The 144,179-nt window shown below is 45.6% G+C and overlaps 6 protein-coding genes and 3 pseudogenes across 10 annotated transcripts; 3 read left to right on the plus strand and 6 right to left on the minus strand.

The window, feature by feature from the left end:
* The window catches only part of LOC136523720 (uncharacterized), a 5,284-nt pseudogene extending 2,200 nt beyond the window's left edge, over nucleotides 1-3,084 (minus strand).
* A 14,626-nt stretch (nucleotides 3,085-17,710) lies between these two features.
* On the minus strand, nucleotides 17,711-19,132 carry LOC136523721 (nematode resistance protein-like HSPRO2; annotated as a pseudogene).
* A 1,815-nt stretch (nucleotides 19,133-20,947) lies between these two features.
* On the plus strand, nucleotides 20,948-23,301 carry LOC136521958 (uncharacterized). Of its 2 annotated transcripts, none has more exons than XM_066515746.1 (2): nucleotides 20,948-21,755; nucleotides 22,858-23,301. In XM_066515746.1, exons 1-2 carry the CDS (start codon nucleotides 20,985-20,987, stop codon nucleotides 22,963-22,965), a joined length of 879 nt encoding a protein of 292 aa, XP_066371843.1. In that variant the 5' UTR covers nucleotides 20,948-20,984; the 3' UTR covers nucleotides 22,966-23,301. The 2 variants fall into 2 exon arrangements, with proteins under 2 accessions (XP_066371843.1, XP_066371844.1); XM_066515747.1 differs by having other exon boundaries at nucleotides 22,861-23,301.
* A 44,497-nt stretch (nucleotides 23,302-67,798) lies between these two features.
* On the plus strand, nucleotides 67,799-69,725 carry LOC136522743 (uncharacterized). The gene is made up of 3 exons (XM_066516555.1): nucleotides 67,799-68,169; nucleotides 68,322-68,489; nucleotides 69,281-69,725. The coding sequence occupies exons 1-3, from the start codon at nucleotides 67,911-67,913 to the stop codon at nucleotides 69,508-69,510; spliced, it is 657 nt and encodes a 218-aa protein (XP_066372652.1). The 5' UTR covers nucleotides 67,799-67,910; the 3' UTR covers nucleotides 69,511-69,725.
* Nucleotides 69,726-70,166: 441 nt separating this feature from the next.
* On the minus strand, nucleotides 70,167-74,699 carry LOC136521208 (DNA polymerase lambda-like). Of its 4 annotated transcripts, none has more exons than XM_066514917.1 (14): nucleotides 74,529-74,699; nucleotides 74,297-74,446; nucleotides 73,752-74,114; nucleotides 73,301-73,394; nucleotides 73,105-73,235; nucleotides 72,438-72,500; nucleotides 72,191-72,370; nucleotides 72,052-72,105; nucleotides 71,713-71,801; nucleotides 71,547-71,637; nucleotides 71,293-71,373; nucleotides 70,690-70,757; nucleotides 70,514-70,598; nucleotides 70,167-70,438 (listed from the first exon to the last, which is right to left on the minus strand). In XM_066514917.1, exons 1-14 carry the CDS (start codon nucleotides 74,637-74,639, stop codon nucleotides 70,340-70,342), a joined length of 1,659 nt encoding a protein of 552 aa, XP_066371014.1. In that variant the 5' UTR covers nucleotides 74,640-74,699; the 3' UTR covers nucleotides 70,167-70,339. The 4 variants fall into 4 exon arrangements, 2 of the variants coding, with proteins under 2 accessions (XP_066371014.1, XP_066371016.1); XR_010775507.1 differs by lacking the exon at nucleotides 70,167-70,438 and adding an exon at nucleotides 70,904-71,171 and having other exon boundaries at nucleotides 70,531-70,598; XM_066514919.1 differs by lacking the exon at nucleotides 72,052-72,105.
* Nucleotides 74,700-75,108: 409 nt separating this feature from the next.
* On the minus strand, nucleotides 75,109-83,596 carry LOC136522975 (uncharacterized). The gene is made up of 5 exons (XM_066516759.1): nucleotides 83,229-83,596; nucleotides 81,178-81,274; nucleotides 80,276-80,319; nucleotides 80,078-80,167; nucleotides 75,109-79,413 (listed from the first exon to the last, which is right to left on the minus strand). Exons 1-5 carry the CDS (start codon nucleotides 83,367-83,369, stop codon nucleotides 75,613-75,615), a joined length of 4,173 nt encoding a protein of 1,390 aa, XP_066372856.1. The 5' UTR covers nucleotides 83,370-83,596; the 3' UTR covers nucleotides 75,109-75,612.
* Nucleotides 83,597-89,292: 5,696 nt separating this feature from the next.
* Nucleotides 89,293-93,136, plus strand: LOC136522545 (putative pentatricopeptide repeat-containing protein At5g13230, mitochondrial). Its single transcript, XM_066516352.1, has 2 exons — nucleotides 89,293-92,509; nucleotides 93,088-93,136. Exon 1 carries the CDS (start codon nucleotides 89,343-89,345, stop codon nucleotides 91,824-91,826), a length of 2,484 nt encoding a protein of 827 aa, XP_066372449.1. The 5' UTR covers nucleotides 89,293-89,342; the 3' UTR covers nucleotides 91,827-92,509; nucleotides 93,088-93,136.
* Nucleotides 93,137-114,773: 21,637 nt separating this feature from the next.
* On the minus strand, nucleotides 114,774-115,827 carry LOC136522793 (protein DMP3-like). The gene has a single exon (XM_066516593.1). The coding sequence runs from the start codon at nucleotides 115,751-115,753 to the stop codon at nucleotides 115,043-115,045; it is 711 nt and encodes a 236-aa protein (XP_066372690.1). The 5' UTR covers nucleotides 115,754-115,827; the 3' UTR covers nucleotides 114,774-115,042.
* A 21,340-nt stretch (nucleotides 115,828-137,167) lies between these two features.
* LOC136523722 (protein DMP7-like) lies at nucleotides 137,168-138,720 on the minus strand (annotated as a pseudogene).
* Nucleotides 138,721-144,179: the final 5,459 nt, after the last annotated feature.

The raw sequence follows: 144,179 nt of genomic DNA on the forward strand, positions 1-144,179 counted from the left end.
TGACTAAGGGGGAGATTGTTGGGGTTTAGTCCCATATCGTGTAGCGATGGTGGGAGAGCACAACATATAAGGTAGGAGAACCCTCACCTATCAGGCTAGTCTTTTGGGTTAGAAAGGCCCAAGGCCTTATATGTTGTAGCTCTAGTGGACCTAGGACCTGTGAGAGTGCAGGCTCGTGGTAACGAGCCGGGCCGGCTGTAAGCCAGCTCCAAGATCGAAAACTCGGTGGTCACCACTGGTTCCAACAATTGGTATCTGAGTCGGTACCCACGGTCAAAAAAGCTAAACCCAATAAAAAAATCTCGAGCGTCACATATATGGCGGAGGCACCCTGATGTGTGACTAAGGGGGAGATTGTTGGGGTTTAGTCCCACATCGTGTAGTGATGGTGGGGGAGCACAACATATAAGGCGAGAGAACCCTCACCTATAAGGCTAGTCTTTTGGGTTGAGTAAGGCCCAAAGGCCTTATATGCTGTAGCTCCGGTGGACCAGTGATCTGTGGGAGCGTAGGCTCGTGATAATGAGTCGGGCCGGCTGTAAGCCAGCTCTAAGATTGTGAACTCGGTGGTCACCACCAGTTTCAACAATTGATATCATGAGCCCATGGGCAGAAAAGCTAAACCCGATAAAAAAAATCTCGAGCGTCACATATGCGGGGCACCCCGATGTGTGACTAAGAGGGAGATTGTTGGGGTTTAGTCCTACATCGTGTAGCGATAGTGGGGGAGCACAACATATAAGGCAGGAGAACCCTCACCTATAAGGCTAGTCTTTTAGGTTGAGTAAGGCCCAAAGACCTTATATGTTGTAGCTCCGGTGGATCTAGGACCTGTGGGAGCACAGGCTCGTGGTAACGAGCCAGACCAGCTGCAAGCTAGCTCCAAGATCGTGAACTCGGTGGTCACCACTTATTCCAACAATTGGTATCATGAGCCCATAGTCAGAAAAGCTAAACCCGATAAAAAATCTCGAGCGTCACATATGGCGGGGGCACCCCGTTGTGTGACTAAGGGGAAGATTATTGGGGTTTAGTCCCACATCATGTAGCGATGGTGGGGGGAGAGATTATTGGGGTTTAGTCCCACATCGTGTAGCGATGGTGGGAGAGCACAACATATAAGGCGGAAGAAGCTCCCACCTATAAGGCTAGTCTTTTGGGTTGAGTAAGGCCCAAATACCTTATATGTTGTAGCTCCGGTGGACCTAGAACCTGTGGAAGCGCAGGCTCATGGTAACAAGCTGGGCCGGCTGTAAGCCAGCTCCAAGATCGTGAACTCGGTAGTCACAACTGGTTCCAATAATTGATATCAGAGCCCATGGTCAGAAAAGCTAAACCTGATAAAAAAATCTCGAGCGTCACATATATGACGGGGGCACCCCGATGTGTGACTAAGGGGGAGATTGTTGGGGTTTAGTCCCACATCGTGTAGCGATGGTGAGGAAGCACAACATATAAGACGAGAGAACCCTCACCTATAATGCTAGTCTTTTAGGTTGGGAAAGCCCAATGCCTTATATGTTGTAGCTCCGGTGGACTTGGAACCTATAGGAGCGCAGGCTCGTGGTAACGAGCTGGGTCGACTGTAAGCCAGCTCCAAGATCGAGAACTCGGTGATCACTACTGGTTCCAAAAATTGGTATCGGAGCCCATGGTCAAAAAAGCTAAACCCGATAAAAAAATCTCGAGCGTCACACATATGGCAGGGGCACCCCGATGTGTGACTAAGAGGGAGATTGTTGGGGTTTAGTCCCACATCGTGTAGCGATGAAGGGGGAGATTGTTGGGGTTTAGTCCCACATCATGTAGCGATGGTGGGGGAGCACAACATATAAGGCGAGAGAACCCTCACCTATAAGACTAGTCTTTTGGGTTGAGTAAGGCCCAAAGACCTTATATGTTGTAGCTCCGGTGGATCTGGGACATGTGGGAGCGCAGGCTCGTGGTAACAAGCCAGGCCGACTGCAAGCTAGCTCTAAGATCGTGAACTTGGTGGTCACCACCGGTTCCAACACACACATGGTGGTGCTGCGTGACAGGCAGGGCACAGAGCACGCGGTAGAGGGCTTGGCGGGCGTGGGTGAGCAGGCGCTGGTCTAGGAGCGCCGAGGCGTACATGTGCCAGATGCGCGGCATCCGGGACATGCCTGCCACCAGGGTGCGCTCGAAGGCGCCGTTGAGGGCGGCGGCGGCGTGGGCGCGGTCGGTGATGGGGACGGGCCGCGCGGCGTCTGCGAGCTCCGTGAGGTACACTTGCCACAACTTGTACGATCCCGGGAGCGCCCTCAGCGCCCGCTCATAGATCGCCACGCGCTTCGCCAGCGGCGCCTCAGCGTGCGCCGACAGATAGCACAGCCATGACGCTACCTTGAATGGTTCACGTAGGATGTCCTGCTCATAGGACACGTCCTCCGCCTAGATCATGCACGCCATGATGTCTGGGTCTGGCTCTACTTCTCTTTGTCAGATCTTTGTGGAAGAGAGACGGTGGTGTCTGAGTTTCAATTTAAAGGACTCAGAAATCACAAGTTCGAGTTCGAGTCCCGATCGGATGGCCGAGTCGGGTTATGGGATTCAACTGACTGTGCTTCGGTCGCACATCTTGTCGCCCATAGTCTGAGTTGGATCACCTCCGGTTTTTTCCATCCCCCGCTGTCGTGATCCCCTCGCCCCCGTTGGTGCCGGTGGATAGATGGGCCAGTATAGTCCACTGGTAAAGATGGGCTGAAACAGCTAAAGCCCAAATCCTTTTTCCTTTTTTTTGGAATTTCTATTTGTCTTTCTGTTAGCTAAAAAAACTATTTTGTGTTTGGGAGCTGTTAAGCAGTACTACCTAAAACACACTACATATTTCTCTATTTGGGTAGCCACCCATTTTTATACTAACTATATTTTGCTTCCAACTCCAGTACTAGCTAAAACATGGCTCCTAAATTCATTCTAGCAGTCCATGACATGTGGGACCCATGTGTCATCCTCTTCCTTGTCACTATCGATGAACTCAGCCATCAACAGCTTGCCGCTGGGGAGGGGAGTGGCCGGAAATAGGTTGCGCCTGGGAGGGCAGCGGCGCCAGGGAGCCATGCTCGGGCGGGAAGCCACACTAGGAAATCACCACAGCTAGAGCAGAGAGCCACGCTGGATGAGGGTGCCACTGGGGAGGGCATGCCCGCCACGCCAGTGACCGGAGCAGAGCCACGCCATGGCCAAAGCAGAGAGTCACGATGAGGACCGGAGCAAAGAGCCATGACGATGAGGGAAAGCCATCGGGGAGGGCCGCTAGGGAGGTCTGCCGCCGAGGAGGACAGCCGCCGCTGGGGAGGGCCGAGCGATGGGGAGGAAGCCTCCTGGCGACGGCGTCGAGCGGTTCCGAGTGCGTGTGGGAGGAAAGAGAGGAAGGAAAAAATAGGTAGACATATTTGTTGCCCCAACTGATGTAGGTAGTGGGAGGAGAAATTATGGGCCAACAAATTTTGGTAGCCTAGTAGGTAGTTTGCAGGAGTGTTTTTTTTGCCTCCACTACCAAAATATAGGATAGATAACCTGTTTAGGTAGCCTGCTGGATGTAACACCTCGGGTGTTTAAATACTAAAATATGCCATGTCATCATATGCATAGCAAATCATTCATGTGTTAGTGAAAATTTTGATATGCATACACTAAAACAAGTTTACCTTTATGTGGTATGTGTTGAATTGTATTGTTTGAATCAAGTTCAAAATTTTGTATGGATTTGAATTTTCAAGAAAACCCTGATTTTCAGTATTTAAATCCTACCCTGAAAATTTATTTCAAAATCTAAGCATATTTTGGGGTTGAGCCTAAAAGCAAAAGTGTAGAGCTTGTGAAGTTATACAAAGTTTGTTTTTGTAGTTTTCAAAGTTGTCATGAAAAATTTAAAGTAATTTGAAAAGGCAAAATTCTTTAAATGTCCCCTATTTGAATTCAAAATTGCATTTCAAAATGTGGACCGAATTAGGGGGTGGTTATAAAAGCAAAGTTGTAGAACTTTGGATTTTGAACAACTTTTAATTTTGGAGATTTTTGAGTTGTTATATAAATTTGGGAGTAATTTGGAAATTTAGATGAATGGCAATTCTGTAAATATGTTGAACAGTAGCCGCAGGCAGCTGTCACCGTCGACGTCCTTCTCGTGGCTTCCAGTCACGCCTGTGGCCGCCCTTGGCTTTGCGCTGGCATGAGCAGGGCGCTGCGTGTTGCCTCCTTGTGTTTTTGCCGCCCTATAAAGCTCAGGCGTCGTCGCCGTTCGTTCTTGTTCTTTGCTTTGTTTTCCCGTCGCCACCGCTCAACTCCAGCGAGCCTGTGTTGTCGCCGTAGTGCCTCCACCATCGCAGCCAAGCCTGTCCCAGCTCCATCTCCTCCTTGCGAATCTAGCCAACCAACTTCGGTCACCTGCTTCCACCGGGAAACCGCTGTGCGCACCTTTCTTCCTCGCAGCCGGCAACCTCATCATCGCAAGCTCGTCACCGGGGCCAGCGCTCTCCGATGAGCCTTGGCTCTTGATCTTGGTAGCTCCAGCTTCGTCTCGATGCCATGGTGCTTAATACCTTGTTGCTTGATCGTTTTGTCCACTACAGTCGTCGAAGCACCACCGTCGTCGTCGCTTGTTCCGCCGTGGCCGCTGTGAGCGTCGACCCGCGTCACCGTTGCTCCTCCGACCTCACTCTTTGCTTCATCGCGTTCGGGGTGAGCTACTGATCCTTTCTAAGCGATTAGTTTAACTGCTACCAGTCTCCTATCCCCGGCATAGCGCCGCCGTGCAGTCGCATCCGCCATGGCCAGCGTCAAGCTTGAATCGTATTGTAATTGAGTTAGCTAGTGTCTCCAATCGATGCTCGTCGTTGTGATCACGGTGGTGCCCTTGCCATCGCCGGTGATCTCATCGTCGGCGAGATTTTGTCGGTCAGAGCCGTCACCGCCATGGTCAACGCGGGAGGTAGGAGATGACATGTGGGGTCGGTTGTCAGTGACTCAGCGTTCAAAATGGGTTTTTCTATTTTGCAGATTTGAATGAATAGTGATAGTTTTTGTTATTTTTGTGTAGAATTATTTAGAGTTCCAAAAATTATGAAAATTTTTGTGTGACCTCTTTGTGATGTATATTATTTAATAAAAATATGAAATGTTGTTTTTCAGTACTTTTTGAATGTGATGAAAATTGTTCAATTAATTAATAAATGGGTTTCCATGATTTTTCTAGAGTTAATTATTTATCCAAAAATTATGAAAATTGTTTTGCCACTTAATTATCATGTGATAAACCTTTACAAAAATTTTGAGCTCAATTGGAACAAGTTGATTTATTTCATAATTTTGAATTAAATAATTAATTCATAAAAGCAAATAGTAACATTTAATGATTTAGGTTTTGTTTGAATTTTTAATTGAGTGATGACCTTGGGTCATTAGTGGTAATGATCCTTGGCAATGGAAGTATGTGTTACGAAAAAGGTTTAGTTAGTTTGACTTACAACTGTACCACGAAGGAAAGTTGTATTCGAGTGGTTAATTTTGCATCCATCATCAAGCATCATGTTTCGTATCCCGTATCATGTTAAACATGGCATTGTTACTACGTGTAGTGAATGAAGGTGAACACGTGGTAGTTAATCAAGTTGTGGAGGAAGCTAATCCATCTTTTGAGGTCGGATTTGATAATTGTGGAACGTCGCAGGAACCTAACTTTTCCATGAACCAAGGCAAGCCCCGGATGCATCTAAACCTACCTTGTGTTTTATAAATTCTATCGCTTTTGCTTTTATATACTGCATTAAGTGATTAGAAGTCAAGTGGAAACCTAATTGTTGCATTACCAACCTTGTTTTTCCATATCTACCTTGTTACCAATTTTATTCGTAAATGCCTAGTTATGCTTAGTCATGCTTAGCCGGGTGATTACCTGTCACCCGCGAGTTTCAAATGGATCTTTGGTTACTTATGTTATCATGAGATATGCACATGTGAAGTAATAAATCTAGACTGGGCGGACTCGCTGTGTGAGAGCCACAAGACATGGAGGTCTTGTGAGCGGCTTCTTTCTGCCTGTGTCGATTAAGGTCCGTCCGTTGTTGAATTGCATGAGGTGAGACTTTATAGTACTAACCACATACTTCAGTAAGCCTTAACTCGGCTATTCTATTACGAGAATAGCTACTCACGCACTGGGAGTGGAGAGATGGCGAGAGTAGCGTGTACCCACGTGGCCATGGGCTGGAATGGTGGAGTACTGTATTCTCGGATGGCGCGGACCCATTCTTGTTCTAGAGGATCTAGGGGAAGGTTGATATATGTAAGTCGGGGACCTGCATATGTCGTGTGGTCTAAAATCCCCAGCTGGGTTTTAATCGGTTCATATGTGGTTCTTATAAAGTTTTATATGTTGAAGTAAAGAATTTGGTTAAAGAGCTTTTACGCAAAAGAACTTTGATTATTGCTAAAGCCATACCTTGAATCCCTGAGCCTGCATTCCTGAGTCTTCTCAGTTTTTATTCCGGTTAAGTCTTGTTGAGTACTTTTGTACTCAGGGTTCGTTGACCCTTGTTGTAGGTGAGCCTCATGAGCAGGTCTATTTTGGACCTTGCTACATGACTGTTGTTCATGTCGATGACAATAAGTGAATGTGTGATCCTTGGGCAGGATGCTTATTTTGTGTGTTTGTATTATGATACTAATACCACTCCACTACTACTATGGTTTGTAATAATTATCGAACTTAGTTTGTAAGGTTTGAAACAACTAGTTTGTAAACTAAGTTATCATAAGGCTTTCGCTATTTTACTCTGATGTTGATATTTGAATAAATGTTGTAATACTGCAATGACTCTGTAATGTGATCCTGCTCAGAAATCATGGATGATTTGGGGTTCCCCGAGGACACCCGATAGACTTCTTAAGTTACCAGGAACATATGCATAGTCATCAAAGGTCGTTGGACAGTGACAAGTGCATGTAGGTCCTATAATTTAGGAGGTTCTGCCATAGAATGGTATCAGAGCGATCGTTACAAAGTCTTTGTTGTATTGTTTTACAAAAACTTCAAAATGATTTGGGACAAATAGATATAACTTGTTAATTTGGTCCAAATTGCTTCTGGCTTATCTTATTTCATTCTCACCATTCCTTAATTGATTAAAAAGGCTTTGTGTGGTGGAGTAGTAATCTTATTATGCCCTATATAAAAATAACTGTGGTTATGTACCTTATAAGCTTTGATATTTTTGTTCGTAAGAATGATTCATGCATCATGATTAATTCACTTGTTACTTCCTTCACCCTGAGTCTGGGTTGGGTAGTGAGTCTGGGTTGAGTTATGTAATCCATCCTGAATGCTCTTTAGATTTTGATCAGATTGTCTTAATTGGATTAATCTTGCTTCCTACAGTATGGCTCGCACCAAGGTAACGCCCCATAAGTCTGTTGGACCTAAAGGAGTTCCTCGTCACTAGCTTGCCCCTAGAAATGATGGTGCTAGCAGTAGCAGCTCTAGGCCTGATCCCCAGGCAGAGATACAAAGGCTTTCAATAGAGTTAGCACAGGCTACTAGGGATAGGGTTGTGGATGCCATCCAGGTGGGCAAGTTAAAGGATAAATTGAAGTGTCGCACCACCGCTCATAAGAACTACGAGCGTATGTTAGTTCGTATGATGGAAGGGAGAAATGAGGCTTGGCATAGGGAAGATGTAGCTAGAGCTAGAGTGCATGAGCTAGAATTTTATGTAGAAGATTTAGAAGAACATAATACTACTTTGCATGAAGAAGTCCATAGGCTGAGCAACCTCCTAGATCTAAATCATGAACCTCAAGCTGATGTAATGGACCCTGGTGTCATCATTGCTGATGATGATGAACTTGAAGAGGAAGAAGAAGAAGATCCAGAAGAATTAGTGATGGTTGATGAAAGTGATAATGAGGGTGGAAATGTTTCTGGAATGGATACTGATCACAAGGTTTGATGTGGTCGAGGAGAAGAGTAGAGTTGTAAAATAGGAGATCTAGTTAAGTTAAGTAGTCTTGTTTAGGTGCGGGCTTGTGCTTAAATAAGTAAACCCAATGTAATGTGTTTGTAGTAAGCTCTTTTAATATTTCAATAAAAGCTTGTGAGTAAAGTTTGGTTTGTTATGAATAGATGCCTCGTACTTGTGCTTCAGATATTCCTGGTTCTTCGTAGGACGAGGGTGGTGTTCCTAATCCACCACCAGTTCCGCCAACTTTGGCTGATGCTATAGCAGCACTGGTTCATGTGACCGTAGGAAATGCTCGATTGCTTCGAGAGATCGCTCAGAGTAATCAGAATATGGTGCAAGGAAACCGTGGCCACAATCATAACAGGCAGGAGGCTATGTATGTTGATTTTACCGATACAAGACCACCAGTGTTCACCAAGGCCGATGAACCACTGGAGGCTAATGATTGGCTTCGAACCATGGAGTAGAAATTTGATCTTATTCCAAGCATAGAGATGCAGAAACCTGTGTTTGCCGTCCAACAACTTAGAGGTGCAGCAGGTGCTTGGTGGGCAAATCTAGTGGCTATGCAACCAGTTGGCATTCCAATAACTTGGGCTAAGTTCTGTACTGCCTTCAGAGCTCATTATATTCCAGAAGGAGTGATGGCCATGAAGCTGGATGAGTTCCTTACTTTGAAGCAAGGGGATCAAATGGTTATGCAATATGTGGGTAGATTCAATCACCTGTCACAATATGCATCTGAACATGTCAATACAGATGCCAAGAAAAAGAAATGGTTCATGCGAGGTCTGAATACCAAATTACAGACAATGATGACTGCATGTACTAATGTTACTTATCATGAGGCAGTAAATATTGGAATTGCTTCTGAGGAAAAGTATCGGCAGCATAAGGAGATCAAGAAAAAGAAGAGTGTGCCATCTGGATCTTTTGGTGGAAATCAAAAGAGGCAAGAGATAATCTATCATCTAGTCAACTATTATCGTCCTCCTTATCGTCCGCCGCAGTTCCAAGCCGGGCAACAGTCACATGTCCGTCCTGCTATAACCTACCCAAATTCACAACAGACAAATGCTCCTAGTGGCAATGCTCCAACGTCCTAGGGTCACAATTATCCATGTTATAATTGTGGAAGGTCTGGTCATTTCTCCAGGGAATGTCCGTACCCCAAGCAGTCTAATCAAAATTATTAGAAGGCCCCTGTCAATCAACAATAGGGTCAAGCACAGAACAAGAACAACAATCAGATTGCTCAGAAGGGCAAAGATGAAAGGAAGACAGGACGAGTGTTCTATATTCAAGCTAGGGAAATTCTGGAAGGGGAGCCAGTGATGATGGGTATGTTTCCTGTCGCCGATCATCCTGCTGTTATGCTTTTTAATTCTAGTGCATCTCATTCATTCATCAATAGAACCTTTGTCGTAAAGCATGAAATTCCAATTAGGGAAACAAAAGAAAATTTCTTTATACAGTCGCCCGGGGGACGTCTGTGTACTAAGGAAATGGTATACCAGGTACCCATAAACCTAGGTGGGCATATTTTTCCCACTACCATGATTATTCTCAAGGATCAAGATATAGATGTGATCTTGGGAATGAATTGGATGTATCAGCATAAGACTGTTATAGATGCTTTGAATAGGACATTAAGGGTTAGTTTGCCTGATAGTAATTCTCAGCTTCTTATCCAACTTCCAACCTTAAGGAGATTAGTGGAAAGAGTTTGTGCAACTTTTGTCAAGGAGATTAGAGATATCTCGGTAGTTTGTGAATTCCCTGATGTTTTTCCTGAGGATTTACCTGGTCTACCACCAGATAGGGATGTTCAGTTTAACATAGAGTTAAAACCTAGAACAGCTCCGATCTCTTGGAGAGCTTATAGGATGCCTCCCAAGAAATTAGCCGAGTTGAAGACTCAGTTGCAAGAGTTGATTGAGAAAGGGTTTATCCAACCTAGTTCATCACCTTGGGGATGTCCGGCAATTTTTGTGAAAAAGAAAGATGAGACCCTGAGGTTATGTGTTGACTATCGTCCGTTGAATAAAGTGATCATTAAGAATAAGTATCCCTTACCTTAGATAGACTTGTTTTTTGATCAACTGGCCGGAGCCAAAGTTTTCTCCAAGATTGATTTAAGGTTAGGCTATCACCAAATCAAGATTAAGTCTGAAGATATTCCCAAAATGACATTTACCACTATATATGGGTTATATGAATACTTGGTAATGTCTTTTGGTTTGACAAATGCCCCAGCTCATTTCATGTATCTGATGAATTCAGTGTTCATGCCTGAGCTAGACAAGTTTGTGGTGGTGTTTATTGACGACATCCTAGTTTATTCCAAGAACAAGAAGGAACACGCGAAACATCTCAGAATTGTCCTGACCCGCTTAAGAGAATATCAACTATATGTCAAATTCAGTAAGTGTGACTTCTGGCTTAAGGAAGTATAGTTTCTTGGACATGTCTTATCAGCCGAAGGAGTTGCTGTTGATCCAAGCAAAGTTAAGGATGTGCTTGATTGGAAACCGCCAACCACTGTTCATCTGGTTCGGAGTTTTCTAGGAATGGCGGGGTATTACCGTCGTTTTATTCTAGATTTCTCTAGAGTATCTAAGTCCATCACTGGGTTGTTGAAGAACCAAGCCAAGTTTGTCTGGTCATCTGAGTGTGAAGAAGCTTTCTAGACTTTGAAGAGACTGTTAACCACTGCACCAGTATTAGCCCAACCTGATATCGAGAAGTCATTTGACGTTTATTGTGATGCTTTGGGTATTGGTATTGGATGTGTATTGATGCAAGAAGGCCGAGTCATCGCCTATGCTTTCAGATAACTTAAGCAACATGAAGAGCACTATCCCACTCATGATCTAGAGTTAGCAGCAGTTGTCCATGCTCTGAAGATTTGGTGGCATTACCTGCTTGGTAATACATGCCATATTTATATCGACCACAAGAGTTTAAAGTATATCTTTACTCAATCGGATTTAAATATGCGACAAAGAAGATGGTTAGAACTGATTAAAGATTATGACTTGAAGGTACATTATCACCCTAACAAAGCAAATGTGGTTGCAGATGCCCTCAGTCGAAAAAGTCATTGCAATTGTCTGACAGTAAGAACAATGGGTTTGACTTTATGTCAAGAGATGGATAAGTTAAATATAGAGGTAATTCAACAAGGTAGTTTGACCAACATAATTATTGAAGCCACTATTCGAGATCAGATTATTGTTGCTCAGAAAGAAAACAAGGGTATAGTCCATATCAAAGAAAGAATCAAGAATGGGAAAGCAGAATGCTTCAAAGTAGATGATGAAGGTGTGTTATGGTTCAAGAATCGCTTAGTGGTACCAAAGGTTCCTGAGTTGCGATAGTCAATTCTTGAAGAGGCACATGCTACTAGATTATCTGTTCATCCGGGAAGTAATAAGATGTACCATGACTTGAAATAGAGGTTTTAGTGGACCAAAATGAAGATAGAAATTGCCCGGTATATAGCCAAGTGTGATACTTGTCAAAAGGTGAAAGCTATACACTTGAGGTCAGCTGGAGAGTTACAACCATTACCTATCCCAGCTTGGAAGTGGGAGGATATTAGTATGGACTTTATTGTTGGTATACCCAAGACATCAAAAGGTTTTGATTCAATATGGGTCATTGTAGATCGACTAACTAAATCAACACATTTTCTTCCAGTCAAGAGTATATATCCTACTATCCAATATGCCAAGATGTGTTTAGCAAGAATCATGAGTCTACATGAAGTACCAAAGACCATAGTGTCAGATAGGGGTACACAATTTATCTCTAACATTTGGAAACAACTGCATTCTTCATTGGGTACCAAACTACTGTATAGTACAGCTTATCATCCACAAACCGATGGTCAGACGGAAAGGGTCAATCAAGTACTTGAAGATATGTTAAGATGTTGTGTTCTTAACTATTCCAATAAGTGGGATGAATGTTTACCTTTGGCTAAGTTCTCATACAATAATAGTTATCAAGAGAGCATTAGAATGGCTCCGTTTGAAGCACTTTATGGTCGTAGATGCAGAACATCACTGAGTTGGTCTGAGCCTAGGGAAAGAAGGTTCTTTAGAGTTGACCTTGTGAAAGAAATAGAAGACAAGGTTAGGTAAATACAAAGTAATTTGAAGATAGCTCAGTCTCGACAAAAGAGTTATGCAGATAAATGACGTAGACCATTGGTGTTTAACAAGGGAGATTTTGTATATCTGAAGGTATCACCAATGAAAGGAGTTACCCGTTTTGGTGTTAAAGGCAAGTTGGCACCTCGATATATTGGACCATTTCAAATTTTAGAGAGGTATGGAAAAGTGGCACATCGCTTGAAATTACCAGAACATCTCTCAGCCATACATGATGTGTTCCATGTTTCTCAATTAAAGAAGTGTCTCCGAGTGCCTGAGCAGAATGTTGAGGTTGAAGGAGTGGAACTTGAACCTAATTTGACCTATTTCGAATATCCTATCCGAGTTCTAGATCAGAAAGATCATGTCACACGAAGGAGGACACTCAAGTTCTACAAGATATAATGGAATCAACATTCCGAAGAAGAAACTACTTGGGAATCTGAAGATTACTTGCTAGAAAAATTTCCAGAGTTTCTTGAGTCAATATAGAGTAATGTTAGTTGAGCTCGGTTGTTACAAATTGTGTTTTGTAAAGGGATCTCAGCTGTTTTATGGACAAGTTTTGGATGTTTTTGGACTGACACATTTCCTTTTCCATTACTTACCCTATGGCTTTGAATCTCGGGACAAGATTTCTTTTAGGGGGAAGGATTGTAACACCTCGGGTGTTTAAATACTAAAATATGCCATGTCATCATATGCATAGCAAATCATTCATGTGTTAGTGAAAATTTTGATATGCATACACTAAAACAAGTTTACCTTTATGTGGTATGTGTTGAATTATATTATTTGAATCAAGTTCAAAATTTTGTATGGATTTGAATTTTCTAGAAAACCCTGATTTTCAGTATTTAAATCCTACCCTAAAAACTCATTTCAAAATCTAAGCATATTTTGGGGTTGAGCCTAAAAGCAAAAGTGTAGAGCTTGTAAAGTTATACAAAGTTTGTTTTTGGAGTTTTCAAAGTTGTTATGAAAAATTTGAAGTAATTTGAAAAGGCGAAATTCTTTAAATGTCCCCTATTTGAATTCAAAATTGCATTTCAAAATGTGGACTGAATTAGGGGGTGGTTATAAAAGAAAAGATGTAGAACTTTGGATTTTGAACAACTTTTATTTTTGGAGATTTTTGAGTTGTTATATAAATTTAGGAGTAATTTGGAAATTTAGACGAATGACAATTCTGTAAATATGTTGAACAGTAGCCGCAGGCAGCTGTCACTGCCGACGTCCTTCTCCTGGCTTCCAGTCACGCCTGTGGCCACCCTCGGCTTTGCGCTGGCATGAGCAGGGCACTGTGTGTCGCCTCCTTGCGTTTTTGCCGCCCTATAAAGCTTAGGTGTCGTCGCCGTTCGTTCCTGTTCTTTGCTCTATTTTCCTGTCGCCACTGCTCAACTCCGGCGAGCCTATGTTGTCGCCGTAGTGCCTCTACCATCGCAGCCAAGCCTATCCTAGCTCAGTCTCCTCCTTGCGAATCTAGCCAACCAACTTTGGTCACCTGATTCGACCGGGAACCCGCTGTGCGCACCTTTCTTCCTCGCGGCCGGCAACCTCACCGTTGCAAGCTCGTCACCGGGGTCAGCGCTCTCCGGTGAGCCTTGGCTCTTGATCTTGGTAGCTCCAGCTCCGTCTCGATGCCGTGGTGCTTAATACCTTGTTGCTTGATCATTTTGTCCACTACAGTCACCGGAGCACCACCATCGTCGTCGCTTGTTTCGCCGTGGCCGCTGTGAGCGTCGACCCGTGTCACCGTTGCTCCTCCGACCTCGCTCTTTGCTTCATCGTGTTTGGGGTGAGCTGCTGATCCTTTCTAAGAGATTAGTTTAACTGCTACCAGACTCCTGTCGCCAGCGTAGCACCGCCGTGCAGCCGCATCCGCCATGGCCGGCGTCAGGCTTGAATCGTGTTGTAATTGAGTTAGCTAGTGTCTGCAATCGATGCGTCTCGTCGTTGTGATCACGGTGGTGCCCTTGCCGTCGCCGGTGATCTCGTCGTCGGCGAGATTTCATCGGTCAGAGCCATCGCCGCCACGATCAACGCAGGAGGTAGGAGATGACATGTGGAGTCGGTTGTCAGTGACTCAGCGTTCAAAATGGGTTTTCTGTAACGTCCCGCTTCTCTGAGACCAGGCCCGCTTATATCTGGCAGCTTCTCTAGGATATAGACTGCCCTCACAGACCAACACAGGTCTTTTCTGCGTACTTTGTCCTCACTCGTGCGCACCCGGGAAGAACTTCCCGGTCAGTCACCCATCGCTCCAGGCCAAGCACGCTTAACCTCAGAGTTATTTGCAGATGGGCTTCCGGAAAAGAAGTTGCAACTTATTGGTATGAGTATCCTATTAATCCTGTTAAGCCCTGGGCCGGGATGTTACATCCTCACCCCCTTATGAGATCGATGTCCTCGTCGATCAATCCCAAGCCAGGAGTGTCCTCTCTTGGCCATGTCTGTGTGTCCAGAGCCAGCGCATGTGCCATGCTGTGTGACCACGCCGGATCCACACCAGCCATGCGCACCATGCCTGCGCAACTGCGACACACGCGCCCGTGAAACCACGAGAGTCAGCTCTGATACCATTCTGTAACGTCCCGCCTCTCTGAGACCGGGCCCGCTTATATCTGGCAGCTTCTCTAGGATATAGACTGCCCTCACAAACCAACACAGGTCTTTTCTGCGCACTTTGTCCTCACTCGTGCGCACCCGGGAAGAACTTCCCAGTCGGTCACCCATCGCTCCAGGCCAAGCACGCTTAACCTCAGAGTTATTTGCAGATGGGCTTTCGGAAAAGAAGTTGTAACTTATTGGTATGAGTATCCTATTAATCCTGTTAAGCCCTGGGCCGGGATGTTACATTTTTCTATTTTGCAGATTTGAATGAATAGTTATAGTTTTTGTTATTTTTGTGTAGAATTATTTAGAGTTCCAAAAATTATGAAAATTTTTGTGACCTCTATGTGATGTATATTATTTAATAAAAATATGAAATATTGTTTTACAGTAATTTTTGAATGTGATGAAAATTGCTCAATTAATTAATAAATGGGTTTTCATGATTTTTCTAGACTTAATTATTTATCCAAAAATTATGAAAATTGTTTTGCCACTTAGTTATCATGTGATGAACTTTTACAAAAATTTTGAGCACAATCGGAACAAGTTGATTTATTTCATAATTTTGAATTAAATAATTAATTCATAAAAGCAAATAGTAACATTTAATGATTTAGGTTTTGTTTGAATTTTGGATTGAGTGATGACCTTGGGTCATTAGTGGTAATGATCCTTGGCAATTGAAGTATGTGTTATGAAAAAGGTTTAGTTAGTTTGACTTGCAACTGTACCGCGAAGAAAAGTTGTATTCGAGTTGTTAATTTTGCATCCATCATCAAGCATCATGTTTCGTATCCTGCATCATGTTAAACATGGCATTGTTACTACGTGTAGTAAATGAAGGTGAACACGTGGTAGTTAATCAAGTTGCGGAGGAAGCTAATCCGTCTATTGAGGTCAGATCTGATAATTGTGGAAAGTCGCAGGAACCTGACTTTTCTGTGAACCAAGGCAAGCCCCGGATGCATCTAAACCTACCTTGTGTTTTATAATTTCTATCGCTTTTGCTTTTATATACTGCATTAAGTGATTAGAAGTCAAGTGGAAACCTAATTGGTGCATTACCAACCTTGTTTTTCTATATCTACCTTGTTACTAGTTTTATTCGTAAATGCCTAGTTATACTTAGTCATGCTTAGCCGGGAGATTACCTGTCACCTGCGAGTTTCAAATGAATCTTTGGTTACTTATGTTATCATGAGATATGAACATGTGAAGTAATAAATCTAGATCGGGCGGACTCGGTGTGTGAGAGCCACAAGACATGGAGGTCTTGTGAGCGGCTTCTTTCTACCTGTGTCGATTAAGGTCCGTCTATTGTTGAATTGCATGAGGTGAGACATTGTAGTACTAACCACATACTCCGGTAAGCCTTAACTCGGCTATTCTATTACGAGAATGGCTACTCGCGCACTAGGAGTGGAGAGATGGTGAGAGTAGCGTGTACCCACGTGGCCATGGGCTAGAATGGTGGAGTACTGTATTCTCGGGTGGCGCGAACCCATTCTTGTTCTAGAGGATCTGAGGGTAGGTTGATATATGTAAGTCGAGGACCTGCATATGTCGTGTGGTCTGGAATCCCTAGCTAGGTTTTAATCGGTTCGAATCGTCGTTGCTCCTCAGTTATGGAGACTCAACTCACTATTCATCATCGTAGTTAATAATTGAAACTTGAGTAAGGTTTGAAAAAGAGTTCGATATAAAGTTCATGATCTCATTATAGATCACGACAAATTCATATGTGGTTCTTATAAAGTTTTATATGTTGAAGTAAAGAATTTGGTTAAAGAGCTTTTACGCAAAAGAACTTTGATTATTGCTAATGCCATACCTTGAATCCCTGAGCCTGCATTCCTGAGTCTTCTCAGTTTTTATTCCTGTTAAGTCTTGTTGAGTACTTTTGTACTCAGGGTTCGTTGACCCTAGTTGCAGGTGAGCCTCATGAGCAGGTCTATTTTGGACCTTGCTGTATGACTGTTGTTCATGTCGATGACGATAAGTGAATGTGTGATCCTTGGGCAGGATGCTTATTTTGTGTGTTTGTATTATGATACTAATACCACTCCACTACTACTATGGTTTATAATAATTATCGAACTTAGTTTGTAAGGTTTGAAACAACTGGTTTGTAAACTAAGTTATCGTAAGACTTCCGCTATTTTACTCTGATGTTGATATTTGAATAAATGTTGTAATACTGCAATGACTCTGTAATGTGATCCTGCTCAGAAATCGTGGATGATTCGGAGTTCCCCGGGGACACCCGACAGACTTCTTTAGTTACTAGGAACATATGCATAGTCATCAAAGGTCGTTGGATAGTGACATGTGCATGTGGGTTCTATAATTTAGGTGGTTCTACCACACTGGAGATGCTCTTAGCACTCGGATGTTCTGATGAACTTAACCCATTATAAGACTCCATTTCCACTAGGGCACACCAACATCCATCTGTTTTTTTAAGTAACGAAAAATATCATCCGACTTCATCCTCTCGAAGGTAGAACCCTAATTATTGCAAAGTTCATCATTCAAAACGGTCTCACACAACTCAGAAGATAAAAAGTGATTAAAACTCAAGTCCAAATGTAAAGGGCCATCCATGGGATATAAAAAACCATCACTGTAGACTCTAGCTCACGGCATGCTTGTACAATGCAGTTTTTTTTGTCATCCTGTTGCTGTAATTGGGTCTAGAAGTGTAGCCAACGCAGCCAATACGTCACCCTAAATAGAACCTATAAATAAATATGTTTTAGGTTGAGATTTATAAAAAAAAGTCATTTGTTACTAGTCATATAGACCAACATCCATCCACAACACAAGATTCTTATCTATTCCTTTCCACCACATCCATCCGTAGCACTAGACCAACATCCATCCGATGGCGATGCTCCTCGATGCCTCCAAGATGACATCAGGATCCATGGGAGTCATCGCCACCTGTAGCTACAGCAAGATGGTTTCATGCCCGTCGTGTTCGTCGTTGTATCCCGACGGGTAGCATAGGATCCGCCACTCGTAGCCGCCCACCTCGAAGGCGCCGGAACAGATGAACTCGCCATTGTCGTGGGTCCTGCGCACGGCACTGTGGCCCAGGACGGTGAACTGGTGCCTGCCTCTCCACACTTCCGATGGCCTGTACACCGAGAAGAATCCTCGCACGGCCACCTCCACTGCTTGGAAAGCCTAGAGTAGCTCCACCTTGCCTGCCTCCTCGCCCTCACTGCGCCTACGGCCGTGGTACAGCTTCATGGCCACCTCCTGCACCCGTGGGCCACCGTTGGGGTCCACCTCGACACTGAGCACCCAGGGCACACGCTTCTTGAGGTCCCTGGTAGTGTTAGCGACGTGCAAGAGCGCCCTAGACTAGAAACAGAATGACATGTCAGACCCCGGAGCCACTCGTACAGCGAGCTAGCTCTTGAGCCGTAGGAAGTCGTCCGGGTCCATCAGCATGTGGAGGTCCTCGACGTCGGCGAGCATCTTCCACACGCGCTCTAGGATCCAGCAGTCGCTAGCCGCTGCCTCCCAGTTCTTGGCTTCGATCCGTTCGTTGAGGCGGGTGAGGAGTTGCGACACAGCGCGCAGCCATGACTCGAGTATTTGGTACATGGTGAACAACATCTCGAGCTCCCGGTTGTGGTAGCCAGACTTAGGCTCCGGCGCTGGTCTGGGCTTGAGCGCGTGTAGCTCATGCGGGCGCACGACACGGTCGTACTCGAGCACGGGCTTGCCGGTGAGGTTGGGCTCGCCAAGGCCGAGCGTGAAGGTGTAGCCCTGCATCTGGCTCTGAATGGCCTACATGATCTTGGCCGCGAGCATCTTGGACTTGTCCCACGCAGCGAGGCATGGGAGCAGGCTGGCCTCGCTGACCTGGCACACGACGGCCGTAACGCTCTCGGGCAACTGCCACACCTCGGACGCGCTGCGCTCCCGTGGGAGCATGCCCCCTGAGGCACTCAGCTCGGCGAGCGACGCGCTCCGGTCACCCTTGCAGAGCATGGACACCAGCTCCACCTCCCATGCCACGAGGGACTCGAGCCGGCGCGTGAGCTCACGGCGGCTGGCATTCCCGCGCGTGTCGGACAGCGCGAGGGACGCGAAGCGGAAGGTGACCTCGTGTCGATGCGATGAGCCAACCAAAGGATGTAGAAACCTGACCATCTCATGTCTCATGGGTCCCGACGATAGCCTCACGGTGGAGTGCAGCTTCGAGTTCCAGGTGGTGGCCAGCAAGACGACGACGACTGCTGCACGCGCACGCCTGCTGGCCCTGGAGCGGGACATGGTGGTGCCGCCGCCCAGCATCTCCTGGCACCTCGAGCGACTGCTGGAGACCGGCGTGGGGTCAGACGTCACCTTCTCCATGGAGGACGGCTAGTTCCAGGTGCACACGCTGGTGGTCAACGAGCGGGCGCCGGCCCTCCTGTGGAAGACATGGGCGGAGGTGGTGAAGAGCAAGAAGGGCAAGAAGAAGAAGAAGAAGGACAGGAAAATGATGATATGGATCGAGGGCATCAAAGCCGTCATCTTCAAGGCCCTGCTCCACTTCGTCTACATGGACGGGTTCGCGGACCGCGTGGCGGGGCGGGGCAAGCTCGTGGACTAGGCGCCGCAGCAGGACGTGCTCCGCCACGCCGCCGTGGGGTGCTACCTCGCCCACTGCGGCTGGAACTCCACGTTGGAGGCCATCCAGCACGGGGCGACTTCACCCGGTTCCTGAGGGTCCTGCTGGACAGCGGGCAGCGTGCGGACGTGATGCTCGCCGTGGAGAGGAGTTGCCCGTTCGACGCGCACTGGCTGGTGCTCGCCATGCGCTTGCCGGTGTTCAGGGCCAAGTTCTCCTAGGACAGCAGGGACAACATGCAGCCTCGAGTGGTTCAGGGTCCACGACGTGTTCAGGGCCATGCTCCACTTCATCTACACGGACGAGCTGCCCCCGGCGGACGAAGAGGATGGCGGCAAGGAGGCGGCCGTCGCCTCCATGTCCATGGCACAGGACCTGCTGGTGGCTGCGGATCTCTACGGCCTGGACAGGCTGCGGCTCATGTGCGAGAGGATGTTGTGGGAGCGCGTCTGCACGGACGGCGTAGGGAGCGCGATCTCGACGCTGTCGCTGGTGAACGGCCGCGACAACTGCCGCGAGCTCCAGGACAGGGGGTTTTCTGTGAATGTATTTTGGATTTAAGGTTAAATAAATGAGTATGGACCTGCAGTGAACTATTTTAAAAGTTTATGGACCCAAAAAAGCCACTTTGAAAGTTGATGGATCTAACTGAAACCTCCTCACAAGTTAATGAATCTCTGGTGCATTTAACTCTTAATAAATAAAAGAGCTATTACAAGGAGTAAAAAAGAAGAGGGGGCCAGCGATGTTGTGGTACCTAATTTATGATGTTGTGTTTATTGTTTCTCCTTGATACATGAGACTTTTAATATTTTTTGTACCGCATGAGTTTTGAATGTTGCAGTAGATTCTATCTGTTGCAGAAAATATTGATGTTGTAATTACCTTTTTTTTTCCTACCATGCTGCATGCAGCAACCTATTGATCAATCGATGCAACATTGAGCAATAATCTCAGCATTTTTTTAAATGGCTTTATGTAACATATAAAAAACAAACATTTTTGACATGCCGCTCGCTGCAGCATGGGGAAAACATATGTACTGTTCGTTTGGTCGTAAACGATCGTAAATTTTCAGCCAGAACAGTATTTTTCTCTTACACCAAACCAGCCAGCAGTAATAATCCACAATCGTATACGATCGTTTCAGCCCCAGCCGAACATCCTAATAAATCCCTATCGACCGGATGGAACACTAGAATACCAGATCAAAGACATGGCTTGGAAGGGGAAAAAACACCATCGTGACATGCCAAAAAACCGAATCCAACATCGATGAAAGCTAAATCCAACAAAGCAGCATGTAATGACATTTTAATTTGCACAAATCCGCTTTTGTTTTTGTACACCAAACCGCTTGTAACACGGCGTGCACCACAAATCCACAGCCACGGCAAACCGAAGCTTTGAAGCCGAGTCTCCAAAGCGGCGCAGATTTCAATGCACGACGACCTCAGCGCTGGATCAGTGGATCTCTCCGATCCGATCGGTGAGCTGCCATTTTCAGGGACGTACGGAGCGAGCACTCGAGCCCCAGCCCCCAGCCCCGGCCGGCCCGGAGTTGTAGTAGCCCTGCAGTTACCCCCAGCGTAGATGCACCACCACCCGGGCGAACCAAATCCGTGCAGCGTAGATGCTGAGCACTCGACGCCGCTGGATCTCGATCCATCCGTGCAGCGCCGTCTCAGTCAGCTCTCTAGTACTGTACCCCACAGGCCACAGGCAGTCTGCCCACCCACCGCCCACCGCCGCTTCATAAATCATAACACAGCCGCTCGCTCGCGGCCGCCGCCAGCACCACCACCAACTTGTGCGTGCCTGATCCTGCCGCCCCTCCGCTCCCCTGGACTGCACACCCACGGCCACGGGCGGCAGAGAGAGGAGGAGCAGGGAGCGCCGATGGGCAACTGCCAGGCGGCGGAGGCGGCGACGGTGGTGGTGCAGCAACCGGGCGGCCGCGTCCAGCGCCTCTACTGGGCCACCAGCGCCGCTGAGGTCATGCGCGCCAACCCGGGCCACTACGTCGCGCTCGTCACGCACCGCGCCGACGCCGACGACGAGAAGCTTCGGTCCCACTCCCAGCAGCAGCGGCAGGGGGAGCAGCAGCACACGCATCACGGCGCCGCGCGCGTCACGCGGGTGAAGCTGCTCAAGCCCCGCGACACGCTGGTGCTCGGCCAGGCGTACCGCCTCATCACCGTCGCCGAGGTCACCAAGGCGCTGCAGGCCAAGGAGGAGGAGAAGACCCGGAGGGCGCAGCAGCAGCTGCTGCAGCAGGTAGTTCAGACGAAGCACGCCGGCGGGAGGACGGGCTCCGGTGACGACTCGCAGCCGCAGCAGGTGGCTGATGGCAGCCTTGATCAGGTACTGCTTTTGCTTTGCGATCACCATCCAATTCCAATGGTTGCTGACTTGCTGCCCAATCTGTCGGTCTCTCCTCTGTTTCCTGTTCATCCCAGCTCTGTTCTAGTTCTAGACCACTACTGTACTAATCGGATTAGCACATCCATGGATTTGATTTTAGATGTTCTTAGTGCATCCATTCACTCATGTTCTTCGATCAGCCCAATATTACGTACTACATGCTCAAAACATTGTCCAACAAAAGATTGACAGTATCATTACCTGCTTGACGTTCTGTTCTGACTTCTAAATATTTGCATGTAATTCTAGTCTCAAAATTTTCTCTATGACCATGACTACACAAGTCAACTACAAATTTTCCGTCCAGCCAGGGATTATGTTTTGTTTGACTGATAAATTAAGAGTAGTTGATAGCCTTTCGGAAGGATAAGAGTTGATAAGTACCTAGTAATTGTCTAGGTAACTTGGCTTACGTACCTTATTCCAGTTGATTGATATTTCTATATTTAGCTGCCCACCCTCCTAATTGTCTATACCTTTATGCGCCACTAGTACCTACCTAACCAACTAATTTGATTGCAAAGGATATCACTATAAAGTAATCTAATCGATGATCAATATACAAGGAATCATTCGAATAATTTACTCGAAACATGATATAATGGCTGGTTATAAAAAAAAAGCAGCCAAATTATTCCGGAGCAAAACTAGGTAATATCATAATAATAGCTTTGCCTTGTCACATCTTGCTTTTTTCCTCACATCACATGGAAATGGTAGGGATGGGATGCACCGAAATTTTTTCAGCTGCCTCCTGATATCATATCATATATTTAGAAAACTTTGTTTGACATTCTGCAATCCGATAAGACAGTCAGATAGGCGAAGAATATGCATGGAACATGGATGCATGATGCTAACAGGAAGAAGGCCAAGAAGCCACTAATTCATTGCTAATGAGCACTATCAGACAGACAGACAAAAAAACTAGATACTGTTTACAGTCGTCATTTGATGTTTAAATTAGCTTAGCTCAACATGATAAATTATCTCATCTTCTGGTTACTCTACTGCCGCCATATAACTTTAACTGTCGCGACAGCAGGAAAAGGACGGCCAACGGAGCAGCTCAAGTTCGGCGGCGCACTCTGGCGCGAGGCATCGCCATTGGCGCCCTTCTCTCCACAGCATCGCCGAAGTCAGCAGCTGATGTGTATGTGACAAATCAGTAGCCGGTGAATGAACAGCTGCGTTCTAGAGTCCATGCTCATCAGCCTCCAGCTTTCCTGCAGACGAAGGATGAGACAATCGGTCCGGTTGGTTCCTGTGTTGGGTGGGCGTCTCAGTACAAAACAAACGAACACTTGTTCCCACGGGGCTCGTAGTTAGAATCAAGCCCCATGTGTAATATAAGAAGTGACAGATCTTGCTCAGGTCATTTTAGCGAGTTGGGGAGTTGGGGACACACTGAAATGGAAATGTTGCAAAAACGGGCAGTGCGCTGTACTGTTATATTCAGACATGATACAGGGGTACCTCCCTTTGCAGATAGCTTTTGAGGATCTTGTTGCTTATTGCGTTGCGTTCGTGGCGCCGGACTGGCAATCATAAGCTCGCCGCGATGATGCGGCCGGAGCTGGAATCCACACACTTTATGCGTTGGAAGCGAGATTCGGCGTTGGCGCGCATATTAGTGGTGGGTTAATGATTAGACAAGGGGCTAAAGGCCTCCAAATCAGGTGCCCACACACCTGATCAAGGTACTTCTGCAATGAACAAGGTGGGTACGTAGTACTAATACGTACTTGAAATGATTGTCTCAGTTGGTAGAACAGGGTTTACAGGTGAGGGGGCACAATAGCATCTGGTCATGTTTGTACAGCCTGCAGAGGTATTCTGGTGGGTCTTATTCGGCCATGTTTGGCAAGGTTTCTCTGTAAACAGTGTCAAAGCCGAGAAGCCACATTTCGGTAGCTTCATCTCTTGTATTAGTAGTAAAAAAAACGGCTTCTCTCTTTGTAGTTCTCTTACAGAGCTGTTTTGTAAGGTAGTGTTTGGTAGAGCTTGGTTTAACAATAACAAGCTAAAAATGCTGCCAAATTCTACTCAGCCCCCCGCGTCGCCCCCACGCAGGCGACACGGGAGGCGACCCAAACCCTAGCTGCCTCTCTTCCTTCCCTCCCTCTCTCCAGCCGCGCCGTCGCCGGAGCAGGCCGCCGGCATGGCCGTGCAGCTTGCCGGGAGGGCGGCGGTGAGGCTCTTCTTCGCGGTGGAAGCTGCGATGGTCGGGGACGAGCTCACGTGCGGCGTCCTGGGGCACGGCGTGGTCGCTGGGGCAGGTGGTGGTGCCGGTGTCTTCAACGGTGGTCTGGGGCAGTCTCCTCACTTCGGCATCCGGATCCGGCGATCCAACAGCCGGATTCGCGCGGATCTCCGGCGGGCCGCGCCTGGGCGGGCGCTGGGCGGCGGCTCCTGTCCAAGACGCCGCGGATCCACGGGTACAACGCCCGTGGTGCGGGGCGCTACGCCCAGGGGCGCGCGTGGTGGCGGCTGCGTCGCCCAGGGTTGGGTCTCTTCCCTTCCTCGCGCTTGGTGGCGGCGTGTGCAGTAGCGGGGCGGCGGGGCGTGCCCTCGCGTGAGCCGCGTGGGACTCGGCGGGGCCGCCTGCTGCGGCTGCGGCGGCGCTGGCCAGTGCCCGTGCAGGTGCCGAGTGGTGGCGGGGGCTCCTTCTTCCTCCTCCGCTTCCCCCTTTCCTCCACGACCATGGCGTGGAGGCGGCGGCACCAGCCGGGGTCACTAGGTCTGGCGCCCTGACGGCCAGATCCAGTGCCCCTAGGGCAGGCGGCGCCGCCCGAGGTGGGGCATGCGCCTGTCTGTGGCTGCGGAGGTCGACAGCGGGTGCTTGAGCCGGCGACGACAGCTGGCGACGGCTTCGGCGTGCGGCAGGGTGACGCGCGTGGCAGGGTAAGTCCAGCTCTGCATGTTGCCCGGTCGGAGGGGGTGGCGGCCGACGCAGCTGTGCGGCTGCTGTGAGCAGCCGGCGTGTCGATGCCCCTCTGGAGGGGCTTCTGCGGGATGGCAGTGACGACGACTGTGGCGACAGGCTACGGTCCGGCATCTTGGCTCGACGTTTGTGCTAGGGGCACCTCGGGCGAAAGCCTTGGCGACGGCAACGCCTGTGGGTGCCGTTTCCCTTGTTGGGGGCGTTCTTGTGCCCCCAGCCATGTCTTCCACAGGTGGAAACCCGGTCCATTACTGGACAAGCGACGGCGGCACTATCAGCGTCGTACCCTTCCTGAAGGTGTCACTGTGGAAATTCGTCTCGGACGTGATGTCTCCTTGGGTGGATGTCCTCTGCCTCTCGGCGCCCGGTTGACGCGAGACGGCGAGTTCTGCATCGTGAAGTCGGAGCTGCTGCATCAGGGGATGTAGCTCGGCAACGATGACGCGAGTCGAACCCTCCTTCTCCGACGGCTGGGTTTCAGCTTTAGAGGCTCGGCAATCGCCGCGGGCGGGGCGTGGGATCAAGGCAGGAAGTCGGAGCTGCTCTTCGCGTAGCCGTTGAGCTCGGCAACGATGACCTGTTGCAGCCTCCTGCTTCGGGCCCGTTGGTCTGGCATCTTAGGATGGGTCGTCGGTGTTTTGCCATGGAAAGTCGGAGCTGCTGGCTGCTTTGCAACCATGCTCGGCAACGATGACTCAAGTGTGTACTCTACCGCGTTGCGTGGGTGGGCTAACCTCTCATGGTGTTTGGCGCCACGGTTGGTTATCTTTGCTTGTATATAAACTTTATTCGTCTTAATTGAAAGACAGAGCTCCTATCATTGTTTTTAAAAAAATGCTGCCAAAGAGCCATTCTTTTACTGCCGCGCCTGAACCTGAGTGCTGAAAGGTATACTGACGTACGTAGTACCTGCTCCTGATTTCAGAGTCGTTTGCACGATTTGCAGGAACCACGACTCGGAAAAAGGTCTCCAATGTTCTTGTTGCTTTTGATGAGTAGCGAGGCACACAAAGGCAAGTGAGGAATGAGGGTTTGCTGCTGCTAGTTAGTGCTCGCCGCATTGACCAACCAAAGCCGTCGCTTTGGCTTTCGCTTTTCTGATGGCCGCAGGGAATACATGCATTCAGCAGCCAGCACGTTATCAGCGCACCGAGACCGAGCTGCTTCTCTCCCACCTTTGGGCACTGGCACTGCGCATTTGGGTTTCTTTCTGCAGAAACCGCAGGCGGCCGGTCGAGCAGCTAGCTAGCTAGTGCGCACGCAACGGCCGGCCGGCCGCGCCCGCGTGCCGTGGCATGGCATTTGCGTGGCCCGCCGCCCCACTAGCCAACTACTGCAGCATGTGCGTGTATGCGTGGTGCGTTCTCCTGCCGTATCAAGCGAAATACTCCGTGCCGCGCAGGCGCAGCGCCATCCGCCATGTGTCATTGCAGCCTTTTCTGGCTCGTCCCTGCTACGAGGGAGGGTCAGTGATCATGCAGCGCGGCCCTCGGCACTTTTGAGATGGGACTTTGGCCGAAAGGAACCGCACGACAACGCGCGACGCAGGAGCGCGGGGACGGACGATGCTGGAATTTGGATTCCGCTTGCTCTCCTTTTTTGATTGATGAGCAACTTTGCATCTCGCTCCGCGGCGTCTGCGTCTCATCAGTCAGAGCGGAGGACATCCGGGTGGCAGTGCACGAAAAGGAGCAAGTCGGCATGCACGCGGCAATCGCCATGCCGCATGGAAATGCGTGGCGTGTGCCGTGTGCGTGCAGGTCCCATTGTCCTCGCTGGTTTAGGAGTGAAAAAGGTGTGGTGCAAAGATAACAAGAACGTAGATAGAGAGACAGAGATACACATATATTGGAAACCAGGCTTGCTAGCGTCCGGACGGACGGACGGACGGAGCGTACGGACGCCTGCGCTTGCAGCCGTTTCCCGCGCCCGCGCCGTTTCGAACGTCACCAGCATCGAGAAGAGAGGTAAGGGGCGGCGGATGCGCATCCGCCGCCGAGAGGAGGAGACAACGAGGTAAGGCAACAAAAAGTGAGAAGGGGGATGCGGCACCCGATCTACTTTTGAAATATCTAGATGCAACACTTGTAACATATGGCTGAAGGCAGATGAAACACTTGAAACATGCATCTGAAACACTTGCAAAAATACATGAAAAACACTTGAAAACCATTGTAAAATGTACGCAACATCCAGATAAAACACTTACAATATTTGTGTGAAACATAAACTTTCAAATAAACACACTTGCAACATACGTCTGGAAAAAATAGATGAAACATTGAGAACAAAATCTTGCAAGGTACGTGTACAACTATTGCAATATATGTAATATTTCAATTTACTTTTGCAACGTCCACATGAAACACTTACAACATACCTTTGAAAACATCTGAAACAATTGAAAGATACGCTTGCAACATGTGCTTTCAACACAATGTCACCTTACTGCTTGGACGAATAGACGCTCGTCGTTGTAGAGCTCGACGTCGGTGTGGAGTTTGGTGGCGATGCATGACGCTCGCTGGTGCAATAGCGGCGTGGCTCTCCTGCGATTCTCCAATGCCTGCTGGTGGCCTAGGCTCATGCCCGTCGGCATGGGCCTATTGCTGCTACTCCTACTGCCACTGCTCGCTCGACCGCTGTCATCCAGCGCCGTCCGCTCGCCGAGGATGGGGCACGATGCAGCCGGAAATGGGGTGCGGTGTGGTGTGGGGAGGACACAGCGCGATGCCGCGATGGGGGACGGGACGCAGCGGGGCGGACTGATGAGCGGCCCGAAAATGCCTAGCTATGCCACAATGGGCAGATGAGCGGAGTGGGTTTTTTTTGGGAGATTAGTCCGCTGCACTAGGAGCTGCGTCCGGACGGGACAGACGCCCGTGGCTGAGCGTTTTTGATTGGAAAAAGAGAAAGGTCTATTGAAAAAACAAAAACATGTATTGTGATGCTATAAGGCTAAGTATTTTGGGACAAAATTTGAATCCTATAATATCATCTATTTTACGACGGAGGGAGTACATATATATATAAGAAAAGTCAATTGAATATTAGATCACATTATAAAATGATAGAATGATGAAACAAATAACATGTATAGATGACTTGTACGTTGATAGATTAAAGATTAAAAGGACAACACATAATAGAGATAATTCAAACATTTTTTGTAATTAAGAGGATGACATAGATAGCTTGCATGACAAAATTGCAAGTTACTAGGACACTTAGTGGCGAATGATATGGACAACTTTATTAGAGTATGTAGATTCCAAACTAAACTAGTAGTGTAGCTTACCTTATTATAGTCGATTAGAATCTCTTATGTTATGCTATAAAAATTAAAATTCTCACAAAACATATAGTATCTAACTATTAATTTAGTAAACTCTAACCATCATCGGCAAAATTAGCCATATGATTTCTTTTCACTTCTTAAAAAACTAGCAACATGCATGCGTTGTAATAGAATTGGAATATGTCTTGGAATATGACTGCTCTACCATTGCTAGCCATGAGTTTGTTCTAACTTGTATAAGCATGAATTGTGAGCCCCGGATTACACAAGGGATGGAGGGTGTAAAGGCACTCACTTTGCACTTTAATATTAGATATATAAATTACTTACTCATATTTGCTATTATGAAAGGTAATCCAAAGTTACCCTATAAGTTTACATCTCAATTATATCTCTACCAGCATAAAAGATAATGTAAAGTAAAACCTTTCAACTTACATCTAGATTATCCACATATACTACTATTAAAAACATAAAAGTACCTCTTAAATCTACCTTTAAACTAACCCATGTATACTATTATAGAAAAAAAGTATGCATTATTTATAATGATCCAACCTACAATTTTTTTATTAAGGATGCATTTCATCTAGCTTCATCTCATTGAAAACATTTTTTTGGAATCAAAGATCATACCAAGTAGAAGCCTAGCTGTTTTGACTTGGCGATAGTCTGGTCCTATTTTTTCGGATGGTCTGGCAGTGCCACATCAACAATCACAGAAGACCGGTGTCGGTGTTTTGGACCGGCGGGCCCTCAACCAACGAGTGAAAATGTACTGCGTGCCCCTAATCCCGGATGGTGATGCAAAGAGACACAAGGTTAATACTGGTTTAGGCAATAGGTGCCCTATGTCCAGTCTGAGAGAGCGATCTTGTATTCCTTGCACCGAGGTGCTTGTAGTAGGGGTTTACAAGCAGGGTGAGAGAGGGAGCTAGTCCCAGGTCTCTGCGTGGAGCGGCGTGGGCTACTTGAGATGTTGATCTCAGGCAGTGGGGGAGCGTGCATATTACAGAGTGTTGCGCGTTGCTTGCGCGTATGTGTGCGTCTATGCCTGTGTTCGTGTTCGTCGTCCCTAAAAACGACCCCGGTCACTCCCTTTTATAGTTGAAGGGGGGGACAGGGGCGATACATGTGTTCACTACGCGTTGTTTTGTGAGTAGTGGTGGCGTGTCCGGGCCCTGTGGCTTGTCACTGTGGCGGCATGGTCGACGAAGCGGTCTTGTCCTTGATGCACTGGAGCGACGCGCCGGTCACGCCCGATCCTGTGCGACGTGGGAGCTCTAGTGATAGCTTGACACAGGGCATGGCACATGCCGTGGACGACGTGCCAGTCGCTGCATGTCGACAGCGTAGAGAGCCGAGGCCTAGTCAGTGCAGAGGCCGAACCATCGTGGGGGGCTCGATGGGCGCGAATCCCGAGGCTGCCGAGACCCCAAAGCGGATAGCTGAGGCTCGGGGGGAGCAGTTGGTCCTGTACACTGATTCCGAGGCTACAGGGACCTGGACTTGACTCTCCACGCTGCGCTGTCCTTGGAGCAGGTGGGGTTAGGCAGCACAGTGCCGAATGGGTGTCAGTTGTGGGCACAGTGCCGAGCATAGCGGCCGATAACCTCTGTCCTGTCCCGACTCGGACGGCATGGCGTTGATGCGACTCCCATCTCATCGGTCACTCCTCTGTGTCGAGCCATCGTTCGGCTGACATCGCGGGAGTGGTTGGTCGCGTTAGTTGGACGTGACGTCCCGGTCGAGGCGGCGGTGACAGGGTAACTGCCGAGCCAGCCTTGAGCGAGGTGGAGAATTGGTACCTCATCCGAGGCCTTACGTGCGGGGTCTCGAGCGAGGCGGAGAATCGGTACCTTGTCCGAGGCCTTACGGGTGGGGCCTCGGACGAGTCGGAGAATCGGCACCTCATTCGAGGCCTTGCGTGCGGGGCCTCAAGTGAGGAGAGAATTGGCACCTCGTTCGAGGCCTGGTGAAAGGTCCTAATGGCTAGAGGGGGGGGTGAATAGCCTAATAAAAATTTCTACAACACCACTTAACCAAATGGTTAGACAATTATGAGGCGAAGCGAGTGTTGCGCTAGCCTACTCAAAATGCAAGCCACCTACCACAATTCTAGTTTAGATAGTGTCAATTCACACAAGAGCAATGACACTACCCTATGTTAGTGTGCTCTCAAAGGCTAACTAAAGAGCCACACCAACCAAGCATGCAAGCTCTCACAACTAGCTACACTAAAGAGCTTGTCAACTAGTTTGCGGTAAAGTAAAGAGAGTGATCAAGAGGGTTATACCGCCGTGTAGATGAATGAACCAATCAATCACGAAGATGAATAACAATGATGACCAATCACCTCGGAATCAATGATGAAGACAATGATTTTTTACCGAGGTTCACTTGCTTGCCGGCAAGCTAGTCCTCGTTGTGATTCACTCACTTGGAGGTTCACGCGCTAATTGGCTTCACACGCCAAACCCTCAATAGGGTGCCGCACAACCAACACAAGATGAGGATCACACAAGCCACGAGCAATCCACTAGAGTACCTTTTGGCGCTCCGCCGGGGAAAGGTCAAGAACCCCTCACAATCACCACGATCGGAGCCGGAGACAATCACCACCTCCGCTCGACGATCCTCGCTGCTCCAAGCCATCTAGGTGGCGGCAACCACCAAGAGTAACAAGCGAAATCCGCAGCGAACCATGATCACTAAGTGCCTCTAGATGCAATCACTCAAGCAATGCACTTGGATCACTCCCAATCTCACTATGATGATGAATCAATGATGTAGATGAGTGGAAGTCCTTTGGCTAGGCTCACAAGGTTGCTATGTCAATGAAAATGTGCAAGAGAGTGCCCTTGAGCCGGCCATGGGGCTATAAATAGAGCCCCCATCAAATAGAGCCGTTATACCCCTTCACTGGGCAAAACGCGCTCTGACCGGACGCTCCGGTCAAACTGACCGAACGCTGGCCCTCAGCGTCCGGTCGCCTGATGGACGCCACGTGTCATCTCCTTCAAACATAGTTCGTTAGATCCCAACGGTTATGATGCTGACCAGACGCTCCGGTCAAAACTGACCGGACGCTGAAGCCCCAGCGTCCGGTCGTTTCCGGTAAGCTCCCCGAGACATGTTTTTTCGACCAGACGCGTCCGGTCCACCTTGACCGGACGCAGCCAGCGTCCGGTGCTCAACCCTAGCCTACTGTGCCGTCTGACAGCTCGACCGGACGCAGCCTTTCAGCGTCCGGTCGCTGAGTGACCCAGCGTCCGGTCAGTAGACCGACGCCAGCATCATTTCGACCAACTCCATTTCAACTCTAACTTCTTCACCCTTGCCCAAATGTGCCAATCACCAAGAATTTTGCATCCGGCGCAATAGAAAATAGACATTTCATTTTTCCAAAAGCGCCGAATCCCGCCTCGCAAGCTCGGCGGGAGGGAGAGAGGGACCCAAGCCCATCTCAACCCTACAAACACCTTGTGCACATGTGTTAGCATATATTCACAAATATTTTCAAGGGTGTTAGCACTCCACTAGATCCTAAATGCATATGCAATGAGTTAGAGCATCTAGTGGCACTTTGATAACCGCATTCCGATATGAGTTTCACCCCTCTTAATAGTACGGCTATCAAACCTAAATGTGATCACACTCTCTAAGTGTCTTGATCACCAAAACAAAATAGTTCCTATGGTTTATACCTTTGCCTTGAGCTTTTTGTTTTTCTCTTTCTTCTCTTCAAGTTTAAGCCCTTGATCATCTCCATGCTATCACCATTGTCATGTTATGATCTTCATTTGCTTCTCTACTTGAAGTGTGCTACCTATCTCATGATCACTTGATGAACTAGGTTAGCACTTAGGGTTTCATCAATTCACCAAAACCAAACTAGAGCTTTCACCTGGCGGGCGGGGCCTCGGGCGAGTCAAAGAATCAGTACCTCGTCTGAGGTCTGGCGGGCGGGGCCTCAAGCGAGTCGGAGAATCGGTACCTCGTCCGAGGCCATATGGGCGGGGCCTCGAGCGAGTCGAAGAATCGATACCTCGTCCGAGGCCTCATGGTTTCATTTTGGGCCGAGCCCACCTCGAGTGAGGTGGGATACTGTTTGAGGTGGGCCGGGCGGTCCAGCCGAGCCTCGGATAAGGTGGGGGTTTGCCGGTAGCTGTCCCTTGGCTTCAATTTTTACAGGGTCTAAGCGATTTTTTTGGTTCTTGCTTAGGGGACCCCTTTTTATGGTACCCGACAACCGGTCAATAGATCAAACATCAAGGTTAGCAAAATTGAGTTTCTATCCATCTGTCCTTCACTTGGACCCACCTGACACTACCATCTCTCCCTTTCTTGCCACTCTATTGCAGAACCATTCAATTTAACTTGACTCTAAGTACCCTCATCAACCTTTTGACACTAAGTATACTTAAAACCAAATTAACTTGACTCTAAGTACCCTCATCATCATTTCATGTGCTTACTTAAATTAAACAACATGTAATGTATATGTATGAATGAGAAATGATAGTGCACATGAGATGCATTGGGTTCCATGATGAGCTCGGCCTGGCTCATATCTACATAGCCTGCCTTCCCTCCCCCAAGCTGAGATCATGCAGCTATGTTTACACTACTACACTCAGGCCTTTCACAACCACGTCGTAATTACTACTAGGAATATCCACTTCTATGACGATCAGCTTTCATCATAGAAGGAGCCAAATTCGTCATAATTTTAGTTTTATGACGAATTTATGATGAAAACCGGTTTATCATAGAAGTCGCGTCATACTTAAACTTCTATGATGAATCTAGAAAATTGTCATAGAATTGGATAGATCTATGACAAAAAATAAATTGTCATAGAACTGCTTTGGCATGCGTGAAGGGGGCAGCCACGCTGGTAGGTGCTTCCGTTGGAGATGCTTTTTCACGTGTACATGCTATAGCCAGTTGCATTGGAGATAGTTCGGGTACGTGTCACTTTCTTGTTGCACAACGTGGCCATCTCTGGTTCTTGCAGGCTTCAGGTACTTACTGGACCACGTGTCGGGTCCCTATTGTTCCACATGTTAGTTTTCTATTGATACACGTGTTGTGTTGTGGTTGGGTCATGTGTCACTTCTTCATTGGACCATGTGTCGTATTTTTATTGGTCCACATGGCGTGATCACAATACCCTGCATGTCTTTCTTTTACTCGACCATGTGTCTCGATGCTATTCGTTTGTGTGTCAGTATTTTATTGGGCCACGTGTCGCACCCTGAGCTACCCACTTGTCTTTTTCTGATTCGACCATGTGGCAGGATGGATTTGTACCACATATTTGGTTTGTATTGGCCCATGTGTCATGTCCTGTCATGGCTCTTACACGTGTCATTCATTGGTTCATCCACGTTTTAGATTCTTATTTAACAACGTGCCTGTGCTAGATCTACCATGTGCACACCAATCATTATATCAGAAAAAATGATTTCTGATCTACACTGCTGCATAAAATGACTACATGCATAATTATATTGAACCTAAATCAAATAACAACAGTTCAGCTCAGCATCAAACCACTATCAGAGTTCACATGTCAAGCCATCAAAAGTTTACATCAAAACAGCAAACAAACCACATGTTCACTACATCAACAAGACTGAGAGTTACCAGCATTTAAGAGCATGATATGCTCATGGAGCTTATTGTACTCCTCCTATTGCTATTTCTTAAACTCCTTAAACTTCCTATCAGTGTTTTCTATCTTCCTCTTCAGTTGATCCACTTATTCGGTGAGGACAACTAAACTTTCCTATTGAGCAGGAAGCCATTCCTGAAGTCTAGAGCAGCTTGTCCTGATACCAGCATTCTTCAAAGAAAAGGTGTTGCAGCCGGTCTAGGAGAGGACCTTGGAAACAACATCAGCAACAGGTTCTGCCCATATAGTTTCCATAGCTTCCTATGAAAACCAAGGAGTAAACATTAGTAAGAGGACTTAAATTGCAGAACCAAGAGATTATTTCATTACAAGTAATGCACAAGTCTTCCTCAACCTACTGCCGATAGAGATTCATAAGCACAATGCATAGGTAACATATTAACTGTTGTAATATTACAACTTCAAAATGATGGTGCCACTTTAGGCTCCTCCTACTTTTCCTTATTTTATGCCAATGGCTTCAGCAGATTTCAAGGAAAACAAATGAAAGTACTTACCACTACTTCTCTTGTAGCATCATTCAGTCCCGTGTTGCTACTGGTATAGAAGTTGTTGAAGATTCCCATTGCATCAACATCTACATGAGGTCAATCATGTTCTTCAACGAGCACTTCTTGATCGTGTCCCACGTCCTTCCTATTTTTGTCCTTCTATTAAAATTGCACATGCCTTCTGTTGATACAAAAGGCATTGCATATTTGATATAAAAAGTAACACAACCATCACTTACATATGCTTGTAGGTGGGCAACATCGGAGCGAGATCTGGTAACCTAGTGGTACTTGACTTTTGCACGGTTTTGCTTGTTCTGCTCTGAGACTGCCTATAACCACAATTATGTTAGACTACAGCACAAGTAGACCACATAACGACTAGACAAGAAAAAAATGAGTTCACACACACACCTTGTTCTTGGAACTTAACCACCTGTGGACAAGTGCACACCACTGTGCGTCATTCAGTGGGGACGCCGTTGAAGTAGGATTGCTTGAACCTATACTGTGTCTACCATATAATAGACTAGAATACACTCGTGCATGCTTCTTTTGTTGCTTCATCATTGTCATCAATGGCCAGCCTCAACTGCCGAAGTGTGAATGCAAATTAAACCCATTACTAAGTTGCTCAAGGTAGAGTTGAATGTCAATAGAGGATATACATACTTATAGATAGCTTGGCCATAAATTCATTGAGATGTTCGATGCATAGTTTGTAATGTTTCCAATGCGGGAAAATTGGTACTTGAGACCTGACTACTACACTTGCCTCTAAGGCAAACTTAGCAGCTTGCAATGGATCATGTGGCCTTTTGTTCCCCTTGACAACCAAGATGGGCATCCTTGTTCCCATTGATTGGGTGGTTTTGTGAAGCCCAACCCCTTAGTTGCTTGCCTCGACTTCCTTGCTCTTCTCTACAATGGTACTACATAGTTTTCATACATTTAGATTATTAGAAAAGTAACATGGATATCAAATAGCGTGACTTGATTTATAGACATATCTAAGGTAGTACCAACGTTCGCAAGTTTGGTCATTCTACGGGTGGGGAGGTGGAGTCTCCTCTTCGGCAAGGCAAAGGTCATCTTCACGTGACCAGTCCCCTCATAGGGCTTTGTTCGCCTTGTGCGTGCTGACTTTTGGACCTAGTTAGAACTACGAGATGCTACAATTCTATGGCAGAACCTCCTAAGTTATAGGGCCCACATGCACCTGTCACTGTCCGATGACCTTTGACATTTATGCATATGTTTCCTATAACTTAAAAAGACTATCGGGTGTCCTCGGAGAACCCCGAATCATCCATGATTTCCGAGTAGGATCACGTTACAGAGTCATTGCAGTATTACAACATTTATTCAAATATCGACACCAGAGTAAAAACAGCGGAAGTCTTACGGTAACATAGTTTACAAACCAGTTGTTTCAAACCTTACAAACTAAGTTCGATAATTATTACAAACCATAGTAGTAGTGGAGTGGCATAATTAATATATACATAACACACAAAATAAATATCCTGCCCAAGGATCACACATTTACTTCTCATCGTCAGAATGAACGATAGTCATGCAGCACGATCCAAAACAGATCTGCTCATGAGGCTCACCTGCAACAAGGGTCAACGAACCCTGAGTACAAAAGTACTCAACAAGACTTAACCGAAATATTAACTGATAACATAGGAATGCAGGCTCAGGGATTCAAGGTATGGTTTTAGCAATAATCAAAGTTATTTTGCGTAAAAGCTCTTTGACAAAATTCTTTATTTCAACTGTTTAAACTTCATAAAATCATATACAAAGATGACACGATCCATAATGAGATCATGAAACTTCATATCCAACACCTTCATCAACCATTCTCAAGTTCCAGTTATTAATACTACGATGATAAACAGTGAGTTGAGTCTCCATAACCGAGGAGCAACGACGATTCGAACCGATTATAAACCCAGCTGGGAATTCTAGACCACACGACATATGCAGGTCCCTGACCTACATATACCAACCTATTCTCAGATCCTCTAAAACAAGAACGGGTCCGCACCACCTGAGAATACAGTACTCCACCAATCCAGCCCATTGCCACGTGGGTACACGCTATTCCCGCCATCTCTCCACTCCTAGTGCGCGAGTAGCCATTCTCGTAATAGAATTGCCAAGTTAAGGCTTACCGGAGTATGTGGTTAGTACTACAAATTCTCACCTCATGCAATTCAACAACGGACGTGCCTTAATCGACATAGGTGGAAAGAACCCGCTCACAAGACCTCCATGTCTTGTGGCTCACACACACCGAGTCCGTCCGGTCTAGATTTATTACTCCACATTCCCATATCACATGCTAACATAATTAACCAATGTTCCATTTAAAACTTGCAGGTGGCAGGTAATCATCCGACTTTCATTGTCTACGCATAGCTAAGCAAAACTAGGCATATATGAGTTTAAAACTGGTAATATGGTAAATATGGAATAACAAGGGTGGTAATGCACCAATTAGGCTCTTACTTAACTCCTAATTACTTAATGCAGTAACGAAAAGCAAAAGCGAAATTAATTTATAAAACACAAGGTAGGGTTGTATGCATCCGGGGCTTGCCTTCGTTGACGGAAAAGTCCGGCTCCTGCGACGTTTCACAAGTATTCGATCCGACCTCAACAGATGGATTAACCTCCTCAACAACTTGATTAACTACCATGTGTTTACCTTCGTTCACTACACGTAATAACAATGCCATGTTTAACATGATGCGGAATACGAAACACGATGCTTGATGATGGATACAAAATTAACAATTTGAATACAACTTTCCTTCGCGGTACAGTTGCAAGTCAACTAATCAAACCTTTTTCGCAACACCCAATCAATTGCCAAGGATCATTATCAACTAATGATCCAAGGTCATCACTCAATCCAAAATTTCAAACAAAACCTAAATCATTAAAGGTTACTATTTGCTTTTATGAATTAATTATTTAATTTAAAATTATGAAATAAATCAACTTATTCCAATTGAGCTCAAAATTTTTGTAAATGTTTATTACATATTAACTAAGTGGCAAAACAAATTTCATAATTTTTGGATAAATAAATAAGCCTAGAAAAATCATGGAAATCCATTTATTAATAAATTAAGCAATTTTTATCACATTTTAAAATTACTAAAAAACATTATTTCATATTTTTCTTAAATAACATACATCATATAGAAGTCACACAAAAATTTTCATAATTTTTGAAGCTCTAAATAAATCTACACAAAAATAACAAAAACAGACACTATTCATTTATTTCAGAAAATAGAAAAATCCATTTTTGAACTACACGGTCACTGACATGGTGACCCCACCTATCATCCCCTTCCTCCGACGTTGACCACGGCGGCGACGGTTCTGACCAGTGATTCCTCGCCGTCGGTGAGATCACCGGCGATGGCGATAGCACCAACATGTTCTACACTACTAGGCGCACCTATAGACGTACTTAGATGTACCGATTACGACTCAATTCTAGCTCAACGTCGACCATGGCGGACACGGCGCCTCGGTGATACTATGCCAGCGACTACAGGCCGGTAGCGGTTAAACAAAGGGCACAGGAAGCATCAGGAGCTCACCCCAAACACGTTGGAGCCAAAGATCGAGCCGGAGGAGCAACAGCAAGGGGGTTCGACGATCAGCGCGGGCACGGCGGAGCAAAACATCGTCGGCGATGGTGTACCGGCGACTACAGTGGTCAAAATGAACAACCAACTATGGAGTAAGCACCACAGTATCGAGACAAAGCCATAGGAACACAGAGCAAGGACAGCAGCTCACCGGAGGGCGCTGGCCACGGAGATGCGCTCGCGACGGAAAGGTCGCCGGCCGCGAAGAAGAAAGACATGGACAGCGAGTTTCCGGTGGAGATAAACTGAATTGGTGGGGCGGATGGACGCGTTAGGTTAAGGCGGAGCTGGGACTAGCTTATCAGCGACGGTGGAGCACGACAACGACGGCACGGGCTCGCCGGAGTGGAGCAGCGGCGATGGGAAAACAGAGCAAGGGAGAAGGGCAACGACGATGGCGGCTCAGGCTAAAAAAAGATGGCCAGGAAGCTCAAGGAAGCCACGACGAAGCCTTCAGTGCACCAACGCGACGCCCAGACGGCCACGCGCGCGACTGGAAGCAAGCCGAAGCTCGCCGGCGGTGTAGCGCAAGCGGTGAACACTGTTCACGGTAATTACAAGTTTGCCATTCACCAAAATTCACAAATTACTTTCAAATTTTCATAACAACTCAAAAATCTCCAAAAACAAAAGTTGTTCAAAATCAAAAGTTCTACAACTTTGCTTCTATAACCATCTCCTAATTCGGTCTAGATTTTGAAATGAACTTTTGAATTTGAATAGGGAAATTTAACGAATTACGCCTTTTTGAATTACTCAAAATTTTTCTAAACAACTTGAAAAACTCCAAAAACAAACTTTGTATAACTTGCCAAGCTCTACACTTTTGTTTTTGGGCTCAACCCCAAAATATGCTTAGATTTTGAAATGGATTTTTAGGGTAGGATTTAAATGCTGAAAATCAGGGTTTTCGAAATTTCAAAACAATACAAGTATTTCAAACTTGATTCAAACAACACAATTCAACACATACAACATAAAGTAAAATTGTTTTAGTAATTGCATATCCAAGTTTTCAATATGTCCAAATGCTTTGCAATGCATATGATGTCATGGCAAGTTTTAGTATTTTAAACACCCGGGGTGTTACAAATTCTCCTAGACTAGTTGGCTTCACTCTCTTGGATTGCCATCCCCCAGGACCTATATTGGTGTTGCCTTTTGCCCTCCTAGCAGGGACTTCTCTATGGCTTGTTCAACCCACAGCCTAAAATTGTAGAAACAAACTTAAGTGGCAAACATGTAAAAATTGCATTGCTATCCACACAACAAATAATGGAATTGCACTGCTACCTAAACCAACCCCCCTCCCATCCCAACATGACAAGATAGAACAAGCACCTCAATTGCAAGGGGTACTGGCTCTTCTAAATCTGTATCTGTATCACCATATCCCTGAACACGCTCTTCTGCTTCAGGGAGATATTTCGGATGTCAACATGTAGATTACAATGGCATTTATTGAGTTAACCTTGTACCAAATGTCAACAAAATAGAGTAGGAGCGTGCAAATTAGGTGCCTAAACTACAGCTTATATGGAAGCCATTACTTGAATAAAGCACATGTGAACTACAACTTATACGGAAGCTATTACTCGAATAAAGCACATGTGAACTACAATCAATTAAGAAACATGTAACCCCGTAACTATGTATCTACATGTCCTAGGTCCAACCACTAGAATACAGCACGCATCACAAGGCCTTGTTTGGATGCGCATGTATTCATCTTGATCCACATGTGTTGAAGTGCATTGGAGTGGAATTAAACTAAGTTCCATTCCAATCCACTCCCACACACATGGATTGAAGTGGATACAAATGCATCCAAACAAGGCCTAAAAGGAATTTGGGCACCTCTTCCTATTCCTGGTTATGCTGCATCATCATCACTGCCCTCTTGTCATCCTGGTCATGGAAATGGTACGGCCGACATCGACAAAGGGGTAGCAGATCCGGTGTGGCAGTCGTCAATGATGACGTTGGGGCTCGGTCATGACAGGTGCTGACATAGGGGGTCTGATTCTGGCGTGTACCACCATTGATAGTGGTCCTTCCGTCGTCAGCGGACCTGTTGTCAACAAAGGGGATCAGATCTGGATTCGGATCCGACTCTGGCTCCAGCTAGGGTTTGGAAAGGTATGAGAGACAGTGTGGCTAGAGAGTGGAGATGGAGTCAAGCTGCTGTGCCGATGCGACTAGCTAGGGTTCAGATCGAGGTGGCAGAGGGGGCTAGGATTTGGAGCGGGAGGAGAGACGGTGCGGCTAGTCCGGCTGGAGAATGGAGATGCAGACGGAGACGAGGACTCCTTGTGAATTTATGTGGCCATCACAATACCACAAATACCCTTGTTTGAAATCGATGGCATGGTAAACCAATTTTCCACGAGGAGGGCAAAAGAGAGAGAGATCTAATTTTTGGTTCGTGTTGGCGGCATTGCTGGGTGTGAGGATTTCATTTTTGCTCAAAATCAAAATTTTGCGCTTGCAGATCACCGCTCCATCTAGCGTGAGCAGAGACCGAATTTTATATGATGATGATATATTACAGAGTAATACACTAAGGCATTGTTTGGATGCATGTGTATCTACCTTAATCCACATGTGTTAGAGTGGAATGGAATAGAATTTAGTTCAATCCCACTCCAATCTACTTCAACACATGTGGATTGAGATGAATACATGTGCATCCTAACAAAGCCTATTTTTTAACCGTGGGATCACCAATATTAATCCCCCAAGTTTTGGTTGACCCCCCAAGTTTTGGTCGACGACGACTCTTGACAGTGTTTGTGTCAGTGATGCAATTATGTGGCACGTGGGGCAGTCCGCCGCTAATGGCATTCTCTTAGTACCCATCTTTTTCTCTTTTGTGCGTTATTTCCATCGCTGTTTGCCCCCTCTTGTGCCACCCACCCTATGCCACCTCCCCCCTCCCCCTCCAAAAATCCCCAACCCCCTCCCCCACACATCAAAACCTTTTGCCAAGATCCTTCCATGCCATGGGGATCTACTATGCCACGGTGATCTACCGCGCCGCCGTCTGTCAGCGCGCCACTCCTCCAGTGAGCAAGTCGATCGAGATCATGTTCTCGCCTCAGCACGATGAGGCCGTCTACGATATCCTCTTTTTTTTCTTCGTGATTGTAAGGTGTTTGATGAAACACATGTGCAATTTTTTTTGATTGTTGCAGATGGCGTGAATTAAAGTAAAGCGTCCAGAACTACCACATCATAGAAAGAGCCTAAGGTAGGCAAACATTCTCTGAGAAGCAGAGGAACAAGCACCACCACTACCCTGAAAGAGCTAGAGGAAGGCTCGTAGTCTCCCAGAAGCAGAGGAACAAGCACCACCACAACCTAGGAAGAGGCAGAGAAAGGCAGACAGTATTCGAGAAGCAGAGGGAGAAGGAACCAAAGCTATGCTAGCCATGGAGTCTGAGAATTCTCGTAGGTGGACTCGAACAGCCCGCCAACAATAGTATTGTGAGGAGAGTGCTAAAATGGAACTCAGGGTGGAGGACCTCACTGAGGAACAACTATATCTCATGATCGAGTTCCACTCTAAAAACCAGACCAGTCGCTTTGCACCTTCCTGGGTCCAATCTATAGTTAGTCATGGGCGCATGCGCGCTCGCACTCATGGAGGTTCGATGTGTGCCAAAATTGGTGGTACGAGGATTAGTCGAGGTAATTTGATGTCTACCAATGGTGGTACGAGGAGCAATCGAGGAGGTTTGGTGTCTGCCAATGGTGCTATGAGGAGCAGTAATATTAAGAGAAAGAAAGAGGTGGTTTAGTTCTATGACTTTTGGTATTACAGCTCAAAGAAGATACGGAGTATCAGATTCTGTGATATTGAGTTCTAGTTTCCACTCCTCAAAGAGCCTGGCACAAAATCACAGTTCTGGACTATGACTTAGGAGAGTTTCTTCAGGAGCTATCGTACTAGAGGGACAGCACTAGCAGACCAAAGGATACTTGTTTGGGATGAGCTTGAGAGAGTAGCTAGTATACCCATCCGGCCCCTCTTTGTGCGGCTCCTAGGCTTTGTTCACCTTTTTAGTGAGGTTGATCGATTTCTAATAAGCTAGGTGCGTCAGTTCTATGCAACAGTGTGGATTCATCCGGAGCATGACTTCATTGGTTTTATGCTCAATGGTTGGCCTGAGTGATTGTACTATAACCACCTGCAACAACTCCTCGGGGTTGACACTTTAGACAGGAAGCTCCACCAGATAGTCTATGGAGATGCTCTTCCTCCACATCATAGCAGGGCTAGAGGTACTTTTCCTGTAGACTAGGAGATTCGACCGCTTTTCATTGAGCCCTTCACTGATGGCTCCTTGTGTACACTGGATAGGCTGCGTTTAGAGGCTTACATTCTACACATGGCTCTAGGCAAGATAGTCATGCCTCGTGGCAACAACAAGGAGTCATTGACCAGCTTGTAACAGTGGCTACTACTATCAATATGGAGAGGCGAGCAGTTTGACTTCTTACACTTTTTCCTGTCTGAGATCAAGGATGTGATAGCTGATAGAATTAGTACTGGACGGCAGCATGTGTACCCTCACATCATCAACTATCTGCTACACATGATTGACTCTGAAAGGAATAGGCCATTGTACAATGAGTTGACCTATGAGGTTATGACCTACTTGCTAGTATGTTCGGACGATCATCATCATGGACAGTGTGCCCTTAGGTCTGTTCAAGAGCTGTTACCCATACAGGACAGACAAAAGACATGAAAAGGTGGATATGTAGCCCTAGAGAAGGTAGAGCACTAGTCTAGGATTGGAGGAATCTTGAATTTACGAATGCAAGATTCAAACTCTGATGACAGCGACTATCGTGACCCTACATTAGATGACCATGACAAGGGAGGGTCATCCTCTGGTGGTGTGGCCGACAAAGAGATGGACGATGTTCCACCTACTATAGAGACATTAGCCAAGCAGGCATAGCCTCTAGTGTTCGTTCAGCAACCGTCGGAGCTTGGATAGATACATTCTAGGCTAGTTATCAGCCAAGAAGAAAACCAAAAGCATATGGAACGACAAGAGAGGTGTTTGATAGCAAGTATTGATAAGCAAGCAGAGAGTGTGGTCCTTCTCAAAGAGCAGATGAGCCAACAATCATCTGCTTTTTGTGAGGCCATCAACCAACAAGTCCAAAAAATCAACATGATGTGCAATGTGTTCACCGGTTGCTTTAATCAACTGTATAGTGCAATAGGGGTAATGGCCCTTGACTTTCATACACTTCAGTTGGAATGTGGTAGTTTGGTCAACCCCATTGTTGGTTATCTGACTGGTCCTGATAATACAACTGTCCACATAAAGTTACCCATTGTGATGCTACATAAGCAGAGTTTAGCTTTAGGTCCTGATCAGGCCAATGATCCACCTTCTTCACCCCCTTAGGTTGAGGTGCAAGCCATAACAGAGGCACATACAGAGCCTCTCAGGGCTTCTCCATTGCTTGAGATACCTGAGCCAGCTTCAGGTCCTAATGAGGCAGGTGATCCACCTTCTTCGTCCCCTCTGGTCAAGGTGCAAGCCACCACGGGGACACATACAGAGCCTCTCAGGGCTTCTCTAATGACCAAGATGTCTAAAACTACTAATGCTAGTATTACTATAGTCGAACATAAGCAGAGTCCAACTTTAGCTCATGAGGTAGCTGATCAACCTTCTACGCCCAATTAGGTCAAGGGGCTAGATATTGTGTGCCATGCCATAGGGGCACATATAGAGCCTCCTATGTCGCATAATTGACCAATTTATAAGAGCACAAGTACAATGGTAGCCCGCAAGCGATCGCACTATCATACTTGAGCCCATATAAACCCGGTAGTCTGTCGAGTACCACGATGGGTCTCGATAAATGATCCACAAACAACCAAGATTGTACATGATTCAACATACATGTCACATATTACATAAAGTTTGTAGATATATTTCCATCATTAGAGTATGAAATAAAGTTATTACAAACCAAGTTTGATAGATAATAGCGGAAGCAAATTAAGTTTGAAAGTAACATTTGCCAACATAGTTGAATCATGTACGATTGGCCTACTCTTGCGCTCATGTCTGGCTCCCCGCACATCCTTACTACCATCCAAAGTACACACTTTGACAGAGCGAGGCCCGGCTTGAGTTGAGCTACTCGGCTTTGTGGTCGGAATGAGTTATGTGGCCAGCTAAGTGATTGGCATGCGTTCAATCTTGTCAAAAGCACCAAGAACGGTACGGTCCTTAATCGGCACAGACAAAATCACATGAGTCAACCTACCATAGACTCTGCCCAGCCTCCATTTACTTTTACCCTATGGTTCTTTTCCATGATAGCAAATATAGCCAACCGTGCTTTGGTATCCACCTATATCTCGTAGGTGACAAGAAATCACCTGACTTCTACCGGTCTAAGCAGGGCTAAGCATATATTCAATCCTAGACCTACACAGGGTTAAGGGTGTATATATATATCTAGACAAGGTAGTTCAATGCATCGAGTGTTTCTAGACAACTCTTATAACCTAATGCATCAATCATAAAGGACTCAAGTAATATTTTGTAAAACACTAGGAGACTTAGAATGCTCTGGGGCTTGCCTTTCAGAAAAGAAGTGGGGCGGTGGTTAGGGCACTCCGAAAGCTCCTCTGGGGTCTGCTCCTCTTCTTCGGGAGCTGTGGCTTGAGGAATCTCCTGCTAGTCCCCTTCCTCTCCTTCGTTGAATTCCAGCAATGTTATTTCCTTTCACCAGGCTCAATCCAATTTAACGGACTTCTACATTTTCTGTCATACAAGGCTTCAAAAGGAGCCTTCTTGAAGCTTGCTTAATAACTATTGTTGTAGGAGAACTCAGCTAAAGATAGCCATTTCTCCCATGAACCCTTGGAAGATATAACACAAGCTCTCAGCAAATCTTCTAAGATTTGGTTCACTCGTCTGTCCTGAAGTTGTTGGATGGTATGCCAAACTTCTAATTAGTTTCATTCCCAAAGCCTGGTGTAAGTGTTCCTAGAAATGAGTTATAAACTGGGTCCTCGATATAAGATTATAGTCCTAGGTATTCCATGTAGTTTCACAATCTGAGAAACATACAGCTCAGCGTATTTCCTAGCTAGATACCTTGTGTTTACCGATATAAAATGTGCTGACTTGGTGAGACGATCTACAATGAACCATATGGAATCATGACCTTGCTGTGTCAACGAAAGGCCTGTGATAAAGTCCATACTAGTTTCTTCCCATTTCCAACCTAGAATAGACAATGGCTGAAGTAATCCGGCAGATTTCATATGAACAGCTTTTACTCTACTACAGTTATCACACCTAGCGACATAGGCTGTGATCTCCTTATTCATCTTAGTCCACCAAAAATGGGTTTTCAAATCTTGATACATCTTACTACTACCTGGATGGATAGACAATTTGGACGAATGAGCTTCATCTAAAATTTGATTTCTAAGCTCACAATCTTTCGGTACCACAAGTCGGTCCTCAAACCATATCACACCCCTTTCATCTAATCTAAAATACTTAGTTTATTGCTCTTGCATCTTTCTCTTGATGTGAAATATACCTACATCTGTCTTCTGTAGTTCTATGATTTTGCTCTCAAGTGAACAACTTATAGTGATATTATGAAGTACAATAGGATGTAGTAAATTAAAGCCATCTTCCAACAATGCTTCCACAGTGTTGCAATGAGATTTCCGACTAAGTGCATCGACCACAACATTGGCTTTCCCTGGATGGTAGTGCACTTCCAAATTGTAGTCCTTGATCAGCTCTAGCCATCTTCGTTATCTCATGTTTAGCTCAGGTTGGGTAAAGATATACTTGAGACTTTTGTGGTTAGTGTATATATGACATACATTGCCCAACAAATAATGTCTCCACATATTTAATGCATGAACAACCGCTACAAGTTCTAAATCATGTGTAGGGTAGTTGACTTCATGTTTCCTCAACTGTCGAGAAGCATATGCAATAACTCTTCCTTCTTGCATGAGCACACACCCCAAACCTATACCTGATGCATCATAGAACACATTGAAAGGCTTTTCAATGTCAGGTTGTGCTAAAATAGGAGCTATAATTAACAAGGTCCTTAGTGTGTCAAAAGCTACTTCACACTCTGGTGTCCACTTGTACTTCTCATCTTTGTGAAGTAGCCTAGTCATGGGCTTAGCTATCTTAGAGAAATCTAGAATAAAACGACGATAATATCCTGCTAACCCTAGAAAACTTTGAACTTCATGAACCGAAGTCAGGGCCTTCCAATCCATGATCTCTTGTACTTTTGATGGGTCTATAGATATTCCATCTCTTGATAAGATATGACCAAAGAAAGATACCTTACTCAACCAGAATTCACACTTGCTAAACTTTGCATAAAGCTTATGCTCCTTCAATCTAGAAAGAACAATTCTCAGATGCTCGGCATGATCTACCTCATTCTCCGAATAAATCAATATATCATCAATAAACACGACCATGAACTTGTCGAGCTCGGGCATGAATACCGAATTCATCAGGTACATGAAGTAGGCAGGAGCATTTGTTAGTCCAGAAGACATAACCAAATACTCATATAAGCCATACCTAGTGGAGAAAGGTGTTTTAGGTATGTCCTCTGGCCTGGTATTTATCTGATGATAACTTGATCTCAAGTCAATCTTGGAGAATACCTTTGCTTTTGCCAACTGATCGAATAAGATGTCGATGCGAGGCAACGGGTACTTGTTCTTGATGGTCACAACATTAAGTGGCCTATAATCCACACACATTCTCAAGGACTTGTCCTTCTTCTTTACAAATAATGCTAGACATCCCCATAGAGATGAACTAGGTTGAATGAGACCTTTGTCCAATAGATCTTGTAGCTGAATTTTAAGTTCCGCTAACTCATTCGGTGGCATCCTATAAGGTCTTCTTGAGATAGGTGTTGTACCTAGAACTAACTCAATCTTAAATTCCACATCCCTATCAGATGGTAAACCTAGTAACTCATCTGGAAATACATTAGGAAACTCACAAACCACTAGGATATCACACAGGGTAGTGGTTTGGATAGCACAAGCCAAGTGTTGGAGTTCAAAATTTTGGGAAAGTGGTACTAGGAAAGCATTACCTCCCTTTGGTTCTCTCAACATAATGGTATGAGTGCTAGTGTCAATGAGAACACCATGATCGCTCATCCATTTCATGCCTAAGATCACATCTAAAGATAATCCGGTTAATACTATCAAATCCATCGTATACTCCCTCTCTTGTATAGAGATGAGCACATTCCTAACCATCTTATTTGTAGAGATAGTAGCCCCAGCTGAACTTATACTATAACCACTCTTGCTTACTTCAATTATTTTCTGATCATGTCTAGATGCAAATGATTGGCTCATAAATGAATGAGAAGCTCTCGAATCAAATAAAACAATAGCAGGATGCTTGTTGACAAGAAACATACTAGCCATGATAAATTCTCTAGTAGACACCTCCTCAACAATAGTATAGTGCACGTATCCAGGACGTGCCTTAGGGTTCGCCTGCCTCTGATTGTTCTGATTTTGATTGCCATTCTTCTTAGGGTGGGGGCATTCTTTGGCCCAATGACCCACATGATTGCAGTTGTACCAGGGTTGATTGACCCTAGGTCCTATGGAGCTTCCCTGACCGCCATTCCCTTTGGGTAAGGCAATAGTGAATGCCTTATGGAACACTTTCTAAGGTCAGCTATTCTGAGCTCTTGGTGGTGGAGGCCTAAACTTAGGTGCTGGTGGGCGAAACTGTGGCCTAGCTGTTATAGGAGCTCTAGACTGAGATGACCCTAAGGCGCCTGCCTCTGCTGCCCTCTTGCGGCCCTTAGCTGCCACATGCATATTGTTATGGTTTTCCTGGGTCAAAGCATCACTAATAAACTCGTTGTAGGTGGTTCACTTGGAGTTAGCCATAGTCTTCATCAGCTTCGTGCCAAGACCTCGCTTGAAACTTTCTATCTTCTTTTCTTCGGTATCAACAAAACCTAGAGCATACCTAGACAGGTTGTTGAAAGCATGCATATATTCTGTAAGGGTCTTTGTCCCTTGTGTGAGCCTCATAAATTCAGTCGCCTTCATGCGCATCAGCCCTAGGGGAATGTGATGTCCCCTAAAGGCTAGCTTGAACTGCTCCCATGTAACCTGTGTATTAGTAGGTAGAGAGGACAGGAAATGGGTCAACCAAATCCCTACCGGTCCCTGTAACTGATGGGACACATACTCAGCCTTCTGGTGCTTGGTGACCCTTAGCAGACAAAACTTCTGCTCAATAGTGTTGAGCCACTCATCCGCCTAAAGCGGTTCCTCTGCCACCTTGAAAATAGGGGGCTTTGTATCTAGAAATTCCTTGAAGGTACTGTACTGGTTTGGCTTAGGCCCCTGTTGTTGTGGGTGGGCACGAGCCGTGTTCTACGTAATGAGGTGTAGAGCTTCCTCCATAGTCCTTTAGCTTCCCAAGAATTGGGCAAAGAACTCCTGAGCAGATGGCGTTGGCGGTGGTGGTAAGTCATCGTCATTGCCATCATGGCTGCTGCTAGCTTCGGCACGGGTGCGAGTCATCTGCAAAGTTGCAACAATAAGTGATTATTGGATGATATCAAGAGATTGCAGATGAATTATATAATCATGCCAAATTGAATTTACTGAAGAGAATCTTAAATTCATACAATAAAAACAGAGGCATAATAATTCATTCTTGCAACATGACACCACCAATTTGATCACTTATCGGGCTCATAGCGCGTTAACATTCAAATCATGATCACCGATAAATGAACTAGAATTGCATTAGCGTTTAATCAAACATGAGATAACATGCAAATACCAATATTACATGATAGTCCAATCACCAACACCAAATTCAAACTACAGGTCCATTACATAAATAGCGATGATACATCAATCATTTCCACTAGCCACTAAGTAATCTAATCCTCATTATGATCACTGTCGAGGTCAGAGATAGGATCATCTCCCTCCTATGGCTCCACTTCTTCCTCGTCCTCGTCGTCATCTTCCTCCATATTTGGACCATCTTCTTCCCCATCAAGGATTGGGTTCAGCTGGTTGTTCAAATAATGCACCTCATGCTAAAGGTCCATCACTCGAAGCTAAGCCTATGCAAGCTGCCAACGCAAATCCCTCTCAGCACGGTCCTACATGGTACATATGGCATGGTGCCTATCTCATTCTATTTTTGCTGCAGCGGCATGGTTGTTTGCTGCATCCCGCTAGCACGTAGCTATGGATGCCTCGGCATGGGCGGCCTCCAGCTGCTCCCGTAGTCCTGCTAAGATAGCTTGATCATCCGCTCTAGCTTCTTGGGCTGCTGCTCTCTGTTGATCCACTTGCTCCATTTGGGTATGGAGATTGCCCAAAGCTACATAGGCTTGGTCAGATTCCTATCGGGCCTCACTGGCTGCCTTCTTATGCTCGTGCACATGCTTCTTGAGCTTATGTTATGCGGCTTCAGCTCTCATGAGCTTGTCCATGCAAGTGGTGTATGATTCCTACTAGAAGTCTCTAGTGTCCTGGTGTGTACAGAACATCTTCATCACCGCAAACATGGCACTCATGGCGGGACTAGGGCTATTGGCCCGCTCATCCCAATCTTGGATCAATGCATTGTGGTTGCATTGTTCCCATATTGCTGTGGACGGATCCACCCGAGGAAACATACCAGCGGCACTGTCGGTAAGTGCATCCCCATGCTGCTGGCAGATCTAACTCAATACCTCGAAGGCCACTACTTGGGTAGCCTCCCAAGGAGTTTTCCCTCAGATTCTACCTTCCACTCTTGCTAGAAAGGTGCTTGTGTGCGGGCTGGTATGGTTAGCCTCACTTCATACCATGGTTGTCCCTCTAGGTACTCTTCATTCCAATGATAGAGGGGCAGCTCATGATACCCCACAAAGTGCAAAACACTCCAAAGCAAGGTAGGAGTTCTGAATGCCATCAGGAAATCCTCACATCCAGCAGGTGCTGCCATCTGTACCAACATGTACAACTTTTGTGAGACAAGGTCATAATGGATAAGAGTTACATAACCGAGTAAGAAATGTATAAGTGGAGAAACAATGTAAGTATTGAATAATTGTTATCATGATGCATGCACATTCCGTACGTCCTCACAAACTTAAGAAAAATTATTTCTAATGGCATACACAGTGGCATACATACGTTCTCTCATATATAGCGTAACTAGTCGAGCTACACGTTTTGTTGTTAGTGTACCTTTATAAGAGTTTCATTTTAGCCCAACCCCACAATTATATATGCAGAATGTAAATCTAGGCACTAAGTTGTAATCTAAATACTTCCATATATGTATACATATACTTCCGTATCAAAGCTACCCGATGACAGTTTATTACCCACAATTAAATACGCACCATACACACATGCAAGCATGCATACATAGCCGTACCAAAGCTAACTCTCCCCGACCGCACGCTCACATCTTACGGTCATGTCACTCATCGACTTACCTTCTTACCTTGGCATAGAGGCATTTGATCCATACATTACCATTCAAGTGAATGTCATCCATACAATAGCACGCCGTATGGACGACGAAAATAAAACCCCCAAGTTAGTACATAAATAGCCACCTAATAGTCCTTAATTTGGGAATATGGAAAGTGATCACTGGCACACTTTAAATTTCAATTCTAGGTTTCAAATACCTATTTTTATAACTATTAGTTGCTAGAAACTAGTTTTGGAAAACAAAAACCTTTGTTTTAAATACACATGTGACAATTAATGTTGAACCTTGCTCTGATGCCAGCTGTTGCAGAACCGACTAATTTATAAGAGAACAAGTACAATGATAGCCTGCAAGCGGTCACACTGTCATACTTGAGCCCATATAAACCCGGTAGTCTGTCGAGTACCATGACGGGTCTCGATAAACGATCCACAAACAACCAAGATAGTTCAATGCACTAGGCTAAGCATATATTTGATCCTGGACCTACACAGGGTTAAGGGTGTATATATATATCTGGACAAGGTAGTTCAATGCATCAAGTGTTTCCAGACAACTCTTATAACCTAATGCATCAATCATAAAGGACTCAAGTAATATTTTATAAAACACTGGGAGACTTAGAATGCTCCGGGGCATGCCTTTCAGAAAAGAAGTGGGGCAGTGGTCAGGGCACTCCAGAAGCTCCTCTAGGGTCTGCTCATCTTCTTCAGGAGCTGTAGCTTGAGGAATCTCCTGCTGGTCGCCTTCCTCTCCTTCGTTGAATTCCAGCAACATTATTTCCTCTGTCGATCCTATATGCATGAATTTGGTATAAAACATTGCGAATGCATACATGCTGACAAGTATAGTATGATGACACATGATGAATGCATTCTTGTAAGTATTCTTAATAGCATGGTGTTAAAGTAATAACAAGTGCATCACATTTTACTGAGAAGGTGAATATCTCTATCATACCTTTCAGAAGATCGAACCTAGTCTACATCAGCCACTGAGACCTCAGAAACACCGACTCGCTACAAGTTAGAATAGATCAGATATATAAGTAATTACAATATATCTAGAGATATGAAACCCTAAGAAGCAAGCATTTAGGTACGAAATTAGAATCTAGGACTTGCCACCTGATGAACTGGTGATCCAAAAAGAAAAGGAACGACAATTGGGGAACCACCGGGAGGCACTGTGAAGCTAGGGTTCGCAATGCACAGTTAATCGACGGCTAGGGTTCAAACAGGGCTTTGGGTGCTGGTGAAGCTGGCGGCGTGGCTCGGCGGTGCACTGCGGTGATGAGGCGTGGTGAGTAGTGTCTAGGGTATCGGTGGTGCTTCTTGCTGGCATAGAGGCTCAGGCACAGGCGGCGCTGCTGCTTGGTACGATGGCGGCGCTGGAGCATGGTGCGAGCGTGGTGACGCATAGGGCTTGCGGCGGTGCGTGGGCATGGGAAGGCGCGGCATGGCAGTGCTGGAGACATGAGCTCGTGGTGGGGCAGGCGTGGGAGCAAGGCATGGCGGCATGACTGTAGGCAGGTCACGTGGAGCAGGTGGCGCGGGTAGGAGCACCGCTGGCAGATTTGGCGGCTAGGGCACGACGCTGCGGCTCAGGACGGTGAAGTCAACGTAGGGGCGGCGGATTCATGGTGGATGTAGATTAGGTCAACCGACGATGGTGTTATATGGGGTCCCTTGATGAATTGGATTAGGAAAGAAGAAAGAGTCCTGAAATTGCACGATTTCTACTGACCGGACGCTCCGGTGGCAACGACCAGACGCTGCCACCTAAAGTTCGGTCGATTCCAGAGAGGTCCAAAGCCCCTCGAATCGTGACTAGACGCGTCTTGTGAACCCCGACCGAATGCAGCCAGAGTCTGGTCCTCACTGCCTTGATCGCCTTCGCTTGATTGGACACTGAACCACCATCTGACTGGACACTGAATAGCAGAGTCCGGTCACTCCATCATAGCAGGTTCACCTCCTGTGAACTGACCGGACGCTGGACTTCAAAGTCCAGTGCAGCGTTCGGTCACACTTTTTCCAGCAAATCTTCAAAGTCCTTTGTGCTGCCTATTCCCAATCAAGTCCTAACTTCAATATGATCCAAATAAACACCAATTGGGACTGATGTGAGTGACATCTCTCAAACCCTCAAATTTTTCAAAATATTTTGTCTTAGGCTATAATTCTTTTTAAGAAAATAGGCAATAAGAGGGCAATTGAAGATAAACGACAAAGCAACATTCATGCATATGCAATGCAATACTTGAAAGTAAATCTAGTTGCTTGTCAAGTTTGATCCAAGGTTAAGCTTCTTCACACGCTTTACGGTGGTTATCTTAACCATGTTAGACAAGCCCTAAGTGCATTACCATAAAGTAAACATGTTGTATATTACAATGCAATGCAAAGGACAACACAAGCTCAATTTTTAGTGAAGTTACTAAAATCAAGAACATTAAGCTCATTCCGCAATCAATAAAAAGTCGCCTCATCTAGCGGTTTAGTAAAGATATCCGCCAATTGATCCTCGGTCCTTACAACTTCTAATGAAATATCATTCTATGCAACATGATCTCTAAGAAAATGATGGTGGACATCTATGTGCTTGGTGCGAGAGTGTTGAACCGAATTATTTGCAAGTTTTACCACACTTTCATTGTCGCACAAAAGAGGTACTTTTTCTAGAACTACACCATAGTCTAGCAAAGTTTGTTTTATATAAAGTATTTGTGCACAATAAGCACCCGCGCCAATGTATTCCGCTTCGGCGGTGGACAAAGCCACACTATTTTGTTTCTCGGAGGACCAAGACATAAGTGATTTACCAAGCAAATGGCACCCTCCAGATTTGCTTTTTCTATCAACTTTGCAACTGGCATAATCTGAATCAGAATAGCCAACTAATTCAAATATAGCTCCTTTGGGATACCAAAGGTCAATGCTTGGTGTGTGCTTAAGATACCTAAGGATTTTTTTAACGGCAATCAAATGAGTTTCCTTAGAATTAGCTTGAAATCTAGCACACATACACACTAAACATGATGTCGGGTCTAGATGCGGCTAAATATAACAAGCTATCAATCATAGAGCAGTAGAGAGTTTGATCAACCATGTTACCTCCCTTATCTAGGTCAAGATGTCCATTAGTTGACATTGGTATCTTGATTGGCTTACATTCATCCATCTTAAATCTCTTGAGAAGATCATTTGTATATTTCTCTTGAGAGATGAAAATCCCTTCTATCATTTGCTTGACTTGAAAACCAAGAAAGAATGTAAGTTCTTCAATCATTGACATCTCGAACTCCTTCAACATCAATTCACCAAACTCTTTGCAAGAATCTTTATTTGATGATCCAAAGATGATATCATCAACGTACACTTGGCAAATGAAGATATGTCCATCAAGCTTTTTGGTGAATAGTGTGTTGTCGACCTTCCCAATGGTGAAGCCCTTCTCAATGAGGAAGTCCCGAAGACACTCATACCAAGCTCTTGGGGCTTGCTTAAGCCCATATAACACATTGGACAACCTATAAACATGATTAGGATATCTAGGGTCTTCAAACCCGGAAGGTTGATCAATATAGACTAGTTCATTAATAAAGCCATTTAAAAAAGCACTTTTCACATCCATTTGATATAGTTTCATTTCATGATGTGATGCATATGTAAGGAGGATACGAATGGATTCTAGTCTTGCAACCGGTGCAAAGGCCTCTCCAAAATCCAAACCTTCAACTTGAGAGAACCCCTTTGTAACTAGTCTTGCCTTGTTCCTCACAACAACTCCTTGATTATCTTGCTTATTGCGGAACACTCACTTTGTTCCAATGACTCTTGCACCTTGAGGTCGCTCTTTAAGAGTCCAAACTTTATTTTGGGTGAAGTTGTTCAACTCTTCATGCATGGCATTTATCCAATCTAGATCTTGAAGAGCTTCTTCTACCTTAGTAGGCTCAAAACAAGAGACAAAAGAGTGATGTTCAATAAATGAAGCAAGCTTTTGAGATCGAGTCATTACTCCCTTTGATGGACTCCCAATTGAAAGGTCCTAATATGGCTAGAGGGGGGCGTGAATAGCCTATTTAAAAATCTACAAATCAACTAGAGCAATTTGATTAGTATGACAAATAGCTAAATGCAAACTTGCTCTAGCTCTACAAGGGTTGCAAGCCACCTATCCAACAATTCTAGTTGCAATAATTACTAGGCACACAACTTGCAAAGTTACTACTCACTAAGAGCTCTCAAACTTGCTACTCTAAAGAGCTCCACTAGATGAACTTAAAATAACAAAGCAAGCTCTCAATTCTAGTTACACTAAAGAGCTTGCCACAACTAGTTTGCAAGAATATAAATAAGTGAGTAGGGTGATTATACCGCCGTGTAGAGAAGTGAACCAATCACAAGATGAATACTAATTCAATCACTGGGAGAATACCAAAGGGCAAGAGACAACCAATTTTTCTCCTGAGGTTCACGTGCTTGCCAACACGCTATGTCCTCATTGTGTCGACTGACACTTGGTGGTTCAGCGGCTAAGAGGTGTTTCACTTACCTCGTCCACATGATTGGACTCCGCAAGAACCTACCCACAAGTGAGGTAACTCAATGACATGAGCAATTTACTAGAGTTACCTTTCAGCACTCTACCGAGGAAGGTACAACTCCCCTCACAATCACCGAAGGTGGCCACGAACAATCACCAACTCATGCTGATCCTCCACCGCTGCACCAAGCCGTCTAGGTGGTGGCAACCACCAAGAGTAACAAGTGAAATCCACAGCACAATATGAATACCAAGTGCCTCTAAATGCAATCACTCAAGCAATGCACTTGGATTCTCTCCCAATCTCACAAAGATGATGGATCAATGATGGAGATGAGTGGGAGTGCTTAGACCAAGCTCACAAGGTTGTTATGTCAATAAAAATATGTAAGAGAGTGAGCTTAAGCCAGCCATGGGGCTTAAATAGAAGCCCCCACGAAATAGAGCCGTTGTACCCCTTCACTGGGCACTGATTGGGGTGACCAGACGCTCTAGTCCTACTATCCGAACGCAGGGCTCAGTGTCCGGTTGCCCGATGGTGGCCATGTGTCATCCTGCATTCAATAGGAGTCGTCTGATCTCAATGGTCATGACATGACCAGACGCTCTATCATAAGTGACCGGACGATGAACCCTCAGCGTCCGGTCATTTACAGTAAGGTTCCAAAACCGGTTGTCTTCAACTAGACACGTCCGATGGTACTTGACCGGACATAGGCAGCGTCCGGTTAGTTACCCTGACTTCTGTGTAGCTATGTCAGCTCTAACCGGACACTGCCTTCCAGTGTCCGGTCAGTCAGAGGCCCAGCATTCGGTCACATGACCGACGCTAGGGTATCACTGCCACGCCTAACCGAATGCATCGGTCTCCCTGAGACCAGCATACGGTCAGTTGTAAAACAGCAAGACTGACCCTCTATCATCTCTATCTCCTTCACCATTGCTCAAATATGCCAACCACCAAGTGTATCACCTTGTGCATATGTGTTAGCATATTTTCACAAATATTTCCAAGGGTGTTAGCACTCCACTTAGATCCTAAATGCATGTGCAATGAATTAGAGCATCTAGTGGCACTTTGATAACCACATTTTGATACGAGTTTCACTCCTCTTAATAGTATGGCTATCTATCCTAAATGTGATCACACTCACTAAGTGTCTTGATCACTAAAACAAAATGGCTCCTACATTTTATACCTTTTCCTTGAGCCTTTTGTTTTTCCCTTTCTTCTTTTCCAAGTTCAAGCCTTTGATCATAACCATGCCATTACCATTGTCATGATCTTCGTCATTGCTTCATCACTTGGAGTAGTTCTACCTATCTCATGATCACTTTGATAAACTAGGTTAGCACTTGGGTTTTCATCAATTAACCAAAACCAAACTAGAGCTTTCACCTATGATGAGATCTTGTGGATGAGCTTGTAGTAGAGGTGAATTTCTTCTATCAACCACTTGAGGGGGAGGTTGTGGAGCATCAACATCTTGTGCTTGTACCAACATTTGCTCATGGGAGACATGAGTGTCTTCATTTTCTACTCTCCTATCTTTTTTACCATCATATGGCACACTTGATGAAGAAGGAGGATTGATCACTTGTACATCATCTTCATCATCATTAGGCTTGATGCCTCCAACCGGAATGTTCTTCATGGCCTCCCTCAATGGTTCATCATCAAGATTCTCATGTGCTCCTTGGGAGCCATTAGATTCATCAAATTCCACATCATATGTTTTTTCAACCAAGCCGGTGGCATGATTAAATACTCTATATGCTTTGGACTTTGATGAGTAACCAACAAGAAAACCAATATCACAATGTCTTTGGAACTTCCCTAGGTGTTGCCGCTTCTTGTAGATGTAGCATTTGCAACCAAACACCCTAAAGAAGAAGATGTCCGGCTTCTTCCCATTGAGCAACTCATAAGGTGTCTTGCCAAGAAACTTTTGAAGGAATAGGCGGTTGGATGCATAGCAAGCGGTGTTGATAGCTTCCACCCATAGAGCTTCGAGAGTATTATACTTATCAAGCATTATTCTTGCAAGAGTGATCAATGTCCGGTTCTTTCTCTCGACTACACCATTTTGTTGAGGAGTATATGTTGCGGAGACCTCATGCTTGATCCCAACTTCATCACAATAGACTTCTATGTTTGTGTTGTCAAATTCTTTACTATTGTCATTTTTAATCTTTTTGAGCTTCACTTCAAACTCATTTTGTGCTCTCTTGGCAAACTTCTTGAAGCATGATGCAACTTCAGATTTGTCATGAAGGAAGAATACTCATGTATATCTTGAATAGTCATCAACAATCATAAGACAATAAAGATTTCCTCCCAAACTCTTATATATTGTTGGTCCAAATAAGTCCATGTGAAGGAGTTCTAGAACTCTTGTGGTTGAGATGAAAGCTTTTGTTGGATGAATATTTGCAACTTGCTTGCCGGCTTGATATGCACTACAAAGCTTGTCCTTCTCAAATTTCACATCCTTCAACCCTCTCACCAAATCATTCTTCATTAGCTTCTTGAGTGAGCTCATCCCAATATGAGCAAGTCTTCTATGCCATAGCCACCCAAGTATTGTTTTGGTGAATCGGCAAGTCTTCAAATTAGTATCTTCAGAGGTGAAGTCCACTAGATATAGGTTGTTGTATCTAAATCCTTTGAATATCACTTGATCATCATCCTTCTTAGATACAACAACTTCCTTCTCAGTAAATAAGCATTGGAAGCCAAGATCACACAATTGTCCAACGGATAGCAAGTTGAAGCTTAATGAAGCAACATATAGCATATTTGAGATAGAATTATCATTTGATATTGCCACTTTGCCCAATCCTTTAATCTTGCCCTTTGAATTATCTCCAAATATGATTCTTTCTTGTCCATCTACTTCATCTAGTGAGGTGAACATACGAGGATCACCGGTCATATGTTGTGTGCAACCACTATCAATAATCCAATGACTTCCACTAGTCTTGTAGTTCACCTACACACAAGAGATCAAGCTTTAGGAACCCAAACTTGTTGAGGGTCCTTCACCTTCTCAACAAGTGACTTTGCTACCCAAATTTTCTTAGGCCTATTCTTATTGGGAGGTCCTAAGAACATGACTTTCATCTTCCCACTAGAATCCTTTCTAAGCATGTAAAGAGCATTGAAAGCAAAAGGTCTAGCATGCTTGGGCAAGGGTTGTGGTGATGGAGTTTGGCACTCATGGGCAAAGTGGCCTTCTTGTCCACACTCAAAACATCTCTTTGGCTTTGGCTTTGACTTGTGTTGTTGTTGAGCTTGAGTCTTCTTCTCTTGGTTTGCCAAGTACCTAATACCACTTCTATCCATCTTCATAACGGTGTTCATTAGTAGCTCACTTTGAAGATGCTTGCCTCTTGTGAACTTGCTCAATCCAATCTTGAGATGCTCTTTCCCCAATTTGAGCTTCTTGTTCTCTTCCTTGAGTGCATCATTATTTTTCTCTTCCTTGAGCTTCTTGTTCTCTTCTTTGAGCTTCTCATTTTCAAGAATCAAATCACTATCATGATCAAGAGTTTCTAGCACAATAGTGTTGTGACTTTTGATCTCTTCAAGATCTTTCTTGAGCTTTTCATTGTCATTCTTGAGCTTGACAAACTCATCATAATCTTCGGTCTCAACCACTTGCTTGCCCTTGCTATTAGAACTTTGCTCAATGCTCTCAATGATCAAATCATCACATGATGTAGCTATATCAATCTTAACAACATCGTTAGTAGCATCATGTGGCTCATTGGATAAATACTCTTAAGCAATGATAAGATTATCATGATTAATCTTAAGAGTAGTATATTCTTCTTTTAGCATGTTGTGGCTAAAGATGAGCTCATTATGGATCCTCTCAAGTTTATCATGTTTATCTTTAAGCTCTTTCTTACAAGATTTGAGCTCCTTGAGTTTTGATGATATAGCATCATTTGCTTCTCTAAGCTCAACACTAGCCTTTTCGGCTACATCACATTTAGCTAAAAGAGAATCATTCTTAGCTTCTAGCTTGTCATTCTTAGCTCTAGTCTTTCTAATAATTCTAGTATATTTGTTTAGCAATTTGACAAGTTCATCATATGAAGGTGATTCAAATTCATCATCATCACTATCACTATCACAATCATCATTGTTAGCATGATCATCACTACTACTATCATCATCATTTGATACCTTTTGTTCACCCTTGGTCATAAGGCATAGGTGTGTAGAGGATGATAGCGGTGGTGTTTGTGTAGATGATGAAGAGTCAATCACAATGGTGGCCACCTTCTCTTATCACTATCATTATCGGATGAGCAACTTGATGAATCAATGTCTGTGAGCCAATCACCAATGATGTAGACCTTCCCATTCTTCTTCTTCTTGTGGAAGTCCTTCTTTTTGCCATCTTTCTTATTGTATGACTTGTTCTTCTTCTTCTCATCTTCTTCTTCATTACTTGAGTCATCTTTCTTGCCCTTATACTTGTTCTTGCACTTGTCTTTCTTGGGCTTTGTGCATTGGTGTGTTAGATGACCAAGTTCTCCACAATTGTAGCAATCCATCTCTGAGATTGGCTTCCTTCTAGAACTAGTGGAGAACTTCTTTTTCTTGCCATCAAACTTGATGCCACTCTTGTTAAGCTTCTTTAGCATCTTAGCAGTTCTTCTCACCATGAGAGCAAGACTTGCATCATCAATTTCATCATTACTTGAGCTCTCATACTCAAGCATTGCTTTGCCCTTCTCTTGGCTAGCTTTGAATGCTAAGTCCTTGTCTTTCTTCTTAGTAGAGGATGAGCCATCTTGTGGTATGATGTGCATGTACATCTCATGAGTATTGATCTTTCTCAAGATTTGTGTCGGTGTAGCGGTGGAAAGATCACCTTGATGAAGCATGGTCACAATATGCCCATATTTATGAATGGGGAGGACACTTAAGATCTTTCTTACAACATCGGATGGTTGCATTTGAGTGAGTCCAAGTCCATTGACTTCCTCTACAAGAACATTCAATTGTGAGTACATTTCATTAGCACTCTCTTTAGGAAGCATTTCAAATGAATTTAGCTTTTTCATGACAAGATGATAGCGTTCCTCATGCTTGCTCTTTGTTCCCTCATGGAGCGCACAAATATCCGACCATAGTGCATGGGCGTCTTTGTGGTTCCTCACCCGGTTGAACACATCTTTGTAAAGACCTCTAAAGATGGTGTTTCGAGCCTTTGCATTCCATTTCTCATAATTCACCTCATCGCCTTGTAAGTGTGTGGTGTCCTGAGGTTTTGGGAAACCTTGTGAGGCGGCTCTAAGTATTCCAACATCTAGAGCTTCTAGATACGCCTCCATGCAGATTTTCCAATATGGAAAATCATCCCCCTCAAAGACAGGAGAAGGTCCATCCCCGTGAGACATCTTTCTCTACGCGGTTAAACCTAAATACATGAGCACGAGGCTCTGATACTAATTGAAAGGATCAAGATGCCCAAGAGGGGTGAATTGGGCTAATTCTAAAATTCTTTGCAATAATTAAACCCTATGGTTAGCCCAATTAACCCCTTGTGCCTAGAAAGTGTTTCTATTGATCTACCGCACAAAAGTTTAGCAACATATGTTCCAATCCTACTCTAGCATGGCAATTCTATGAATGTAAATGACAAGAATTGAATTGCTCAAAGTAAATACTCAAAGTAAAGAGAGAAGGAGGAACGCGGTGATGTTTTGCTGAGGTATCGAAGAGTCGCCACTCCCCACTAGTCCTCGTTGGAGCACCCATGCAAGGGTGTAGCTCCCCTTGATCCACGCAAGGATCAAGTGCTCTCTATGGGTTGATTCTTTGACACTGTCATGGTGAATCACCCACAACCGCTCACAACTTGAGTTGGGTCATCCACAAGCTCTGTCGGATGATCACCAAGCTCCCAATCACCACCAAGCCATCTAGGTGATGGCGATCACCAAGAGTAACAAGCACGAACTCTCACTTGATCACGACAAGCCTAATAAGAAGGGTGGATGCACACTTTGCTACTCTTGCTTTCACTAATGAGGGCTCTCTTTGGAATTCTCAAATCTCAATCACCTCACTAGGACCTTGCTCTTCTTGGCACTCTCAAGGGTGTTTCTCAGTTGTTGGAATGAGCAAAAGTACCCCCTCACATGAATGGAGGAAGTATTTATAACCTTGGTTGAAAAACGAACCGTTATGTACCTCTGCGGGGTGATCGGATGCTTCAGTCATGTTGACCAGACGCTCCGGTCAGTTCTCCCCGAACTTCGGTGTTTAAGTTGTGACCGGACGCATCCGGTCATGATTTTCCCTCTCTGGAACCTTACAGGAGTCGACCGGACGCTAGGACTCAGCGTCCGGTCACTCACCTCTCAGCATCCGGTCGCACCAGATGAAATCACCTTGATCAAATGAACTGACTAGAATCTGCGCCAGCGTCCGGTCACTCCGGAACCAGCGTCCAGTCAGCATTTGACCCTCCATTCACTTCCAACTCTCGATCATACATGAATGAAGTTTGCTCTAATGGATCTAAGGGCTTTTTAGGAGCTATCTAGTGCTAGATTTAGCAAGTGTGCACCATACCTAACCCACTAGACTCACCTAGGTCAAGCTACCCGTTCATACCCCCCTTAATAGTACAGCCAAAGGAAAAACAAAGTCCTAAACTACTCTAAGTGTCTCCTCAACACCAAACGACACTTAGAACTAGTCCATCCTTAACCTTGTCGTCCATCCTTTGAAAACCGAAATGATTTCCATCGTAGGGGCATGACCACCATGATAGCCCAATCGATCTCCATTATTGTGACCTAACTTAATTGCCTCTACAAAACACACGTTTATCACAGTAATCACATATTGTCATTAATCACCGAAACCCAACTAGGGGCCTAGATGCTTTCACTCCACCCTTTTAGACTTTTCCTCAACAAATATGACACTATATTCCAATGGTCAAGGACATATGTCTACCTTCTTTATGGCCACTTACTCACCACCCACTCCTTGAAACCTTCCTGTGAGAGCCATGCTATCTCAAATCTGAAGATAGAAGATCTCACTCTAGCACCACTTTCTGTTTCGACCAACAAAGGATTATGGTCTGAACCCTAATCAAAGATTGTGTTGTTGCTAGGGGGAATTGGACCTCCCAATTAGCTGACACAAACACCCTGTCCAACACCACCATGATAGGACATTCCTGCTTATTGGTCCATGTAAAACAACCTCCATGTCTATGCATTTATCTCAAACTAGAGTCGCTCACAAATTGATCATGTTGTATACTAGCAAACGTTGTTAGTCCAAATGATCATTTTGTTCATCGAGCACCAAATCCAACTTAATGGCCCATAGGGTCTATTTTCCTTACAAAAGGCTCACAATTGATTATGTCAAGCATTTGACTTGATTATTTTGCATTTCTTTTGGAGACCAAAACTTGTATGGATGAACAACTGATGTAATGCCTCTGTGAGTGGTTGTTATGTCTATGGATAATGTTATGTGTTATGTCTATGAACAAATCTACTAGGGGCCTATGCAAGAGTTGTAGTTAGGGGTGTAAACCATAACTTCAAACAAAGATATCTAATAAAAATAGAGAACAACAAAGATCCCACACCATCTACATTTCTAGGGCATTTGAAGAAGATACGCCTATAGTTTTCTTCTCTATCTTCACCCTAGGCTCAATTATCATCTCCCTCTAGCAATGCATGCACCAAATAAGGGGGAGGTCAGTCTCTGCCCTAGTTCGAATTCCCACCTCGTTCACCACTTGACGCACTATTCCTTGAAGAGGAGGACTCCATCCTCCAAGACATAGTGCTGGAATGAGGAAAACTTATCATCGCCGCTAGGAAAGAGAATGGGTGGAGAAGGGGAGCGGTTGTGGGAGGGGAGCATTTGAACCAAGAGGGAGTGGTTGGGAACAAAAGAAAGAGGCAAGGGCAAATAGGATATTTTGCATGGCCACTACTAGTTTCTAGGGGCTTGTCCATGCTATTTGTCCTATGTGGCATGCCATCTCAGTAAAAATGGCAAATATGTAACACTTTCATTGTTCCTAGTGGCAAATGTGTAGGTTCCTGCCTAAAACTAGCAAATGGAGAGGTGTCATTCGTTAGGATGAGAATAAGTTAATATCCAGCCTGGTTGTGGGTATTGGTGGTGTTGTGGCGAAGATCAAGAGAAGCAGAGATGCAAAGTTGCAGTCTTGTGTCATGTCAAATGCAAGGTGCGAGGGTGACGAGAATAGTGTGAGGATGGAGAATATTTTTGGATTGTGTGAGGATGGAGATTTTTTTGGATCACCTTTCTAGTCTACAAGCAATATCAAATTATAAACCCTCTCAGGGGAACACACACCCATACGTAAATCAAGTTTTTTGCAAGCTCACCAGCCTCGTTGTTGGATATCCTTTCATGTACACACTCCATTGAAGAATAGAGATTTTTTTATGAATAAATGATCTCCAATAATTTTTTAATTAGATCTTTAAAAGTTGCCATCATTTATTTTGAGAAGGCTGGCCTAGAGACATGTCTTCTCTGCATGACATCACCTCCCAAGTCTCTAGGTCAATGATCCCTTTCATCAAAACCACTAATGGTCTAAAAACATGACTACTTCATTCCTTGCTACTACAGCATTTGTTACTGTATCCGAAAACTCGTTGATAGCTCCATCCACGTTAATGTTCTAGTGGGAGCATTCGTCAGTCCGAACGCTCCTTGTTGGACCTACGAACCGATCCAATAGACCTGCTTCCTTCCACCTTCAGTCCTTCATGATGTCTCCAAAAAAAGAGCGATATTTTCCCATCTCGCATGGCAGTCGCAGCGTTCCCCACCACCACACGCATCCTACCGCTGCGGGCGCCTCCAATGTGCCGCCCACCCATCGCTCGCCATGGGTAGTGCATCTACCACCACGGCGGCGCCGCACCCAGCCCCATCCCATACTGCTCCACGCCCCACGCCACGCCACCATCTCACACCACGTCCCCATCCACCTCACCCGTTGTGGCCATGGCGTGCACCATGTTACCAGGAGTAGGTCACCGCCGATCTGGATATTGTCTCTCGTGGCAAGCCAAAGACACCGTGGTAGGAAGGGGAGGCCTGCACCTTCGCCTAGGTGTACATTAGGTTGTTGCTCTCGACATCCCTCTGACCCGAGCTTGTTGGCTACTGCAATTCCCAACCAGGTCGGCCATGGCCACCGGCGACGCTGTGTTTCAAGTGTTATAGGCGTTTCAGACTTATGTTTCTAGTGTTTCATCTGGATGTTGTAAAAGTAGATCTGGGATGCTGCATATGTTGCAATGACAATATACGCATGTTGCAACTTGCAAGCCTATGTTTCAGGTGTTTCAGACGTATGTTTCAAGTGTTTCATTTGAATTTTACATATGTTGCTATAGCTATACACTCATGTTGCAGGCTTATGTTTCAAGTGTTTCAGATGTTTCAAACTTAAGTTGCAAGTGTTTTATCTTGATGTTGTAAAAGTATATCTGGATGTTGCATATGTTGTTATGGCTACACATGCATGTTTTAAGTGTTTTCATATGTTTCAGATGTATATTACAAATGTTTTGTCTAGATGTTTCAAAAGTAGATTTGGTGTTGTACATGTTGCAATAGCGTTGGTGGCTGGCGGTCAGCAGCCTACCGCAGTTGTCTGCTACTACTGGGGCGCCGCCGTGGGTCACCGTGACACCGTGTGAGCGCCTGAGGCCGACAGACATCTCCGCAGCGCGCATCCGTAGGCGAGAGTAGGTGATTTGGGACCCCGTGGGTTTTGTTGGGGTTTAGTCCCACATCGATGGTGGGGGAGCACAACATATAAGGCGAAAGAGGCCTCCACCTATAAGGCTAGTCTTTTGGGTTGAGTAAGGCCCAAGGCCTTATATGTTGTAGCTCCGGTGGACCTGGGACCTGTGAGAGCGCAGGCTCGTGGTAACGAGCTGGGCCGGCTGTAAGCCAGCTTTAAGATCGTGAACTTGGTGGTCACCACCGGTTCCAACAATTGGTATCAGAGCCCATGGTCAGAAAAGCTAAACCCAATAAAAAATCTCGAGCGTCACACATATGGCGGGGGCACCCCGATGTGTGACTAAGGGAAAGATTGTTGGAGTTTAGTCCCACATCGTGTAGCGATGACGGGAGAGTACAACATATAAGGCGGGAGAACCCCCACCTATGATGCTAGTCTTTTGGGTTGAGTAAGGCCCAAGGTCTTATATGTTGTAGCTCCGGTGGACTTGGGACCTGTGGGAGCACAGGTTTGTGGTAACGAGCCGGACCGGCTGTAAGCCAGCTCCAAAATCGTGAACTCGGTGGTCACCACCGGTTCCAACAGGTTTCCCGTGCGGGCGCAGGACGGGTAAGGGTGTTGCGCACTGGCGCTAGATGCAGGGCCGTCCCATGGAAATCCGAGGCCTTGTTTCAAACTAAAAAAAATGAGGGGCCTACTATTCTTGAAAAAAAATAGGTCTAAAATAAGACGTATGGTATAATATATTACATTGCAATAAGCTATATCAAGAATGGTACCTATGTTGCATAATATTTACTTGAATAGCATCATTCTTTTAGTGTTATTTGAAATAAAATCTTCAATGATATGCTCATAATCAATCTTCTCCAACATTTTCGCTCTCAAGTGCTATTATAGCCAAATTATTAAGTCTATCTTGTGTCATCCTATAACGCAAAGGACTTCAATCGCTTCAATTTAGAAAAGCTTCGTTCCGCTGATATGAGACGTCGAGACGAACAGGTTTGGGAATTGGGATCACAGGAGTCGGGCACAGGAGACAAAACGACGTCCGTGCGGCCGGCCGGAAAATTATTTTCTATTAGGCTAATAGGCTTGCTAATGGACGATGCTATTGGGCCAAAGAAATAATCAAACAAATACATGTTGTGCTTAGCTTATATGGGTAATGGTACTATATTATACTTGGAGGCCTTTGAGAATCGGAGGCCCTGCGCTGACGGCCCTGCTAGATGGGATGCGGACGTAGGGCGTGTCGGACGCGGGCGAAGGAGCTGCGTTTGGACGCGGCTCCGGGCGCTAATCCTTCCGTAAACTTTGCTACCCTGGTGCAACTGGGTTAAGCGTCGATGTGTGGGCTTGGGCCGATTGAGCTGTTGGCCTCCTAGCTGATGCACCTCGCCTCATTAAGGAAAGAGAAATAGTCAAAAAAAATAAAGAAAGAGAAATCTCTCTCATGAAAAAATTGAGGAAAGAGAAATTGGCTTTGCCATTTACTGAATCACGGAGACGGTACAATTTCCTTTTCATGGAATTTTGCAGCACTTTTCTCATTTTGTGATCAAAAGTTTCATTTAAGATCGTGGTTTGTTTTGCGTAAGGAAATGCCATCCATGTTTTGTATTCCCTCAATTCCAAATTATAAGTCATTCTAAGAACCCTAGAGAGTCAAAGTATCATTGATTAAAATTATAGAGAGAATTACAAAGACTGATGACATCAAATAGGTATAGTATGAAAATATAATTAATGAAGAATCTAATGATACTTAGTTGGCATCATAAATGTTATTATCTTGTCATGTAAATTTGGTCAAACTTGAGATGGTTTGACTCTCCAAAATTGTTGGAATGACTTATAATTTAGGATGGAGGGAGTATCATGAAAAAAAAAATCATTGACAATTTGGAATTATTATTACTTCCCAAGCTTTATCTTTCTTATATCATTTAGGCTGCGTTCGGGGAATGACTGCCGGGAAATACTCAGTGCCGGCGCTAGGGGTAGGGCATGAGGTGCGATGAACGAGGGCCCAAGCGGAGAAGGAGCCTAAACCCAGGTATATAGACCCACAGGTCCTATAGTCCATTAGGCGGCCAAAAAGACAACATCAGCATTTTTTTCCTAGTTTTCTTTCCCCACGGCCCTCAGGTAGAGAGGAGGCGAGGAGTCACGCTGCACACAGCATACTCTGATCGTGAGTTCGCGACGTGCGCCTTACACACGCGGAGCTGGCGGGCCGCGCCGCCGCGAAGAGCTAGACTACCAGAAACACTGACACGGCGCATGAGGACGACGACAGTAGGGCTCCACCACGATGAGATCTTGATTATTGGCTTCTTATGAATTGCAATCACCGATCCGTTGTTTAGGCCCAAGATATTTTTTTCTTTTTATTTTTAATCCAAATTAATTATTTGTATAGCATTCCAGACTTCTAGTACTTTATACCATATAGTCATATTTTTCTTCTAATTTAGGTGCTAGAATTTTATAATGTTACCTAAGAAACATTTGTCATGGATGAGAAAAGAAAATGAATATATTATTTTTTTAATCTATATTGTTCCTCGATAATTATTATACATCTATAAATATATTGCTTAATCTACATTGTTTCTCTATAATTATTAGACATGTTAAATTAAAAATATGTTATTAAATTTGTTTTCGTTTTACAAGTAAAATTAGCGTTTATATATTATAAGATTTTATACATTATGGGACCCATGCGACGAGACTGTCAGAGGACCCTTAAAATTCTAGGACCAGCACCGGAAATACTCCAGACCGAATTCATTATATAATTTGAATAAGCTTCATTCAACAGGATGGTTCCTGGCCCGGATCCATTTGAACCGAACGAGCCCTTATACGGTAAGAAAAAAAGTTGACTGGTTTGTTTTCTGATGAATTGTGATGATAGGCGGGGGGGCACCACGGCAGCGCGAGAAATGAAAGAGGAAAAGAGAAGACGCGACACGAAGCAGAGGAAGGAAAGAAAAAGTAAACCAAGACCTGTCTAGCGTGTAGACCGCCGCCTCGCCTCGCCGTCCGAGACAAAGGGAAGAGGGGGGAAAAAATGCTCGCCAGAACCCTCGTCGGCGGCGTCCGGACCCGCCTCGCGCCGTCCCTCGCGAGCCTCCTCCGCCGCCGCGGCTACGCGTCCCCCGCCGCCTCCTCCGCCGCGGCCGCCGACGACCTTGTCATCGACGAGGACCCGCCGCGCGCCGCCTCGACGTCCGCCGTCGCCACCGCCACCACCGTGGCGGCTACCGTGCCGACCGTCCTGCAGCCGCGCGTGCTCATCTACGACGGCGTCTGCCACCTCTGCCACCGCGGTGAGTGGGACAGCGGGACCCTGCTCTGCTGGGGTTTTCTCGGGGGATCGTTTCGCTGGCTTTCCCAACTGGGCGAACGATTGATGGGCACTCGGTTGTTGGGTCTGGGAAGTTCCCGTGATCGAGAAATTGACCTCGCCTTTGCAATGCAGGGGTGAAGTGGGTGATCAGGGCGGACAAGCACGCCAAGATCAGGTTCTGCTGCGTGCAGTCCAAGGCCGCCGAGCCATACCTCAGGCTGGTGGGCACGGACAGGGAGGATGTGCTGCGGCGTGTTCTCTTTGTCGAGGGCCCCGAGGCCTACTACGAGGGCTCCACGGGTTAGTACACTTGTGATCGGATCAAAAAGTTATTGGTTTGTGAAGCTGGGGTGGTGTGCAATGCATGATAGTAAGAATGCTTGTAGCAAGTTAGCAACTACTTGAGCTATTTGGATTACACTTCTATTTTACTTGAGTTTCATGAGACACATCTTGAAGGATATTTCAGTTCTTGAGTTGTGTCCATAGGATGCTGTGCCAATGTGACATCTGTCATGATTTACGAATTGTGGGTGGATCACCTTTCGCTTCTTGTTGATGCTTATGATTTGGGTCAGCTGCAGGATTCATCGTTAACAAGCATTGTGAAGGATAGTGATGTAGCAAGCCTTATGATGTTCAGTGGACTAATTTGATTTTCAGTTTGTTCTGCCTCGTGTTGTCCATTCTACTATTTCTCTCATCATGCATTCTTTACCAATGAATAAATGATGTTGCAATTGTAGCTGTTATTGCCCTCCTGTATTGAATCCGTGCAAAATTTTAGGAGGTGTGCTTCATTTTTTAATGTAGTTTCATTGCCCCTTGATGATTCAGTAGTCCAAAGTATTGAGCTCCATGTGAATGACAAACCAAACTTTGATGCCGTGACACTGTGATAATAGTGACTTTAAACTATTAGAGGGTTTCTTTGTAGGATACCCATTTAAGCAGAAAAAAAGGGGGAAGACAGCAATCTTTCCTGTCGTGTGTACTTTTTAACTGTCATGTTTCACCACAACTGTTTCTCTCTTAGTGATATTTAATTTATCTCTAATGATATTGCTAACATCTTCATGTTTTGGTTTCAGCTGCACTGAAAGTTGCATCGTACCTGCCTCTCCCCTACTCATTCCTGAGTTCCTTGCTGATCGTCCCCACCCCACTGCGGGATGCAGTCTATGATTACATTGCAAAGAACCGCTATGACTGGTTTGGCAAAGATGATGAGTGCATTGTCACTAAGGACAAGGAGATTCTGGAGCGCTTCATTGACCGGGAGGAAATGCTTGGTGGTGGTCCCAGCAATAGCTTCTTTTGATTGTATTTTTGGCTGTGCCGTTGCTCACACTTACTGTAGGGAAGCGCTGTAAATAATCTTCGCCTCCATCTAGGTAGTATTCGCAACTCCTAGAACTTCTGCTTCCACATTAACGACAATGCATCAATCACCTGCAAGGTTTGTCAGATCAGGTTTATTCCAGGTTGATTGCAAAACTTGAGCTAATTGATGTTTGATTCTCTACCCTGCCTTGCCAGCGCTCCTTTCCAAATTTTGCAAGCATTTGGTTTGTGCTCCAAACTTTGGTAAAAAATTCCTTCTATTGCCAATACTTGTTTATTTCTGCAATGTTCGGCCAGGTCATGGGTGGCCAATACGGTGACCAAACTTTATTAAGATTCGGTAGGGTAATTTGCCCCTAAATCTCTATGGCTTGATGATTGCTTAAACGTTGTACATAACTGCATGATTATTATATGAATGATAAATAGGTCATCAGATAAAGTTTAGGACGACTTATAGTTTGTTTAGTTGAGATGCTTCAAAACGCTAGAAGCTAATGATTTAAAATGCCTCATATAGTTGTGCATGAGCTCAGCTGCTAGCCCAACAAATCATTGTACTGACTAAGAAGACAAAAAGGTTTTACTGACAGAATGCTTCTTTGCATGCTTTCAACAAAGGTTGGGAGAAGCATAGAAAGCGAAGCTGAGCAATACTAGTCACAGCACAAAAAGGGCAAGGAAGGTATATGAACACCAATCAGTACAAAGGCTTTTAGTTCCCAGTAAGTCGAGGTAGGTTTAGAGATACAGTTAAGATATACAGCTGTACAAAATACATTCTCTACATGAACGTTCAAAAACAACTAAAGGTTGCGCTCATGGGGTTCCAGCCAAGGGAATCCAAGTGTCTCGAACACATCCTTCTCGGTGTCACAGTTAACTATGGCGTCCGATCTGCCAGCCTGTAAAAAATTATAACAAATCAAATGAAACTGGACAAAAGGGATTCCCATTCGTGATGATATGAATATACGTACATGCTTTCCACCACTGCCGCGTGTAGCTAGATATAATCCAGTATCGTCAAGTACATATCCTTTAGAATCTGCTAGTAGCCTTAATCTGCATGGTTTGTTGAGTTTAGATCCAAGGGAAGAGGTAGTTTTCGTTCGGTGACTGTCAGAATAAGAAAAGGGTAGCTTTTGAGTTGTACCGCCGATTTAGTACATCATTTCCAGTCCATGCAAGCAGACCACATGCATATCTGTTCCTCGGGTATACCTGTCGATACACAATGACAGTCAGTTTTATAATCCAGAAACTGGTATAGTGTCCAGGCTTGTGAATTAATCATTCAGTGCCAGCAGGAATAGCAAAACAGGGTTTGTTGTTACAACAGTAACTAGAAAAGATCATAAAAACTCGACCTGTAGGGGGTAAGCCACCCCCCGGGCATTGCTGTAAGAGAGAAGACCTTCTCACACAGGCCGAGAAAACCCCCGAACCCCTGCCCCACCTTGACACAGGGGTACCGTTGCCCTATGAGAACCGGGCCGGGCCTTTTGACCTGTGCTTTGGCCGTAGGACAGACGAGGGGGGGGTTTCAAACCCCAGCCTGAAATTCGCTCCCACGGGGAATCGAACTCAGAACCTGAGGAGTGCCACCGAGGCCACCTAACCAGTTCAGCTAGGCAACTAGAAAAGATCATGAAAAGTCACTTAATGTAATTACTACATATAATATGAGGACCACAATACTGTTCCTACTTTTCAAAAGCAACCTAACTGCCGATGTACATTGGAAACTTCCATGTACCTTTAAGTCGATACGGTGCCGCAGCTCACGCCCAGGGTATGTGCAAAGACCAAAGTATGTGTCGACCCCACTATCAGATCCCTGCATTGAATTTCAACCATTTCAGAACTCATAAAAAACTTGATTCTTGGGATTTAGAGTTTTAAGTTAATTTATCAATTTAACACATCGGCTAAGCAGTTCTTGCTATCAAAGGAACTGCTAGAGAACTACAGAAGTAACAGCTCACCAGGTGGTGGTGTTTAACAACTTACATCAACACTGTGTATGCTAAAGATAAGATCCTCCCTCAAAAAGTTAATTTCCTTCAACCGTTGAACAAACTTGGATAAAAATCCTACATGGCTGAAGGAAAATTGTGACAGTTTATGCAAACATTTATTTACGTACCAACAAAGTTTCAAAATATTTTAGGTTTACCTTTCTCCATCAGGATGAGTTATAATAATATCCATGTCACCACAAGATGCTTTACCACGTCTATATGATCCTCCACAAACAATTATTACCTACAAACAAAAAAGAATGTACGCAAAAAGTTCAATAGTAACTAGAAATTGTACTTCAACACTATGCAAAAATCAGAAGCATAGAGAACTATACTGAATCGATGTGAAAGCATTTCAATTCAACTGGTAAAGAAACACCTAGAATGTTTGCAATGGATATAGCGTCAACATATGCTTCAATATTGGCATTTAAACAGCTTTTGTGTGCTGGAGAATACAGTAGTTCCCCTAAATGGTCTATGTAACTCACCCCAGGCAAGATATCAGTCCCAACATCTTTTAAAAGCTTCTCCATCTCGCTAACCTAGATATTATGAAGCAATATGTATCATATGCAAGATCCATATAAGCTAGTAACGAATACACACATAATTATACAAACTACATACTTCATGTCGGGGTATTCTTTGCTTGATATCATCAAAAAACTTCAATCCAATCCTCTGCGCATTTGTAAGTGATTCATCTTTGCGTAGATCATCAAGAGTACGGTGTCCCTTTTCGTATAACTTGAGCGCAGTTGCAGGACCAACTCCCCAAACTTCACCAAATAAACTGATGGTCCTTACCTTCAAAGTGAATTATGTTGATATTGACAAAGGTAGCTGAACATGTCCAAATCATGTTGTGCATTACCTTTTCATCATTCTCAAAGTGTTCCAGCTTGGAGAGTTTTCCAGCGGTGACTATTTCATTTATCTGCACACAGAGATTGCTGGATTTAGTTGAGGTCATGGGCACAACAAGTCTAATTATAAATGTAAGACTCCTACTGTTTCTGGGAATTGTACTTGTACTAGTTGGCATAGTAATGAACAATGTAATGCATCCAGTGGTACTTTGCTACTATTTTGAACAATATAAAAGGCAAAGGTCTTTGTCAGAACACAAAGATCGCACATGCCTTTTATTAGAACCAGAGTTCGCAATATGATTGCTAAGTGATTCACAAGATACTGAAAAAAACATGACTACTGACTACTGAGGTATGTTTCTTTCACATTATTGAGCCCAAAACATACTTGTTGGCTTGTTCATTTAGAGAAATCAATGTTTACAAGTCGTCTAGGAGAACCTAGTCGCCATGGGACCGACTAGGACGATTAATCACGATTAAGCGCGATTAATCGGGCGACTTGTACAAGTCGACAGTACCCCTAATCGGTCACCAGGGACCGATTAGGACGATTAATCGCGATTAATCGGACGACTTGTAATCATTGGTAGAAATAGTGGTAAACAGCGAGAACGATTTTAGGAAGCAATATTAACAGTAATCAATGGTAGAATTAGACATACATACATGGTCTTTCAAAGATTTCCCAATAGTAGGGAGACCTTTGACTTGGTCAGCACTTTCGATTTTGAATGGCAATTTCTCAATCACCGGTATGGCCTTGTAATAGCTAAATGATCTTCTGTCATCTCCCAGGGCTTCAGGAGGAAATATGATATGTTAAAGGAATCAATTAATGTATGAGAGAGTTTAGTGCACTTACCCCTATAGATATCGATAAGCCTTCCGAAAATTTTGGTGATGTTCCTGTTCAAATCTGCTGGAGCATATATGCTGGGTCCTCCAGAAGAGGCTTCCTGGTCAATGGTCATACAATTCATGAATTAGCACTTGAATATAAACATCCACCTGAGCCATAAATAGAGAATACAGATGAGGTTATGACACAGCTTTCTTCCAATAGTACAGTTAAGCCCTCTTGCAAGAACATACTACTTGCGAAAAGGATATCTGAGAAATGCAATAGTAGCCCTTAAGATATCATATTGAAGTTTGTGAAAGTGAGGTCCAAATTCATTAACAATGAACATCTGTGTGCTTTTATTCACATTATCTGGTATGGACACAAGAAATGTGAAGAAGGATGGCACGAGAAAACAATATACTTCAGAATAAAAGATGGAACACTAGTTTTTCAGATCACGCTTATATACCTCTATGTCAAATGTACCATGAGAACCTATGGTATCCTTGGAATCTGCTGAGCTACTTTGGCTACTTGCATACTGGTTAGGCTTCTTTCCAGCACTTGATCCTTCAACCACATGTGCACTTGCACCAGGAGACCCTCCAGCTGCTAGTTCGCTCTCCCTATCCCCTCCACTAATTCTCTGGCAGTCCCCAGGATACTCAGATGACATTTTGGTCCTTTTAGCGGGCTGTGGCGCATCTAAATTTCCAGTGCCAGCCGCATTCTTTGGCTTTAATTCCTCTTCGTAATTGATTGCAAACTTGTGGTTGGGCAGCCTCTCCCCGGACTTGAGGCACTCCTCCATCCATTCGAAGGACACCACGCTCTGCAACCAAATGTCCAATCCATAAAATGGCAATTTGGCATGACAACACGAAGCCCTCCACAGGTCAATCCCAGCAACGAGATAGCCAAATACACATGGCAGCACACACGAGGCAGCTTGCGCGCAGGAATAGGAGGCTAGGGCTTGTACGCAATGGGAGGGGGGAAGCGAGCAGCGATTACCCCGCTGAAGCGGTGGAGCCAGGCGGCGTCGAACTCCCGGAGTAGCGCCTTGGCGTCCATGGCCAACACGTGGTTGACCCCCGCCAGCTCGCCCTTGGTGGGCTTCTCCACGACTCGGCCCCCCATCTGCACCAGCCTCTGCTTCCACACCTGCATCGACCATCCCCAAATGCCTAAGCACACAATAACGACTCGAGGCGCCAACGAGAGTGGGTTGGGGGAAGAGCGCGACCTCGAGGCGGCGAGCCTGGACGCCGTGGGGAACGATGAAAGCGGAGACGCTGCGGAATATGCCGTCGGGGTCCCGCTCCGCCGCTACGGCGGGCTTCCGCTTCGGCGCCATCAGAAACCCCTCCGCCGTCCCCTTGCGGTTGCGGCGTCGTTGGGGTTTTGAGGTTTCTGCAGTTCTGCTGTTATACAGCGACCGACCACCAAGTCCTTTCCCTTTTTGGTTTTCAGCTGTCCCGAGGAATGGCCTTCGGTCAAAGAAAAAACTTCCATCTTCTTTATAAATTTATTTTTAAAAAGTAGCATATTTATAATCAAATTAATATTATTTTATCTGAGAATATATTTTCATAACATACCTATTTAGTGTTGTGTGCATTAATATTTTTCTTTTATAAAATTCCCGTCGTGTAAGAAATGCAATACTTTGTGCCCATGGGAAGACAGGCCTCGTGTTAATACATTCCTTTGCTAACTCTGCGGTTTACACAATGACAATAAAGATATATTATAGAAAGCCTAGTAGCCACACCATTTGCACATAAAATCTTGCTAGATCAATTTACAAGCAGAAAAACCAAATATGAGCAAGCACAGTAATATTTGCACAGAATCATTTACAAAGTACACCATCCAAACAAAAATCAAAACCGCACACAAATCCTATATATAGAACTTCAATGGTATCCTCCTCCTAACATGGGGAGGGGATTATTGCTTGTAAAAAAATCAAATCAAATCAATACTTATAGTTTCTTTCCCTCAAATTTTACAACTCAAGCATTGTACAAAACCCCCAAAAAAACAAACAGAAGGCAAGCCGAACTATCACCAATAGTATTCGATCCACACTCTGTTAAAAACTGTTGCTAACTAACTGTAACCAGCTAACTGCTGTCACATGCAGTTTCTGCAGTGTCAGTTGTAGCTGAGGGCTTTTCAGTGGCAGTGTCGTCCTGAGATGACGGCTCAACGACTGCGTCCGTGTCTGCCTGCTTCTTATGGACTGGGTCCTCTTCCTCTAATGGTTTGCCAGCGGCTGATTTCTCAGGGGACACGCCCTCCTCTAATGCCTTGACACCATTCTCCTATTCCTGCTGTGGCTTCTCCACAGCTACACTGTCCTCTGATGACTTGGCATTTGCCTCGTCGTCCTCCGATGGTTTCTCAAGAGCAGCATTGTCTTCCGATGGCTCTACAGTTGCCTCACTTCCCTCCAATGACTTCTCAAGTGTCACACTGGACTCTGGTTTGGCAATCACCTCATCTTCCTCTTTTGCTTCCCCAAGGGCAGCATTGTCTTCTAATGGCTCTGCAGTTATTGAGCCTTCCTCCAATGGCTTCTCGGGAGTTACAACGTCCTTCGACAGCTTGGCAGCAACCTCTTCTTCCTCCAATGGTTTATCAAGAACAGAATTGTCTTCTGATGGTTCCACACTAGCCACACCTTCCTCCAGTGGCTTCTCAGGAGTTGCAATATCCTCTGATGGGTTGGCACTCACTTCATCGGCCTCCAATAGTTTCCCAAAGGATGCATCGCTTTCTGATGGCTCCACGCTCATCCCGTCCTCCTCCAGTGGCTTCTCAGGAGTTACAGTATCCCCTGAAGGCTTGGAGCTCTCCTCATTGGCCTCCAATGGTTTCCCCAGGGGAGCTGATGGCTCTGCATTTTCCTTGTCTTCCTCTGATGACTTCTCAGAAGTTATATGGTCTTCTGGCAGCTTGGCCCTCACCTCTGGCTCCTCAATAGCTTTGTTTTCCTCTGATGGTTTGCTGCTGGTATCTTCGTGGTGTATGCAATCTTCAACAACTGTGTCACTTCCTGGTGTTGTTTCTATGGGTGCACTTCTCTGATGTGGTGTCTCATAAGAAATGTCACCTTGTACAGGCTCATCAGTGGTTATGCTGCTGTTCTGATGGCATACAAGAAGTGTTTCAGTATCTGAGCTGCTTACTGATGGTTTATCACAAACAGCATCACTTTCAGTTCCCATTGGCTTCTTAGCAGATGCATCATCTTGAGGTTTTACTGGCTGATCAGTTTCCTTATCAGGAAGAGCATCAATTTGAGGTTCTGGTGCCTCCATGGTAATCACATCAGTTTGAGACTCTGATGGCTTACTGACAGATGCATTGCTCTCAGGATCTGATGACGGTACTGATAGTTTATCAGCACCTGCATCACTTTGAAGCCTAGAAAGCTCATCACTAGATGTACTACTTTGATGCACTTCTGGCTTCTCAGTTGATTTAACGCTTTGCGGTTCTGATGACTGCTCAACTGACTGATCTGCATTATTTTGTGATTCTGCAGGTTTTTCTGTAGCTATGTCACTTTTAGGCTCTGATGAATCTTTGGCAGCTGTATCGCTAACAGGCTCTAGTGGATTCCCAGGATGATCCTCATTTTGAGGTTCCAATAGCTGCTGCATATCCGCATCCTTCTGATGTTCTGATGGTTGCTCCTTTGGAACCTCAGCAGGTGCAACGCTTTGAGATTCTGATGAGTGTTCAGCAACTGCATCACTTTCAGCTTCCATTATATGGTCAGCTGCCTTCTCAGCCACAATGCCTTTAGACTCTAATCGCTGCCCAGCATTTGGATTGCTTTGAAAGTCTGGAGGATTCCTACCGGATGAAAGCCCTTCAGGTTCTGAGTGATCCTTGTTTAATTTAGTGGCATTACTTTCAAGCTCTAGCATCTTTTCAATAGATGCTTCACTCCCTCTCGTCTCAGCAGCAATCTTTTCACTTTGATGTGGCTTCTCAACCCCTTTAGTTTTCAGTGGCTGCTCAGATGGTTCGTTAGTTTGAACTGGCTCCTCTGAAGCATCTTTTATTGATGGCTTCTCGGTGATCAAATTGGTTAGAGGTGGCTTCTCAACAGCCATGGCGCTTTGCAATATTTTCTCAGTAGCCATATTCCTCTCCAAGATCTCCTGAGGGGCTGTATCACTTTGAGATGGCTTCAATGTGGCTGCTACACTTTCTACCTTCTCAGTGATCATACTTTGAAGTGGTTTCTCAGCAGCAGTGTCAGTCTTTGATAACTTCTCAGCATTAAAAGCACTTTCTGATGGCTTCTCAGTGGGCTCAGGGATCTGACTAGGTGCTATTGTAGGCATGTCAGTCTGCGATGGTTTCTCTGTGGAAACATCACTTTGCAATACGGTTGCAGCAAGTGGTGGCACTTTGGTTTTCTCACTTGTTACTGATAGCTTCATGGATGTATCATTGCTCTTCTTTGTAACTTCGATGGTCTGCGATTGATTTTCAGTGGCCACAATGACTTTCTGTGGCTCCTCAGTAGGTACATTGCTCTGAAACATTTTCTCAACTGTGTTGCTTTGCACTGGACTCTCAACAACCACCTTGCTTGGCAATGGCTTATTGCTAGACATATTACTCTCTAGCTGGTTTTCTGGAGTTACACTCCTTTGCCATGTCTTTTTCACAGCTAAGTTGCTTTGGAACGGCTTGGAGACAGCCACACTGCTTTGCAGTGGTTTCACAACAGCCGTACCACTTTGTGATGGCTTCTCAGTTGCAGCACTGCGCTGCCACAACCTTTTGACAGTTCCACTAGTTTCAGTCGTCTTTGGATCAACTGCAGTGGTCAGGGGTTGCTTCCCAGTGCCTATGTTGCGTTGCCATGACTTTCTAACTACAGCTGCAGTATTTTCTAATGGCTTTACATCATCTGTAGTCTTCGTATCATCTGCGCTCTTAGCATCATCTGGACTGGCGACCGATAGCTTCACATCATCTGCACTCTTCGTATCATCTGCACTCTTCGCATCATCTGCACTGGTGTCTGAAGGTTTCTCAACGTTTTCAGTTTGTTGCTGTGGCACAGGGGCTACTGTACTGGTTTCCCCTGGTCTCACATCAACCACACTGGTTGCAGACGATTTCTCAGTACCTACAGTGCTCTTTAGTGACTTATTATTGAACATCCTGCGTCCCCATGAACTTTTAACTTCTGTGGTGTTATCTAATGACTTCATGTCGGTTGTTGGTGATGGTTTATCAGTAGCTACACTTTTCTGTGACTTCTCAATTGGTGCACTGTTCTGTAATTGCTTCTCAGCAGCCATATTGCGTTGCCATGGTTTTTTTACCACTTTGCTGCTTTCTGATGGCTTTGCATCATCTACACTGGTCGCTGATGGCTTATCCGATGGTAAAACGCTCTGTGGTGGATTCTCAGTTGGTACATTTTGTTGCCATGGTTTTTTTACTAATGTGCTGCTTTCAGACTGTTTCATGTCAACCCCATTACTTGATGATGGCTTCTCAGTGACATCACTGCTCAGTGATGGCTTTAGAGTGCTTGTGCTACTCAGAAATGGTTTATCTGTTTGCAGACTTCGTTGCCAGGGTTTTCTCATGGCTGCACTGTTTCCTGATGGCTTTACATCAACCACACTGTTCTGCAGTGGCTCTTCTACACTACTTTCTGATGGCTTCTTGTTGACAACATTATTCTTTGACTCACTCTCAGTACCTTGTTCATTTTCTGCTGTGGTGCTCTCAGATGGTTTTGTGACATCAACACTACTTTGCAATTGTTTCTCAGCTGCAACATCATTCTTTGAAGTTTTCTCATCTGCAGGCTCATTTTCTACTGGTTTCCTTGTGACTTCATCACCTTGATCTGGATTTTTGGTGGCTTCTTCAGTTTCTGGTTGTTTCTCAGTAGCAACTTTTGCATTCCCAGAATTGTCCTCAAACTGACTGAAATTCCCCTTAACCATAAACAGTTGAGAATGGTGGGTCTTGCAATAAAGTTTGCCTTCATGGGTGATATGATTGGATGGGCTGAGCGTACAACCACCATGGGTGCAGCGGAAGCATGATTTATGATAAGAATTTCCATTAAGAGCAACCTGCAAAAATGTAACGGCGTGATGTAAATGTGCCCTTAAATTGTACTCCTCAAAAGAGGCTGGTTAAAATTATTCTATGACCCTGACAGCTATGCACTATTATAGAGAAGGTCACTGAATTCTGAACCACATACTCTTGGCTTAGCACACCATCACTTTGGCTTGTGGGGAAGAGATCGAAATTTTAATACTAAGGGGAATTATATTAGATGCACTATCCTGAAATTGCAACTACTATGGAACTTTTCCAATAATAGTCATAAAAAGTTTAATTACATTTGCAGTTGTGAAGAAACTATGCTTCTGATAAAATGCCTCTGAGCAAGATAATGAGTTTAACCAGAGTAACCCCCCCCCCCCCCCCCCCCCCTCCCACACACACACAAAAAAAAAAAAAAACTTCGGACATGAATAGTTGCCAGCGAGTACACTTAGGAGCAGTGGCGGATCTAGGCATTATCTGGCCCCACAAGTTTTGCCAAACATGTTTAACCCTTCATATAATTTGCCAAAGCTTATGCTAACTGACTTAAAATTAACAAGCTTGACCCCACAGGTTTTGAATTCTGGATCCGCCACTGCTTAGGAGCAAATTGTGCTTAACTGCCAGAGCATTTTTTTTCCTCTATTGAAGTAGAAAAGAGGAAGACTGACTAATACTGACCTTCTCAAGCGGGTACACAGTCTTGTTGCAAACTACACACTTCTCTTGTGTGCCGACGAACATATTAGAGAATCTACTGCTTTGTTGGCCCTGCACATTGACAATAAAAATAGAGGAAATTGGCATAAATTTGCTGTATATTGCAGCGTCAGTGAAATATATTTAGGTACCAGGCACGCCCTAGAGAATCTCAGATACCTTATGTCCATTTGATTTTTCTGACTTAGCTGATCGGGCCACACCTGACATATAACACAGTAATATTTCAGAGAACAGCGTTAGCTCACTTCTTTTTCTCAAACATGCAGGAGAGATATGTATCATTGCATTAATATAAGAAGAGAGTTACATCCCAGTATCCCACATACACACCACTGAAAAAGTGTTACCTCGCAAAGATGTGTTATATTATAAAAACAATGCTAAAATAAAGTACCTGGTTTATAGGATGAAAAGAGAAAATCATTGTGATCATGTGCATAATAAGATATGACAGTATACTTTCATATTCAATCTCAGGCATAAGAGTTGTAGCCAACACTCTTGTAGTGTAGCAGTAAGCTCCCAAAAACATACTGCCAGGGCGCCAGGCTGTGGTGCTTATGGATGGTTTGGGACCTCCTACCAGGGGTAAGTTGCAGTTGTTGCAAGCCCAGAAAGTCATGGTGGACCCAGATTACATTGTGACCCTATAGGGTGAAGCCAGGGTTCGGGGTTTTTTCTTGGCCTGTGTGATTGACGCGTCTTCTTAATCATAATGCCTTAGGGAGGCTGTTCCCAGGGTCGAGTTTTTTTTTTGGAGTTGTATATTTTTGAAGGGCGGGCCTGGTGCAAGCGGTAGAGTCTTACTGCCTGTGACCGGAAGGTCCCGGGTTCGAGTCGCGGTCTCCTCGCATTGCACAGGCGAGAGTAAGGCTTGCCACTGACACCCTTCCCCAGACCCCGCACAGAGCGGGAGCTCTCTGCACTGGGTACGCCCTTTGTATATTTTTTATCACAAACATATCCACTGTAGCATCTACCCATGCAAATTGTGAGGACAATAAGGTAATTAACAATAAATATCACAGAAACTTAGTCCAATTGATTGTCTCCAATACCTTCAAAACTTTTCTCCAAACTGCCTGTTGATTTTAATATCTGGTCATAGTGAGGCTTGCAGTATAGGACACCTTCCACGGAAGAATAATTACTAAACTGCAGAAACAAGAACCAGAAGAACGGAGTTAGTTGCAGTATTAGTTTGATTAGGTTTCACAGATGTACCTTTTAGCTGCAAACATATGAAGATAATACAATTGTCAACTAGTTTTGTGTAGCATAAAAGATTCAGTATATCATTATTGCTGTTGTAAAAATTTAAAGCTTCTGAATAAAGCTACAGTGTGCCAAACAATTATGGTCTGAAGTAATAGTGGTAGCATGCCTAGCTCAGTAATGAAGCAGCCAGCATATGCTTCAGAAAGCCATTTATCTTGCACTGTATTGTTGCTTGATCATATCAACTTCCTACAAGAATTATGATAGCTAAGGAATATGCTTTTCTGCTCTCTACAAGAATGCCACCTAACGAAAAAGTTTTCTTCTCATCCTCTGGGGGTACACCATGTTCTAGGGAAAGCAAGTGCAAGGAGGTCATGATATAGTTAAACACTTAAACCAGTATGACATATCAATAGTCTATGAAAATGGGTTCCTCAAAAAGTTAAATGGATATTATATTCATAAGGACAGCAAGATGTATGCCTTGACATCATTTGGTTATAAAGTTACAGTTAACAATTATCCCATGCAGTTCCAAGGGAAAACCTTGTTGAGCACACATCCATAATGCACAAACAATTGGTCAGGGTCATGATTTTACTAGGCATGTGAGTTTTGTTTCTGTTATGTGTGTGTGCGGGTGATCTGTATGGGGCTCTACTCCCCCCCTCTTTTTTTTCTCCTTATGCGTGTTCGAGAAAAAATTGATGCACAAACAAAATCCAGTACACTGAACTCCTGACTTTACGAAGAACAAAAATGCTTCAAGAATATAGACTATATTTCTAGAAGAAGAAAAATCTTCAAGCATGTCTCAAGTCTTGCGCTTTGTGATTTCTACCCAGCTCACTCTCATGCAAGAACTAGTATTAGTCTGGTTAGGTTTCACACGTGTAGCTTTGGCTGCAAATAAGAAAAGATAGCACTGATGCCCACTAATATGATTGTAGCATAAGAGATTCACTATGATCATTATTGCTCTCAACAAAATTAGAAGTTTCTGAATTAAGGTACAGGTGCACCAAACAACGTGTTCTCACGGAATAATGCAAGCATGTCTAATCAGGTACCCAAACTACATCCATATGGGAAAGGCATTTGTCTTGCACTGCATTATTACACGATTATATGTCAACTGCCTACAAGAATTATGACAGCTATGCCATGTGCAAGGGAAAGCAAGTACAGAGAGATCATGATATAGCAACACACTGTTTTAATACTTAAAGTGATAGATATGACACATCACTACATCAGTAGCCTGTGGGGATGGATTCCTCAAAAAGTTAAATGCATATTATATTCATAGAAGGACAGAAATCTTTAGATAATGACATTATTTCACACTCTTACATTATCATGAAAAGGTAAGATCAATTGTCATTAGGAATTCATCCACAAGGGACTGAAGAGGTAAATGCGCACTCAACCAATCAGGTGGCACACGCACTTTGCCATGTGGTTGCAAGAGTAAAGTTCACTGATGGCGCACCATGCTGAAATGAAACAGCAAAATTGTGTACCCTGTACTCCCTATTCGTGACTTTTGTACCCAGTTCGCTGTCAAGCAAGAACAAGTACAAATTCAACGCGCAACAAGTAATTCCGTGCGCAAATCCTGCACAATCGCAGTCGACATGATCATGCAACCTATAACTGACAAACCCAGACCAAGGAAGTATAGCAACTGAAGAAGCAGCCAAGCAATTCGAAGCAAGGACAAGACAGCCCAGCTACTCTGACTTGAGCGACGCTCGCAATAATAGCCCGAATCACAAAAGCACCAGGTAACCGTGCGACTGATCCTACACCTGAACTGTTGCTTCGTAACAATACTGTGCTCGCGAGCAGGGGGGGGATAGGAAACGAAGGGGGTGAAGAGAGGGACCTGGAGTGTGCTCTTGCAGTGGTGGCACCGGAAGCAGGGGCGGTGGTAGACGCGGCCGTCGGCGGCGAGCTCCTCGACGGGGTACACCGTCCGGCCGCACGACGCGCACTTCTGCGTGGTTCCGCCCCACGCCCCCGACATCGTCCCCTCGCCGCCGTCGCCGCCCTCCTGCTGCTCCGTCGGGCCCGCGATAGAGAGGCGAAGGATCGGGGAGGGAGAAGGAGAGGGAGAGAGGGAAAGAGAAAGAGGCGACGGCGACGGGTGGGGTGGATGATTGGCGAAGGTGGAAATGGAAGGAGAGGGCGGCACAGCTCAGGCGGCCTGTGTGTCGTGGAGGGAGAGGCGTGGGAGAATAACGGAGGCGCGGACGGCGAGTTGGTGCGGACTGCGTTGTGCGCGCTCCCGCCTGCCTTTGTCAAAAGAGGTCGGAATTGCTACGGGCACCACCGCAGGCCGCGCCTGCAGGGATTTTAGGGATGTGTCAGTCATACATTTTGAAGGGAAAGGTCAAAAAAAAAACTTTCTTACAAAGTGTGATCATGAAAGTGTCATCAATAATGATATTAACATTAAATATTTATCAGGTACAAACTTAGATAAATCTAGAATAACATGAACGTAGGTTATTTAGGCCCTGTTTGGTTGGGCTGTGGTTGTGGGAAAAAGCTGTTGTGAGCTGTGAGCTGTGGAAAAGCTGCTGTGGGCTGTGAGCTGTAGAAAAGCTGAAAGCTGTTTGGTTAAACAAGTATAAAATATACCTTTTATCTTTATCTCTCTTGAAACAACTATGGAAGAGCTTTTTATTCCACCAATTTCGAAAAGCAGAAAGCCAAAAGCCAAAAGCAGGGTCAAACCAGCTTTCAAAAATGAACTACGGAAAAGCAGCTGCTTCTGAAAAAGCACCCTCCAAAAGTAGCCCCTTTGGTTGGGCTTTTGGCTTTTGGGGCCAAAAGCCAAAGCCAAAAGCCCAACCAAACAGGGCCTTAGAGCCTCTTTGGTATAGGAATTTATTGGGATTTTGGAGGGTGACTACCCTATTTTTTTATCTAAAAATCAACGTGCTCCAAATATGACTCATAATATTAGAAATAAATTCGGTGGAAATGTATTTCTTAGAGCAACTTCGAGATACTCTCTGTATCCTTTCTTATTGATAGGAAAGAGATTTTTTTGTTAAAAAATACACTCCAACAACTTCTTTAATTATATCTCCAAATCTCTATTCTGGATTTCTCGATAGCCAAAGATGGAGATCGAGACTGACGTTGTGCCCATAAAATATAGAAAAACTATTGGAGTGTAGAAAGATATAGAGAACGATTTTTATTTGAGACCCAGCCAATGGCTTTCTTGCCAGTCCTTCCCTGACGTCTTAACTCGGATGATTGTCTAAACCATGATTTAAATAGTAAGTTTAAGAAAGACTCTTGGAGATACTCTTAGAGGCGTCACACGGCATGTGTCCATGCGTAAGCATCGTCTAGGACTATTGCATAAATTTAGAAAGAACAATTAAAAAACTATCTGTATCTCTTATAAAGCTAATTCCCACTACAAAGTCTATCTCAACATGCAAGACATCCACATCACCCTCCACTGACAATTCATATCATGTTTCATTTAATAGCCATGTCATGCCACTACTTTCTAGCTTCTTTAATTGCAACCTATCCATCATCACCTCTAGTTAATTTGGTTTCAAATTCTTTGCAATCCCGTGGCAACGTGCGGGTATATTCTAGTTTCTTAAATTTACGAGGAATGAGCTATCTCAACCATGAATCTGCAACTGTCCTCATGGTACGTCCCCACCCTTTTTCTATAAAGATATTGTGTAAGTTGTGTTCCATAATAAAGGTACGGAACATGCAAGCATTTTACTACTTATCTTTACAAGTTAATCTAAGGTACGTCCTAGTTACAGAGGATATCTATAGAAGCAAATAATGCTGGAGTTAATATTTGAACCTTTCAAAGTGACACCACAGCAGATTTATGATAAATGTTCTATAGGCAACCATAGGAGTGCATTCTTATTTTTGTGGTTGATATTTGTCACAACTCTAAAAAGGTACCCAAGGAGTTTGGTCATGGTAGTCACGCGCCTATGCAAAATATGGATTATTGTCCATTGCTTAATTTGACAAAAATGCTAAGCACCTTAACTTAAGTTTTCACCCATGGAACCCAAATAATGATTGTACCAAGTTTTCTTCGAGCTCACTCCCCACAAAACTAGTGGATGTTACCAATTTGATCCCATTTTCGAGTCTCCTCATCCGAAAATCTCAATTCTTTTCGTTGTTTAAAAAGAAGTCATTAATGTCCAAAGCGATATGGTATTCTATTTTTCAACCAAACTAACAAATGTGCCCATCAGTTGCAAAATGGACCATACGCCTTGTTGCATGGGCACCTAAACACGACTTGTGGCTTAAAAAATTATATAACAATCGTGTCATCTGTTCCAATTTGCATTGGAATCCGACTATGTAACACCGCCTGGCACATCTTAGAATCGGACTATCATCGCTACTCTAACTCATATGAGCACGGATCATGAGTCTGGATCACATAGAGATAAAGTCTGTGCGAGGATAGTTTAAAAAGTGTAAAAGAATGATCAAAGAAACATTCACTCTTTAATACTAGATATAGATATAAACATAGATGTGGATATAGATACAAATATGGATATAAATATAGATAAATGTAAGGACAAACTCACGACTTGTGAGTCACAAATGAGCTTTTGAGAAGGTGTATGGTACCGTTACATATCTGTGCCTTCATCAGGTGCATTTCCTGTGTTCGTGTAGCATTAGCACACCCAACGATATGATTAGAGCTTGTTCCGTTCCATGCCCCGGTGAACCTATCACAAGCATCATGCCTTCCGGATGACACGTCGGACCCACACATGTCAAAAACAACAAACAGGACTGCAGGAGAGTGGTAGGCACGAACCTGTGGCCGTACTCTTTTCTTCGTTCCATCCGAGCGCAGTCCGTGGGCCTGCGACGAACATTGTCTGCCCCGAGCCGGCGCCCGGCCGGCCACCACACGGCGTCGACATTTTCTCCCAGCCTCCCAGGTCCCAGCACATCGACGTCCGATCAATGGCGAGGCCTCCCGCGCTGGCACGCTCTCCTCTAGTTTATCCAGCCTGCGTCCCGTCCGTTGGTTGGAGGCAGGAGCTAGGCACCGCCACGGCACAGTTGTTGGCCGCGGCTGATGGGACGGGGCGTTGGGCGTCCATAACTGTACTAGCTACGTAGCGAGTTTACCTGGAGGCGAGGGGGCTATGCTGGCTGGTTTATAGTGAGAGAAAAATATTATTCTAGCTAAAAATTTACGATCGTTTACGACCAAGCGAATAGACCGAAAGACTATTTTATATATTTTTATTTTTATATTTATTATTGGACCTCGTGTTTCTCTCTTAAATTCTTAAACTATATGAAATAAATCAGCTATTTATTCGCCGTCAGTGACTACTCATTCTTGTATTTTTTTTATGTTTAAGTCAGAATAGGACGTCCCTTACAAGTTACGACCGGTCCGATCGCGCCGAAAGCGCCGAAAGTCCGAGTCACTATTGTGACGCTCCCTCGCGGCGGCGGCGGCGCGCCTACACTAGTCGTTACCGGGCCTCGTGACGTGGCTCTCTGTCTCCTCCCGCGGAGTCTTGACGACACTGTGGAGTGCGGTCACTGGCCAGGCGCGAGTGGTTGACGTGATCGATCTGCCGACTACCGCTGTGAATTGGCCTGGCCCGCCCCCATCTTTATCTTTATCTAAGCATCAAATTCCGCGCTTTCTCTCTTCGGCGTCGGGAATTCGGGACTCCGGCTAACCTTTTGCGTTAGCGTGGGGTGTGTGTGTGTGGAGCTGTGGATCGGAGCAGCGCCCGTCCGGGCTGCCTGTAAAGCGCAATGGCTGTTCTGTTCTTCGGGGACGCTGGTGCCCGTCGCTGCGAACTGCGATGGACGGAAATTGTGCTGGTGGGCGGCCGCCTTTTGCTGCAGATTCCGCTAGCTGCCGCTGTGTGGTGCAAGTGAGTGGAATCACGCTGTCCGCTGGTTGCACGGTTCTCTGGATCGTGCACGCACGAGCACGCCAAGCCGCCAACCATGGATGATGGTTTATCGATCCATCGTTTCGATTATCCGGTGATGCGCCGACGTCCTGGGCCTCGTGGCTCGAGCTCCAATAGGGCAATAGTTCATTGCTCCTCACTCCTATGCCGCGCTGGGCTGATGGCCTTGGCTTGAGCTACTTTTCAGTTATAAAATAATATTTTTTTCTCGCAACATTTTAGCATAAGGCAAATTTCAACATAAACAAATAGGGTACAATGAAAGAGTTAAAACATATTATTATAATTTAAAACGAAGAAAATATATAACAGGTATAGCAAAATCTTAACTAATTAAGTCTCACTCTATTAATTTATAATCTAACATTCTTTTACTATTTACTTGCTGCTATATGCTAAGCAAAAGTATAACAATTAGTGTGCGCTACCCTTTACATTATCTAGTTGTATTTCGATATAATGTTTAAAATCAGGTTGATTGCAGTTGGCATCTATACAAAAAGATACTATTCTACTAAACCATATTAAATTATATAAGATTTAACTTTCAATTTTTCTTAAAGAGAATAAAACTAGGTCAACGTGATGGATGCTGAATATGTTCGTGTAGTACACATGGTGCCTCATCCAGGTTTTTTCTATTTGATGTCTTCAACTTCTAGCATATCTTCTATGATCTTTAATGGTACTCCTTGGTCTTTACTGAGGTGTTGATTACTTGATCTTCACGTTTTCTTATCAAGCCATCCTTGCATCCAAATAAACTAAAATCTTATATACTGGCAAACCATATTAGTCCATTTGATCATGTTGTCATTCAGCGACCAAAACCACATATGGCACCCTATCCTCTGCTAACTTCGTGCTCCTAGTGAACCCATCTAGACACCAATTTAGGTATTATTGATCGATAAGCTCAAGTTATTGAGACTAATATGTATTTTACATAATTTATTCACATTGGTTGGTCACATTGATGGGTCATGTCCACATACTTCGGATTCAAAGTATGAATGCAGATGATAATAATGAAAGCTAAGGATTTATAGATTCTAAATGCCACTTGGTGTCGGATGCACTTAGAAGTAGAATATGTCTTTGTTTTCCTTTAGCCACTGAATACATCTAGGCCTTATTGTAAGAAAAATCAGATATTTGGTGATTGATGAATACAAGTATGTATGACTAATATGTATGAGGATAGTGAGATAGAATGTTGACCGAGGTGGTGTTTTAGAAATGAAGCCTATGAGAGACCGAAACTATGTTGAGAGGAGATGACATGTAGGATGAGGTCTAAGAGGAAGCTTGGCCACGACCTCATTGATGAGATTATTATATTATTTTTACTCAATCGCTTAAGCTAAGGTTGCAAACCACAACGGTATATACTAGGATCGCTATATCTCTCTCTTCTTTATTTTCCACTTTACGCTCTTAGTGCTGATCATGGACTACACATCCTAGTGACGTTCAATTAGAAGGAGTGAACCTAACAACAGCAACTCTTCAGAGGTTGTAAGCATAGAAAGGACTACGTCACACTCAAAGATGCCCATATAATATGAGATTTCATTGAGCTTCACTGCGTCTTTTATTTAATTTAATCGGTCCTTGTGGACTTGTACCCATAGTTTGTATTAGACTTGATTGAACGTAAACTTCGATCTTATATAGCATTGTTTTTTATAACAATATTTTGTATGCATCTAAATTCACCTTAATATAAAATTACACGTAATAGCCAAATATCATGTACCGAATATGTCAAAGTTTAGAATTTCTGAGGTATGGATATTTGGTAAAATGTTTAGTATATATTATATCTAAAATTATCTGGATATAAAATACAATCTGTGTGTTAGAGATTTGTTGAGAATGCAGGAATTCCATACGAATCAGGTATGAAAAAAGATAAAATTTTCCCGTATTCAGAACGGCCAGGCAAGCGAAGTCACCGAATCCCGCTCCCTCAGGCCCCAGCTTCAAAGTCCTGGCTGCACCGCTGCCGCCGGATGATCCCCAGCCGCTGCCGCCGCCTCCTGCCAGTGCCAACCTTCTCACAACCCAATGGTCCGCTCCGCCGTAACCTGGCTGCCAACGCAGCGCTGCAGTGGTTGGACGACGAGCTCGCGTCGCTCGCGCTCCCCAAGCTCGACTCCTACACGTGCGCAAGGCTCCTGCAGCGCTGCATCGCTCGTGGTGACGCCCGCGCCGGCCGCGCCGTGCACGCGCGCGCCGTGCAGCGCGGAGGGGTGGCGCAGCTGGACACCTTCTGCGCCAACGTCCTTCTCAACCTCTACGCGAAGCTCGGCCCACTAGCCGCCGCGCGTAGGTTGTTCGACGGAATGCCGGAGCGGAATATGGTGTCCTTCGTCACGCTCGTGCAGGGCTACGCTCTGCGTGGGGAGTTTGAGGAGGCCGTGGAGTTGTTCCGAAGGCTGCAGAGGGAAGGCCACGAGGTGAATCATTTCGTGCTCACCACGATCCTGAAGGTGCTGGTCGCCATGGATGCTCCTGGGCTTGCCCACGGCATCCACGCCTGTGCGTGCAAGTTGGGCCATGACAGGAACGCCTTTGTGGGGACAGCACTGGTTGATGCCTACTCACTTTGTGGGGCCGTGTGTCATGCGAGGTGTGTGTTCGATGGGATCGTCAGGAAGGATGCTGTCACTTGGACGGCCATGGTTTCTTGCTATTCTCAGAATGACATTCCAGAGGATGCGCTTAATACTTTCTCCAAAATGAGGGTGGCAGGTGCGAAGCCTAATCCTTTTGTGCTTACCAGTGTGCTCAAGGCCGCAGTTTGCCTGTCATCCACTGTGCTAGGCAAGGGCATCCATGGTTGTGCAGTCAAAACACTTTATGATACTGAACCTCATGTTGGTGGTGCCTTGCTTGATATGTATGCCAAATGTGGAGACATTGAGGATGCCCGCACTGTTTTTGAGATTATTCCCCATGACGATGTCATACTCTGGAGCTTTTTGATATCCCGTTATGCTCAGAACTATCAGAACGAACAGGCCTTTGAGATGTTCCTCAGAATGATGCGGTCTTCTGTTGTGCCAAATGAGTTTAGTTTGTCCGGTGTTCTGCAGGCTTGTGCTAATATCGCCTTTTTGGATCTGGGCGAGCAAATTCATAACCTTGTTATAAAGTTAGGCTATGAGTCTGAACTATTTGTTGGCAATGCACTCATGGATCTGTATGCGAAATGCAGAAATATGGAAAATTCACTTGAGATCTTCACGTCATTATGGAATGCCAATGAGGTGAGCTGGAACACAATTATTGTCGGCTACTGTCAGTCTGGTTTTGCAGAAGATGCTTTGAGTGTGTTCCAGGAAATGCGTGCTGCGCATATGCTCTCAACTCAAGTTACATTCTCTAGTGTGCTCCGGGCTTGTTCAAATACAGCATCCATCAAACATGCTGTCCAAATTCACAGCTTGATTGAGAAATCAACATTCAATAATGACACAATTGTTTGCAATTCACTGATTGATACATATGCCAAGTGTGGATGCATTAGGGGCGCTCTGAAGGTATTTGAATCTATAATACAATGTGATGTAGTTTCATGGAATGCCATAATCTCAGGATATGCTCTCCATGGACGAGCCAAGGATGCTCTGGAACTTTTCGACAGGATGAATAAAAGTGATATAAAGCCAAATGATGTCACCTTTGTTGCTCTCCTGTCCGTCTGTGGTAGCACAGGCTTAGTCAATCAAGGACTCTCTCTGTTTAACTCTATGACGATGGATCATAGAATCAAACCATCTATGGAGCATTACACTTGCATTGTTAGGCTTCTGGGACGTGCTGGCCGTCTAAATGATGCTCTAAAGTTTATTGGGGATATTCCTTCAACACCATCTCCTATGGTTTGGCGAGCCTTGCTTAGCTCATGTGTAGTCCACAAGAATGTAGCTCTGGGAAGATTTTCTGCAGAGAAGGTGCTTGAGATTGAACCACATGACGAGACAACCTATGTCTTACTGTCAAATATGTATGCTGCAGCCGGAATTTTGGATCAAGTTGCTCTTTTGAGGAAATCAATGAGAAACATAGGTGTAAAGAAAGAGGCTGGTCTTAGTTGGGTTGAGATCAAGGGAGAAGTTCATGCCTTTTCAGTGGGATCAGCAGACCATCCAGATATGCGGATGATAAATGCAATGCTGGAATGGCTAAACCTGAAGGCTAGGAGGGAAGGTTATGTTCCAGACATAAACGTAGTATTGCATGACGTGGATGAGGAAGAAAAAGCTCGCATGCTATGGGCGCATAGTGAGAGGCTGGCTTTAGCATATGGCCTTTCTATGACACCTCCTGGCCATCCAATACGGATAATGAAGAATTTGCGTTCCTGCTTAGACTGCCATACCGTGTTTAAGGTTATATCTAAAATAGTTCAACGGGAAATCATCGTTAGAGATATCAATCGCTTTCACCATTTTGAGGAAGGAATATGCTCCTGTGGTGATTATTGGTGATGCTCTATCGTTCATTGATTTATTTGAACATAGGATAGCATATCCTATATAGTGCTACCAGTACAATTTTGTAGGAAAGCTTCCTTCCATGACAAGATCTCCAAAATATACATGCATACTTGATTTTCTGGACAAACTATTCTGAAGATGATATGTTGCTTGATCTGAAGAGTACTGCTGCTGATGTCCTGTTTGGCAAACGGTGGTGGGGACCATGGCTTGGCAACGGCACTGGAGCTCACTCCTAGTGTGGCTCCCATGCCTCCGCCGCCTACGGTCTTCACTCCCATTGCCGACTCCTATCTCCGATCCAGCCGCCAGTTGTTGTGACGTTGTGGCCGGTAGGCCGACCAGCGACTCCATGGTGGCAGGCAGATCCATCCTGGATTTTTTATTCGCCGCAGACCATCACTGCGGCATTAAGTACGACGAGGCTGAGTTAACAATGCTGCTGTGATACTTGCAGTGGGGGAGCTGAATGAGCGGTTAATAAATCATATGTGCTATTACATCTGCAGTTACCCATAGGGATATATTTAGAGTAACTCTCAGCTAATGATATGCTGTTTCTTTCTGCTATAACAGTATAACCATAGGTTGCTGTTGCTGCTTTAATTTTTGAGGTTCAAAGAAGTCCAATGGCTGAGACTACTGGGGAGGAAGTTCGTAAATTGGAACTTGAGGTAGTGTCTTTCACTTGATGCCATTTATCTCCTGTCTTAGATTTTGAACTCGTACAAATATGCTATGGTAACCGATATGTACCTTCCTTATTCGCTACTCCATTAGAGCACAGGACAATCATGAAATGTAATGTATCCCTATCATGTAGCCAGAGAAACAAAAATATTCGGGTAGTTTTAGTTTTGGAGATACCTGAATATCTGAGAGTATTGCATAAGAAATAATTAATGTCTTTAGTGTAGTTCTCCTGTCAGAAATTGGTCATGATCTAACCTAATATATCATATGATTGTCGTGAATGCTCTGCTCGCAATATACTAGTGAAAGGAGCGCGCCATCGCGCGCGGACCGCAAGGTAACAGGATTAGGGGGACGATGTGAACATGGTTATGTCGTACAAAGAAACATTAACATGGTAGGCGTGCTATCGTTGCGCTCACTGGAAGTATAATAACAGAGCATGATAGACGAAGTTGGTGTGGTTGTGATCGAATATTCATAATTTGAGTGAATGGAAAAAATGATTGAGGTACATATAGGAACCTAAACCTTTCTTTTGCCTTACTCTGGACTGCAGGTAATGAAGTACAAAGTGAAATTTGCAAGGAAGCCGAGACTTTCCGTTTTGTATGGCAGTAGAAAGCAGAACAAAATTAAACTAAATGCAAGTACATTTATAACACGAATTCTATGGTCAGATGAGTCCCCCCAAGCTCACATCTGTCTTTTTTATTTGTTGAACACCTGAAAAAAAGATGAGATGCACAATTAGAGGCGCTACATAGCTTAAACCATAATTGTGAAGACGAATAATCACAGAAACATTCACCACTGTCGTCTTGTTCATGATTGTGGGCATTGCATAAGAATTATCAAGGCAACAGTAAGAAGTAGACATATTGATCAGGATGTACCTTCTGAATCATGTATTGCAGCAATGCAGTATGAGTCATAGTCCCTAACCAATCAGAACAGATCAAGTACATAGCAAACCAGAAAAAATACTTTAGGTTAGAAGCAGGTACACAAATCCTATGCAGGTGTAGAACAAATTATTTATTTAAAAAAATCAGGAAAGAAGAAACCATAAATAGTGCACCCTTTTGTTCCATAAACCTTTGTATCCAATCACTATGCACCTGGCTGTCACATAGAAGAGATTAAGAAGGAGAAATGAGACTCGGAACCTGGCTGATACTATATGCTTTTTGACATGGATTACCGAACATAAATATGTTAGTGAAGGAAAAAACAAACAGAAATGTTAGCGAAGACCTAACCCTCTAACCTATCCCAGTGAGACTTGGATTACCGAATTAGCAATGTGCTAGTAAGTATAGGTAATGCAGTAATCAGTCATGGATGATCTGGATGATGCCTTGTTTAACCTGCTTGTCATATGATTAAAGTTTCTTTCAAGCCTTGGTATCTATATATAGAGAGCACTGTAAGTTCGCACAACATATTGATACGAAAAAATGGTGTTTAGGTTCTTCGGTCTTGGGTCTACAAATGGTGTATGATGAGAAAAAACCTGTAGGTAAAAATAACTCTTTTTGGGTCTGGATTTGTAAAAAATACATAAAATTAAGAAACTCTAGGTAGAAGTAAATCTTTTTCTTTGTGTAAATCCGGTTGCAGCATAGTAAGTAGGTATGTATATGTTTGAGGATCTTACCTCTTCATGGGGGACTTTGTGAAGGAGGTGTCTTTTCTGTGTTGCACTTTGGGTAGCCTTTGTTGTCTGCGTTTCTTCAGCGCTTCCTCTGTCATGCATAGCTGAAATAGGATGATTAGACTGGGTACAGATTATATGCAATAGCAGATGAAATACAGTGTACAACTACATGTCTTGGAAATGCAATAGCAGTTCGAACATGATAAAGCATACCATTTGTCCCCAGTCTTCCTGGAAACTACTCCAAAGACCAGAATAACAATAACTTACAACTTACCAAAGGCGCTGCCTCTGAAACGGCTTGTCCAGGTGCCCTTGTGACTTTGTGCAGTTAAATCAAGTCTACAGTGATTCAATAGGAAAAAAATTGAGGAAAAAAAAATAAATCAAAGTGATAAGGAGCGATAATAAGGGCAGTAGGTGTGACAACATGCAGGGGCAGTAACAAAAAGTAGAAGTTGATCTATTCATCAACAAATATATATGACTCAAAACCCCACAAATATGCTGATCTGAACACAAGAGCATTAACTATTGAGTAGCCACAGTTTCAATTAGCTTGTCATATGAAGCTAGATGTGTGTACTTTATTTTCCCTCAACAATTAGGAGGCCTGTATCTTATGACGAATTATCACAGCAGTAGCTAATACATGCCCATTATCACACAGCAACCAATACATGGGCAGTTTTTTTAGCGAGCAGCGGGAAAATGTATCTTTGAAATAGAAATTTTATATAGCATATAACAATACTATGTCATCGTCAGTCAGAGGCACAAATAGAAACCATGTACAGAAAATAATGTAAAGGCTAACCTTTTCTTCATGCTGCTAGAGTGCAGCAAGCAGCGCTGGATATCTTGACTGTCATCCTGATCTTATGACCTAGGCAAGCAAACCTGAAAAGCTGACACCAAATTCATACGTTGAATGTTATATTTCCTGACATAGCACGGTATGGAACCTAGGGGCAACAAATTTTAGAACAAGAGAGTGGAGTACGAGTTTTTGCTTTGCTGAGATACAAGTTCAGCTGTGATTCCATCTAGCTTGTGTTTAAATAAAATGTAGCGAAACAAAGCGTATCTGGAGACTAAATTGGTGATCTGAGAGGAAGTACGTATGTTAAAAAAACTGCAGGTGGACAACACTTATTATGTTGTACAATTTGCAGAGATGTGTAGTACTGAAACTATAATGGGGTTCATACATGCTTGAAGTTAAAAGAGGCAGGAAGATTTAGACATGTGGTGACCAGTTAACTGGAACGGTGTAGAGGCAGTGCTACGGTGGTAATAAAAAATGTCTAGCAGAAATCACTGTCATTCCCAGGATAACATGAAGGGCAGAGGAAGAGCATAACTCACCAAAACGATGAACTGAACTCAGGATAGTGTCCTCTCCAGGTTTGAGGAAGTGTTGCCCCTAGATCAGCAAGGGAGCCCAACCTAGAAAATACAACCATATTATAACTGGATTGGAAAATATCATGGAGCAATAAATCTCTTTTGATTTCACTATGCTCATTTTCTGTAGGCACATGATAGATCAAAGAACTAACTGCTGTAAATTTTGTCACCGCCTTCCTTTCGGACAACATATGCACATTGTCTAATCAGTCAATTTATTCGCATCATTTTAAACAGAAAGCACTTCCGCAGAACCTAAAATTTACAAATGTTTTGAAAAATAGGGACGACTGAGGAAGAAGAGGGCTGTGAACATACCAATGATCAAGGAACATGATCAATCTTCTTCTGAAATCATCAAATTCTCCATCGGAAACTGGCATCAACAAATTCTGTCATGGAGAGGCCTAGGTTGGCAGTTGTCACCTAAAAAAAATCTAACCACATGTCTTTAAAATGTAACCACATGTCACCTGAGACCCTGAAGACAAAAGAAAGGTGAACTAAGACCAACAAGAATTGACAAGGTAAAACTTATGTGGCAAGTATGTAGCCTATGAAGTTCTTCTTTTCAAAGTATTAGCTCCTATATTTAAAGGTTAGTTCTGAAATAAATATGTGGCCACCTATATCTGGAAAGAGCAAAGACATGAATAGTTCGGCTAACTTTAGAGCCCAAATCATAAGTAGCTGTATTTTGTTGTAGGCAACAAGAGCCGACCTTATTAGAAACCGATGAACAAACTTGATGGTTGAGTTACAATTCATATCTAGAAGCAGTACTGCAATAAATTTGGGAAAAGGTGTAGCGCACAACTAAATGGACGAAGGCATTGCTAAGCTGCATAAATATCAGGAAAAAATAAACATGGATCAATATAAAAGGTCTGCATTTTTTTCCAACGAAGATAAGATTCTTAGAGGCATCAGTAATCTGTCAATCAAATCATCATTTGGTCATCAACTTGGAGCTTCTAGGCATGTTGACAAATGGGTTACTCGAAGAAATTGCATAATTAAGTAACAGGTCATGCCCAGTGCCTCACAAGCGAATGAACATCAGATCACATCCTTGAGCAAAAGATATGGAATTTTTATCGTAGCCTGAAGAAGGGGAAAATGGCAAACAACAAATGGCAAAAGTGTTTAGAGGGAAAAAATTGTTAGAAAACATTAGAACGACAAGCAGACGTGAGCCACATTTAATCACAGCCAGCAGCAACTAAATATGCGCAGGTTCATCACAAACAAAGGCCATGGCAAAGAAAAAAGCACAATACAGAGATGTTTTCACTATGCAGGTGGAACATGGATATGCCGGCTATCATCATAGCCACAGAAGACTGCAAGGCAAAGGCCCCAGATCATAGGCAAAGAAGATCACAAAGGAAACCTTTAACAGTTTTAGAGGCCTCATAAATATATGCATATATGTGCAAAGTTTGATCAAGGAACCTCATACTGAAAACAAGGACAAACTTTGTAGGCATTTCATTGAATTAGTAAAATTCAGATACGGATGTTCATGTCACATGATTGCACCTAGTTGTAGAAACAAAAGTTTTAGGTTGTATCATAGTAAAAATTTGCTAAGCTGCAAAAAAAAGATTCCCGACAGATCATGGTATGTAATACTGTACAGATAGAGTTTGAGAGTTTTAGTTCATTTCACTGTCAAAAGATAGATTTGGATATCTGAAATTAAAGGATAGAACTTAACCATATTAAGTCTTACATTCCTGTACCTGGCACTGAACCATATTAAGTCTTGCATTCCTCTACCTGGAACTGAACCTAAGTCTTGCAAACCAACATGTTCTTTTAAAGGTTTGTAAAATTTCTCTTGTCGCAATGAAGAAGATAAGATTTTTTTTGAATGAAGATATGATTTTTATAGGCATCAGAAACATACCAATCATCATCTGTTCATCAACTTGGAGCTTCAAGGCATGTTGGCAACTGGGTTGCCCAGAAATTGCACAATATAAGTAGCAGGTCATGCCTAGCACCTCACAAGCAAATGAACATCGGTTTATATCCTTGAGCAACGGGTATGGAATTTTCATCACAGGCTGAAGAAAAAAATTAATGGCAAATGGCAAATCCTTGATCAACGGGTATGGAGCTGCAGGCATTATAGGCCAAACCCTAGAACAGGAATCCAAATCAACGTAGGGAGAAATCAGAGAGACAAAAGCAAAATCACAAAACAAGAGGAAACAGGAGCACCTGAGACCGCTCCGTGCCAACAGCGGCACCATTGAGGCCCACCTGCACACCAGGTGCGGCCAACGCAGGGGCTCAGCCGGTGCGCCGCCGCACAGGGAGAGAGGGAGGCGGCGAAGCAAGCCTAGAGAACCCACCGAAGCACCTGTCGCTCGGAGAAGAACGGAGGTGGCACGGCGAGGGCCCAGCAGGCCCGCCGCACTTGGAGGACTAGCGGGAGACCCCTTGCCATACAGAACCGAAGTGAAGGCTCCAATGCAGGCTACACCAGTCGGAGGTGAAGCGCGAAGCACAGGCGCACTGATGCAATGGACCTAGGGTTTTGGGAACCCGAGGAACAAGGAGGAGGGAGGAAAGGGAAGCTCCATGGTCGCAGCAATGGGGTCAACCACGGCCGGATCCACCGTAGGGGAGTCAGCGCCAGTGGATGCGGAGGGCAGAGCAGATCGGCCGGTGGCGGCGCAACGCGGAGGCGGAGGCGGAGGCGGAGTGCGAGGAAGGGAAGGCGGAGCGAAAGACGACAGAGGCGAGTCAGAGAGAAAGGGGAAGAATCTGGAGACGGGAAGGGGAAGCCCCAAATTTATTAGGCGGCACTGACTCCGGAGAGAAGCCTGTGGAGAGCGATTTTATCGACACAAAGCCACAGGAGCCGCTCCACGCGAAATCCGCTCCAGGAAACGATAGCCAGACGATCAGAGATCCGACGGCTAGGATGATTTCGGCCGGCGTGGACCCTGCTCCACCACCTGGAAGCAGCCGGCCTATTTAGGGGAGAATTAGCCTTTTTATGTGCTAGAGCCTGGAATATAGTTGGCTTTAAGGACAGTGATATTGAAGTTGTTTGGGTGATGGATCAACTAAAAGGTATTTCACAGCGCTGTCAAATGCATTAAGCACTATTGTATATGTGAGCTACCATCTGGAGTTTGTTGTGTTAAAAGAATCGACTGTTGCTGAATGCTGGACAGAATCTTTTTTTTTAAAAAAACATGACATAATCTATTTTATTTGTCAATCTTTGAGGCTTCTTCAGCTTAGGCCCAGTTCGCTTCGCTGAAAAAATAAACCGAAACACTGTTCCGGCTGATTTATTGTGAGATAAAAACACTGTTCCGGCTGAAAAAATAAGCTGAAAAGTACGGATTATAAAACAAACGAACAGGGCCTAATCATTTCCTTTTACCACCTCACCTCATCCTCAACTAACTAATCTGCAGATTCATGCCTTACCTATATTTATTTTAATGATCTGTTGTTTCAGGTTAGGCCTTCATATATGTTGTTTGTCATGAAGATGATGGTGCCTCATTAGATGATCAAACTGCCTTTAATGGTGCTTAGCTGGGAGCCTGTTGATGGCAACAAAATGGATTTACATGATTGTGCAAAGGTATTCTGGACTGTTGTCTGTCATTATTGTTAAGTAATTTGATCACTTACACTATGGTGCCGTGTGGTTCCGCAACCTCGACAGCAACACCGCCGCATCCTCTTTAGTCCCTACCTCGAGCTCTTCATAAGTGGAGCTAATAAATCCTATGATATTTTTAGAGTTATAGGGCCAAGCCCCTTCCTTAACCAATACAAAAGAACGTTTTACAGCATCCAGATGGACCACATCTTACCGTCTAGCACAGAAAACATATACAGTTTAGAACCCAACTAGAAACATTACACGAAACCAGAACCCATGCTTGCTCACATCTCCCAGGATACCCATAGTGAGGCTAAATTCAGCCATCTGCCAGATTCAACTGCTTCCTCGAAGGATGCACTCTTGGACAACAATTCTTCTGCTTCGGCCGGCAGGGAGTTGTCTTACCAGTTTGTAACGTTCAGAAATAAGAAGCTTCTCCCTGTGTTCTCTTGCATCAGCAATTCAATCTTGCTGGGCTTGCTGCAATTTTTCTCAGTTCGGCGAGTTTAGAGTTGAGATGGTGGTCCTGTGGGCAGAGTGCCAACCACCCCGGCGCTGAGCCATGACCGCAATTTTCAGAAGCAAGGACTTCAAATCGTTTCAAGTATATCCTCCTGAAAACACACAGAGTTTCCAAAGCCCCCCACAGGACTGCAGCAGAGAAGATATTAGCAACTACAAACTTTTTGACATAATAATTCCTATAATATGCAGTCCGTTCGGCTGGCGGGAGCCGGCTGCTTCCTCCTCACAAAACACTGTTCACCTACCAGCCAGAACAATATTTTTCTCTCACAACAAATCAGCCGAAAACGACCAGCCGGCTTTAATCTAGCTCAACCGAACGTACTCTGATTCGCCGTTACTTGTGGTTGACATTTCATTTAGAAGAAGAACAAAAACATAGTCCACAGTCCATCTTGTCGTTACATGTTCCATTCCTTGCATCTTTAATTAGTACACCTACTAATCATATTATAGGAAAAGAATGACATAACAAAATATGTATTTATTATATACATGCAAGGAAATCGTGTCATTTCTAACTATATACTTGTCCGATTTCAGATCTGAACTTTTGGGTGACTGGCTTCAAGCCTTTTTGCGAGGAGTTGTATCGTTGTATCCAATGCCCTTCCGTTTTGTCGGGAAGATCATGTAGACAAAGCTTGATAGGAATGCCATCCCAAGAGGCAGGTTCTTGAGAAGCTCACCGGTGTTGTTGCTAGCGTTGGGGAAGAAGCACCTCTGGAGCCCGGCGTCGCTGAACCCCACGGTGAGGAACACCACGGCAGCGACGGCGGCGTGCACGTAGTCCAGTGGCCGAAGGCGAATGTTTCTGGAGCTCGCCGAGCGCCCACTCCCGCTCCTCCTCCTCGCCCGAGGAGTTACAAAATGTTTAACTTAAGGTAAACATCAAAACGGCATTTTTTTTTGGAACTAGAGGGAGTAGACACCAAAAGAAACCAGGTCCTGATGAATCCTAAAAATTCTCATAATAATTAAAAATATCTGTCCATTAAATCGGTAGACTCTAATCATCACTGCTAATAATAACCATCAGATCTATTCTACTTTTTTTTTTAAAAAAAAACCGTCATCTTAGCCATTACAAAAATAAATAAAGTAACCCATAAATTTGTATCTAATAAATTACCCACCTTTATCATTATAAAATATAATTTTAAATATATATCTCTCTAAATTTGCATGTAAATTATCCACCTTTGCAATTATAAAAGATAATCTAAAGTAATTCCTAAATTTAAGTCTAAATTATCCAATGCTATAATTATAAATGCAAATTAACCTCTAAATTTATATCTAAACTACGCATGCATATCATTATGAAATGTAATTTAATGTAATTCCTTTAGTTTATGTCGGGCTCATAAACCCGGGGTTCCTCATGGACTGGCTTTCCAGCAAAGGCTCAGCCCAGCAGACAACGTTGCGAAACCAACGCGCAACTCTTAGGCCGGCCAAGTACCTAAAACGATAGACCAGAAGGGCGATCCAATCTCCGACCGTAAGGCCTGGCCGAGGAGAAACGGCGCCTGCTTTCGACTCCGGCCCGCCTCTCCGACCGGAGCGCTCGCTTCGGTCTCTAGCCCGCCTTCGGACGACCTCTCTGACCGGAAGGCCTGGCCAAAACACCACTTCCGACTCTGACCCGCTTCAATGACCGAGAATGCGTCGAACCTCTGCTTACAGCTTCTCTCCGACTGGCGCAATCAGAGCCGACTGGGACCAATCGACTGGAGACGCCCGCTCGGTAAGGACTAGGAAACGGACGGAGAAAGTAAGGCAGGGCACACAAGTCAAACCGCAATACCAGGGACCGTACCCTGTGCACCTGCCAGACAGTACCCTACGACCCTCCTGGCACGACAGAACCCAAGCAGTGTTGTAGGCACTGACATTTTCCGTAACAGTGTTGTAGGCGCCATCAACTCCCATACCAGACAAACACGGTAAGGCTCTTCACACATGCCTCTAGGCATCAACAGTGTTATGGGCGCCGGCATTTACCTTACCAGGCGAACGCGGTAAAACCCCTCACATGCCTCTGGACATCAACAATATAGCAGGCACCGACATCTGCTATGTCGGAAGAAGACGACGCAACCTCCTACATGCATCTGACATTAAACAGTGACATTAACAGTATGGGCGCCTACAATCATCTTGTACCCGATGGCGTGGACAACAAGACTTAGTGTACGTACTCTCTCTCTCTCTCTCTCTCTCTTGTAAGGCCACCCCCTTTATCTATAAAAGAGGATGCGCTCTCTCACAAAAGGATGGATCAGTTCACTAGCACACAACAACAGAACCACCAGGTTCAAATCACAAGCATACGCTCGAACACTTAGCACATAGCGGAGCTCCCATTACTCTCGGCCCCTCAGACCAGAGTCCGACCGAACCTCTTGTACCCCCATCTTTCTCCTTCTCGTTTGTAACCCCACTGCAAACTTCAAGCACCTGGGCTTAGGAATAAAGTCACCGACCGACTCAAACTGGACGTATGGCACATTGCCTGAACCAGTATAAACCCTGTGTCATTGAGTGCTAGGCCATATCTGATCACAACGTATGACAAAACTACAAATATTTACGTGTTGGTCACTTTTTGCACCGATAGTTGGCGCCGTCCGTGGGGAAGACGCTGTACGTTCAACACTTTTGGTCATCGGATGGCCCACTTTTCCACCACCTTCGCCATGGCGGGTTCAAGCGATACGACTCGCTTTGGCTCATTGGAGTTTTCCACACTCCCACCTATGGGGATGTGGGTTCCACCCATCTTCAAGCCATCCTAGGCCTTCCTCTTCGAAAGCCTAGACTTCGTCGCCGACCGGCTCGGCGTACTACACCTCCACGTGGAGGCACTTGTTTCGGTGCCCGTTAGAGGGGCGCCCTCCACCGGCTCTGGGACGCACGATGACTTCAACGACGAGGCGCCTGCGCTTCATTTCGAGCAAACTCTTTGCTCAAACCCCCGCTATGAGTAATGTATATACTGTTATTTACTCTCTATTTACTATCTCCTGACGATTATTCGAGGGGACCGTTTTGTCCACACCACAAACACCGTACGACTAGTTCCCCTATGACCTCGCGTCCTCCGTGGATGCGTGCGTTCGGGGGCTCCAAAGGACGCTGTTGCCACCCCCTCTCACATTCGATTTCGTGGGAATGGCGAGCTATGCTCCCACCATTTCCACGAACTCCTCGATGACGAGGTTGAGAGCGATGGCTCCAGCATCGGTGACATGGCACCTAGCCACCGTCTGTCCTGAGAGTGCTTTATGGCGGACGCTCCGGGGCAGCCACCGGTGGTTGCGGAGTCCGTGCAGACTCACACCCCTCCAGACACGCGTGCGGGGGCCCTCGCGCTTGCATAAGAGCACGCTGAGGAGCTACGACAATGGCGGCAGAATCAATCGCCGCCTGCACCGGCGCGCTCGATGCAGCACGTTGCGCCCCATGCGCATGACCCGGCGGGCGGCGCCTGGGGTCATGCCCACCAGGTCCAACGTGACATCATGAATGAGGGGAACAACCCCCACAGTTTGCTCAGGCTAGCCAGAACATCGTCGCTACGGCAATGCTTCTGTGCGGCGTTCCTGAGCCCGTCGACCCCTAGGAGCGGGCGGTCTACCGAAACCTCCGGGTGCTGGTAGAAGCCGCCACCGTTCAACAGGGGGAAAGCTCCGCATCATGACTCCGACACGCGCCCTCTCTCCCTATTGAGGGTGTGGGGACGCACCAGACGGATCGCTCCATCCACTCACTGCTACAGCCGTCAAGCGCGGCTCTAGAGGTAGTGGCTACATCGCGGTCTGACCTGGCGCCTGCTCTACACCGATCGCCGGTACACGAACAGCCCGGTCTACACCAAGACGCTCGCTGCGTCATCAGCAATCGGCATCAGGCCCGGCATGATGATGACATCCACCGGGTGATGATGAGGGCAGGTGACACGAGTCCTGGCTGAACCATCGAGGGGAGCGATGAAACGTGCCCCAGGCATGATCGTGGGCCAGACAACCGGAGTCCCAGCCCTAAGGGCCTGGGACCACAGGCCTTTGGCCGACGTATCCGGAGAGTGCCGTTCCCACAGCACTTCTGACCGCCCACCAACATCGCCAAGTACAACAGGGAGACGAACCCCGGTATTTGGCTTGAAGATTTCTAGCTCGCCTACCAAGCCGGAGGGGTGGATGATGACCTTTTCATCATTCAATATCTCCCCATCTACGTGGGGGGACATGTTCGGGCGTGGCTCAAATTCCTCCCGCACGACAGCATCCATGACTGGGCGGACCTTAAGAGGGTCTTTGTTGGAAATTTCCAGGGGACCTATGTCCGCCCTGGTAACTCCTAGGACCTCAAGAGCTGCCAGCAAGAACCTAGCGAATCCCTACGGGATTACATCTGTAGGTTCTCCCAACGATGCAACTCCCTCCTTGATGTCATCGATACGGACGTCATCAGTGCATTCCTCTCTAGGACGACCTGCAAGTCCCTGATCCATAAGCTTGGCTGCCTGAAGCCCCATACCACTCGTGACTTGCTCGATGTCGCCACTAACCATGCCTCCGGTGAGGAGGCGGTCTTCAATGGAGGCCGGGACAAAGTCAAGGCTAAGCGCGTGGACCAAGATGAGGGCCCCTCCACATAGAGGGGCAAGAAGAATAAAAAGGATCGGCGCCAACTGAAGAACACCGCGTTGGTCGCCATAGCTGATCGCACGGGCAAGCAACCCCAATAGGGCCTGCCTGACCACTTCAACAAGCTCATGGATAGCCCGTGCACCAACCACACCTACCCCATCAAACACCTCTACAAGGACTATGAGCTCCTCAAACGTTTCCTCCGATAGGCCAGCGGGCCAAAAGAAGGAGACAACAAAGAGGCGTTAGCCAAGAAAGGAGGCGCGGTGGGCAAGGACGAAGATGGCTTCCCTGACCCTGAGGAATGCATCATGATCTTCAATGGATCTGATGCCATCTGGTCCAAATGCTAGCACAAGGTGCGCTATAGGGAGGCATGCGCCGCCGAGACGGCCGTCCCCTCCTTCTTCAGCTGGTCAGAATCTCTGATCACCTTTGATCAAAGGGACCATCCCTCCCACGTCGTGAGACCAGGACGCTACCCACTCATCATCGACCCCATCGTCCGCAAGAAGTGCCTCACCAAGGTGCTAATGGACGGAGGCAGCGGCCTCAACATCCTCTACGTCGACACCCTCGACGCCATGCGCATCCCTCGATCGAAACTCCACCTAGCGGGCTCTCCCTTTCACGGGGTGATCCTGGGAGCGCAGGCATACCCACTTGGGCAGATCGACCTGCCCATCATGTTTGGCAACCGAGCCAACTTCCGCTCGGAGGTCCTCATGTTCGAAGTGGTGGACTTCCTAGGGTCCTACCACGCCATCTTGGGGCAGCCATGCTACGCCAAATTCATGGCAATCCCCAACTACACCTACCTCAAGCTGAAGATGTCAGGACCGAACGACGTCATCACCGTGAGCAGTGCCTTCTCGCACGTCTTCATGTGCGACCGCGAGCATTTCGAGCTCGCCACCGTGATCATCAACTCGTCCGAGCTCCCACGGCTTGGGGAGTTATCGACCCTAGCAGTCCTAGACTGTAACAAACCAACCTCCTCGACGGCCTTCTGCCCGCTCGAGGAAACCAAGGTGGTGGGAATCGACCCCACCGACCCAACCAAGATGGTGCGGATTGGGACCTAGCTCCCTGCCAAATAGGAATGCGAGCTCATCGACTTTCTGCACGCTAATCACAATGTCTTCACATGGAAGCCATCTCACATGTAGGCATACCATGGGATGTCACCGAGCATGCACTATGCCTCATTCTGGGCTCGAAGCCCACTAAGCAACGCCTGTGCCACTTTGACGATGAGAGGCACAGGGCCATAGGCGAAGAGATCGCCAAACTCCTGGTAGCCAGATTCATCAGAGAGGTATTCTACTTCGACTAGCTTGCCAATCCTGTTCTTGTTAAAAAGAAGACCGGGAAATGGAGAATGTGCGTTGATTATACTGGCCTCAACAAAGCGTGTCCAAAGGATCATTTTTCTTTACCACGCATAGACCAGATAGTCGACTCCACCTCGGGTTGTGAGATCCTCTCCTTTCTGGATGCCTACTCGGGCTATCACCAGATCACGATGAAAGAGTCCGATCAGCTCATAACCTCATTCATCATCCCATATGGTTCATACTACTATGTAAGCATGCCTTTTGTCCCAAAGGACGCTGGCGCCACCTACCAAAGGTGCATGCAGCAATGCTTCACCGAACAAATCGACCCGCTTGATCAGCCTGATCAAGCCAAATGGCCGAAACCAACAATCGTCGTCTATGTTGATGACATAGTGGTCAAAACGGCCCAAGCTTGTGACCTGATCACAAACCTGGCCACAACGTTCGTGAACCCCCGAAGGTTCAACATCAGATTGAATCCTGAGAAATGTATTTTTAGGGTTTCAAAGGGGAAGCTGCTAGGATACATTGTGTCCAAGAGCGGCATCGAAGCCAACCCTGAAAAGATCATGGCCATCTCCAACATGGGCCCTATACACAACATCAAGGGCGTACAAAGGCTCACCGACTGTCTAGCCATCCTGAGCCGATTCATCTCCCAGCTCGGCGAACAGGGGATGCCACTCTATAAGCTCCTCAAAAAAATGGATGCCTTTGTCTAGACTAAGGAAGCTCAGTAGGCTCTAGAGAGCCTCAAAGCATCACTGATGTTGGCCCTAATCCTCGTCGCTCCTGAATAGGGAGAACCCCTCCTCCTCTACATTGTGGCAAGCAACCATGTGGTAAGCGCCGCCTTGGTCATTGAAAGGGAGGAGCTGGGACACCACCTTAAGGTCCAGCGACCCATATACTTCGTCAGGGAGGTACTCACGAACCCCAAGGTCCGGTACCCCCAGGTGTAGAAACTCCTATACGCCGTGCTAATGGCGATCCAGAAGCTCCTGCACTACTTCACCAACCACGAAGCCGCGGTCGTCACTTCATACCTGCTCAGGGACATCATCCGCAACCACGACGCCGTGGGATGGATCTCCAAGTGGGCACTCGAACTCATTGGCCATGATGTTAGGTATATCCCCTGTACCGCTATTAAATCTCAAGCTCTTGTGGATTTTGTCGCCGAATGGACGGAGGTGCAGCTACCGACCTTGGACATCACCCACGAATACTAGATAATGTACTTCGATGGGTCCGTAATGGCACTCAGCTCAGGGGCTGGAGTGGTTCTGATCTCCCTAGACGGGAGTAGGCTCTGCTACGCCATCCACCTCCATTTCTCAGACTCAAACAACGCCACAAAATATGAGGCCCTCATCAACAGACTGTGCATCGCCATCGAGCTCGACGCTACACGACTCTACGTCCGCGACGACTCGGAGTTGGTCATTGACCAAGTCATGAAGGAGTCCTCCTACAAAAGCCCCCTCATGGCGGCATACTGCCATGAGGTGCACAAGCTCGAGAACAAATTCCAGGGGATTGAGCTGCATCATGTCCACCGAAAGGACAACGATGCCACCAATTTTCTCACAAAATTGGCTGCCAGGCGAGATCCATCTGCAAGCGGGATCTTCATCAATGATCTCCATGAGTCGTCCACCTATGTCCTAGAAAGTCTGATCCAGACACACCTCGACACTCAGCCGGTGCCTGGGGGCTCTGACCCCGATGCCAAGCCAACGCTCAAGGGCTCCGACCCTAGTGCCTCCATGACGACGTCACCCGCCGATGTCGCTGTATTGGCACTCGATCAAACTGACTAGTGAGTGCCGCTACTCACCTACCTCCTCAAGGAGGTTCTCTCACCTGAAAGGACTGAAGCCCAATGGATCGCTCAACATGCTAAGACTTTTGTCGTGCTCGGTGACAAACTCTACAAACAGAGTCCATCGAGGGTGCTCATGAAGTGCATCCCCACCAACCAGAGGAAGCAGCTCCTCCACGAGGTCCATGCTAGGATTTGCGGACATCACGTGGCCCCTAGGTCGCTGGTCAGAAAAGCCTTTCGCTAAGGTTTTTACTAGCCCACCGCACTATGAGATGCAGAGGAGGTCATCCGTAGGTATGAGGGATGCCAATTCTATGCTCGGCAAACTCATTTGCCGGCACAGGAGCTTCAAACCATCCCCATCACCTAGCCATTCGTGGTCTGGGGCCTTGACATGGTAGGACCCCTCAAAAAGGGCCCGGGCTTCTTCACTCACCTACTCGTAGTAGTCAACAAGTTCACCAAGTGGATAGAGGCCAAACCCATCACCAACATCCGCTCGGAAGAGACAGTCAAATTCTTCCTCGACATCATCTACCGATTCAGTGTTCCTAACTGCATCATCACTAACCACGGGACTAACTTCACTGGAAAGAAGTTCCTAGACTTCAGTGATGGATATGGTATTAGGATCAACTAGGCCTCGGTCGGACACCCATGTACTAACAGTCAGGTCGAGCATGCCATTGGCATGGTCCTCCAAGGACTTAAGCTATGCATCTTTGACCGACTCAACACGTATGTCGGGCGATGGGTTGTAGAGGTCCCAACGATCCTCTAGAGCCTGAGAATGACCCTAAACCGATCCACAGGGTTCACACCCTTCTTCCTGCCCTACAGAGCTAAAGTAGTGCTGCCCTCCGACCTCGACCATGACGCCCCAAGAGTGAAGGCTTTCGACCATGACTGAGCTATGGAGGCTCAGCAAGACGCAGTCGACCTGCTCAAGGAGGCCCACAAGATGACCATCATCCGCTCTGCTCGCTACCAGCAAACTCTCCACAGGTACCATGAAAGAAAAATCAGGGGGAGGATCCTCGAAGTCGGTGATCTCATGCTCTAGAGGACCCAATCAACAAAGGAAAAACACAAACTCTCTCCACCATGGGAAGGACCCTATACGGTGATCGAAGTGATCTGACCAGGCACCTACCGAATGAAGGACGACAATGGCAACGTTCTCACCAACACTTGGAACATTGAACAGCTACGCCGTTTTCCCCTAAATTCGGTCTTACTGCTTTTTATTCAACACTTGCTCCTATAAAGCACCCCAGCCTGAACACTTTTAGCCCAGGGCACTCAGGGGCTCCATGAGGGTACAATACTAAATACTACCTCTCTTTTTTACTATCACATGGTAAAAACTTTGTCCCCTATTCCATTCCTTTGATTACCCTATGTGACTTTGTTCTTACTCCCAACTAAACGCACCCGGCCATGACCTACGGTTATGAGCAGCTAAGCCCCGTGGGCCATGCCCAGGTTCCTGAAAGCTGTAGCCTACGAAATGAACAGGCAGGTGCAAAAAAGAAAGGATAAAACAAAGCCATGCTAGGATAAAAAATAAGGAATAGATAGTGATTCTATCACAAAAACAGAACTGATGCATTCATTGATATAAAAACTATTCACACGGGGGCTCCCCTATGAACTTAACGATTACATTTGCTGACTACTTCTACTCCAAATACTACTATGGCCGCCCGACAGCATCAGCTGATGCCAAAGGAGAAGCCATGACACATATCGCCAGACATAACCACCACTGCAAGAGCCCCGCCTGGTTCTGCTCCCTCGACTTTGGTGAGCGCAACGGGTACCTCAAGGATCCTGCCTGGTTCCGCTCCCTCAATGTCGGTGAGCGCAACAGGTACCTCAAGGGCGTCGCACCCATAGATGCTCAGTAGAAGAGCATGGAGCACCTAGCCTTCTCATGCAGTCGAGGTAGCTCATGGGCAGAGACGCTGCCACCGAGGTATGGCCATCGTGGCTGGAAGATATCTCATCAAATTTTATGAACTAGCCAACCTGAGCAGCTGCAAGGGCGAAACCTCCCACCGGCATAGTCTCGAGAATCTTCCTCTCTGACAAGTCTCGCCTGAAGAAGACTCGCTGGAAGGAGTCCATGTACGGCTCCATCCTAAAGAAAGCCTCGTAGATGGTGATGAAGCCAGTGACGTACGACACCCTCCAGTGCGCCACCTCCTTCGATGGTACCAGCACCATCTCATCTACATTGGGGGACCTCCAACTCGACATCACACCCTAGAATCACGAACCGGTCTATGAGTTCTCCTTTCCTTATCCCTTCCCCTATTTAAAGAAGAGGTGGAGTAGTTGAGGAAAGGTGAAAGGATTGGGGCGAGAAACCCTCTCCCTTCCCCCATTCAATGTGGATGGGAAACGACGGGACGCGCCTCAAACGATGGGATGCACACTGACCGACGGAACGACACCTAGTCAGACAAGATGTAGCCTAGGTATGGCCCACCACTACCGCACGACTAGGCGTGAGAAACAAAGCGCCACCACGTGCAGGCGGTCCTTCGCCTTCCTAGGCGGGACTTGGAAAGACCCACACAACGGGATCTCCACCAGGAGAGACCATCGGGCTTCCTAAGTCAATCGAATGGCTCAGGAAAAACACCGAGAGATAGGTAAGGAGCAAAGGGACGCCCCATGTGGGCCATGCCAACTCCATCACGAATGACGAGCACGGATCTCGACCAGACATTTCTGATTAGAGCTCTTCAAACCCCGTCACTCGAGCCCTCAAGGTAACATTACCAACCCCTACTATTTCCTTATATAATCATTCATACATCCATACACGCATTCATTCCATACACCCGCGCCCCTTGAACAATTCGGCTGACTCGCCAGGGGGCTCGGGTGCTAAGGCATCACATATGCGGTTAAATGCATCACAACGCTCCGTGTTGCATCATGAAGCGGCAGTTGCCTCATTCAAACATGAGCAACAACTGACCGGGGTTCAAAGGCCGGCCCACGAAGGGCTCGAGGCTGCCTCACATCAAACAGAGCTAGGGGAGAAAACATAGATGAGCCCCATGCGGCCCTCACCTAGTCTGCCTCGAAGCAGATAGGGTCATCTCAACCTTCTCGTTCGATCCTAAACCTTGCCAAACCCACAGAATCTCCATCGAGGGGAGGCTAGCGGGCCACCCGGGTCGGTCTCCAGAACGACCCAGGCATCTACCGGGTTGTAGGTTAGGGAGTAGTGGAATATCACAAGAGGGCTATGCCGACCCTGTCACGAACGACGTACCCAGATTTCACTCGATCATACCCGTTAGCGAGCTCATCGAGCGCGTCACTCGAGCCCAAGCCATCGGGCAAGCGATGTTAGCTCAACCCCTCCGGTTGTGAGAAGCCGAGGACGAGGTAACGCACAAAACTCAAACCAACCCCTGCTAAAGGCCAACGGGGCTTAGGGGCTAAAGACACCAAAAAACACCTTGGCTGCACTGACGCCTGGATCCATGAGTCCGTTTCGATCCCTTGGCTGCGCTCGATGCTAGGATCCGCGAGCTCCTCCTCGCCCGATCCCTAAACTAACTGCCTCGGTTGCGCGGGCTGCACCGATGCCAGTATCCATGAGCTCCGCCTCGCTCGATCTCTAAACTAACTACCTTGGCTGCACGGGCTGCACTGACGCCAGGATCCATGAGCTCTGCCTCGCCCGATCCCTAAATTTACTGCCTCGGCTGCACAGGCTGCACTGATGCCAGGATCCGTGAGCTCCGTCTCGCCCGATCCCTAAAACTAACTACCTCGGCTGGGTGGGCTGCACCGACGTTAGGATCTGCGAGCTCGGTCTCGCTTGATCCCTAAACTAACTGCCTCAGCTGCGCACGACGGGTCCTCAAGTCCACCTTGACCGACCCCTCGGCTGTGCCTGACGCTAGGATTTGCGAGCTCTGTCTCGCTCGATCTCTAAAAAATAGCCTCGGCTACGCACGACATCTTGGTTGATGACTTCGTCTCGACTAAAATGCACGCACACACGCCAGCTGATAAAATACCCCAGACGATTCTACCCGAATCACCCGGGGGCTCGAGGGCTACACCCGTGGGTGCGCTCGTGAGCACCTGCTGACGAAACGAAACCTCCCCCGCTGCAACACGAAAAACCCCTCAGACGATTCTGTCCGAATCGCCCGAGGGCTCAGGGGCTACACCCGCGAGTGCGCTCGCGCGCATGCGCCGTCAAGACAAAAATCCTCCAGACGATTCTACCCGAATCGCCGGGGGCTCGGGGGCTCCTGTCGGGTTCATAAACCCGGGGTCCCTCATGGACCGGCTTCCCAGCAAAGGCTCGCCCCAGCAGACAACGTTGCGAAACCAACGCGCAACTTTTGGGCCGGCCCAAGTACCTAAAACGACAGGCCAGAAGGGCGATCCAATCTCCGATCGAAAGGCCTGGCCGAGGAGGAACGACGTCACTTCTGACTCTGGCCCGCCTCTCCAACCGGAGTGCTCGCTTCGGTCTTTAGCCCGCCTGTGGACGGCCTCTCCCACCGGAAGGCCTGATCAAAATACCACTTCCGACTCCGACCCGCTTCTCCGACCGAGAATGCGCCGAACCTCTACTTACAACCCCTCTCCGACTGGCGCAATCAGAGCCAACTGGGACCAACCGATCAGGGACGTCCGCTCGGTAAGGACTAGGAAACGGACGGAGAAAGTAAGGCAGTGCGCATAAGTCAAACCGCAATACTAGGGACCGTACCCTGTGCACCTACCAGACAGTACCCTGCGACCCTCCTGGCACGACAGAACCCAATCAGTGTTGTAGGCGCCGACATTTTCCGTAACAGTGTTGTAGGCGCGATCAATTCTCATACTAGACAAATACGGTAAGGCTCCCCCCACATGCCTCTGGGCATCAACAGTGTTGTGGGCGCCGGCATTTACCTTACCAGGCGAACGCGGTAAAACCCCTCACATGTCTCTGGGCATCAACAGTATAGCAGGCACCGACATCTGCTATGTCGGAAGAAGACGATGCTACCTTCCACATGGATCTGACATTAAACAGTGACATTAACAGTATTATGGGCGTCTATAATCATCTTATACCCGACGGCGTGGGCAACAAGACTTAGCGTACGCACTCTCTCTCTCTTGTAAGGTCATCCCATTCATCTATAAAAGGGGATGCGCTCTCTCCCAAAAAGGATGGATCAGTTCACTAGCATCCAACAACAGAACCACTAGGTTCAAACCACAAGCACACGCTCGAACACTTAGCACATAGCGGAGCTCCCGTCACTCTCGGCCCCTCAGACCAGAGTCCGACCAGACCTCTTATACCCCCATCATTCTCCTTCTCGTTTGTAACCCCACTGCAAACTTCAAACACCTGAGCTCAGGAATAAAGTCACCGGCTGACTCATACTGGACATAGGGCATGTTGCCTGAACCAGTATAAACCCTGTGTCATTGAGTGCTAGGCCACCCCCGATCACAACGTATGGCAAAACTACAAATATTTACGTGTTGGTCACTTTCTGCACTGACAGTTTGTATCTAAATTACACATATTCCATCATATAAAAATAAATTAAAATACCTCTCAAATCAATGTATAAATACTAATCTAACTATTGTGAAAAAATAATCAATGGCCATAAAGTGTGCTATATATATTTTTCTAAATTACACACTTCTCAAAAAAATCAGAAAGAAACATGACCATTTATACTGTGGTAGTACTTTAAAAATGCAGCTTATGACATGAAATGTTCATTTTTCATAAAAATCCAAAGGAGTTAACAAAGATACATTAAGCACAAAGGTGTAAACTTAAATTAGCGAGAAAAATATGTATCAATTGATAAGATCCAAATTTAAAATATCAAAACTCTAGATCTGTCTCCAAAGATTCTAGCCCATACGTAAGCACGGGCCGTTTGATGGACTAGTTCTAACAAAACATAATAGGATAGAAACTAATGGACTGAACTCAGAAATAGTCAGAAGTGCTATGTAATTCGTTAACTCAATTCCTTTTTGAAACGGAGGTGTATTGTATATAAGAGCCTAGCTTCACCCCCTGAGTCCCGACGTCGTTGCAATAGCACTGCGTGGCTCATGGCGCAATTCTATATCAGCTATTAGTATATAGTGATGTTGAAACGAAAGGTAAATAAGGAAGCATCGTGCGTTGTGAACACTTAAAAGCGAGATTGTGGCTGGCACGAGGCCAGCGACCCAGCACCTTGACTTCTTCCTCGCCGCGCGCCGCCATGACCCCGACGTCAACGGAAAGGCTGCAGGGTCGTCGCAGGTCACGATTGGAGGACGCGTGCGTGTACACCGCCGAGTTTTCCTTGGTCCAAGCCTCCTGCTCTGAACGGCTCGAGTCCTCGCACGTTGGTGGACTGGTTATCACTAGCAGTTACTACGGTTGGACCGATCGAGAAAGGTTGAGCTGGCTGAATCGATTGATACCGACGTTGGGCATTGGGTGATTGGGCGAACCTGCGCGGAGACAGCGAAGCCCCCTCCAAGATCCGATTTTTGTTTCCTCCAATTTCGCTGCATTATTTCGTCTGAAGTCACGGTTTTTCTACTAGCTAGTTCGATGTTCCAATTGGTTACGTTGCACGCACTGATCGCTACCTGTTTTGTCGTCAGCACATGATGATCGATATGTGCATCCCGGCGCTGCACAATAATCCATACCGAACTATTGTTTCTTTCTTTCTTTATGATGATCTCGCAGCATGATGCGCGCTGAAAAGGCTTATTATCACACGTGTCGCTGGCCTCACTATAACATGAGCACAAATATTGTATAAATTATTAAATGGATAACAAATGATAAGCGAACACAACAATCACGTCTCTGGTGTGTGGTGTGCAACATCCCATGCAGACTGTGTGAGTCTGGAGTAGTGCTCCAACACGCGAAAAAACCTCACAGCAACATTGAAGAAGCGCATGGCATGTTCGTAATGCAAGGATGCCACGTCGCCATGAATCATGCATGATGTTGCACCAAGGTTTTTTGACTTTTTGTTCTCTGGAAGAATTTATTATTCTTTAGCAAAAAGAAAAGTACAAAAATCCACCAGAGTGAGTACGTATAATCCACTGATGATATATAACACTTCTACCATATTTCTCAAGATTCTACATTTCCTCAATGTTGCAGTATTTTTCCAAACATGTATTTATGAATGAACGAAAACAATCACATATCAAATTACCATGTACCTATTACCTACATACAAGTATAAAACCTAGTTTTCCTGCAAAAGAAAAGCACAAAATCTACAATAATTCTGAAAGGAACAAACTAATCTATAATATACAGGCCGGTCATGTACATAAGTGCTGTATCATATTCCAAATTTTGAATTGCATTCGAACCAACTAGTATGTCCTAAAAATAAACCATATATCAGAAATTTTCCCCTCATGTTGCTGTTGCCTTTTGTTGCGGAGTGGTGTCGTTGTATCCGATGCCCTTCCTTGTGGTCGGGAAGATCAAGAACACGAAGCTCGACAGGAACGCCGACCCGAGCGGGAGATTCTTGAGAAGCTCGTTGGTATTTTCACCAGCAGCAGGAAAGAAGCACTTCTGCAACCCAACATCGCTGAACGCCACGGTGAGGAACACGACGGCGGTGAAGAACGCGTGCACGTAGTCGCGCGGGCGGAGCCGGAGCCTCCGGAGCTGGCCGAGCGCCCACTCCCGCTTCTCCTCCTCGCCGGAGAAGTTGAACACGTTGAACCCTCGCGGGGTGGCCACGCCGTAGTAGAGCTTCCCGTCGCGGCCGACGACGCTGTCCGTGAAGGAGAAGAAGAGGGACAAGCCCGCCAGGACGCCTACCAGCGCGGCCGTCAGCCACTGGTTGGCCGCCGTGCAGGTGCCGTGGTTGGTGAAGGACGGCGACAGCGCCTGGTACGCCAGCACCGTGCCCGTCGGCAGCAGTTGCGCTAGGTTGGACGCGCTTGTCATCACCTTGTCTGCCATTGTCCCGGAGCCTGCCGATGCCATCACCGGCAAGGTCGTCGGTGAGTCGTCATTGGCTCCGCCCTTGGGCGTCGGCGGTGCTATGGCGTTGCTGGTCTGCGGCGAAGACATCTGGATCCTCACGCTAGACGGCTGAGGAGAAGATGCCATCGTTAGTGTGCTTGGGGTTTTTGATCTCAATGTCACAATGTGGTAAGGTCCGTTCGTACGGTAGAGTATCTGCTTATATAGGACATTATCATCGTGGAATGATTCAAAGGTTAGCTAGCGCGTTGATTTGTCTACTTGAAAGGTCTTGTTGTTGTTGTTGTGAAGAAGGGCTATAGTTGCATGGACTTCAACTGCCCAAGCGTGGTCATCCAGTCATCATCCCTTGATAGTCACGATATTTTCCAACTATCCTATTTGGAATTCTCTTCAGATTTCTTATAATCAACTTGCAGTCTACAGTGACTTGCAAAATGACGTTTTATATATAATGCCACGAATGCCTTATTCCATGAACGTGAGGAAGAGGGGGAGACCTGCAAGAAGAGGATAATCTTCAACTTCGACTTGCCAATTTTATTTCTCATGAAAATAGCATATGACCGATCGATCGAAATACTCCAAGACTCTCCACCTTTGTCATATGTATTCCATATATCACATTCGATAGATTGAGAATAGACAATCACGTACTACTGCCGAGGTTGATGCATGTGATTTTGGAAGTTAAATGATAACATGAACAATAACTTTTTATATACTAAGCGTGTATATAATTTGAGTAATTGTATGTAGATGACAATCTAACAAGTTTGACTTTACTAAATCCTAATAAATCCTATATTTTGAAACGAATAAAGTACTCAACAATCTTAATTACAACGCGTGATAATATAAGACACGTGATTTTATTTAATAGTCAAGTCTACAGTGCGAGTCATCAAACATCCACTAGCTAGCCGTTCGCACGGCAAGGACGGATGGACGATATCTCCTCGCCCGTTTTGTACGCTTGGGAAAAATGGCAGCGAGACACTCCAGCACGGTAAAGCAACCAGCACGAGCGGCTGGCCTTGAGACCATGCGATAGATTGACGCACACGGAGGACGGAGAAACGGTCGCCGGTGGATGTGCCAATGACCGACGTGGATGATACAAGAGCACCTGCAGTGTGCTTGAAAGCGCGATGCTTTGGTAAGGACATAGAAAATCTCGCAAACCAACATGGAGAGAGAGCTACCATTTGTCCACATCCAGTGAATCCAACGGCAGTTTCGTCTCATGCACCCTTTCGGCCCTACGATTTTTCAGCATCGCGTCGTTATCCATCCGTCACAACATCATATATTTAAGCAAGTGATGGCAGTACAATCGCATCCGTTGGGCATGAACATTTCTGTCTCCAAATATGAGAGGAGAAGACGATACATGGGGTGTTTGTAATCTGAAATTTTAGCAAGCAGTTTTAATTATTCCTTGCCATGGTTTAGTACATGTGATCTTCCTGTGTTTTAATTTATATATGCCCATGTCTTCCTGTCTTGTGCTTATTAATATGCTTAATCTCATATACAAATGCCATGCTTAAAATTGTGAAATAATGACCTGCTCTATATCATGTACATTTGTCCTGCCTTACTTGTTATATGCATGCCGCGCTTTGCTTTTTGTAACATGTATGTCTATATGCTGCTAGTTTATTGTATGAGAAGTGAATGCATTGGCAACAACGTATAGAACGTTGTCCATGCAGGATTAATCGTATGGATGCCACTTGTGCGTGTTTATTTGGTACGAGTGGTAATGTATGTGTTTATATTTCTACAATACCATGCAGGATTAATCGCATGGATGCCACTTGTGCGTGTTTATTTGGTACGAGTGGTAATGTATGTTTATATTTCTACAATATATCCATGTTCAAGCTTGTTGAACTTTTGGGGAACCCATATCCGTATGCAATTGGTGTTTACACTTAAGTAATGTTTTATTGCTTACACAGTTTTGCCATGAATCTCTTTGTGAAAAGTAGCCTGAGTGAGGGTAACATCTAGCTAGAATCGTGGTAGTCTTGCATCCAGCATGTTGCATATATATGCATGTAAGTTCATACATTTGTTCGTGCATCACATGTAGCATCTCCATAGCCTTGTTATCTAAAAACCATGTTAACTTGCCTACCCTTGCTATTCTAACCTACCCAATAAGACCCTTCATGTTCTTGTTTGACCCTCTTTTCTTTCAAGTTGTTTCCACCTTTTTCTTGCCATCCAATGCTGGCCTCTCTATGTGAATGGTCCTTCTATGCTTACTTGTTCCCATATTCCCATCCTTGTTACATTCCTTGTTCATGAGTCACTCGAACCTTGTCTTGCTACCTATAACCTTTGATCCACTATTCTTGTCCATTGCCCTTGTACATGCCCCTTGGCTGCATCATATCATTGTTGCTTTTCCATTGAAACCATTCCTTATTGCTTAAACTTGACCTCCTTTTGTCACTTTTTTGTCTTTTCCATGTCTAATTTGTGATAGTGGGGCTTGCCTTCATTGGTGTGCTCTACGATGGCATCACTGTCTATGACCTTGGTGCCGCGATGGAACCTAGAGCCCACTGTGCACTGCAGCCATATAGTGGTGCTCCTAGGTGAACACAGGTGTCAAGGAATATGTGATCGTGACCCATCATGGACCACGTTATCCTAACTTGCGCAACTCTTCCCAAAATCCTTGATGTTGCCGACCTTGCTAAAGTGCCTTAAAACTCCCCAAATTTTTTTTTCTCTTAACCTTGATGTGTTTACCCCCTTTGAGACATGAACCTGACCAACATATATATCCTCGTTCTTTGATGACTTGGTCACATCCTTTGCCTACTTTTAAACCCTTTGATGTTGCCAGGGAACCGAGGCTGTATGTGGAACTGTAGCCACATGGGTAGTTTATGGATGCCCGCAAGTATCAAGAGAACTGTCATGACAATTGTAACACCCCATCAATAAACCTTCTTAATGAGAATGTTGTCCCTTTCATACATTTTCCTTCGCTGTGTCGAGTAACCCTTGATGAACCATACCTTATATATGGGCATGTAGCCCATGGCACGATGGCCCGGCACGAAGCCTACATTTTTGGCCCGGCATGAGCATGACCTGGCCCGGTGGTGAACGGGCTGGGGCTGGCACGGCCCAGTACACAGGGCTATGCCTGGGCCACACCCCAAGCATGCGGGCTAGCCCGACACGGCCCGCAATTTGGTGAGAGTGGCAGCCCGGTGATCACCCTGGCCTGCTAAGAGCCCACTAGCCTTTTGCTAAAAAAGAGACCACCAGCCTGTCCACTGACTAACTCGGCAATCACCGATTTCCACCGCCCCTGCGCGAGTTAGCGATACGGATATTCCCATTCCCCAATTGCGACTCACGAGTCTCCTTCCTCCGCTCGATGGCCGCACACTAGCTCCGTCTCGCACTCCTCTTCTTCCTTTGCTCGGCCACCCACGACGCCCAATCGCCCATCTCGCCCTCCTCCTCTCTCCAACCGGGTGCACCACCGGTGGCCTGACCCTCCTCTGGAATCTCTCTTCCCCCATTGACCTCTAACGTTGCACAAATCTGATCCGCCGTCGACGCCGACACGACCGGCGGCCCCCTCGACCTCGTGCCTCTCCACCGCCTTCGTGGGCTCCTCCATGGCTTCATGTGGTACCTCGATGCCACCATCGCCTCTGCGACCTCGAGCGCCACCGTCCTCGACTCCTCTCTTCCCGTGCTGAAGCGGGCCTCGAGCTGGCCGGGCCTCCTTGGTAGGCCATGCTTATTGGGCTAGCCCGGCCCAAAAATCAGCCCAGCAAGCCGTGCCTAGGCCGATGGCCAGGCATGAAGCCCTCTTAGGCACAGCCCAGGAGGCACGACGTGCCGTGCAGGCCTAACCCCCATTGGGCCGTGCCTTAGACAGCCCTGTTGGAAGGTCCTAAATGGCTAGAGGGGGGCTGAATAGCCTATAAAAATTCTCTACAAATTCACTAGAGCAAGAGATTAGTACACTAAATGGCATAATACAATTTTGCTCTAGCTCTACAAGGGTTGCAAGCCACCTATCTCAATAATTCTATTTACTATAATCTCTAGGCACACAAGAGGCTAAGTCACTACTCACTAAGAGCTCTCAAACAAGCTACACTAAAGATCTCCACTAGGTGAAACTAAACTAGCAAGCAAGCTCTTAAAACTAGCTACACTAAAGAGCTTGCTACACAACTAGTTTGCAAAGAATGTAAGGAAGTGAGTAGGGTGATTATACTGCCGTGTCGAGGAATGAACCAATCATAATATGAAGCCAATTCAATCACCGAGAGAATTCCAATCATAATGGACACCAAGATTTTTCTCCAAAGGTTCATGTACTTGTCAGTACGCTAGTCCCTGTTGTGTTGACCAACACTTGATGGTTCGATAACTAATAGGTGTTTCACAAATCTAGTCCAATAAATGGACGCCCCTAGTGTACTGGGCCGTGCCAAACCCGACCCGTTCACCACCAGGCTAGGTCATGCTATCAACATTAGAAACTAAACCCATTAGATACCTCATGATATCATCATTAGAAACAAGGCTCTAGTATCACCTGTAAGTACAATTCAAGTGTCTTGTAATCCTATGCATGCTAGTTTTTTTATTTCATCAATCATTTTTTATGATCTAGCATACACAACACAAGCATGGACATATAATTTAAAAACTTATGCCATGCAAGCAAACATATGTAATACACATTTAAATGCAACATACAAGTTTATAAGCTTTCTCCCCCTACTTGTGTGCTTCAAATTTTAATTTATCCCCTTACAATGTCATTTCATTTTGTTTGCCCCCTATCTTTGTGAATCTCTCTCCCCCTTTGTCATTAAATACCACAAAAGGTGAGCTCAAATTTTAGATAAGTTGGGGTGAAACCATATTAAGTGAGGATCATTTTCCCATATTTGGTTCCATCTAGATCACTTGCAAAAGATATTTAACTCGGTTTGATCTAAGGACAAGCTTCTTCACACCTTGTTTCAAGGGTTATCTTGACCATGTTGAGTTAAACACTTATAGCTTATTTTCTAGGTTAAACACTAGGTTCACAAGCCCACAAACATATCATATGCTACCACTAGATCATTTCAAGCATACAAGCAATAGTGGTACCATATAAACATCAAACTCATTTGTTTTTCATGAATGAGCCTAAGATATGATAGGAATGACTAGATGCACTAAACAAGTCCTTAGCAATGGATGAATGACATGTCAATCAATTTTACCTTGCTTTGTTCGAAGGAGAGGCATGTCATATAATGGGGGTGCATAAACACATATTTGAGAAGTCAAGTATGTTCAATTCATTCCTTAGCTTGCAAAACCTCTTCTCATCAAGTGGCTTGGTGAATATATCGGCAAGTTGATCTTTGGTGCCCACACTCTCTATGCAAATGTCCCCTTTTTGTTGATAATCTTTTATGAAGTGATGGCGGACATCTATATGCTTTGTTCTTGCATGTTGAACCGGATTGTTGATGAGCTTCACGACACTCTTATTTTCGCATAGCAATGACACTTGTTTGAACTTGATTCCAAAATCATTCAAAGTAGCCTTCATTCATAGTAATTGAGCACAATAACTACTGGTCGAAATGTACTCCACTTCGGTGGTTGAAAGTGCTACACTATTTTTCTTCTTTGATGACCAAGACACAAGTGATCTTTTCAATAATTGACATGTGCCCGATGTGCTCTTTCTCTCTACTTTGCATCCCGCATAATGGGAGTCCGAATAATTGATCACTCAAATCTTGCTCCTTTGGAATACCACAATCCAACATTTTATGTATGCTTCAAGTACCGCAATATTCTCTTTGTTGCTTTCAAATGACTTTCTCTTGGTGAGGCTTGAGATCTAGCACATATGCATACACTAAATATCACATCTGGCCTTGATGCGGTCACATAGAGTAGACTTCCAATCATAGACCGATACATCTTTTGATCTATCATGTTGCCACTAGCATCACTATCCAAGTTTCTATTTGTCCCCATAGGTGTACTAATAACTTTACTCTCATCATGCCAAACTTCTTGAGCATGTCTTTGATGTACTTGCCTTGACTCACAAATGCACCATTCTTCATTTGCTTGATTTGAAGAACAAGGAAGTAACTAAGCTCTCCAATCATGAACATCTCAAATTCACTTGCCATCATCTTTCCAAATCCCTCACAAAAATCTTGATTGGTTGATCCAAATATGATATCATCAACATATATTTGCAACACAAACAAGTCATTGCCTAGCTTCTTGGTGAAGAGAGTGGTGTCAACCTTGCCCATCTTAAATCCCTTAGATAGTAGGAAATCTCTCAATCTCTTATACCATGCTCTTGGTGCTTGTTTCAATCCATACAAAGCCTTTCTCAACTTGTAAACATGGTTGGGTTTCTTCTCATCTTCAAAACCGGGAGGTTACTCAACATACACAAGCTCATTGATGTACCCACTGAGAAATGCACCTTTCACATCCATTTGGTACAACTTGATGTTGTGGACACAAGCATAGGCTAACAAGATCCTAATTGCTTCCAATCTTGCAACCGGGGCATATGTTTCTCCAAAGTTAAGACCTTCAACTTGTGTATAGCCTTGTACTACCAATCTTGCTTTGTTCCTTACAACTATCCCATCTTGATCTTGCTTGTTCCGAAATACCCACTTTGTTCCAATCACATTATAATCCTTAGGCCTCTCAACTAACTCCCATACTTGATTTCTTGTGAAGTTGTTTAGCTCTTCATGCATAGCATTTACCCAATCAACATCCTTCAAAGCTTCATCTATCTTCTTTGGTTCAATGGATGACACAAATGAGAAATGTTCACAAAATGATGTCAATCTTAATCTAGTTTGCACACCTCTTGAGACATCACTAATTATATAGTCCAAAGGATGATCTCTTACAACATTGGTTAGTTAGAGTATTTAAACTTGATTGCTTACACTTTGTTGATCATTTGATTGAGATGATGAACTAGCCACTTGTTGTTGATCTTGCACTTGAACACCACTTGTACTAGCTTGATTTTGATCATGAGAACCACTAGCTTGCACATTTGAGTTAGAGTGCACTTGATCTTTGTCATCTTCAACTTCAATCACTTCTCTAGGCCTTATGTCACCAACATCCATCTTCTTTATTGCATTGGCCAATTGAGTGCCTCTCACATAATCTAGATTCTCATCTTCCTCTTGGGAACTATTGGTTTCATCAAATTCCACATCATGCACCTCCTCAAGAGTACCACTAGCCAAATTCCAAACTCTATAAGTCTTGCTAGTAGTGGAGTAACCAAGCAAGAAGCCTTCATCACATTTCTTCTCAAACTTGCTCAATCTAGTGTCTTTCTTCAATATATAGCATTTGCAACAAAAAAACTAAAAGTATGCAATATTGGGCTTTCTTCCATTTAAGAGCTCATATGGTGTATTTTCCATCATTGGATGACAATAGAGGCAGTTGCTATAGTAGTAAGCCATGTTGATTGCTTTGGCCCAAAGTGAATGACTCATATTGTACTCACTCAACATTGATCTTGTCATATCAATCAAATTTCTATTCTCTCTCAACAAGTCCATTTGATTGTGGAGTATACTTGGCCGAGAATTGACGTTTAATTCCAAACTCATCACATAACTTATCAATTCTAGTGTTCTTGAACTCACTTCCATTGTCACTTCTTACTTTCTTGATTGTTGTTTCAAACTCATTCTAAATTCTCTTGATGAATGTCTTGAAGATTGCAAACACATCACTCTTATCAACAAGAAAGACTACCCATGTATATCTTGTAAAATCACCCACTATTATAAATCCATATTTATTTCCACCAATGCTAGTATATGTGGTTGGTCCAAATAAGTCCATGTGCAACAACTCAAATGCATTAGATGTGCTCATCATGCTCTTCTTAGGATATGTGTTACCAACTTGCTTTCTGGCTTGACATGCACTACATAGCTTATCCTTCTCAAATGTGATATCTTTCAAGCCTCTTACTAGATTATGCTTAATCAATTTGTTCAATTATTTTATTCCAATATGACCAAGCCTTTTATGCCATAACCAACCCATGCTAGACTTAGTGAGCAAACATGTTGTCAATTGAGTTTCACTAGCTTTGAAATCAACCAAGTATAGATTCTCATATCTAAATCCTTTGAATATCAAGTTAGAGCCATCTATACTTATGATCTCTACATCATCAACTCTAAATATGCACTTAAAACTAAGATCACACAATTGAGCTACCAATAATAGGTTGAAGTTCAAGCTCTCTACTACTAGCACATTGGAAATGCTTAAGTCATTGGATATTGCAATCTTACCAAGCCCTTTGATCTTGCCTTTGCCATTATCACCAAATGTTATACTATCAACCCCATTGCTATCACTTGTGTTGATTGAATTGAACATTCTTGAATCACCGATCATGTGTTGTGTGCACCCACTATCAAGAACCCAATGCTTTCCTCCAGCTTTATAATTGACCTATAAAAGAAGATCAATTCTTTTTAGGTACCCAAACTTGCTTGGGTCCTTGAAGGTTAGTCACTAAGCTCTTTGGTACCCAAATAGCTTTCTTCTTTGAGCCCACAATTGGCGCACCAATGAACTTAGCCTTCACACCATTGGCACCCTTGGTAAGCAAATAACAAGAATCAAACTTAATTGAGGATACATTAGCATGTGATTTCTTGTTCTTGCAATTATGCTCTTTGTGACCAACTTGCTTACAACTATAGCAATACCGGCCATTGTTCTTCACAAAACTAGTATTATGAGAAGCAAAGATGTCCTTGTCTTTCTTGGGGGTATAGCCCAATCCTTCTTTGTAGAGAGATGCTCTTTGGCTACCCAAGCACATAAGCAAGCGGTCCTCACTATCATAGGTCTTGCCTAAGGCGCAAGTGAGCTCATTTACCTCCTTGAGGGTCTCATTCTCAACCATTAGTTAGGCATCATAAGTAAAACCATCACTAGTAGATGAGGTGGAAGTGAAAGTGCTACAAGAAGAGTTAGTAGAGGCAACAATGATATGCTCAAAGAAAGATTCATTGATTAGATCACATGTAGAGCCCACATCACATGTCACAAATGGCCTACTTCTTCTTAGATTGCTCGAGGAGAGAGGAGTGAGCCTTTTCAAGATTAGTTTGAGCATTGCCAAGCGCCTCATGGTCTTTCTTTAGACTCTCATGAGAAGCATTGATCTCAACAAAGGATTGCTCAAGAGATTTGACTCTCTTGTGTAATTTTTTGCACTCCTTTCTCTTCATCTCAAAGCAAGTGTGGACTTGCTCCAACATGTCCATGAGCTCCTCCTTTGTGTACTCCTCATCATCATCATCACTCCTACAATCATCACTTTCACAATCATTATTATCGCTCACATCATATTTTACATTGGTAGGCTTTACCATGAGGTAAGTCGATGAAGTGTCGAAGATGGAGGGCTTATTGTTGACGGCGATGCTTGCTAGTGCCTTTTTGGGAGATTTTGTGTCATCATCACTAGACTCATCATCATCCGAAGAGCCATCACTATCCCAAGTGACCACATAGCCTCCATCCTTCTTCTTCTTTTGGAAGGTCATCTTCTTTTCCTTCTCCTTCTTTTCCTTCCTTTCTTTCTTCTCCTTTTTCTCATCCTCATCATTGTCACTATTATAGGGACAATATGCTACAACGTGATCCTTGCATTTGCACTTGTAGCATCTTCTCACATATTGCTTGTTGTGATATCTTCTCTTTCTTGCACCATAGCCCTTCTTCTTCATGAATTTGCCCATCTTGCACACAAAGAGAGCCATGGCCTCATCATCAATATCACTAGCATCTTTATCATCACTTGATTCTTGTTTCTTGGACTTGCCCTTGTTCTTTGATGATGAACTAGCCTTGAATGCTACACTCTTCTTCTTGTCTTCATCCTCCTTCTCATCTTTGTCAACCCCTTCCTTTTCCACACGGTATATCTCTTATGTCATGACATCATCTAGTATTTGGTTGGGGGTTAGTTGCTTCAATCCTCCTCTAATGATGATCAATCTCAATGTCTCAAATCTTAGAGGTGAGCACATCAAGAACCAATGAGAGACATCATCATCATTTATCTTCTCATCCAAAGCCTTCAAGTCATTGACAATTGTTTACACCAAAATTTGGAAAGAAGAACGCGGGAACTCGAAGCTTTCAGAATTGTGTCATCAAGGAATCGATTGGATGAGAATCAGTATCAGCTAATTTAGATGTAATGTTAGAATCGGCTATTTTATGGAAGACGTCAGCGGATGGCATCAATGGGCTACACTTGAGTGGCGCCAGGGAGATGTCTCGGACTCTACAAATAAGGAAAATTGGGGTCCAAGTTATTATTAAGTTAGAAAGTTTTCTTTTATTCCAAGAATTATAATGAGTCGTATTTGAGTAGGATTCATATTTAGGTTCTGGGTATAAATATTAGACCCTGGTTATTGTAAAAGGGGATGAACATTCAATCAATACAATCTTTCCGGCTTTCGCCATCGCATTAGGAGTAGGAATACTGTAGATCTCGATGAGTTCTTCAGCAAATAGGGCTGCATCGATTGATCGACCTTCAATTTGCTTGTGAGTACCGTCACGACTTGTATTGTGCTTGTAAAGCTACATCAGCTGATTAATCTTTTATGAGCCATAATATAAGTTAGTTATCGATCTGTATCATAGTTTGTAAGGCTATATCAGCTGATTGATCTCTTACGAATCACAATATAGATCAAAGTTATCGATCTTGTGTTAAATAACTTATTGTTTAATATAATATCATCAATTATCGAATCTGCTAAGATTAGTAAGATTTTCTTTGCTGTTTTTGGTTGATTCACCAGTTATCGATCTTGCTACAATTAATGTTTTATTAATTATAACAAAATCACCCGATTGAGATAGAGATAGATCGACATCATATCATTTTAATTGGTCGTCTTTTGATCTGGTCATGCTTCAAATCTTATAATTGATGGCTTAATTCCGCTAGATCGGTTGTTTTATCTCTATTCCAGTCAAACATAGTATGCATCCAAAGATATATTTCAATCTTGAATAAACTCATTAGTTAATGAGATCTAATCTAAAGACACTACCATAGCTGCATCGATCCGGTTGAACCTCACTGGTAAGACTTTATATTAAAAATTATCGATTAATGGTCTTGTTCATGATCAAGATATGTACTATGTTTATTTGCTATAACTACATCGGCTATTTTAGCCAATTTGCCTATACCCTCACGCATATAGCATGTTTTTATGAATCTATCAACATATAGATGGTTTTATAGATTATTTGGCTTTAGTTTGTTATCATTGTCATAGCTGCATTGATCTGATCAAATCTCACTGTTGATGATAATAGATTAGATTCAAACTGTTTGTAAATTCATTTATATTAGACAGCCGATTTGTTCGTATATTATACTCTTTTCATGGATACGCTGAATATTGACTATTTAGTTGATAACCTCATTGAATCGGCTATCTAGCCGTACATTTGGAACTGTTTGGTGCAACACCGACATGTTTCACCTTAAATTACTGATAAGATTTTCTCTTCTTGTCAATTACAGGTCAAATTGGCTGTCACGTAGTTAGGTTTTTAGAATCAACTGGTTCTATGTTGAAGCCAAGCAGATATCTGGTCTCGTTCTACTCAGATCTTTCGGCTTGCTGTGTGTTGATCACATCGTCACATTTTTGTGTCAACAATAATCACTTGCAATCTATGGAACATCTCCAGAATGTTCTCATCATTCTTCATCTTGAAGCTTGTCAACATGTCATTGAGGATGTATAACTTGGCACTCTTAACCGTCGGTGTGCCCTCATATGTTTCCTCCAATCTCTTCCATACCTCACTAGCTCTTTCACAATTCTTGATTTGCTCAAACACCTTGGAAATCAATGATATTGTAGATGGTGTTGAGAGCATTGTACTGCATGCTTGTTGGTCTTCTCTTGGTTGGTGGGATTGTCGGGATCAAGAATCATATAATCACTCTCGGTCAAATCCTATACTTGATCATTGATTGAACTATAACACCCAAAATTTTGAATTTTATAATTTTCTAAAATTTGTTAGAATTTAATTTAGATTTAAGATCAAATAATAGTTGGAGGAAAAATAGTAATTTATAAATTTAAACTTAATTTGACATAGGAGTTAAAACTTTGCCGCATACATGTTGCTTGCACTAATTTTATTGAGTGAAAAATGATTTATTAAAAGCCGGATTAGATGCGAGTAAGTTTTATTATTCTTTTCCAAAAGTAATATATTAAAGTTTTATTTAAAAATTACTCAAAGTTTTATTTCCAAAAGGTTAGAGTTAATTTCCAAAACTCAGAAATGATTTAAAAGAGTTTTAAAGTTGATTTGAAATGAAAAAGATTTGAATTTTAAACTCTAGAAGTATATTTACAAAATGGAAAAGATAAAAATCTCCCTCCCTCCGTATCTGGGCCGAATCCTGGCCGGCCCAGCTTCTCTCCCGGCATTCCCTCCTCCCACCTGGGCCTTCTCGCGGCCCATCTTAGCGCCCAGCCAGTCCACCACCTCTCTTTCTATGTCTCACCGCCATGTGGGGCCCGCCTATCAGGCGTCTTCTACCTCCAGGCAGCGCCCTCTCTCTCTGTACTCCATTAATGGAGAAACCGACCTCCATTAGAGCCCCCTCCTTTTACTCACGACTTAAATCCGGCCCCATAAACGCATCCATCAATTCCCCTCTTCACTCTCCCTCCTTCACTCGGCAGTTTGGAGCCCATTATAGCCCTAACCGACGGCCGCCATTGATGGCAGTGAATCGAGCCTCGATTTCGTCCATGTTCGTCGATCTTCTCCCTATAAAACCCAAGATATAGCTCCTATGCATCCTTTCTCCATCAACCGACCACTCCCTGTGTTCCATAGTCACTCCAGTGCCACAAATCCCAGTTGCCGTCGCCATTCCGAGCTCCGTTCGCCGTCGTCGTTCTCCGCGGTCAGACCATCTCTGTCTCTATATTCTCCTCTGTTGGCCTCGTCTTGTCTTTCTTATTACTCCCTGGTACTTCTCAGCCGAAATCCGTGGCCGTTGTGGTGTTTTCAAGAGATCGTCGGAGCACCTCGCTGAACCGCCGTCCGCTCCTCCGCAACGCCTGCCTCTCTGCGCCGGAGCCAACGTCGTGAACACCCTCGAGTTCGTGGTGAGCTCCTCCATCTTTTCTGCCCTTTCTCACCGGTCGCCGCGCTCTGTTGCTCGAGTTCCGAGCAGCGCGGGTGAGCAAGCCATGGTGCACGCACTCGCGCACAAACGCGCAGGCACCGGCAAGCATCTGGAGCTAGCAGCCCGGACGTGCGTCCTCACATTTGCAATATGTCCGTTTTCCTTTAGGAAAATAAATACAGATATACACTCCAAATACACCATTGTGGACATGGTCCATAGAGGACTGCTCTCACAGCCCTCTCCGGTCCACGGTTCATGGACCGAGTGCGCAGCATAGTGCACGCGAACTTGCAATCCAACCCCTTCATTTATGTTAAATCAAAACCACTATTTCATCAGTCATGCCAAACTTCTGTTTTAGACCCTGTTCTTTTAGGATTTTGTAGTCGCAGTCCAACAGCCCTTTTTAATTTCTGTTTTATTTATTTAAAATACAAAAATAGTTCCTTTTAATTACAGAAATACCATCCAACTTCAAAAGCACATAACTTTCAAACCGTAGCTCCGTTTTAGGTGGTTCTTTCGCTCACGAGTTCGTATCGACGAGTACTACACATTAGTAAACTTTGTAGCATGTTTTTATACTATTTGGTGTACTGTTTCTTATTATGTTTTGTGGGCCATGTTTGTTGTTTGTCAGAAGAAGGTGCTGATTACGAGAACCTCCAGAACCAACAGTTTGATATTCCGGAACAAATCCAGTTCGAAGGCAAGTGTCCTTGACCATACTTGCACCTATATTTATTTTACTTTGAGTGAGAGCAATTAGACCATTAGCTGCATGCTGAGTCATAAACTTGAATCCCATGTTAGGGTTTACTAGAACTTGTTACATCATCCTTGAAAACCTGGTTTGGCTGGGTAATTGTCATGCTTAGCTTGTAGTCTTGGGTTTGGGAAGGTTATAACTTAATCATGATTAATGATCTATGAAATGTGGGAATGGTATTGTTTTTAGCAACATGGTGACTAGAAATCTGGCAGGATGGATGGAAATGGTGGTGGTATGTTGTCAGACTTTGGTAAATCTTTTATGGTGGATGTTGGAATTGGTGGAATGGATTGTGCTAGTTCCTGCTTGGATTCTAAGGACCGGTTATCGGAGCATGTAACTCGGCTTAAGAGCACAGCCACGAGGGCTACATGGCTCTAGCCCTTGCTAAGTAATTAGCTGCCCATTTATGTGCATTGTGGATAGTTTGGTGGCACAAGAGGGGGCCTAAATCGGCGAATCCTTAGTGAATGCACAGGGGTGGGAACTACAGCTTTGTAAAGGTCTTGTAGTGTGACCCCGCTAAGCACCTAGGTAGTGTAAAATGTGAAGGGGAAAGCACGATTCGTGGTGAAAGTGTGCAACATCTGCAGAGTGTAAAACTGATATATCAGTCATGCTCACGGACAAGAGCAGCCTAGACTTCTTCGTGATTAGATGGGTGGTTCCCTTGGTAAGGGAATGGTTGGTTGGCTTTCCAATTTGTCCCCCTGCTACCCCACCTAGACGCTGGTGACGATAAGGAGTACGTTGAAGATGGTGCCTTCGACCCTAATGACGTATTCTAGGCTGGTGTTGCCCCCGGTCCGGTCGACTTCCTGTGAAGATGGCGTCTCTTTTCCACTGGACTTAAATAAAGTCTATGTAATTTTCTTTTAGACCTACGAGCCATTTTGTAATGATGTTATCATTTAAGTAAGAACATTACTATGATACTATAATGAAGTTGACATATGTATGAATAAATTGATCTTGGCATATGCATCCGATTTTGTCCTTAAAATCGGGTGTGACATGAATCGAGATACATCTTCATCTTTCTCTTCCAATAATCATAGCATGTGCCATCAAAGAACTGTGTGACATGAACCGAGACACAACTTGAGCCATCTTTTGACACCTAGGTTGTTAAGCCTTCAATCAAATGGTGACCACAACTCCGATACTACTTGGAAGGTCCTAAATGGCTAGAGGGGGATGAAGAGCCTATAAAAATTCTCTACAAATTCACTAGAGTAAGAGGTTAGTACACTAAATGGCGTAATGCAATTTTGCTCTAGCTCTACAAGGGTGGCAAAGCACCTATCCTAATAATTCTATTTACTATAATCTCTAGGCACACAAGAGGCTAAGTCACTACTCACTAAGAGCGCTCTCAAACAAGCTACACTAAAGAGCTCCACTAGGTGAAACTAAACTATTAAGCAAGCTCTCAAAACTAGCTACACTAAAGAGCTTGTGTGGGGGTATGGCCCCCAAGATGTGGGCCGCACCATCGGAGGTGGCTCAGCCCACAAGATTAAGGCGTGCACGGCGCTGCTCGGCGTGCACCGCAAGACATTGTATAGTACCAAATAGGATACTTTACTTATAACTCTGCCCCTCCAGAGTATATAAGGAGAGGCAGAGGTCCTCTACTCGACATCATGTATTCAATACAATACACCAACGACACAGGACGTAGGGTATTACGTCGATCAGACGGCCCAAACCTGTCTAAATCGTTGTCTCTGCGCCTTGTGTCACTATCTGGTTCCTGATTACGCGCATCCCCACCGACAAATCTACCATCGTGGGATACCCCTCGGTGGACTGCCAAGCATATTCTATCGACAGTTGGCGCGCCAGGTAGGGGTGTGCGCTTGATCCATGGCGAGCCAGATGGATCTCAAATCAACAACGCTTTCTCATCGTCAATCTCGTGGAGATCCATCCCGGTCCACGACGACGATTCATCGCTGCTACACCAGCCCCTGCGACAGCAGATCTGATCTCGGAACCACCTCCGAGGTTGTCTTCACCAACAACTCGCCGTTGCTGCCCTTATCAGCCCTCGTCGATGACTCGCTGCCACTGCCCTCGGTGGCCTTCGCCGACATCCCTCGCCGTCGACTCGTCGTCACCGCACGGCGGCCTTCGCCGACATCCTTCGCCGACGTCCCTCGCTGTCGACTCATCGTCACCGCTCGACGGCCTTCGCCAACATCTTTCGCCGACGTCCCTCACCGTCGACTCATCATCACCGCGTGGCGGCCTTCGCCGACATCTTTTGCCGACGTCCCTCGCTGTCGACTCATCGTCACCGCTCGACGGCCTTCGCCAACATCTTTCGCCGACGTCCCTCGCCGTCGACTCATCATCACCGCGTGGCGGCCTTCGCTGACATCTTTCGCCGACGTCCCTCGCTGTCAACTCGTTGTCACCGCTCGATGGCCTTCGCCAACATCTTTCGCCGACGTCCCTCGCCGTCGACTCGTCGTCACCGCTCGACGGCCTTCGCCGACATCCTTCGCCGACGTCTCTCGCCGTCGACTCGTCATCACCGTTCGGCGGCCTTCGCCGACATCCTTCGCCGATGCCCCTCGCCGTTGTCTTGTCGTCATTACTCGGTGGCCCTCACCGACATCCCTCGTCACCGTCGAGCTGCAAGCAAGCTGCCCGCGTTGCCAACCAGATAACACCATACGCCGCTGACCCGACATTCTGTCTAAAAGCTAAGTCACGTTTTAATATTCTTCTAAATATTCTCCAATCTCTGTATATCGCCATTATTTTCCTTCGAGCTGTTTTCTCTATGTTTGCTCTCCAAACGATTTTCCGAACCCCTGAACAGTCCTATTGATGCTCGGACGCCTCTAGAGATGGTCCTGTCTCTGGCTCCTCCCTACACGTGCTACGGGCTCCACGCTCTGCGTTATGGGTGGTCGGCAGCGGCTCCTTGGTCACGCCTGTTCCTCCTACACATGCACGGGCTCCGCGCTCGACGTTATGGACTATGGGCTAGCTAGGGCTGGAGACTCAGCTACACGCTAACTGTTCGGGCGGTTTATATTAAACATAAATATATTTTCATGCCAACTGATCGTCGAACTGCATACGTCGTTTCATCACCATTGCTAATTTTTCTCCGGAGTTTATTTATTTTTACATCATGTACTACCCGTTCTATATGTTTGTATTGCAGGATCATCGTCTAGGTGATCGGACCACCTGGTGCTCAGACTTCTCCACCGATCAACTGGTCAGACTGCTTGGTTCATGAACTCCATCGCCGACCAGTTGATCGAACTGTTCGCCGATCGTTTCTACTCAATGTTCACTTCGCCGCTGACCAGTTGACCTGACTGTTCGCTGCTCGTGCTTCATCGCTAGCTACGCCGGTTACTCCTCAGCGCTCGGATTCTTCATGCTCGAGGACTAAGTGGGCGCACTTCATCGCATGGACGTCATCAGCTACGTCGGTGCTTGGACCTCGCTGCCTACGCCGGGGACTCCTCGGTGCTCGATCATCGCCAACGATGCCGGAGACTCCTCGCTCCTCGGTGCTCGGTCATCGCCAGCGACGCCGGGGACTCCTCGCTCCTCGGCGCTCGGTCATCGCTGCCTACACCGGGGACTCCTCGCTCCTCGCTCAGCGCTCGGTCATCACTGTCTACGCCGGGGACTCCTCGCTCCTCGGTGCTCGGACATCGCCAGCGACGCCAGGGACTCCTCGCTCCTCAGTGCTCGGTCATCGCCGTCTATGCCGGGGACTCATCGCTCCTCGCGCCTCGGTGCTCGGACATCGCCAACGATGCCGGGGACTCCTCGCTCCTCGGTGCTCAGACATCGCCAGCGACGCCGGGGACTCCTCGCTCCTCGGTGCTCGGACATCGCCAGTGACGCTAGGGACTCCTCGCTCCTCAGTGCTCGGTCATCGCCAGCGACGCCGGGGACTCTCTTGCTGCTTGGATCTTGCTACGTCTCATCGGTGTGCTATCAAGCTGCTCCATACTGTTTGGATTAGGGTGCTGATCTTGGGCAGCACGTCTGGGGTCTTGATACGCGCATGTCAGACGACGTCAGCAAGCTTTCAGACTTCTTTGACCCTGCTACAAGATTTATTCTTTATCTTCCAGCAGGCTCGGGGACTAAGTGGGCACACTTCACCTTGCGGTGAATGTGCTTGTTCTCATCTCGAGGCTACGCCCAGGGACTAGCTGCCTGCTCGGCTGGTCTTCTACTTTATGACCCTGGCACCACGTGACTGCGTCACCTATTGTTAGGCTCGGGGACTAACTATGGGGGTATGACCCCCAAGACGTGGGCCGCACCATCGAAGGTGGCCCGGCCCACAAGATCAAGGCATGCACGGCGCTGCTCGGCGTGCACCATAAGACATTGTACAGTACCAAATAGGATACTTTACTTGTAACCCTACCCCTCCAGAGTATATAAGGAGAGGCAGGGGTCCTCTACTCGACATCATGTATTCAATACAATACACCAAAGACACAGGACGTAGGGTATTACATCAATCAGACGGCCTGAACCTGTCTAAATCGTTGTCTCTGCGCCTTATGTCACCATCTGGTTCCTGATTACACGCATCCCCACCGACAAATCTACCATCGCGGGATACCCCTCGGTGGACTGTCGAGCATATTCTGTTGACAGTTTGCTACCTAACTAGTTTGCAAAGAATATAAGGAAATGAGTAGGGTGATTATACCACCGTGTTGAGGAATGAACCAATTACAATATGAAAGTCAATTCAATCACCGGGAGAATTCCAATCACAATGGACACCAAGATTTTTCTCTTGAGGTTCACGTGTTTGCCGACATGCTAGTCCCTGTTGTGTCGACCAACACTTGATTGTTCGACGACTAATAGGTGTTTCACAAACCTAGTCCAACAAATGGATGCCGCAAGAACCTACCCACAAGTGAGGTAACTCAATGACACAAGTAATCCACTAGAGTTACCCTTCAGCGCTCCGCCGAGAAAGGCACAAGACCCCTCACAATCACCGGGAGATGGACACGAACAATTACCAACTCGTGCCAATGCTCCTCCACTACTCCAAGCCGTCTAGGTGGCGGCAACCACCAAGAGTAATAAGAAATCCACAGCCACAACGATCCCCAAGTGCCACTAGATGCAATCACTCAAGCAAATGCACTAGGCATCACTCCCAATCTCACTATAATGATGAATCAATGATGGAGATAAGCGGGAGATGTTTGCTTAGGCTCATAAGGATATATCACAGGTGAAAATGTGTAAGAGAGTAAGCCAAAGCCGATCCAAGTCTATTTATAGAGCCCTCTGGCTGTTGGACCGTCCCTATGGGGGCGTCGGACCATCCAACGTAGGGTCCGATGCCCTGCCATGCCCACTCCTATGCTGCCATAGTCCCATTCAAACAAAATGACCGTTGCAGCCCAACGACTCTCCACTGTGCAGAGAAAACCACCGTCGGACCCGCCAAAGGGTGAGTCCGACACGGTCTAGTATTGTCCAGAGAGGACAAAACTCGCTGGATGTCAGTCCGACGCCCACCATCGGACTAACATCACGGTCCGACGCTGCCACGCATCACGCCACACACGCCTCGTTCTTTCCCACGTGGATGAACAGTGCGAGCGCCCAGTCCGCCACCACCGATCAGCGGGGTCCGACTCTCCCGCGCCCGCGCGCTATGCTCTCGGGCAAACCGTCGAACTCATCCAGGCAAGGTCCGACGCCCCTTGTGCTAGGGTCCGACTCCTCTGTCACTTCTCCTTTTCTTCTAACTCAACAACCACTTCACCCTTGCTTCCAACTTGCTAACCACAAAGTGTAGAACTTGTGTGCACGTGTGTTAGCATTTCTCAAAGCATTTTACAAGGGTTAATTGTTAGCACACTAGGTACCTAAATGCATATGCATGAATCATGTCACCTAGTGGCACTCGATAACCGCTTAGCCAAAGATTTCTCCTCTTTATAGTATGGCGATCGATCCTAAACACACTCATACCCTCTATGGTGTCTTAAGTGCCAAAACAAAAACCTATTTGATACTTTTGCTTTGATCTCCTTGGTTTTTGTTTTTCTCTTTCTTCCTTTCTAAGTTGGAGCTTGATCACCATCATCTCATGTCCATCTTCATCTCCATGGACTTCATCTAGCTCCACCACTTGGATTGGACCATCCTATCTAGTCTTCACAATTAGCTCAAGGATTACTCCATAGGTTTCATCAATTATCCAAAACCAAACTAGGGCTTTCACCTGTGCCGTGCTGGGCTGGGCCGGGCCGGCCCGTTGGCCATCTATACCTTACCTTGATAACCTTCAACCTAACAACATCTTGATATCTCTAGCCCACGCTTCCCTTCTTTTAGGGATCATGAAAAGCTTGTAACCACCTCTTATTCAACATTAACATCGAATTGTGCCCCAAGCATCCCCTTTGATAGACTCATCCTTGTCCAACCCATTTTCAGTCTCAAGGTTACCTTGTCATCAAATTTTCACTTATTGACAAATGTACCATACTCCCAATTCCTTGATGTTTTGATCCCTCCTTGCCCTTTTGCGAATCTCGGGTTGAGATTCTCTTTTGTGAAGGACAATTTTCAGAAAAATAAAAAAACAAGAATGAATTGTAATATGGCAGGTTAGCAGGACATCTACCAAATCAGTAGAAATACAAGGCTCAGAATGTTATTAGAACTAGACTAATGCCTATGTGTTACACTGGGACAATGATCAAGATTTTTACATGCAATCTTTACTCCACCCCTAAATGTAAGCAAATTTTTTTTAAAAAAAATGCAAACAATCATTTCATAAATTCAAACAACATTTTCTTAGTCATCCTCAAATAGGCCTGGGGATCAAATTGATTATAGAAACACGATCACAACATCTTTGCTACCGTGGGGATCTCCAACAATTCCTTAAAAATAATGCCAAAAACTTGTTTTTTGCACAGAACCTCCGGCAGCCCATCTCCCGACGTGCACCCCTTCCTCCAGGCGGCTGGTCCTACGGTCTGCTCATCATCTTGGACTGAACCTTATAGTAATCGGATGCGGACGCGTGAGCTCTAAGGACTTTATATCGGACGTGGACACTTGGATCTGGTCTTTGTATCGGAAGTTCAGAACCGGATAGGACGCGTGAGCAGGGATTGAGACTTGGTATCATCGTGTACGATGATGTTTCAGTCTTTTCAGATGTAGAGATTTAGAATTTGGGACAGAGTGAGTAACTAAAATCTATGCGATCCAAATGGCTAAAATAATCTAGGAAACGAATCACTACATGGTACATCCGTGGACCTTATAAAACTGGGCGACCTACAAAGTCAAGTCTCCTAAGTAGACAATACAAGAAGTAATCAAGACCTAAACTTATTAGCCATACTAACTGCATTGGAATTAACAATTGTTTGATATTCCGGATCTGAAATTCTGAACTGCAGAGTGGCCCTCAAGCTGCTCTCTGACGGGGTGTGGTATCGTTGTAGACGATGCCCTTCCTCTTCGTTGGGAAGATTAAGAACACAAAACTGGACAGGAACGCCATCCCCAGCGGCAGGTTGGTGAGGAGCTCATTGGTGTTGTCACTAGCTTTGGAGAAGAAGCACCTCTGGAGCCCAACGTCGCTGAACGCCACGGTTAGGAACACCACGGCGGTGAAGAAGGCATGCACGTAGTCCAGCGGGCGGAGCCGCAGCCGCTGCAGCTGCAGCTCGCCGAGCGCCCACCCCCGCTCCTCTCCTCCCCGGAGAAGTTGAACACATTGAAGCCGCCGGGCGTGGCCACGCCATAGTAGAGCTTGCGGTCACGGCCGATGATGCTGTCGGTGAACGAGAAGAAGAGGGAGAGAACAGCCAGGACGCCAACGAGTACTGCGGTGAGCCACCTGTTCACCGGGTAGCAACTCCCATGGTTTGTGAACGTTGGAGGCAGCGCCTGGTACGCCAGCACAGTGCCAGTCGGCAAGAGCTACGCCAGGTTCGCCGTACGTGCTTGCCATCACCTTGTCGGTCGCAGTCCCGGGATTGGGTGCTGACGGCATAGCCGTGGATTCATCATCGGCGACCTTATTAGGCATGTGCGGGGCGGTAATGATCGTCGGTGATCTCACTGGCACGCCGTTGGTCTGCGAATTAGGAATCTGGATCACGGTGGCCGGCGGTGGAGATGCCATTGTGGACTTGTTGTATGCTTTGTGTTTGTCAGTGTGGCATTGTCCATTTACATGCGTGAGGTAGTAGCTTTTATATAGGCAAAAATCGTTGGAGAATGATTCCCTGGTTGGTGCGTTGATTTGTCAAGGCTTGTTAGATGCATGGACTTCAACTTTTCAAGCATGCGCCTTGGTCAGTCAACCCTACCTTGAAATCCTGAATACGGTATTTTCTAGCAAGGCTACTTGAAAATTTTTAACGTGCTTTGTGCAAGTTGTGTCTCGGTGATTTGCGAGAATCTACCTTTGTTCTTGCTGCTAGGAATTAGAAATAAACCTGACGTTTTTATCGTGCCAAGACCTAGAGTGCCTCCTGCCTGGAAAGTGAGTAAAGCGTAGTTTGTTCACTCAACTTGTGTGTATTTTTGTTTGGTTGAAAAAGTTTGAATTTTTTCTGCTGTTAGAACTATTTTGCAATATCGTTTCAGCTTTTATTTGATATCCTTAGGAATTTTTATCAGTAGCAATTGTTTTACATAAATTCTATCTAGGTGGCATTATTAGTTCGTCTCCGAAGATCTGTTATTCTTTGTTGATGCTGTATTTATCAGACCAAAGGCAAAAGCACCAAAACCTGATACAAGTTCAAACTCTATTGGAAAAGGAATCTCGTCCTTGACTCCTTGAGATTCGAAGGATCTTCCAAAGAGCAGCAGCTACTCCTTTACCACTTTGAACTGATCTCTAGAATTAACTTCTAGTTAATTGACTGCACCTCACTCTTTAGCTTGCATATCAACTTCAACTTCAATCCTCAACACTGAATTATAGCTTCTCTCTCCAGTCTCCATTAAGCAATCCATTCCAAGAATCATATCAGTACCGGCGGTCTTTAAAACAATCGGACTTGCTAAGAAATCTCTACCCTATTATAAAGAGATCAACTGTGTGGGTCACTTAAAATTAGCTTGCATCTCTCCTCCGAGTGAGTTAACTAGTATGGTATTCTTCAGTGCACACTGAAACAACTCCGATTTCCGCGAAGGGAAATCCACAGCGTCGAAGTGTAACAAGATCGTTGTAGATCATATTACCCAAAGTCCAGTCGAATATCACATTCATACAACGATAATATCAGAGTACAAATAGTGCGGAATTACATAATTTATTACATCGCCGCATTGGCGGAATCAAAAGTAGCATTCATTCAGAACAGCTTGAAGATAAGATCGCCAAACTCGAGCGTAGGCACGAACCCCTCATCCGTCAAACTTCTCGGAACTATACTCCTCAGCAGAACCTGTGTGCCCAAAATTTATCAGTACGATTTGTACCGGCCACTCCCATCCCTATGAGCATTGCTTTGTGGAAATTGGATGCAAGTTGGATATAAGCAAAATGAACCTATAAGGCTGGGGTTTCCTATGCAATAGCATATCAAGTAAATAGTAATAGTTCGTCAAGTTTTAACACCATTCCCACACACATTTCACTCCATTCCGTTTTCCGAGCCAGGTTTTGATCCTGGGATCAATATACCACCATCTCCTCACCATCACCATACCATAACTATACCATCGCTCAGTCGACAGGCCAACTCCCTCTCGGCACTGTCTCAAGGCCCGTAGCCCCTGGCTACGACCGACACTCTCTCACGGGGAAGAAGAGAAGGACTCATCTCACTATCTAGTTTAAGCGAAACCCAGGAAAGGTCCATAGCCGACGAGTCGGCACATGTATCGATCGATCAATCATACACTCTGCAGAGGTTTTATATAACCACAAGATCCGCCTTCCTCGCTGACCGTCGTCAACTAGGCTGATTCCGGTTGCTTGCTAGCCTAGGATAATGCCACTCTACCATTTAGCCCTGGTTCACCCCAAGTCAAGTCTGGGGTGGCTGAAACTGTGAGTCATGAGCCGGGTCCACAAGGTCTCCATGAAGTCTCGGAAGGGTGTGGGGGGAATCCTCCGCGCCCCATACCTCCTTACACTGTTCACTATCAACTTAGCAGTAGTGGCAATATCCTACCAAGTAGTCCAGCCGTCTCGCACCATATAGGGCGAGTGGTACGTAAGGCTTCCCGGTGAATCTGAGTACTAGTAAGTCCTTAGGGATGACCAAGCCAGAATGTCTTCATTGGGGTTTCCATTCATCGTGCCACCACAGCACCTCCATCCTGGGCTCCACCCGTCACAGGTTCACACCTAGGTCCACCTCATATACCATTTTACCCACCACAGGTATCCATTCCAGGGGTGCCCAGGTAGCAACCCATGGCAAGACTTGCCCTAGGCTTGTCGTATACTTCAACTTGGTCGACACAACCCTCACCCTCCACACACCCAAGTCACACACGCAGCACTCTCCCCATGGTCCAGATAATACCAGTATCCACCACGCACGTAGTATAAGCATAGTAGAAGTATGAGTAATGAAATGTATAGCAGTAAGCGTGTGTCTAGCCTAATAGCTGGGTATGCAGGGGTAAGGTTGCGCCAAGGTAAAGGCTTTCAAGCAAGCATACTACCATGCAAGTCCTATCATAGTATGATTACAACAGTAAAGTAAAGCAATAGCAGTTCTATATTAGCCATGCGTAATAGGTGCTACGAGATTGGGTGGGATGTGGCACCTTCAGTGTAGTCATCTCCGTACTCCTCACGGTACTCACGGTCCTCGTCTGTCAGGTTCTCCTCCGAGTCTGCAACGTTTGCATTATAGTCGCGTTAGCGACGTCTATAGAGTAGCACAAAGAAGCAATGAAAATTCAAAAGAGTTAAATACACTCAAACATGAGTTCTTTGCATAGAGCTTGATTTTAAATGAATTTTGGTCCTGGTCTCGTATTTTTCCGAGGTCATATGAATTAGTTATGAATTCCTGAAGTTTAAATCGTTTCTGAAATTGAATAAAGGCTGAATTAATCCTGGGCTGACACGTGCCATGCTGAGGTTGGTCCACGTGGCATGATGACATCATCATGACGTCATCGCCTCGATTCCGAGCTGACAGGTGGGGTCCAGCGGACGTCAGCATGATGTCAGCAACGTCGTTAGTTCTGACAGGTGGGTCCAGAGTGTCTATGCTACTGACATGTGGGGCCAGGTCAATGGTCAACATTGACCGGTCAACGGTCAATACGTGCCAGGTCTCAAACGGGCCTTGGTGGGCTCGGGTTGGGCCGGTGTGGGCCGGGCCGGGCCGAACATGTGGCGTGCTGTGGCGCAGCCACGTCATGGCCGTGGGCTCTTATTGGGCTTCGTCCGTAGCACGGCTCACACCGTGTGGCTCATGGTGGACCAGTGCTCCTGATCCATGGTCCTAAGGTAGGGTCCATGGTGGACCGAGGCCATCGTCATTTCTCCTCGGCTTGGCTCATGTGCACCGGGTGTAGGGCTACGCTGCTCACCTTGCCCCTTCTCCTCTGTTTCTTCCACGGCGTGCTTCCACCGGTGACATGCTCACCGGCGAGCTCCCGCAATGGCTTAGGCATCCAATTGAGGTGGGGAAAAGTCTCCCTGTGCCATGGCGACTGCAATGGTGGAGTCAGGGTGACGGATGGTGCATCCTAAGTCACTGGTCACGGCGAACGGTGGCTCGAGCACAACCGGTGTGCGGGAATGGCGCGGGTGTAGCGGCATTGGCCGGCTCTGTGGTGCGCATGGGTGTCACAATGCTCCAGCGGGCATGTTGGTAGGTCGAGGGGTCCTCCAGGGCCTCCGGTGGCTTTGGCCACGGCGGATGGCCTTCCGATCACGTCGGCGGCGTCGGTGTGGGGGCTATGGCCTCAGAGGCATCACAGTGGGGCGTGTAGGCTCCTACGAATCTGTGTGGACGTGGTGAGGGCGTCCAGAGCTCCAGGCAGGACTTCCGGTTCCTAGGTGGCCGGTAGGGTCTTCCCGGTGGCCACGGCAACATGGTGATGACGGCGAGGTGCGCGGGTCACTACAGGCTCCTGTGGAGTGGTCACGGCGTGCGCGTGAGTTACCCGTGGCTTCAGCGAACAGAACGGGCGAGTCAAGGAGGCGCCAGGCGCTCCCATCGGTACTGGCCACGGCAGTCGGTGCTCGGACCGGTGGTCAGGCGCTCGGACTAGTGGTCAGGCGCTCGGACTGGTGGTCAGGTGCTTGGACCTATGGTCTGGTGCTCAGACTGGTGGTCAGGTGCTCGGACCTATGGTCTGGTGCTTGGACTGGTGGTCAGGTGCTCGGACTGGTGGTGGCTACGTCATGGCGGCGGCGTTGCGAGCGCGACATGCGTGCTCGGCTATGGCGTCCGGGGAACCTAGAGAGGCCTACAGTGTCCAAGGGCTTGGGGATGGTCACGGTCAACGTGAGTGTGCTGTGCTGGTGTGCCTAGAGGCCAGGGATGGCCTTGGCCTACGTGCTCACGGTATGGAGCGCCATGGCCGGAGTAGCAAGGTCCAATGGCGAGCAGGGAATGAACTGGGGCTCACCGTGGGTGCTGTGGAAGAAAGGATGGTGGTGTAGTGTCAAGTTGCGGCCGTGTAGCTCCAAAAGCAGTGCCATGCAGTGCCGACCCGTGATCATGATGACGATGACGGCGTTGCCTTTGGCTCTGACGACTTTGGCAGCGTGCGGGGGCTCCGATCCTCCTCGCACGATCTCCTTCTCGGCCCTCTACTCTCGGTGTGGTGCGGCTGCTGGGCCACCAGGCGGCGGTGAAGGCTGAGGGAGAAGCTAGGGCGCCGGGCGTGAGCGGTGTGCGGGCTGGCTTTATAGCCGAGTGCCATGCCTCCTAGGGCGGATGGCATCGTGTGGTGGAGGCGGATGCATCGCATTAGATGGTGGTGCGGGGTTGCGTGGGCGCAGCACAAGGGGACAGGGTCATGCCCCGGGCGTGACCCCTTGGCCCGCCCCTGCCACAGCTATCGGGCACCAGTCACGTAGGCAGTTGAGGCGTGGGTGAGGAAGACGACACTGAAGACGGGGGTGCGGCTGACATGCGGGGTCTAGCGGCTAGTGGCTACGAGCGAGGCAGACGGGTGCACGAGCGTGGGCGACACGCTAGGCCAGCTCGTGGGCTGCGTACGGGCGCGCCGGTGCAAGGTGGGCGCGGTTGGGCTGGCTGGGCCGCGAAGCCGAGCAGCCTGGGCTACGAGGCCTTCTTCCTCGTTTTCTTTTTCTGTTTTTCATTTCATCTCTTTTGTTTGAATTCGAATTTGGTTCTAGAATCTGAATTCCAAATTAGTGCACCTAATTTATTGGAGTTGTTAAGCATATCATAACTCAAATGGAAATCCAAATCACAATTTAATGTATGTAACACTTATTTGTTAGAATTTAAATAAATGCAATTAACTAATGACATGCCATGCTTATGTGTTAACTTGGGTTGGGGTTAGACCTAATGCATTTCTTAGGTTGGGTTACTATACATGACACTCATCATCACATGGAAGTTTTTAAGAAAAATTTTGTAGTTGGTATTTTCAGTGTGTGGATTTTTGGGTTGTTACAGTCCTACCCCCTTAACAGAATCTCGTCCCCGAGATTAAAGCGTAACGTACTCTTCGAAAAGGTAGGGATATCATAGCTGGAGGTCAAACTCTTTCTCCCATGTTGCTTCTCTCTCAGTATGATTACACCATTGAATCTTGCACATAGGAATAGTCTTGCTATGGGTCTCTTTGGTATCTCTACCCAGAATTCTGATAGGATGTTCTCTATACTCAAGTGTATCTTGAATGTCAAGTGTACCAGTTGGGACTGCTTCATTGGGTACTCTTAAACATTTGTGTAGCTGTGAGACATGGAATACGGAGTGTACACCCGTCAATTCCTCAGGTAACTCAAGTTTGTAGGCGAGCTTTCCAATTCTCTTGCAAATCTTGTATGGGCCAACAAATCTAGGGGCAAGCTTGCCTTTCACATGGAATCTGACCGTTCCACGTAGCGGAGATACCTTGAGATAGACAAAGTCTCCCACATTGAACTCAAGTTCTCTTCTCCTTTTGTCGGTATAGCTCTTGTATCGACTTTGAGCAATTTTCAAATTCTCCTTCACTTGTGCAACTCCTTCTTCTGCATCTGGAATCTTAGCAAAGTCAAAGAATGATCTTTCCCCCGGTTGGGACCACATCAAAGGTGTCTTACAAGGTCTGCCATATAGAGCTTCAAATGGTGACATCTTGATACTAGCTTAGTAGCTGTTGTTGTAAGAGAACTCTGCATAAGGTAGGCATTTCTCCCAATCAGAGCCATAATTCAGTACACTAGCGCAAAGCATGTCTTCTAAGATCTGATTTACTCGTTCTATCTGTCCATCTATCTGTGGGTGGTAAGC

The sequence above is a fragment of the Miscanthus floridulus genome, chromosome 18, assembly GCF_019320115.1.
Source record: "Miscanthus floridulus cultivar M001 chromosome 18, ASM1932011v1, whole genome shotgun sequence".
In the NCBI taxonomy this organism is placed as follows: Eukaryota; Viridiplantae; Streptophyta; class Magnoliopsida; order Poales; family Poaceae; genus Miscanthus; species Miscanthus floridulus.

Bases quoted from the DNA above. Each gene is read 5' to 3' on its own strand.
- LOC136522975 (XM_066516759.1), bottom strand. From the start codon at position 83,369: ATGTCGGGGGCGTGGGGCGGAACCACGCAGAAGTGCGCGTCGTGCGGC. The intron at 80,320-81,177 runs GTATTGGAGACA...GTTATATGTCAG, and splicing joins TTTGGAGAAAAGTTTTGAAG to GTGTGGCCCGATCAGCTAAG. The intron at 80,168-80,275 runs GTATCTGAGATT...GTCAATGTGCAG, and splicing joins AAAAATCAAATGGACATAAG to GGCCAACAAAGCAGTAGATT.
- LOC136522743 (XM_066516555.1), top strand. From the start codon at position 67,911: ATGCTCGCCAGAACCCTCGTCGGCGGCGTCCGGACCCGCCTCGCGCCG. The intron at 68,170-68,321 runs GTGAGTGGGACA...TTTGCAATGCAG, and splicing joins CTGCCACCTCTGCCACCGCG to GGGTGAAGTGGGTGATCAGG. The intron at 68,490-69,280 runs GTTAGTACACTT...TTTTGGTTTCAG, and splicing joins CTACTACGAGGGCTCCACGG to CTGCACTGAAAGTTGCATCG.
- LOC136521208 (XM_066514917.1), bottom strand. From the start codon at position 74,639: ATGGCGCCGAAGCGGAAGCCCGCCGTAGCGGCGGAGCGGGACCCCGAC. The intron at 71,802-72,051 runs GTGAGTTACATA...TTTTGTTTGTAG, and splicing joins GGACTGATATCTTGCCTGGG to GTAATAATTGTTTGTGGAGG. The intron at 71,638-71,712 runs GTAAACCTAAAA...ATTTTCCTTCAG, and splicing joins ACTCATCCTGATGGAGAAAG to CCATGTAGGATTTTTATCCA.
- LOC136522545 (XM_066516352.1), top strand. From the start codon at position 89,343: ATGATCCCCAGCCGCTGCCGCCGCCTCCTGCCAGTGCCAACCTTCTCA.
- LOC136521958 (XM_066515746.1), top strand. From the start codon at position 20,985: ATGCACCACCACCCGGGCGAACCAAATCCGTGCAGCGTAGATGCTGAG. The intron at 21,756-22,857 runs GTACTGCTTTTG...CTGTCGCGACAG, and splicing joins CTGATGGCAGCCTTGATCAG to CAGGAAAAGGACGGCCAACG.
- LOC136522793 (XM_066516593.1), bottom strand. From the start codon at position 115,753: ATGGCATCTTCTCCTCAGCCGTCTAGCGTGAGGATCCAGATGTCTTCG.